Source organism: Numenius arquata, chromosome 8 (genome assembly GCF_964106895.1).
Source record: "Numenius arquata chromosome 8, bNumArq3.hap1.1, whole genome shotgun sequence".
NCBI lineage: Eukaryota > Metazoa > Chordata > Aves > Charadriiformes > Scolopacidae > Numenius > Numenius arquata.
Window position 1 is genome coordinate 12,461,445 of NC_133583.1, and position 142,317 is coordinate 12,603,761.

The following is a 142,317-nucleotide window of genomic DNA, read 5'->3' on the forward strand; positions in this document are numbered from 1 at the left end:
GGTAAAAGAAGTGTTAAACCCCCAGGTCAAACCCTCTTGTCTTTCTAGATCAAAGTTCAAAGGCAGGAGGAGCTTTAATGGTGTCTGACTCTTGTACCATCGGCACGTGGCTGTCCATGACTGTGTGCCCAGGGACATGAGCATGACATGTCCCTGTGCTGCAGACCGTGGGTCCCCAAGCCCTGCACCTGCCTTGCCCCAAGGCAACACGTGGCACTGAGCACACAGTGCTTTCTGCAGCAGCAGGACTACCTTGTGCGTGTCCTGGCCCTCGCTGCACATACCAGAGAAACAAAAGAAGGATTATACAGGGAGACCCAAAGGCAGGAGGGCATCTCCATGAGGTTGGGGAGGACAAGGAGGTGCACGGGGAAAGTGCAAGACCACGGCGATGGTGCAGGGATAGATAGAGGTCTTGTGCAAAGATGGTGCAGGGATAGAGGTCTTGCCCCAGACAAGACTTTCAGACCCCACACGGCTGTCCTGGAATGTGACACTCACCTGGAGTGTCACATTCACCCTAGCTTGGATGAGATGGCAGCATGGGGACTTCCAAGACCCCCAGGGTCAGCCAGGGTGGCCGCGGGCAGAGGGAGACACGCTGCCATGGGATGTGGGCTGCCTTCACCGCCCAGCCCCGGCCGGCTCCGGGCACGCTGTGGCTGCAGATTTGCTGGATTACCACCGTCTCAGGCGGCAGCGGTGTATGTTATTGCTGGAAGGTTCACATTTTATCATTTAATCAAATAAAGTGCATTTGTGGATTACACAATCATTTGCAGGCCTTGATAATCTTTTTCTGCTTAGCTCTGCACTAGAACTGAGGAGGCAAACAAAGACATTTGTAGCTGTCATTGGAGGCCCTGGCTTCATGCCAGGAGCTCTTACTCCTTGGGAAAACTGGTGCAATTTGTATTGAAGAACATCTTGGCGATTGTGAAATACTAGATATTTATTTACTTGGCCAACCAGGAGGCTTTTAAGCTTTTGTTCCCAGTAAAACAATAGAGAAAATATTAAGAAGGAGGGAAAAAAAAACCTAAAAATTCTGTCTGCAAAGGGCTCAGAGTAAAGCAACAAGGTCCAGCAAGAGGGTTTATGGGGACAACAGCATGTGCCAGATGGGTGCCGAGGCCACCCCTTCCTCTCTCTGCACCCTGTTGCAGCACGGTGATGTCCTCCAGTAAGAAATTTCATCCAAAAGCAGGAAAGGATCCATGGCTGTTGTCCAGAGGGAAGGAGGGGGACCCTGACAGCACCGAGCTCCTAGGGAGAGGAGTCATTGAGGGGACCAGAGGGGTCAGCTCCACTTCTTGCACTGGCAGGGGGCTGCTGCAGGCCAGAGCACAGGGTCCCCTTCAACACATCCAACATGGTGCCACCATGGAAACCCAGCCCATCTCTTTGGGTAGAGACCCTCATCACCATTCCTTGAGAAGACTCCAAAAGCAACAAAAGCCCCACTACATGTTGGACTGAAAATTTTGGGAAAACATTATTTCAATACAGTTTCCATACCTGGCACTGTGCTCACCTGCCTGATGCTCAGCTGCCACCAGCTCCCAGATGGCCACCAGGACAGTGTTTGCCGCCACAAAATATGGAGAGATGAGGGTCTTTTTCCTGTTGCCATCAGTTAAGTCCATCCAGAAACCTGAACAAAACTCAGTTAAAATGTGATTTTCTTAAACATTTGAAAGGTTGGTAAAAGAAAACTTTTTTTTTTTTTTTTTAATAAGGTGGGGAAAAAAAAGATCAAATCAATCTTTGTTTCAGTGGCGCTATGGCTAAAATAGTGGAAGTTTAATACTTTCTGCTGGTGGTCTCTTCACTAGAGAGTAGGAAACCTGTGGGAGAAAGGTGAAAAAACATCAGGTTTATAGTGAATGCAGAGAAAAAAATATGTTTATGTTCTGCAGTACACAGCCAGCCCCAAGCCCTCAGGAGGTTGGCCCCAGGAAGGGAAGACACTAAGAAAAGAAAAGAGAAAAAAAAAAGAAAAGGCAGATTAGTTTGTGTGATTTTGGTCTGTGTGCCAGGGATGGACCCATCAAACTCACCTCCTTCTGCCTGGGAACATCCCCCAACACCTGTTGGGGACAACCAGCGTCACCAGGGAAGGTCACCACCATGAGGAGAGTGGCCGCTGATCTGGGCTTCCTCTCCCAGTGCTTTGCTTTAGGATCCTGTAATTTAGCTTTGCAAAGCTTGAAGACCAGGAGATAGAAAAGAGGATCCCCTACAGCGTGCAGAGCCTGCAGAGCCACAACTGCAGCATCACCCCACCGCCGTGTACCTCTTCCCCTCTGTCCCCAATCACTTATGCTGTCACCCCATTGTGTCCCCATAGGAGGAAGGAGTAGGATGGCCAAGAGGGAGAAGTGAAGCTGTCCCAGCCCCAGTCGGCTCCTTTTGAACCTGGCGAGCGGTGGTGCAGCCGGGCAGGTATTTACCTCTTCTTCCTCACAGTGTAACAGGTTCAGCTCCTCTGCATCTGATCAGCAGCTCCAAACACTTTGAAAGGTGACAAGTGAAATCCAACAGTTTAAAACAATTCAATACAAGCTGCCCAAGGAAGCGGCTGATGAAGCCTCCTCCCACCCTGCATACATCCTCCATCCAAATCCCCCCAGCAGCATCCAGAGCAGCCCCCAGGGCCATCTTGGGGCTGTAAACAGTTACAGCTCGGGGTCCCTGTCCCCACACGTGCACTCGACAGCCCCAGTGATGCTGGCCCGTCCCAATGCTGTTTTGCATCATGCCACCCTGGCACTGCCACCGATTCAACCGCTGGTCCTGGGAACGGCCCTTCCCCAAAGCCACCCACCTCTCCTGTTTACATCATCCCCCAAAACACAGGCGAGACACCGGCTTTAGCAAAAATGTTTAATCTCTCCTTGATGCGTGTGTTTATTTACAAGTACTAAATCTGAAGAACATTAAAATAGGAAATAGCAGGATATTTACACGATCAAAGGGGTTTTGACCAGCCGCGCTGGCCTGTTGCTTCAAGTTTGGAACAATCACAGAAAGATAATCAGGACTCCGGATTTTTTAATTTTTTTCCCCATTAATTTTTTTAAAACTATTAAAATTCTCTGCCTTTCGCCGGATCCATGTTATGTTTCCCCCTGCTTTCTTAAAGGACAGCTTGTTGCGCACTTCGGTCGGGACCGGGTGAGCCTGGGGGAAACCCTGCTCCCCATCCCCAGGCTGGGGCCAGCCCTGGGGTGGCACGGGGCTCCTGCCAGCGGGGGACACCAGGGCCAGGCATGGGGGACACTTCCAGGCTGGACTGGATTTTTTTTTTTTTTTTCCAAACCCCAAACTGAAGAGAAAAGGCAACGTGAGCAGAGGAGGGCAGGGAGGGACCTGCTCACTGCAATGGTCGGGGAGCAGCCTGCGGGGTCTGGCTGCCTCTGAGAGTGGGGGGCAGAGGGAGCTTCCCCAAACGCAGGCTCAGGGCAGAGGATGCTTCTCCGTCTCACCCCATTTTGGGGCACAGGTGACACCACCAGTAAAAGGAGTCCTGTAAATGCTTCCCAGCCTCTCCCCGCCTTTCTCCATTCCTAAGCAGGGACGGCCAGCCCGGCTCTGCCCCCCGGCAGCCCAGCTCTGCCCCCCGCCAGGCTGGGGCGAGGGAGGAAGGACGGGCTGCCTGGCACAATTAAGGACACTGGGCATCACGCAAAAGGCAAAGGTAGCACCAAGAAGCACTGGAGGCTGCAGGCAGCATTGCAATGCCCACCCCGCCAACTGCTGCTAACAGGACCCTGGAGGGGTGGGGAAATGCTGGGGGGATCCTTTGGTGGAGCAAACCGCAGACACCCCAAAGCTCACCAGGAGGAAGCCAACAGGAACCCATCTCCAGGACCACACCATGGGCTCTCAGCATCGTCATGGGGTGGGAAGAGCCAGGCCATAGCACAAGGGGGGCTCACCAGGGGGACCCCAGAGAGCACAGCAATGCCATGGCATTGCCTGGCACAACACCCCCAGAGACCTCCCTGCTGCACAAATCCAACCCAGGCCCACCACAGCCAAGAAACACCCACAACATCGCTGCCAGGAAAGCAACAGGCTAATAAACCCTCTACTCTTAACGGTGCTTCCAGCCCTCATTCACCACCAAGCAAATTTTCAGAGGGATGCTCATCTCCATCCTCTCCAACCAGCAATGAGGAGAGTCCCCCCATCCCCTCGCAATCACCAAAAAAACTACGCACTTGGCTCCCTCAACAGCAACCGAAGCTCCCCAAGGCGCTCTTACCACTGCAACAGGCAGGCCCCATACCACTTTTGGATAGAGACTTCAAAGCCACCACTCCCACCAGATTGCAATGACCACTCACACACGGCCGCTGTCCTCCGGGCAACTTCCAGGACCTCCGCCAATGCCACCCAGCTGGCAGCAATGTGAGGAAGGAGCTTTGGGCCAACCTTGCAGCAAAGGGAGCCATGGGTACCCCTCCACCCATCACAGTGGCAGCAACAGCAAGTTCTGCAAAGGACCCCCCGGGAGGATTTTTGTCCCACCGGAGCGCCCAGGGAGACGCTGGCAGCCCGTGGTGGCCCCGGCGTGGGGCAGGCGGGCACACAGCTGTCCTTTAAGGCTCTCCAAGTACCACATTTGAGACATGAACCTCTGAAGTCTTTCTTTTTGCTTCGTTTTTGTTTTTTCTTTTGGACAAGAAAGTGACAAATTAATTTCAAATTAAAAAAAAAAGGTAACAGGTCTAAACAAACCTCTAATATTCAACACTTGCAGTTTTTTTGTTTTATGGTTTTTTTTTTTTCTGTTTCTTAAAAAGATCAACTCAGACTAAAATCTAGCACAGTCATGCAACAGCCCACAGCTCTCAGAAATCCAGTGACAGCTCAGGGTTCGTAGGTTTGGGAAACAATTATTACTCCTCCTTCAAACATAGTTTTGCTGTTGTGGTTGGGTTTTTTGTTGCTGTTTGGTTTTTTTTTTAATCAGCATCTTCTCCTTTCCCTCCTTATTAAAACAAAACAAACCCAAACAAAATTACAACATAACGAGAGATGTGCAGGCTTCAAACGATTGTTCTGCATGGTGAGAAAGGCTTGGAAATTTCTTCCAGACCATTTGGTATATTCTTTTTTTTTTTTTGTAGTTGTTGTTTGTTTTGTTTTAACTGGCTGTGTAAATTCATTTCATATTTATATTGGTTCGATTCTCCTTCAGTTAACTATACAGCACCCCACTGGGGCACGAGAATTAGATTGTAACCACATATATATATATACACACTTTTATTATTATTTTTTTTAATTAAAAACTTCATTATTTCTCCCTCTCCCCCCCTTAACTTGTGATTTAAGGGAATGGACAGAAATCAGCTGGGCTTCTTTCCACTTGGATTTCGACAGCCACCCGCTCCTGGCATAGTGTGGCCCCGTCTGCCATGGCCCGGGCAGCGACGGGAGCTGTTGGTACAGAAAAGGAAAGGGGTTTGCTCATTTTTTTGGAAGTTTTTGGTCACCTACTGCTGTTCAGGGCAGCATTCGGCACCTTTTCATCTCTGGAAAGCACAAACCCGCAAGGATCTGACATTTCCAAGGGGGCAGCCGAGGGAGAGACCTCGGGTTTCCAGCGAACCCCCCGGCAGGGTGGAGGTGGCAGAGGGGAGATGGGGTGACAGCAAGGAGAGAAAGGGAGAGAAAGAAGGAAAAGATAGAGAAAGAAAGCTCAATCTTGGGTGGAAAGTCCTGCACACATTTGGGCTTCCGGGGTGGAAGAGGGAGCCACAGCCCCGTGGTGGCCAAGCATCCCGGTCCCTCCGTGGGCTGGTCACCCAGCGGGGTTTGCTGGGGGCATCCTGGTCAGGAGAAGCAGAGGAGCTGCCTCCCCTTTCCCCGGGGATCTGGTCCCTTCCCCTGCATCAGCACAAAAAGATGATGGGGGGTGGAAAAAAAATAAAGGGGCTTCATTAAGGCTGCTCCAACACCAGGGGATCTGCCACAACCCACCCAGGCTGGCTCTCCACGAACCCTCCCGACAGCCCCCAAGCCCCCACAGTCGTCCTCGCCCCACATCATCCCGGGACAGGCAGGGATGGGCAGCGCTGCCCAGACCTTCCCGCAGCCACCGGATCAGGAAAATGAGGACGAGCTCAACAAAGCACCAACCAACCTTCGGCAGTCCCACAGGAAAATTAAAACCAACCTTGGGATCTCTCCCTTCCTCTCTGATCGTGACCTCCAGAACCACTCCAGCAGCATTTAAATAAGAGCACCTACTCAGCTAACAAAACTCCCACCTTTTTTTTTTTCTTTTTTTTTTTTTTTTTTTTTTTTGCACTAAACAACATTCAAATAAAACATGGCACAGGACGTATTTTAGAAATATCAAAGCTCAGGAATTTCTCCCTTTCCTGCCCACCCCTACTGCCCCCACCCTCAAATCTCCCCAGCATCAGTCCTTTAGCTTATTTTTTAAAACCATTTTTGTTAGTTTGTTGCAAAAATTTAGAACCTTTTTTTTTTTCCCCTCCCATTTTCTGTTATAATTTTTTTTCTTTAAATTAAAAATTTTGTCTGTCTCATGTAAATTGTGCAAATATAGCAGATAACACTAGTGGCAGAAGGCCAGAGAGAGAGAGAAGGGGGAAGAGTCAGAAAAAAGAGAGAAGAAGAGGAGGAGAGGGGGCAGACAGCTGGGGGGAAAGAGGGGAGAGCAAGTCAAGTACAGTAAAAACAGGAGCCCACCCACCCTCCCTCCACCAAAGTAACAACAACATCCAAACGCCATCCTAGAAAGCCCCACGGTCCCGACCCTCCTTCCTTGGGGGCTCAGGGGCTCTGCCCGGGCGAGGGATGCCCAGCGGGTCCATGGGGCAGGCGACCCCCTTCTCCTCTGCCTGGCATCGCCTCTCTGTAAGGTCCCTGCTGCATCCCGCTTGGATCAGGGGGTTTGTGTGTGTCAGAGGGTTTTATAGACGTTGCTGCTGTCGTCGGGATTTGTTGTTTTGTTGGGTTTTATTTCCGCTAAAGCGCGAGGTTTCCTTGTTCGTTCGTGGGAAGCGTGCGGAGGTGTGGTGGCTCCTGCAGGTCCATCCGGCCCCAGCCCCAAAGTCTGCTTCTGCCCACGGCTGCCACTGGCCGGCCCTCCCTCCTGCCACCTCCGCTGCCCGGGATGCTGGCACTGCACCGCCGCCTTCTCAGCTGCTTAAGGCCATTGTGTCGATCGCCTGCTCCAGCTTACTCCTCAGCCGCTGCCGCCGGGCCTGCTCATCCTTCTCCAACGCAGCCAAAATCTGGGGGAGAGAAGGGAGAAGAGGAGGTGAGGAGATGCCCTCCTACCCAATGTGGCTCCTCGTTGCCCATGGCCACGCTGGCTCATTGACGGCATGGAAAGCGGTGCATGTTCATCCCCATCCATAACAGGGCCAGTAAAGGGCCAAAGGAAGCATGAGGACACCACTCTGAGTGCTGCCACCCCACAGATTCTTCTGGGGCACCCAAGGGGCTACAGGAACACCAGGGACCTGCCTGACACTAACAAGAAGCCAACGTGCACGTAGGGAAATGAAGAAAACGAACATCCATCAAAGGGAAGGTGAACCCAAAACCCAAGACAACACCACCTTCCCATCACATCCATGACCCCAACAAACCTATAACGTCCTAGGGAAGCGGGGGCTGCATTTCAGGGACCACGATCAAGCCATGTTCCATGAGCAAAAAGAGACTAAGTCCACAAGGCTTCAGTTGCTGCCAGTGGTCGTCTCTCCCCAAGATGGACAACTGGGGAGCACTGGGTGATGGGGGGGAAGACCAGACGGATGCACCAGCAAAACCTACCTCGCGGGGAGCCCTCAGTCCTGTGCAAGGGGTGCACCCACAGGCATCTGAGGGTGACTTTCCTGCCTTGAAATCCCCTTTCTCTAAACAAGCTCCTGGCCGTGATGACAGATCACAGGGTGGAGGGATGGTCCCCTGCCCTGGGATGGATGCAGCCATGCCCCAGCGCCGGGAAGTACTGGTGGCAGTGGGAGGGTAGAGGACGAGAACTCCCTACTCAGAGTAGGGAGAAGGGAGTAATGAAATGTGAAAGGAAGGGGCAGTTGCCCTCCCAGCAGCCAGGAGTCTCGTCTCACTAACATCATGCCAGCAGAGCAGAAAAGCTGATTTAAAAAAAACAAACCTGACAGAAATCTCATCTCCTCGGGTGAGCTAGTTGAGAGAGCAAATTTTTTGCAATTAAATATCAAGGCATCCGTCAAAGGGGACTTGATTAACCATTTCATTGGCCGCATAATTGGAAACAAACTGTTGTATAATTAATAGACTTACTAGGAGGTAGGCAAAGTCCATCAGGAGCCCTACAGGTAACTTCTTAATGGGGAATCAGCTCCCTTTGATTAAGAGCTGCTGCAGCGCCAGCGGGTTGTGGAGTGGCGTGTGGGGCGTGCTGTGCAGCATCCACCACGCTGCTGTGCAGCAGCCTCCGGCCACCGCCAGGCTCTGGCTCTCTGCCAGGCTTTTTGGGACAGGACCAGGCTGGTCCCTGCCTGCTGGGGCAGTAAGAGATGCCCCATGGGGAACTATTCCCAAAGGAAGGAGGAACGCTGCATCTTGGCACTAGCATCAGCTCCTGAGTAGGGGAAAATTCACCAGCAAGAGCCAGGCACATCTGATTTACCTCCCCTGGCAGCAACGACCCCGGGCTACAGCTGGACCCACAAGAGCTCATAGATTCTGCCACAAAACCTGCCACCAGGGACACCACCCCACCCATCCATCTCTGCAGCCACTGTTGGCCATCACACTACACGTGGAATAAAATAACTATAACAACACTCATGCAGAAATCAATACCTCACGTGCCTGAAAGGTGGCTGAGCTGGAACCAAACGAGATTGGTCCGAGAAGTGGAAGAGGAGCCTACTCCCCCTACCCTCCTCCTCTCCCGATGAGACAGCTGTGTAGCCGGGGATGCTGAGGTGTCGAAAGATTCACAACCTGCCCCTGCATTCATTTGCTCCTCTTTTATCTCAGCCTTATGGAAACAATGCAGTCAAAGGAAACCTGTGCTAAGCATAGAGAGACACCCAGGTTTGTCACCTGCTGTAAGGAGCCAGGACCACTGATTACCAAGATGCAAGTACCCAAATGAAAATTAATTATGATTTTCATTCACAGCCAATGACAGCATATTATTGCACTGAACAACAGGAAAAATTATTCTCTCCCATTTTGCATCAAAGAGGGTGCAATCGGGCTGCATATAATTGTACTTAATGAATGAAAACAAACAAAGGGAACAGCTGCGATTTATTAATCCCATTACAAATAATAAAAGAAGTTCCTGAGAGCTGTGAACACACTTGTGATGCTCGGAGAGCAGGCGACAGCAAGACACTCAACAGATGTCAGGCTGCCGTTAGTGGGCAAGAAGAGGACCTATGCCCCCACAGAGCAGCTCATTAATGCCACACAGTCCCCTCCCTACTCTTGCCCAGGGCTCGGAGGATTTATTTACGGCTTGGAGGACTTCTAGCCTGGAGGAAGCAAGCACTTGATGATGGCTGAGGGATGATGGCTGCCCTGCAGTAGATCTAGATCCTCCACACTGGTCCTCTTCCACTCTCTTGGTAGCCACAGAGCTGTTGTACAAACTGTAAAATCCCAGAAACCCTTCACGGCCAACTCACCACACAGAGCTATGGGGGCCTACCAGATGTGCCATCTGGGGAAAGGCACAGAGGACCCACCAGCATGGTCATCAGTACATGGCCACCAGCTACACAGTGACCACCACATGGCTCCTTCCCAGGCACTGGGGTTTCCTCCCATCCCTGTAGGCAAGCCAGACCCTCCTCCTCCTCACTCCTGCAAAGCACCCAGATCCACAAGGATTTTGGCCACCACAGTGGTCCCACTGCTGTCCATAGATCCAGTGGCCAGGTCTGCTACAACCTGCCCATGGACTCCCTCAATTCACATCTCAAAGAGGTACTGGGAGATGTCTCTCAGGTTTGCTGCAGGGTACGACAGGGACTCCGTTCCCTCTCCCTGTGGGCGAGAGGCCGGCTCTCCTGGCTCTCTCCAAGTGAGGAGATGTTCTGGCACTCCGTCATCTAAATAAGCCACCTTTCAAACAGTCGTCAGTCCGCTTTATTGGGACAATAAAACCTATACTATCATGTTATATGTATAGTTCCATATTTTACTGTAGTTACGTATTTTATTGCTTTAATAAAAAGATGCGGGGTGTGGATTTGAGCGGTGCTTTACAAAGTTAATTTGTATAAATTACAACAGAGGGGTTTTTAACCACTCTTACTGATGTTCACAAAGCAAGCATTGAAGAGGCCACCGCATCCTCTAGCATCCCTGGGGAGCGGAGCCAGGCGCTGCCTGTATAATCACATGGTGTTGGTACCGCCACGGCGCCGGCGGATAGGAGAGGCGAGGAGGGGAGGCACACTGAGATAACACTGCAAACTCTGCAGCCCCACAGAGCTCACGTGCCAAATGTGTAGAAAAACAGGTGTTTCCCACATTACTTGCTGCAGGAAATATGGGGAATGAAGCGCTGCCTACACCAGCACCCAGCTCCACGCCTCCCAAGCCTTTCCTTCCCCACCAGCTCGAGCACAGACACGGACTACGTGACTTTCCCACATTTCACAGGGTCTTTTTTTATACAAAAAAGCAGGGGACTGCAAAAACAAGGCCAAAGGGACATGGCTCGCAGCCCAGGCTTAACTCCTCATCGCCACCTCTTACCTCATCCTTGTACTTGGTGATGTAGGAGTAGATCTCGTGCAGCGCACTCATACTGTTGAACTGGCTGAGGTGTAACCGCGACTGCTCGGCCAGGTACGCGCTCATGTCCTGGTCACTGATCGCTGGCATTTTAGCTATATCTGCATAATATCTGCAAGGGAGAAACAGAAAAGTGGATCAGAAATAGGGACAGACAGAAGGGGATGGGTGCCCACCATGATGCTCCCTGAGAACAGCCACTGGAGAGGCAAGGTGGAGAGTATCTTGCTTCCAAGGGGTGACTTAACTGTGATCACCCATTATAACACCAGTGCTCATCAAGGTCTCCGAGCACTCTGTGGAGCAGCCAGCATCATTAGGAACATGCTCATGATGGAAAAGTGCTGAGCCCAGCCCAGCTCACCGTGCTGGAAAGCCAGGAGCCACTGCTCTGACGGATTTCCCGCCTTCTCCTAAACCACACATTTTTCCTCCTTCCCAACTCATTGCCATGCTTTGGCAAGAAACTGCATCCGCCAGAATCCTCCATGCCTGCAGCGATCCATAAGGCTTTGCTACCGTTCTCCTAAGGTTGCTGCATCGCTAAAGCCAGCAATGCCCCTTTGCATTCACTCAAATACTTGGTGTGTGAACACAAGACAAGTTCACATCCAGCCCTAGCAGCGACACACGCCTGTGTGGTTATATTCTACTCGGCAACAGGCATTCAACAGAGCCTACCACTGCCACTGGCCATGCTCAGAAGCTACTGCTCACCAAGAAGCTACAAGGACCTTTCATTTTCAGCAAAAACAAAGGTTCTGCAGACATGTCTGTGAAATCAAAGGATCCCGGGCAGCAGAGGAGGCAGCTGATGTCTTAGGGCATGCCCGGACCAAATGACTTGTGCTTTCCTGCCTTCTTATCCTTCTCTGATGGTTGCTACCAGCAAGATACTACCTTACATTTGCTAGGACACCTTAAGGTTTGCAGCTCCATCCCATAGCTGCCTCACTGATATGCTCAGCAAATACAGGGAAACACAGACATGGCTTATATGGTCCAGAATCATAGTGGGAAAACAGCACACCTAATGGGATATTCATCAAAACCCAGGGAGATCAAAGCCACAGCATCCCATTGCAGCAGGAGGGTTACACCAAGCAGATGCACCAGTGGACTGGGTGCTGAGGTCCTCTTGGAAAGCAGGGTCGTGTCCACAGGCCTCTATTAAAAAAGAAGTCCTACCCACAGCAAACGAGCCCTGGCTGCTCCCACCACCTGGAAATACAGAGTGCCAGACTCTCCCAGGTTTGCTTTACTCCTCATGATTCCTCAAACTACTCAGTGAAGTTTCTGGTACAGTGATTAGCATCATTAGCATCATCAGCTGAATGCTGAGGTGGAACACGGCTGAAGCACTTGAATAGGAGCAGATGGCAGCAAGACCACTTGAGGAGATAAATATGAGGATCCACTCCATCCCACAGCGCTGAACTCAGCTAGTGATAAAATACTTGGGCAGTTTTAACAAGGAGGCTCGTTCACACGCAGAAAGTGATGTGAGAGATTTCCTGGATGCTACCAAGAGAGCAGTGGTCTGGGGTGAGGCATCAAGAGATCTGCTATGCCACTAGAGAGATCACCCCCAGAATGATGTCTCCTAAAGCTGACATTACTTCTACCTGTGCTGAGGAATATTAGGGACAATACACCCAACCTTCTCAGCTCCAGCCAGCTTTGATTAGCAAAGAAAACTCATAGAGATCCTCCTGGACACCCTTTAATGCCATAGGTGAAAGCTCCTGTGGGGCGGGACTCATGGGAGATGAACGTACAAGGGAACTGTGCTGAAGAAGAAAGCTTTGTGGCTGCCACAAGACGTCCAGGTAACATGCAGCAGTTTTATGTTCCCAGTTTTATCATGACACAGAGGATGGCAGGAAACCATCATTTTTCAATACAAGTGTGCACAACTCCTGTGGACCAAGATCCCAGTCACACCTACCATTTCCAGACGACACCTACCACAGCCATGATCCCAGCGGCACTCCCCTTGGGTTTCCCCAGGCTCCCCACCTCCCAAGCCCTTTATCGTTGCTATTCCTGCCTCAGACTGGCAGGATGCCCTTTTTTCAGCTGGTGCCTGAAACACAGCGACAGGCAGACCTGCTGTTGGGACTAGCAGTCCCACTCAGCCGCCCACGCATCGCTCTCATTCTGCCTCTGCAAAGCTTTGTGACAATAACTGTGCCAAAAGCCAGAAATGCCGATTATGTCATAAATCCCTGCAGCAGAGGAATGGTGGGAGACGCAGTCGCACCCTTCACGGGGCAGCTCTGCCCCCTGCTCGGCTGCCTCTGGGACCATACCAGCAGTAAGAGATGGCAGGAACATCTGTCACCAGTGAGATCTCTTGTCTCCTCCCCCAGGACACAGCATGTCTAGACCAATGTTTCACTCTGGAATGGTTTTATACCTTTTTTTCCTCCGGGCACACACAGAGCTGAATATTTTTGTCACAGAGATGGCAAGGTCAGAGAAATTCACCTTATGAAGTTTGTGATGTTCCTACAAGACCCCACTCCAAAGCCCCCTCTAGCCCCCCGCAAAGAAATTTCTCTTGTTCCCAAGCAGCTCATCTCTCATCTCAGCCATCACATTTCAGGGGCATCTTTTCTTCTGATCCAAGCCCTGTCTTCCTCAAGGGAAGAAGCTTGTCTTTGTACCTGCCTGCAAAACACCGGGCATGCCAATGTGCAACAAAAATAACCGTGTACAAGCGAGTATCCAAAGGATGATTTAGGCTACAAAGTCCCACACTTGCAAACTAGAGAATATGATGCTTATTGTTGCCTGGACATCTTTCATTTGGTTCATTCCGTATCTGGTCTAGATGCTGAGAAGAGGGAAGGGCCTTCAGTTTTTTTTTTTTTAAAAAAGGAGCATAATCTATAGCACAGCATATCAGCACAAGGGGAAAGTTGCATGAGCAACCTGCAATCTGCCATTTTTTAAGCTTGATGAAGGCCCACTTTGCCACACAGCAACATTTTAACAGTAGCTCTATTTGGAGGGCTTTGGAGGACATCTCCTAGGTTTTTCTCCCGAAAGGATAAAGCTAAACACAGCATTATGCCTGAGCGCATCAATTTGCAATCAGTAGCATTCAAACCCTGAACCTTTAACACTGCATTAATTCAGCGGGACAGAAGGATGTCTCTCATCAGCTAACAGTGAACGTGGAGGGTGTCGGAAGGAGTCAGGGGACCTGCTCCCCTCCCTGCTCCTCGGCACAGTGACAGCACTGCCTCAGAGCATGTGCTCTCATCAGGATCCCAGGTGAGATGTACAGATGGATGAGAGATGAGAAATGGTAATTTTCAACCATTTCAGCAAAACCTGCGTGTATTGTCATGGTACAAAAAAGGCACTTCTCAAGTCCAGGGCTGAGTTCTCATTGCTCTTCGAAAGCAATCAAGGGAGATGTTAGCAATTCCCTAGCACAGACCAAGTTTTTACAACAGAAAACATCAGACAACCTAAAAGTGGAGGTTGCTTTTAGTACCCCTTCAGTCATAAACAGCTCTGTCAAACAGTTATTGCAAACTAATTCCAGGACACAATCACAAGAAAGCATCATCTCTCAAATGAGAGGGATCACCTTCCACAAGCATTAATATGATCCCTCTTCAGACAGCTGCCAAGAGGAGTCCTCCCAATGACCCAAGTCCCCACACCCACGTACATCCACTCTAAGTCATCGGTGACACAAGAAGCTATTGCCAAGTCTACTCACCTTTCTACCCAGCTCTTGTAGTTGGGGATGTCCTTGGCATACAGTAGTTTGTTCGAGGGAGAGTCTTTTCCTAGCTTGTGCTCAGAAGTTGAGCAGGAGTCCATGAATGTCTGAGCCACCACGGATAGGCAGGCATCAGTAATACTGTTCTTGTGAATGTCGAACACAAACTGGGGGTTCTTAATCACATTCACCCAAAAACGTAGAGGTAGACTGAGGGAAGAAAGAAACAGAAATCAGCACCTGATCCGAGCCCCACATGGCAGCCAGCGCATACACATCTCCAGAGGAGGAGCTCCCCATGACCCAGAATTGGACAGAATGCTTTTCCCAGCGCCCCAGGAATGCAAAAAACCTGGGGTAAATGGCCGTTCCCCTCTGCTCCATTCCAATACCACCTCCTCTGCTCACCCCAATAGCGCCACAGCTCTCTGTGGAGAAATTCCTCAGCGCTGCCAATATCTCTAAAGGGAAGCACAGATCTGCAGTTTCTCCAAGGATCCACTCATACTGAAGAGCCGTTGCTAAGCCCACGGGTCAAAGCTGGCACAGTCCCCTTCTCTCGCATCAATAAGTCCGCCTATGGTGCTGTGTGGCATTTCACACATCTACCATGGAGGAGGAGGGGGTTAACTGGACTCCTCAAGGGACTCATTAGCACATTTAACACCAGAGAAGAATTTAGGCAGCCTCAGATGCTGGAAATGAAGCTCTCAGCTGTGGAGACAGTGGGTCTCCTGGCCAGCCACTGACGGGATGTTTATTGCATACTGACACACGTGCTACTCTCCATGGCTCCATTTCCCAATCCTGCCACCCCTCTCCTCTCCCAGGAGTATCTCAAGGTCTCCCCCCATCAGAAAGCCACTCCGCTCTGTCATCCCTCAGCACCAACACCCGGCGAATTCTTTTATCTTAGACAAAACACACTTCATTCCCCAGGACTTTCCTAATGAGGGTACCGGGTGCATGTACATATTTCATTTGTGAAGGGAATAGCCTCAAGAAATTAGCTCCACACATCGAATTAGCGCCCAGAGATAAGCACAAGCATTAGTATGCAGGAGCCTGCATGCCCAGCCCCTGCGGAGCGGGGCTTTTTTTTCCTTCCTTGCCTTTCGCTCCTTCTTTTAATATAGAAAGCCAAGTTATAAATCAGTTCCAAGCACTTCCGCGCTCTCACATCTCCATTTAAAAATGTTTCTTTTCCTGCCCTGCTAATTGCCAACAGTTACTGAACTATACAAAAGCAATTTGGCTGCCATTTAACAAATGCCAGACACGGGAATGTACGTACCCGTCTCCAGTAACAGCAAGATCAGAGAGATGAAATCAGTGAGGCAGCAGAAAAGAGAAATGCCGAGGGGGGGGCTGGGGAGCAGGAGCCAACGCCTGCTCGAGCCCTGGCCCAAGCAAGGCACTGACGGAGGTCTCATCAGCTGCTCCACCCCGCTTTTCAGGGAGCAATTAGCAGAGCCAATGGGCTGGCTCTGCGGGCAAGCTTATGGGGGATGCATACGCGGCTTTACGCTGACTTTGTTAGGGCACGCTTGGCTGAGCGATAGCTGGGAGCATTGAAACACCTTTAGGACAGGTGAGACAAGAATTGGGGCTGGCATCTCCGAAGGAGCCCGGAGGATGGAGAAGCCCGAGCAGTGTTTGCTCAAGGTGAGATGGGAACAGAACCGCTGAAGTCCTCGGCTGACTCCAGCCGTCCGACGAAGCATGGTGCCCGGCATTTGGGGATGGAAGCACTGAAGGAACCCTGCATTCCTGGGATTTTTTCTGCTGCAGGAAGGCATGCAAGGGATTTACCCACCCCCAAAACACAGAGATATGGGCCTCTCTTGTCCTGGATCATTTCCAGGGACATACTTCTGCTCTCTGTGGGAGGGGTAGGAAGTATCGCTAGCTGTGATAGCGATATCAACCCCTCCTCCATCCCACTGGCCCTCTCCATTACCAGTTACTCTTCCAGGTGTGCCTGACATCGTAATCGTTGATCTGATGCTTATCAGCTTGTTCATCCAGGAAATCAAACATGTATTTGATGGCGAGGGGCAGCGCGCTCCCACGATGTGCTGTGCTGAAGATGGTCTCAAACAGGTCATCCACGAACTTCTGCAGGGTGCCCTGAGGAGGAGAAAGAGAGAAGAGTGGCTCAGCAACACCCAGTGCCAGCTGAGACGAGCCTTTAAGCAAAGGTTGGGCTTTAAACTGGTTTCACTTGTGTTCCTAGCACCTGGAAAAGCAGCACAGTACAGTCTGTGTAACTCTACTGGTTCTCAGTGGTTTATACTGGGAAACAGACACTGCAGTGATATCTCCTTCACTGCATGATCTGGCATGCTAAAAGCATACAAATAAAAACACCATACAAAGCAAAAACCAAGTAGATGTACATCATATCATGGTCTTTATTTGGGTCCCATTAGGGTACCCAAGACCTGAAGACAAACATCACTGAGCAAGCCCTTGTCCCATGAGGCAGGGAGCCAAGTCACAGGGGAGATGGCTGAGCCCAGACCCTGTAATCCTGAGCCAGTGCCCTCAGCACAGCCCTCCGCTCCTCTCTGGGGACATCTCAGACACACAGCACCCGGCTCAGCACTAAGAACGGTTTTGTATGTGCTGAGAGAATGGAAACCCACTGCAATGCCAAATGCCCTGGGTAATTACCCTTCCCACATCACTGATTTTGCAGCTTTATCCCAAACACCAAAGGGGATGAGGCGCCTGCCCCAGGGCATCTCTGCTTTGCAGTCCAGCAGCTGCTCAAGGACACAGGGAACAGCAAAAACAACAAAAGGTGCAAAAAGTAAATAGGAAAATCCACTCAAGGGATATTCACTGAGAGTTTTGACACACAAAAACATCACCTCCAGCTCAGGAAAGCCCAAAGACAAAGAGAGAGGGTAGCTCCTCCTGTGCTGAAGCAGAAGGCTACTGAAAAAGCAGTGTTTACCACTTTTGAACAACCCAAATCACTACTCCTCCCCATCCAGATCTGAAAAGCCAGGCGGCAGTTCTGTGTGTCCGTGCCATACCTTGGTGGCTAACAGGCGGGTCAGGTAGATTTCAGAGACCATCTTGCTGCCCCGGTCACCCTCCCGCTGGTCCATGTGGTCATGGTTTTTCACCAGGTGCCAGAGCTTGGTGCCGCTCTCCAGGTCAGGGGTGATCATGGGGGTCCGTGAGCGCAGGCTGTCGGGGCTGCTGGCTGTCCGCAGCATGCTCTCTGCAAGCACCAAGCACAAGGGGACACTCGGACCCTGCCCACTTCCACCTCACCGCCAGCCCCTCTGTCCCCCTTCCCTCCACTGTGACTTCAGGGTGCATCACAGCTATTGAACAGGAGCTTTGGGATCCAGCCTCTGCATTCACCATGGATTGGGAGCTCCGCCGGGACTGTCCTCACAGCCTGTCAGGCCACATAAAAGCCTGGCTGATGTACAGGGGCTGGGACCATCATGGAGGGTTTCTGCAAAAGCTTGTCCTATTCCCAGCACACAAGTGCCAGGATCACAGACACCTCCTGTGTCAGTCTGAGCTGACCATACTACTCCCTTCCAAACCAACGCTGAAGGACACTTGCCAGCACGTTTGCTGGAGTCCTCAACTCCGCTCATTTAAGTGCAAAGTGCCTCTCTGTCTATTTTAATTAGATTTCAGGGGAATAAAAGGGAGGGGGATCCCTTAGCAGCAGCCATCTGACACGTCTTTCTCCCCTGAGTCTGACATGTTGCAAAGAGAGATGGCTCTGAGGGCATCTGCTCCTGCTCTGACACCAGAACAAATAGCATGGTGCAGGAGACCCAGGGGTTTGGAGGACCTTGTTCACATGAGCCACAGTTACAATCACCTGCCCCGTGCCTTGGTCTGCAAGCCCAGCCCGGTGCTGCCTCCCCTGCCAGCACAGTGGAGGATGCCCCTGCGCGCTCACCATATCTGCTGAGGGACTTGGTGAAGGTGGAGGAGTTGGAGATGTTGTACGCTGAGTTCTGCTTGGGCACCAGGGCTACAGAGGAGCCATCCGTCACCTGGGGGCAGAGATGGCATAAGCAGGCTGTGAGAGGCACAGAAGGAACAGCCCCACAGCAGGGAGAAACCAGCCCAGGAGGGATGAAGCTACACTGCACCCCACCCCAGGGACATCCGTCTCCGGTAAAGGAGACCTACATATCCACCCCTGTGACAGACCAGGGGCAGGGGTCAGAACAGGAACACACCAGAAACCTTGGCATGAAAATTGCAAAGTAAAGTCAGAGCAGAAAACAGCCTCAATGAGTCCTGAAGATGGCCTGTTTAGTGCTTCCTTGAACGGAAGGACCATAAACATGGGGACCACACAGGAAAGTGACTGCAGACCTCCTGGCCATGCACCTGCACAAGCAGCCTGGTCTAGAGAGCCAAGCCCAGGCCCTGACCAGTATGAGCAGGGAGAAGAGATGCTCAAGCTCAAAGCAGCTGGTGACCGCTCAGTGCTCTGCACCACAGACATCCTTACCTGGTAGTGGGCCAGGGTGTTTAGCCTCTTCCAGTCATTGTCAATCTTTGTGGTGACATCTTCGTCCTGTAGTATGATCCGGGCCATCCTGCCCTGCCGCCACTCTGTCCCCATGAGGGAGAAGGGCCCGTGGTTAGTGGGGGTCTTGGAGCACAAAGCCAAGGTGAGGGTAGGAGCACAATCTGTGCATCAACAGAAGAACCCTCCCACCACTTTTTGAACCCCAGGACTAATGACTGTCAATATTGTTTTGGGCAAAAGCTGTTTCTAAGTACTTAAGGAAAGACAGCATCAATTTGACCCTGGTGACTGTTTCCTTTGCTCCCCTCTTCTTCATTCTCCTGCCCCTGCTTTAAGAACAGGACTATTAACATTGTTTTCAACTATTGCTGGCCGCCTCGGACCTCAGCCACCTCAGGACTGCAATCTAGACCACAGCCAGAGCCGAGGAGGATCCTCTCCCCATCCCTCTCTACTGGCAGGAGCCACACTCTCATGCCAGGGATCCTCATACACAGTCACTGCCACCAGCACAGCAAAAGTGCAAGCACAAATGCTCTGGTCCTGCCAGGACCCCTCTCCTGTAGGAGAGATGGATTTCCCTGCCTTGAACAGGTTTTTTGGCACTTCTGCTCTTGGTCACATCCCTGCTCCCCACAGGGAAGTGCTTCACCTCTCTCTTACCCAGGTCCATGTCTCCGGCTTTGGGTCGCTGGGAATAGGGCACCCCCTTGTAGACAGCATCCAGCAGCTTCTCCTTCACTTGCGTGATGGTGTCGCAGTTCAACACCTTGACGGGGATCTCCGGGGCATTCTCATTCTCAGGGTTCACGCAGTTGAGAGTCTGCACAGCACAGAAGGGCAGAAAGACTTGAGTGAGAGGATGTTACACACTGGCTGCAAAGGCAGGTCCAATGACACGGGGCTACAGCTGTCTACAGGCCATGTCTTCTCACCTCCTGGTCAGCTGCAGAGGTGCAGCCATGTGGCATATTCCTGCTCTCCTTTTCTGCCCACCTCTCTTCCCCAATACCCAAATCTCCAACTATTCGCAGAAAGGTAGCACAGTGTCAGTGGAGATGGAGGTGGTGAAGCACCAGCTGCAGGCTCAGTCAGGGGAAGAACATGGCTTATCATTCAGCTGGTCAGAGAAGATGGCTCACATGGAGGACACTTTATATATTCTCCTCATATATTCTCCAGATAGCACATACTCAACAGCATCTCTGTCCCTGCATTTGTCAGGGCCGTGGGGTTTGTCGGGACAGGCACAGAGGGGGATTCAGTTCATGCCTGGCTTTCTCAGCTCCATGGCAAGAGCACGCCTTGCCACGCAAAGGCCCCAAATCTGACCCTAGCTGAGACTGGTACCACACAGACAGGATAAGAGGCACCCCAGGGACACTGGAGAAGAAAGAAAAGAGACAAACCACTCCCTGCACAGTAATTTGGGTGCCTCCAAGATCTTGTTATATAGCTGGACCTAGCAGTTCCAGTTAAGCACCAGTACCAGTGAGGCTCCTGCTTGTACTGACCAGCATTTTGTAGTCAATCTGCTGCCGGATAAGCTTGTCTTCACTGAGGGAGTACCGAGCCTCTCCTGTGATGGCATCAATGGGTCCCTTCTCCATCTGCTGCTTGATGGCACAGTAGAGCATGAAGAGTGGTTCCCCGGCACACTCCTGCAGAACAGTGGATGGAGGAGAGGGAGAAGTAGGGGTGAGAAGGTGCTGGACACCACCTTTGCCTTTCAAGAACCGCCACCGTGTCAGAAGCCTGCTGTGTCCTTGCAGCATTGAGCCCCATATGTGGCTTTACAAAGAGTCTCCAGCCTTTGCTCAAGACAGCAAGGAAGGGGGGTCATGGTAAAACTCATCTCATGGAGGAACGCATTCTCTCCATTCAAGGCTGCTGGAGGTTGTCCCCTTGTTTATCAATCCCTAGGCTCAGCTTCCTGGAGTTTCCAGACACTCCCCAGTGAATTCTGCTCATTCTACAGGCCAAAAATGAGCTAAAAAGGTAAAATTCAGGGCTAGTGCAGAGTAGGTTGGGTGTGGGGACTTTGTGTATGGGATATGGCCTATCTTTTCAGCTGGCCCAGCCAAGAGAAGCACCTGAGGACTGGAAAGAGCATGCTGCAGTGGGATAGCCTGGTGGTTCTTGCCCAGGAATCACAAAGCAGTTCTGGCATCTGCCAGGAGCCCAGTCTCACATGAGAGAAGGTGACAGGAAGTTTCTCCATGTGACAGCTGGGCACAGCCAGCCAGGTCCACTGGGAAGGAAAAGCAACAGAGCAACTCACTGACAACCCTACTCTTGAGTCTCCAGCTGATGGAAGGGACCAGACAATAAGGTTACCTACAGTTAAACCATTTGCCACCTACATGTCCCCAGTGTCAAACCCCTATAGTCAGAGCTAGCTCTAGCCACCAGCCAGAGTCACATCAGCTTCTATCTCCAGGTGGGAGGAAGGGAGAGGGAAACTGGACCAGATACTTCCCCCAAAGACGCTAGAACTGCAATGACCCAGAAATAGCAAAGGACCCTTCAAGACTGGAGACACCAACCAGCCTGGAGCCATGAATTGGCATAGGAGGGCTGGAAACGAACACCCCGTTATCACTCAGGGCCCAAATCTCTCCCCTGAGCTGCATCCCAATGAGTCCTTCCAGATACAGACATTAGCCCTAAGGGGAAAAAGGGTATGATGGGAGCAGAGAGGACAGGAAGAAGTACCAGCAGATTTTACCCCACCGGTCCTCGCCCCTCCCTCCCTCCCACCTCACAAATAAATTGTACTTTGGTGCAAAGTGCGACTGCTCTCTCTGTCACCATATGCTGTTAGCATCTCGTTAGCATCTGCGGTAATTAAAGAGACAGCTGCTAACGAGCAGGAACAGGCATACATCATCCCCAGACCTTCCGACAACATGCCTGTCTTTGAAATTATGTTTCATTTGCAAACTTGGCTTCATTAAGTCAGCTTAGAAAAGTGAGAGCCCCAAGGTGGGTGCTACGCTGCGCATTACCGGCTGCCCGGCACAGCGGGAGCACCAGGCTGGCCACAGGGCAGTGAGTCCCCGGGGACTCCCACGGCACCCCAAACCCATCCCTCCAACTGCGGCAGAAAAACTGGGAGTTTCTTCTTTCAGTGGCTCGTAAAATCTCCTTGTAAAACTTCCGAGCCTGCGGAAGTGGTGTGGATGGAGGACAGCTCGGAGCAGGACTCCTGCTCACACCTGGCATGGCTGCTCCTGCCTCAGCCCACAGATTTCCCCTCTCCGCATAAGGCACAGTTGCTGCCCCGCTGTCTGCAGCTCTGCGCCCACCTCTGGGGATCTCCACCAAGAAAGGTGGTCTCCTGACCTGTTGGGCACCCTAATGTCAACCTAAACAGCTCCTCTGCCCTGTCCCCCTGAGTCTGCGCATCCTCCATGTTACAGCTCGGCTTCCCCACCTGTCCTAAATGTGAGTCCTACCCTTAAAATCCCAAACTGCACTCTCAACCTTACTGTCCCCACTGGCTCTCAAGGATCTGGGCCAAGATGTTGCCGTGGGTCACAGCCCACTGAGCCACTACAGATGAGGATGGTTTAATGCTCGTCCCTGACAGAGATCACCAAAATGAACAGGAATCACAGAAACCACTGCCAGGCAGCTCCCCCAGGATGATCTCGTGATCTCCATCAGGTGAGATACAGGCAGGGACCGCTGAGATGGGGACGGGCGGCTCCGCAGGTTGATGGAGGGCAACCTGCCCCCCAAACACAGCCATGACCACCGCTGCCAGCTCTGATGCAGTTTGCTCACTGCTGGGGGCCTGAGCAACGGGAGTTTTGGGGGGCTCTCCATGTGACCCAAGCTGGAGAAGGGTGACTGCAAACACCCCCACGCATGGCACATCCACGCCTGTGTCGGTGCATGGGGAGCAGACTGAGGCGAGCCAGCCAACGCTCAAACTGTCTTATTGACTAGATCTAGCTCATCAGGCACCTAATATCTTGCATTTTTCAGCGTTTGTCTTGATTTATCCCTCTCCCTTTCCCCAGGGTGTCTCATTAAGAGTCTGATAAATGCTATTACAGGGTCCCTGTGAAAGCGCCAGCCCGCGCTGGCTCCCCACGCTGCTGGCCTTGGGCAGGGGCTGCTGTCCTGTCCCATCCCTCACCCCCGCACATCACGGCCGCACGATGCCGAGCACCCAGCCCTGCTCCGGGCAGGTTCGCCGAGAGCTGATCTGGCAGCTGGGCACACGTCCGCCTGCCTCATTTACATGCACAATTACCGCAGCTTGGTGCAAGGCATATGTTTCCCTGCTGGCAAACTGTCTGCTGTGATACCTCTCCATCTACTCCATGGGTTTCTCCTGCTTTTGATGCCACCTGTGATCCTCACTGCCAGGAGACAAGACGGAAACAGCCCTGTGGGTCTCCTCTGGTGGGGCTGACCCAGGAGAGGCTATGAGCGCATCCTCAAGCCTTCTTCTAACTCAAGCGACTCAAGTGATGGAGTTTCAACCACTTCCCCAGGGAGATGATCCCCAGTGTAACAATCTCACAGCCAGCAGGTTTGTCCAAGCCTTCGACATACGTTCCTGCTGTAATGGTACATCTAGATCAGACTTCTCTCTCCTGCTGCTACCACCCAGAGACTGGAGGTGATTTCCATTGCCAAAGCCATGTCTTAGCCAAGGACTTTATAAATTGCCTCCATCCCAGGGCACATGAAATAGCCCAAAACAGCTTCTGAAGGAGGTGAAGGTGCCCTATGACCTGCCCACAGGAACAGGCCAAGGGCATCAGGTCCCGCACATGAATGCAATGTCCCCAAATGCCACCATGGGCATTTAAGGCTGTGTCCTGCGCTTTGCTCAGCCAATGCACAACCTTGTCCACTTCAAGGAGTGCTGAGGGAGTTTATCCACAGCAAGAGCTACACCTGCTTGTCCCATCAACCCTGCAGAGCCCAAAGAGCCATCTGCCAGCGTCCTATCTGATCCCACCGGGCACATTGTACCTGATCCCACCGGGCACTGCCACTGCAGGGGCAGAGGGTGGCCCCGCTGAGCAAAGCCCCAGCCCAAAGAGGTATCAGGAGGTTTGACATCTCTCCATGAACAGCACAGCTTTTCTCCTCTCCCACCCCTGGAAGGCAATCTCCACTGCACGCTACAGTTAGATTTTTATAGATACAGGCTATCCCTCGATGGAGGCAAAAAGCCAAGTGCGTGTAAGTGATATTATAAATCACCTCTCGTTGACGATCACTTGAGTTCTGCACAGACTCTTGCTTGCTCTCATCTCTTGGCTGGAAATGGTTCAAACTCTCTTTATCTTAATGAGGGATGAAATCCCACAAAAACGGCTGCGTGCCACCCAGCCTCGCTGTGCTGACGCCAGGAAGGATCCCAAGAAATGGCTCTGCTGACTGACAAACCAGCGGCAGGACCGCAGGCGCCATTCACCCCGCTGGTGTCATCCCGAAGCAGCAGCAGGACCGAGCCGGGGGTCCACAGGCTGGAGCTGGGGCTGTGTAACCCACACGGCCGCTGGTGCAGCTCTAGCAGGTGGAAGCATGGGTGCTGATGGAATAAATGTTCTTGATATGGGTTGGATGAACCAGTGGTAAAAACAGCCCCTTACACTTTGGCATCCTCTTCTGCTACCCTGATGAAATTGGGGAAAAAGGCAAATTCAAGCTAACAGGCTCTGCACCTTTGTGCGTGTGCGGTGGAGAGAGCTGTGTCCCTATCCCAACAGGCCCCACAGGGCATCCATCCCCTTGGAGGGTACCTTTTGGAGGAGAAGCAGCAGCAGAAGTGGAGATGCCTGGGGGAAACAATTCCCCTACCAGGGAGCATCAGTGTCAAAGAGATGAAGGAAAAGCAGCAGCGTTACATGAAGAGTGCAGCACATCAAACTACAGCTCAAACAGGCAGAAATATCTTCCGATCACAGTCATGTCTACAGAAAGACCAGCTCCCGAGGCTTTTTCCTCCCAGGTTACACAAGCAGAGGCAAGGAGGGAGAAATGGGTACCACTCCAAAGGGATTCAAAACTCGGCTGAGTTGCTTCAGATTTATCCTTTCTCCAGGCACTGTTTTTAAGAAGATCCCAAACCCACTACGCATTAAGCAATCCTGATCTGGATTTCATTTCTCAATCTCAGCTATTTCCCCAAAAGGAGGCCCAGAATCACTAATCACATCTCAGAAACACAGGATGGGAACAGAGGCCTGGGAAGCAATCTCTGCTCTGGGAGGGAGCAGCAGCACTCAGGAACACATCGGCCCAGGCTCTGGGTACCACGCTGCCCATCCCAGCAAGGCAGGAACCACCTCCCTGCCCACACGGGGTTGCCATCCCTTCCCAAACTCACCTTCAGAAACTTGTACAGCAGAAACGTGAACCAATTCGTCAGCATCTTCTCTGCCACTGACTCCGTTCTGTAAGAAAGTCAGAAAGCAAAGCTGTCAGCAGAGGATATTAAAGGTCTCTGATCTCACCCATTTCCCCCTCAGCCTTGGACCGTGGCTAAATCATTTTTGGCTTTAAAAGGTCACATCTGGAAAGACAGGAGCCTCAAAGCAAAGGGGCACAAGCAGGCAGCAAAAGCTCTAGTGGAAAGCCTGCCCATCCACAAGGCTGAGCCACAGCAGCCACCCAGGAGGGAGAAGCAAGTTGGTCTCCAGCATATTTGGAGAAACAGAGAGAGCCGAGCATGACCTTGTCCCATGGGGAGTCTCGCCCAGGGGATGACCAGCTTTCTGCATCTCCCTGGTACCTTCTACTTCAGCAAAGTTTGTTTCTTCCACTGTGTCCCATTGGAACCAGGCAGCTCCCTCCACAGGAGGGACTGTCAGAGACACCTAAGCCAAGGAAATGTCACCAAACCTACCTGAAGCTCCCCAGTTAAAGCACAACTTGAAGGGAAGAGTTGAGGCTGCAAGGCAAAGTCAGATTCTGACCCACATTCCCATGACAGGAGCACCTCCTCTCACATCATCAAGTGCCTGATCTAGCTGGAAGCCCATCTCCCCACCTGGGACTTGCTGCTGACTTCCCTGCAACCCCCAAAGTAGCCCTTAATCTCTACAGCCTCAAAGCCCAGTAGAACAAGAGGACAATCATCACCAGTACCAGAGGAATAACGAGTTTTCTCTGGCAGCCTGTGCAAGGTCTGCTCATAAGAACTGTTGAAGGAGAGAGAGGACACCTGGTTCTTGGCACTTAGTGGTGGTGATGGTGAAGCTTTAGGAGGCCACACTCTGCACCCTCGCTTCTCTATGTGCTCTTACCCTTGGGACTGGATCTGGGTGGCTCTCGGGCAGGGATGCAGAGCCCTGCAACACAGAGAGAGGGCACAGATCCACTGGCATGTGGCCTTGGTTAAAGCCACTGCTGGATTTAGGTCTGGAGACTTTGATCACAATACGTTTTTGGTGAAACATCCCCAGTACTAAGTCAGCCAAACCCAAGAGGATTAAAGGAGGAAGGAGTAAGAGCAGTGGCTGGAAGCTTAAGCTGTTTCCCATGTACCTTTGGAGCACTGTGCAAAGACACTGTGCCAGGCTTAGGATTTAAGCCTTCCCTGCCTGCATGGTGGAAATCCCAGGTCTCTGTGTGTCTCCTTGGAGTGGGGTGGTGATGTAGGAGTTTGCAGTGAATGATGCTGCAACCACCTGCTCCAAAAAGAATTTAAAAATGGAGCTGTGCCTCCCCAGCTTTTGGAGATGCAGTTGAAGGAAGTAGCCAAAACCACCTTGAGAAAGCCTATGTATTGCCCCTAGTTCCCTAGAGCATGGTTCAAATGCAGATGCCATCGTGCTCCAAAGCAACATGGCAGGAAAGGTCCAGGGGAGTCATCTGTGTCTGTTTGGGACCATCATTGTGCATCATGTGCACAAGCGGGAGAGCAGGATCCTGAAGGATGGGTATGAGACATGGTGGGTCTGAACAGGACATGGGGACCTCGGAGTGGTGGTACTGCAGCTAGGACATGCCACACCAGCAGAGGAGAGGGACAGCCTGGCATGGAGGGAGCTGAGGGTGACACAGGACCCAGGTGAACTGTGCAGCCCTACAAGGGCAGCTTAACTTGCCTGTCTCTGCACCACAGCCTGCTCTCGTTGCTGTAAGATTAAAATTCCTCTTAATACATCCGTTATTTTTAAAGTGGCTTTAACTCCCTTCAAAGTAAAAATGCCAGCCAGTCCCCCAGCCCTCTCTGGTTAGGCTTCTTCAGCTTATCCACCCATTAATCATCAGATCAGCCACCTGCAAACATAGGTGCTCCTGAAAGCACAAGCAATACTAATAACTCATGAACGTGGCTGCATTCCTGTTGCCCCAGGGGAATGGTCACAAACGGGTTGACTCAAGAGACAAAACCCAGAAGGAACCTGAACTCCAGAGCCACCAGGAGGAGTCCCATTGCCCAATGGCAACACCATGCCCAGCAGATGGGCCAGGAGCAGTTCCCGATAGCCAGATGGCTGGGGTAGGAAATCCACTTTCCCAGAGTTTATCCAAGCTGACTCAGGGTTGTATAGTGCCATCCCAGGCTTTCTCTTGTGCTAATGGGGCTTAGCCCTTTTTGTCCTCCCTGGGATAGCACAGGTCTCCTTACACCATTAGGGGATGGTAATACCTGAGCCTCCAGAGGAGAGAAGCCCTCCTGTGCCCTCCAGGGAAGATAAATCCATCAAGGGGAAGAAAAAAGGGAGAAGGGATGTGGGGAGAAAGCCAGGGAGGGGGGTGGACTGAAGCTACTCAGCAGCCATCCTCCCCAGCCCCAGACCAGGTCCTTCACAGACAAGCCTGTACCACTCATCTGAAGTGTCACCACCCAGGCTCCAGAGGATGCTTGTCTTTATCCGCGATAGAGCCAGATGCCACAGCACCAGGGGAATTATCCAATAACAAAATAAATAAATAACAGCTCTTCCCAGTTAGATCAATGTTAATCCAGTTGCCCTGGGGGTGGTAAGCACACTGTCACACCCAACAGCAGGGCTAATCAGAAGGATGGAGAAGCACAGCCCTCAGCACTGCTCGCTCCGTACCGTGACTACAGAAAGAACAAAGTCTCCTTGTTAAATATCAATTGGGGAGGCACAAGCAAGGTACTGGCCAGGGGACCTCGTCCCTGTCCTAAGCCTCCTGCAGCTCCACCTGCGATGGGCCCTCAAGCTTTGTGGCTGGAGACTGACAGTCCTCAGGCTGCCAGCTCTCGCCGCACCAGTGCGAGTTGGGCTCTGCCACTGTGCCACTCCCACGGCTCAGCCTCTGCAGCTGCTGGCCTCCCCACACTGCCTTTTATTTATATTTTATTGATTTACTTCATTCCGGAGTTTTGCTCCAATGGCAGCAGCTTCGTGATGCTCTGGGAGACCCAGGAGGTAGAAATGCAGTTTAAATATTTCAGTGAAGCCTGGTGTCATGGAAGGACAGTAAGAAGGGAAAAGCCTAAAGACGCGTTCACGGAACAGGGATGGGGATAGGCACCTCCAAGACCCACCCCTCTCCCAGCCAGCCACAGGTCTGCACCGCACCCCCTCTCTGGCACATTGCTAATGAGGTGCTTTGAGAAATTAAGGTAACCCTTGTAGTGTCATAAATGAAGCACAGGGAGTAAGAAAGCAATGTGCCTAAAGAGACTGGCCGAGTGAAGGTGTCAGGGATGTAACTGGGATCAGCTCACACCTGTGTCTTCTCCAGGTGTCTCCCCAGGGCCAAGCACACAAAACCTGACAGGCTTTGTCCAGTCTGGTCATGCCATGAACCTTGGTTGATGTTTGAAAGATGCTCCGGTTTTCTTGAGCCTTTCTGGTGACATGCCAGCCCTGTGGCTCTCAGCCATCCTTGCATCTCTGCTGGAGGCTGGTGGCACTGGGCTGGTGGAGGCACAGCACGGCTTGTGAAGGGAGAAGACAGCACAGAGGGCCTCGAGCTGGGCTGCTGGAGCTTATTAATTGTTTTTGTTCAGCACTTGGTGTATCTTTCAATATTCATCAGCCCGTGATGAAGGAGAGCTCAGAGCTATCGTTAAATATTGATGGGCCAGGCAGACTCACAACAGGGCTTGGCAGGCTGCCTCCTGCTCACGCTCCCCCCGGCCCCGGCGAGACTCCCAGCTTGTGAAGATCCACTTGGCTTTCCCAGGAAAACCCCCATGTGCCTGGCAAGGTGGGTAAGCCCCAAGGAGGCAGCGGAGAAAGGAGGACTCCTGCCTGCTGCCAGGTGGAGGTGAGAGCCCGCAGAAGCACCCATGCAGCAAGGCAGCCACCAGGCAAGGTGAGAGCTGCCCGACATGCCAAGAGGTGCGGGGGACCACCTGGTCACCTGGAGATGGGAAGGCGGGTGGGAGCATCACTGCAGCAATACGCAACAGCACCTGACACCAGCGTGCCTCCTCCCTGTATCAGCCTACACAGCCAGCAGCTGCTGAGCATCTTGCTCCCTCCTTCCCAGACAACATGAACGCACACAGGCCAAACCAGAGTGACAACATCCCACAGGTGGCTCCTGAGTTGGCTGGGTCTGGGTGGTCCCACATCCCTCTCATATTTGCACACAGACAGGCAAGAAAATGCTTGACTACAGACCCAGCGTCAACATTGCCACAGCCAACACCAAAGCCATCACTGATGGCATCCCTAAAGGACACCAGCTCGGGTCCACGTGCTCAGAAGAGCCTGGGCACTGTCCTACAGCCAACCTCTCGGATGGTCACTCACCTTCGCAAGAGCAGCTTGGGGTGATTCTTGCTCTCCAGGTTCTTCTCAATGAGGTCGGAGAGGAGCTGCTTCAGCACACCTGTGGCATACTCCATCTCGCCCTGCAGCGCCGTCATGATGAGGGAGGCCACATTGCCACGATCCCGCATGGAGAAGCTCCGCTGAGCCTCCAGAGTGCGGATGAAAGTCAGCAAGAAGTGCTTTTTGTTCAGGAGCTGCCCGAAGAGGGTCAAGGACTTCTCCACATTCGCCTGGACCTGCAAGGATAGAGCAAAGCTGGGAGATAGGCACGAGGGGGAAGGTGATGAGAAGAAGGGGGCTGGGCTGCACAAGACCCTGGATTCACCCTCATCCCCAAGAGGAAAGGATGAAAAAGGGTCAAAAAGCAGCTGGATTTGCTCTCTCCATGCTACCAAGGTTCCTCTTTGGTGATCACTCTCGGTTCCCTACAGAAGTATTATCTAGCTTGTAATATCTCAGCATCAGTTTAACACAGTCTCAGGGCATCAATGTGTATATATATATATATATATATACACACAGACTTCCGTACAAAGACTCTCTCCCACGCGTGTGCAGGCATATACATGCACTTCCCTCCCATAAACAAACACTCTTTCTCTCCCAAACACACACACAAATTACAATTTTCAATTTCAGCTAACAAGCAGCTCAATTCCCACCCAACTCACTGCAACACATGCTTCGGGTATTGCACAGAAAGCAAATAAAGCCACAACTCCGAGCTCCACCAGCAGCAAACCCGTCTGGTTTGGGGTGGGGCTGGATTTCAGACAGGGAAGCAAATAGCATAAACCTGGCTCTGCCCCACTCCAGACACAGCCTGAAATATTCCCTTTCCTCTTGAGACGTTTGAAGGTGTATTTGTGGCCATACTTGGCCATGTAGGACTCAGCAGGGATTAGGTTGGTATGCTTTCATCCCCGCACTGCCATTGTCAACCCAACTCTGGTCAGCCCTGACCACATTACTTATCAGTAAAGAACATTTTTACAACACAACGTTTCCCCATTAGAAAAGATGGTTTCTTCTGAATAAAAGCCTCACTGTAGTAAAACGTCAATTTTAATTATTTTTTTTCTTTTTCCTCCCTTGTCTTCCTGATTGGGAGAATAAGTGAAAAATTTCATTTCATGTCGATATTGGGAGACAAAACAACACTTTTCATTTCAAAACACCAACTCAAAGAACAAGGTTTTGACACATCAAATCATTTCATTTCAATCAAAATGTTGGATCACAGCTCTTCAGCGAAATTCCTCGTGGTTGTAACTTCCCCGTCCAAAATACTCTTCCTCACTGGACAAAAACCCCCTCTTCCCTCCCAGTCCTTCTCAATACTGCGATATGAGCCCCTAGGTGCCACTGTCACCCTCATCAACCAGGTGAGCGGGAATGTCTGCCCCAGAGCATCCCAGAAGGGCGATGGGGGAGTGACAAACCCTCTATGCCCCCGTCCTCGGGGTTCCTCTCACGGGTACCACGTGAACAAGCAGGCGGCTCAATTTCCCTTGATGCAGGTCAGAGCATAACCTCCTGCTAGGAACAGAAATGCTTCAAATAATGCTTTCCCAGAGTCCCTCCCTCCAGACAACTGCAATGATGCTGGTAATTCAGGCAGATGCCTGTGGTTCAGCAGCATCAGCTGCTCCCTATGGGGATGCAGAGATGCCAGTTGATTCCTCAGCGCGGGAAGACCCAAGAGCTGGCTGGAGCACAGTGGCTGCGCTGGAGACTTACCAGACCCACCAGTAAAACTGAGGCACAGGGAGACGTGCTGCATCTCCACCCCTACGCATTGCTCGTACTTTTGCAGCCAAGACCAGGCAAAGGAGACCACAGGACAAGAGGCTTTCTCCCTTCGGTGGAGCAGCAGGATCTTGATAAGATGGGAAACAGGTCTTGTCCAGCAGTGACCATCCCATGGGAGCCTTGGCAGGGAGCACGGGAGGACCCGAAAGCCCCATCACAAGCAGCAAAGCAATGCCTGAGCCCCCCACGTGCCTGTCGCCTCCCTGGGCCCCTTTTGTTTAACTTGCTGATCATTAGCAGAAATAAATGAACAATACTGAATTAAATATTTAATCAGGCTTAAATTTGCACAAAGCAACAAACCTCCCCCTCAAAACCTGAAGAGAAAGGGAGCTGGTACCGACAGCCTGATGCTCGCTGCAGATTAGTGTGTGCATGAGCAAGTGCCGTTTCCTTCCCGTCACTTGCAATAGCTAATGTTACACTCTGAGTAAAGAGACAAATAAAAGCAAACCTGATTAAATTATATGAAGCTTACACAACTGTAGTTGCTTTATTTAATCTCTTTTGAGGATTTTTTTTTTTTCTCCTTTGCAACTTTAACCTCTTGTTTCCCAGGTCAGGCTGAGCTGGCGTGCTCTCTCAAGTGGGAAGTTTTGAATTAGGAGCTGGAAGTGGACAAACTCCCATCCAGTCTACCATAGCCAATGAAAAATTCCTCCTCTAATACCCTTTTGGATACCCTTTCCACCCCTCTTCTCTTTAGAGAAAATCCTTAAGAGCAAGAGCAGAGGTGAGGGGAGAGCCAGGCGTTTGCAGAGACAGGAAGGGCTGTGCCCCAGGGAGGGCTACGCTGCAGCTCTGAGCATCCGGAAACCTGAGCTGCAAGGGGAAATCCATGGAAACGGGGTCCCCACCACCCTCCAGAGCTGGGATTAGGGAACAGGGAAAGAGAGCAGGCAGAGGGCCAGGGCCTCGAGCTGTAGCCATGCTGGCGTACAACACCAGCACGTGCACTTGCAGTTGGTAAGAGCTTGTTGCATTGTAATTAGTGACTGTGCATCTTGCACCAGGGCCGATTACTTCTCCTAAATACATTGTGAAGCCCACGTCGACATTAATTACTGTGCCAGGTCAACAGCGAGGGGAAGCTAAGGTCACCCCCCTCCTTTCTCTAATCAGGAGTGGCCTCGGCAGCCCAGCAAACAAGAAGCCAATTGCTGTGCAATTGCACGCACTAAATTAAACAGACGTGGGGAGGCCGGGAGAGGAGAGGGAGCTGGTTTGGGGAGCAGGGGAAGGATGCCAAGGATGGGTTCTGCATGGAGAAATGGAGCCAAGCAAGCGGCGATGTCGGACAAGCCTGCTAGAAATGAGCGGCCGGTCAGGCATCAAACAAACCCAATTGAATAAAGCAAGTGCTGTAGAAAATGACAGCAGCAATGATATTAATATAAATATTGATATTAATGTCAGAGAGCACAGTAACCATTTGGCAGCCGGTCTGCATTTGCGTCGGCTGCCACGCAGCGAGATGCTCTCTGCCAGCATCCAACCAAAGCATCTCTCCAGCCCTACGCTTGGTGCACGGGGACTCGGGCAGGGGCATGACCCTACAGAGACAGACAGATGGTACCACACCTCCATCTCCTTCAGCACAGGGTGGTCTTCGATCCCCGGGAAGAGAACTCTCATGGCATAGGTGCGGTAATCCAGAAAGGGGATGCCAGCCCCGTCCAGGTCGTTGGTCAGCTCGTTAATGTCAGTCTGCAGCTCAGCAAAGGCTGGGGTGGGAAAAAGCAGAATTAAGCAACACATTTCAGAGTCCCAGCACACAGTATCAGCACCCAGGCTCTGCCGTACCCCCCCAGCACCTCGTGGTGGGATCCCCCAAGGCGTGAATCAGCTCTGCATCCCTCCCCATGGCAGCTGTGATCGCTGTCCCCACCTCACAGATGGAGAAGCTGAGCTGCAGAGGGTGGGGGTGACTTCACTAGAATAAATTAAGTGGCAGATTTGGGAACAGGATCGTGGGTCCCAGGGGGTTCAAATCTCCCCTTCTCAGCACTCAGCCTCCCAGGGATGCTGGGGGCAGCAGGGAACAGCAAGACTTGAACAAAGCCAGAGCTTCTGGGAGAAAATGTTAGCCTAAACCACAAGAATGTCCTCGTTTCTTTTTGACCTAAATACTACTCGAGAGAAGAACTTAAACACACCCACCCCAGCACCTCCCGATCCGAGCAGAGGCAGCTGTAACTCCCAGGGGAATGTGATGCAGGAGGGTCCTGAACCTTTAATTGTACCTACAGGGAAAAGCTGACTGGAGAGGAGTCCTGGAGATGCACCAGGGAAAGGGGTTGGCGGGGGGAAGAAAACCCTCAGAAAAATCAAATTAACGGCACTTTAAAGAGAGCTGAAAGCCAGGCAGAAGACTGCAGGCTCGTCAGCTTGATGAGAAAAAACAAACCGTCAGCTTGAAAGGCATGCTATCTTATCTGTAACTAGTGGGACTAGAAAAGAGAAAAGGCAGGGAAGAGATTGTGCCTTTTAATTAAAAGCAGATCCTTTTATCTGCCAGCTGTGGAAGACAAGACACCAACCCCTCCACCAGCTCCCTCCCCTCTCCCTGTCACCAGTGCCATCCGCAGGCATGTAGGGATGGGGATTTGGGGCAGCGAAGGGTTTCTCTTTCTTTCCCCTTTTTATTATCTTGTGCCTGCTCCATCCACAGCGCCCAGGCTGGCTGTGGCTGGCAGGGTTGGGGCCTCGGAAGCCAGCTCAGGGGGATAACGGGCAATTAGGTTTTATCAGCAGGATCATACAAGGAATTCTGTCCAATTTCGCAGCATCCGTCTGTCACATAACGAGAGACCGACTGCCTGCTCACAAGCAGCCCTTGCTACCCTCCTCGATTTCTTTTCTCCCATTCGGAGAAACAGAGAATTCCTTAACTGGAAAAATCCCCAGATCCCACCTAAAATGAGCTCGCTTCCCCTGACAAAGGAGTTTTGCCCACTCCCACCTCCCCTCTGGAAAGCAGCAGGGAAAGGCTGGGTACACACTGAGCCCTGAGGTGTTATGAGCCCCTCCAAGACCCCCACATAAGCAGCACATGGATCACTCACCCTCTTTGCACTCCAAAGCCACCCGGGACTCCAAGTTATCCATCTGCAGCTGGAGGCGTTTCAGGGTCCGGTCAGCGTCCCGGGACTTGCGCTTGTAGGCGATGAGGACAATGATGATGATGAGGAGGAGCAGACCACCCCCACCGCCAATGCCGATAATGGCAGGCAGGGTGAGCAGGCTGTCTGAGTAGATCTGCAGCGTCCCCGGGGAGAATTCGAACCCTCCAGCCTTGATCTGCACCATGGTTGGGGGAAAAAAAAGTACCTGGTGTCAGGGAGCACGAACTCAAGGCAGCTGTCCCCACTGTGCTAGGAACTGAGGAAATACTCCTAGCCTGGGGAAAGAAGGATGTGGAAAACCGTAGGGACGGCAGGAGCAGCATGGCACACTTTAATGGGATGCAGGACATACTGCTGGAGCGGGCAGAGAGTTTGATGTCTCATTCAGACAACATTACAGTACCAGATGGGATGTGAAGCGAGTTCCCTCATGGGTGGGGAGCCTGGGGGGGGACAGTGTCGGGTCCCTTTCAACCTGGCAGGGTCCTGGAGCGTGAGCACTGCTGCGCTACAACCCCACAAACAAAGGAGCCTTCCTTATGGTGTGAGCCAGCAGCAGGGGGAAGGGGCGGCAACCCCCCTACAGCCTTGGCACAGGCTCTGCCTTGGCACCCAGCAGGGAAGGGAGGTTGTTGGCAGGGCCAGCCAGGGCCACCCAGGGCACAGGAATGCCCAGATGAGCATGCTGGGGAGGTGACAAAGTATTTGGTCCTACCAAACATGTAATTAGGAAGAGCGATGCCCAGGGAGAAGGAAGAAGGTGCCCGAGGACGCTCCTGCACACGGCACTGGCTATTGAGTCCTCATCTGGGGATGAGCATGCAGCAGGGCCGGTGCCAGGATAGAGACTGAACCTCTGTGACACATGGGACACGAGAAACAAAGGCACCAGTGCTGGCATTTACCGTGACTTTGTGCTGGCCGGTGAGGTTGGGGGACTCGCAGAGGAGCTGGGTCTCGGAGACGGTGAGGGTGCAGGGAGTGTCTCCAATCAGCACTGTGTAGTTGAGGCGGGAGTTACCAGCAGCCGGTGGGAGCAGGTTCCGGCCCTTTGAGGGAATAAGGAACGAGATTGTCAGTTCTCATGCAATGGGGAACACATAGAAAAACCCAACATAAAGAAAATTCATGCTCTCGCAGTACTGGACTTTGCCCCAGGAGAGATAAAAAGCCACCTCCGTGGAGGAATATGTCCCTACCCCTCTGCCCCTGGCTGCACACTGCCTTACCTTGAGGATGAGGGGAGAACTGGGCTTCAGTTCCAGCATCCCCGTGGGGCTGAGTGGCTCAAAGACAGGGTCTGGGTAATAGACGAAGTTGGTGGTGTTGACAATCAGCAGGGCCTGGACGTTATCCATGACGAAGCCGATCTCATCTGGGCGGTCGCCGAGCTCCGGAGGACTCCGCACAGGGTTGTCGATGGAGGGTGCGTAGCACACCATGGTGGTGTCGTTGTAGACGGTGCAGTTCTGCAGGGGGCACAGACCAAGGTCAGATCCAGCTCCCAACAGGGAGATAAGGATGGGACCCCACAAGGATCTCCTGCAAGCAGCAGCTCTGGACACGGGGTTTAGACTCAGGATCTCCTGTCCTGTGCTGTTACATCAACAGGCACCACATTCCACCCCAGGGCAGAGAGACTCCTGTCTGCAATGGATAAGCGAGCAGTGGCAGGTGGGAGCCCACTGGGGATGGGATCTTTCTGTTACTATCCTGCAGATATCACACAGATTTGCATGCTCAGATCTTAACTTTCTCCTGTCAGCACCCAGCTGAAGGTCCTTTAGCAAGATCAGTGCCTCTCTTTAGGTGGCAGCTCCTAGACCCCAGCCCCTCCAGGCCATCACACCTAATGGGTGAGGGATCCACTTTCTGCCCTGCATTGTAGAGGGACAGCATCCCTCCTCCTTGTGCTCTCCCCCAGCTCCAGCCAGCACTACTTACGTTCTCCCTTTCAGAGCTGCAGTACTTGGCCCGGATCCTGGGCTCTTTGATGGTGGCCAAGTTGGTGCCAGTCACAGTCAGCAGTGTCCCACCGCTAGAGACATGGAGATAATGGGTTAGGAGAGGCAGCCTGGCACTGGGTACCCACTTCCAGGAGGGAAGTGCCCATCCTCACCCAAGCCTGGGTGCATCATAATGCCCCAGGGACCTTTCATCCCACCCAGATGTCACCACAGGCAGCAGGAGCTGGAATTCACCAGCACCAAATCATCTCAGCTGACCCAAGGAGCAGCTAGAGCTATAAAACCTGCTAATTAACACCAACATCCCACGCTGCGACCAGGTTTGGGGTCTGAAGGCAACTCCCAAGCTAAAGGAGACTAAGCATCCATGATGGGAAAGCATCCCAAAGAGGAGGAGGTTCCCTCTGCCACCCTTTTCTCCACCATGCAGGCAGCGGGTGGCAGGGCAGGCTGAACCCTGACAGGTTTTCTCCACAGCTTGGTGTTAAAAGCCCCACAGTCCCGGAGAGCTCGGCCATGCCCCTGGGGAGCTTACTCCTCATCAACACCCTGGGGAAGGTTTCCCTTGGCACTAGCGCTTAATGGATTCCTTTGCCTCCTCTCCAGCCAATTCAAACCTTTTAGAAAAATATGTAAACATTTCAAAAAATCCCCCGATGGGAAATATTTTAATTTTATTTGCCTCCGCCAAATGTCAAGCTGAAATTAAGCAGATCCAAAGCGCTCTCTGCTTTTGCCCCCTGCCAGGCTGAGCACTGCAGGCCAGGAGTTAGCAGGCCCCCAGTGCCAAGCCATTGTTCACACTCCTCTTGCCACATCTCTGGAGCATGGCCCAGTGGCTATCGCAGCAGCACTGGAATGTATCCATCAGGATGGGGGGAACCATATGGAGAAGAGTCCCCTGCATCTCACAAGCTCCCTGCGGGTACCCCACGATTCACCTGTTGATGCTCCACTCAGGATCGATCTTCTGGATGGTGGGGTCCTCCGTGTAGTTGTACTTCACCTCCGGGTTGCTCAGCTCTGCCCGGTTGATGTTGATGAGGATGGGGGAGCCGCCGGGGGTGTGCCCGGGCGGAGTCCTGCATCGGATCTCACGGGCGCTTCTCCTGGAGCAGAAACACACAACTTGTCAGAGCCCAGGCAGGGGGGAAGCAGGGGTGGCCAGTGGGGGGCCAATGCTGCCTGTAAGTTCCCTGCCCTAGTCCCTCTCCCCTTCTGAAGCTGCTGGGGGGGGGGGAAGAGAGAAAGGAGGGAAAAAAGGAAAAAAAAAAGAAAACAAAAAAAACCAAGAAATGAAACAAAAGGCAGCCGGGAAAGGCTGAGCAGCTCCTGAGCGTTCCCATCATGCGGCTGCTGCAAACAGCAGCGATTAGGGCTGATAACCAGTAATTACCACAGGAAAATATTTAAAGAGCCGCTCCATTATCATCCCTAATCTAAAAATTATCCACTTCATGCCTCAGGGCTTTGTGCTTTTAGAGAAAAATCCCCGTTCTTTGGGCTCTTCCTGCAGCCCTGACACACAGAGGTTTCAGGGGGAAATGCCTCTGGCCACCCGCAGGCTTGGCTCCCAGGGTCCCTGCTGGCCCCCAGCTCGGGCTCCCATCCACTGCTCTATCTGCCTCTGGAGGTGCCCATCACCCATCCTTCTTCACTCTCTGTGCCCTCACCACGAAAAAGCGCAGGGACGTCCCCCGATGGTCACAGAGACGTTGCTACCAGCGTTGAGGTGGCTGCCTTCGATGGCGATCCAGGTGCCGCCGGAGAGAGGGCCCCGGGCTGGGACCACACGGGAAAAAGTGGGCGTCTGTCAAAGGAAAAGAACGGCCCTGAGCTGGAGACCAAAACCCACGTCCCCAAGAAGCCCTGAGTGTGTGATGGGGCCGCAGAGCAGTGGCAGTCTCAGAGAAATTCAACCAGCACAACCCAGCGCCTACCCAGAGCATCCTCACCTGCCCCCCAGGGAAATGATGGCTAGTTTTCTACCTGGCCTGGGAAACTGCCCCAAACCACCCAGGACCAGCTCTGTCCCCCAGCACGGGACTTACCACAAAGGTGAAGCTCTTGGGGGACGTGGCTCGGTAGCTGGGTGAGCAGTCACGGATGCACACTTCTACCCGCGCCTCATGGACCTTGCTCAGGCTGGCATCTCCGATTTCACACACGATCCTAAGGGATGCAGGGAAGAAGCCCTCAGTGCCCTGGCACCAAGACACTCCCTGTGCCATGGTTGGAATGGACCAGCTTCAGGAAGGGACAGATCTGACACCAAGCAAAGGTCCCAGGTGCCAGCAGGCTCCTGAGAAACCAACATGGTGGCTACTGGCACTGCCAGCCCTGGGGGGAGCTTCCCCAAAGCCTCTGGGCTCCTCCCAGAGCAGCCACAACCAGCAGGTACTTTTCTCCCAGTTCAGCCCAGTCAGCTCCATGTCTTCTGCAGCCACAGGTAGCATTTGAACATCAGCATCCCTGTCCCCCACCCACCAAAGTCATCTGGAGCGTGCCCACCCCTCGCTGGGCACTTACTGCTCGGCACTGATGTACTCGCTCTCGATGGGGATGCAGACCACTTTGCCGACTCGAACGCCCCAGCGAACATCTTCAAACTTCAGGCCCAGGTTCTCTCCAGTGATGGTCAGACGGGTCCCTCCTTGCCTGGGGCCAGTCTCAGGGAACAGCTAGGAGAGAGCATGGCCCATCAGCCAAAGGAGCAGAGCCACTGGGACACTTCGCTTGGGCAGGCTGCAGCCCGGGCAGCCATGGGATGTGTGTTGCTCCCCCACGAGCAGCAAGGAGCAGATGAGTGGTGACAAATGCCAGCGCATCCATAAGGAGCCTACAGAGTAGGAAAGACCTCCCAAACAACAACTTTGTTCATAAATTTGCCCGGAAACAAGCCAGAAGATGCCAGATGTGTCCAAGCAGAGGCTTGTGATTTGAACACCCCGCTACAGATGGAGTCGCCTCACAGGTGACAAGGACACAGATGAGAAGGAGACAGGGCAGCATCAGCCATGGCTCCAGCTGAGCTGGCAAGGAAGCACATGGAGCTGCCTGGCTTTTGGCCAGGCCCCCCGTACACAGGGATGAGGTCCCCAAGTCCAAGATGTCCTCAAAGGAGAAAGCATCCCCACCAGGTCCCTGCATATGGCAGGCAGGGAGGAGAAAGGTTTCTCTCCGTCACCAAACCCTGTGCCAAGCCTGGCCAGGAAGGGACGGGACCTCACCCTCGTGCTGCGCCTCATTTACCAGGATGATGATGCCCAATAAAGCGGGCAGGTGTGGCCTGACAGACGGCGGCGGGATGAGGGATGAACAGAGGCACGGGCCCACTGCTGCCTCCAACCAGGCAATTACAGGCAGTTTTACACCAGCGCCCAGCGGCCACAGGGCCCAGCGCCCACCTGCAGCACTAACTGGGATGAACAACAGGGCTGGGGACCCCAGCTGGGTCTGGGGACACGGCTGGGACCCTGGTGACACTGAGACAGAGCAGGGGAAAAGGCAGCTGCGGGCAGCAAGAGAGGGAGAAAATAATGCAGGCTGGGTCAGTCCAGGAGGAAAGTGCATCCCAAAAAGGGACCATTTTGTCTCAAGTGATGCTCTCCTCCTGCAGCCCTGGCAGAGATCCCCCTCTAGCACCAGAAGGCATCTCTGCCAGCGCCAAGCCCAGCGCCTGGGCAGGCTCAGGCTGCGGCCATGCTCACGCCGTGACCCAGCACGTGCGAGCTCTTTGCATTCCTGGCAAATCTGGGCAGCTGCAACCCCGGAGCCTGAGCCAGCTGGGGCCTCCTCCTCCTCCTTTTCCTCCTGCACAGGGCTTACTCCCGGACATCACCCCTGCAGTGAGGAAAGGTGGACGAGCGGAGAGTGGGAAACATGCAGCAGCGGACATTGTCCACATCCCCAGCCCCAGCAGGCTGCATGGAGCCAGGGGCTGTTTCTGCACAGCCCTGCCACAGCCATCACCTCTGGGGTTATCTCTGGGTTTGCACTGGGCTGATCACCTTCAGCACACTCAAAGGGGGGCAGCCGCTCCCCCTGCGCACAGGCAGCCTGCGGGACATGTCCTGGGACAGCATCAGAGCTGGGACTGGCACCTGGGGCCCTGGCTCCCGCTGAGGCAGCCTCAACTCATAATTTACACAGTGACAAAACCCTCCAGGGCTGTGGGGAACCACTGTTTGCCTAAACCCAGTGCAGCCCCTGCCCAGCTCCAGGATTGGAGCTCATTATGGCATCCGCAGCCAGCATCAGGTTGGGTCTTCCCCCTAAATCGAGCTCTGCCAGGGCTGCTGGCAAGAAGCGGCTGTTTGTTTGGTGTTTCTAAATGAGTGTTAAAAGCTGCTCCGCCGTGTTTGATTCCCCCTCCTCCGTGGCAAAGCTGACAAGGGCCAAGCGTTCGGGGAGAAAAGAGCCCGGGAATGAAATGACATCGTTGGCCGCCCAGTGCAGGGAGGTCACGGCTAAACAAGGTGTTGCAGGAGGAGGGAGCTGACAAGGAGAATGGGGAATGCTCAAGCTTCCCCTTTCCCCCCTCCACTTCCGAACCCCCGGCCCCAACAAACATTGCCGCTTTTCTGCTAATTGGTTTCACAGGGTCCTTTTACATCAACAAGTAAACGGCTCCGGTGGTGCAAGCAGTGGGCTCGCTCCCAGCTCCAGCAGCAGGACCAGGAGCTGCCGAGGCTGAGAGGTTCCCCCTTCCCAGGGGAAGGGATATTGCTCTGAGGGTCACAGCCAGCACCGGGCAGAACCTCTCAGAGGTTTGAAGGGGCTTGTCCCCACAACTGAGCAACAGGTAAGTGATTCTTCACTCCAAGGGTGAAGAATCACGGTCATCTCCAAGCCCAGCCCCACCACCCATGAAGACACCTGCACTCTGGTGGGCTGGGCAGGAAGGAGGCTCCAGCTCCTCCTGAAACCCCTGTAGAAGACTCTTTTCCCCCAGCACCCCATGTTGCCCTCTTTGCACCAGGCTGCTCTCTGAACCATTTCCAAGCCTGCCCACAGCCCGGGGCGTGGGACAGGGGTTGTGGGAAGCAGCAGGCTGCTGGAGGAGCATCACATCAACAGCTATGCACAACCACACCATCCGCCAGCTCCCAGGGGACTAACACAGAGCAGCACCAAGGTCAAGCCCACCTGCTAACAGATCTGTATCTGCTGCACCTGCAATTACTGCAAAATTTCATAATGATTCAGGGCGAGAGAGCTGCTACCAAGGCTGGACACCATCAGCTGCTGTGAAGCTGCTGTGAGTGGTATGTGTGCGGATGCCTGCAGCCCTGGCCACACAAGCAGAAGAGGACAGGGCACAGCTTACAGCAAGGCCACCCCAGGCATGACCCGGCCACTGCAGTCTTCCCTCCCAATATCCCCATGGGTCCAGCCTTGGGAAGTTCAGCCTGAGCATGGTGGGAAGCCACTGGGGACAGGGAGCCCTGCAGCCCCACACCCAACTGCAGATCTTCTTGTAGGGATACAGGCTCTGGGGCTCGATCCCACTACCCCAGGAACGGATCCCTTCTCCTGACAGCACTCCGCCAACCCCAGGCAACTCTTTGCAGGCAGTGTCACAGGCAGGGCTCTTTGCAGGCAGGGATGTGCCCGGTGGGGGGGCACCCCTTTTCCCCATGTTGGCTGCCACCCAGCACACTGCAGCGCCAGTACCTTGCAAGAGGCAGGCGGTGCAGGGAAAAGGCAGGACTCTCATTTCCAGCTTCCATCAGATAAGACATCCAAACCCAAACAGATCAGATCCCGCGCTAAGACTCCAGTAATTAACACCGTCGAGGCCGGCCAGACGCGGGTAAACAGAAGGTGTCCAGCAGAAATACCCACCAGTCCCTCCTCATGCACTTGGAGCTCAGCCCAACAGGCATGTGAACATTAATATACGCAATCTTATTAAACGAAGGTCATAAAAGCTGCCAGGGAAGGGGGATGATGAACTACTGGCGCACACGGCATCAAGACGAGGAGCAACCCAGAGCCGCGGCTTTCCCAGAGTCCTCCGGCCATGCACAGGAGGAGCAGTGGGAATGACAGAGTCAGGCCAGAAAGCCCAGTGCACAGGAGTGGTGTAGAGAAAATTTTAGCCTTGGAAATGAAAGTGGTGACAACAGATGCTGAGTCCTAAACACCAAGTAGATCTGGTTGCTGTGAGGTGCCACCGGAGAGCCCCATCCTCATCCCCATCTCCACCCCCATCTTCCATCCCGTTTCCCCGGCACAGGGCATCACCGCCCGCCCATCCATCCCTGTGTACCTTAGTGATCTTGGGCTCGGTGCAGCGGCTGTTGCCGCTGCTGGCGTGCATCCAGCTGCTCTCGTAGGCCAGGCAGTGCTGCCGCAGGGAGCAGCGCTTCTCCGACACACACCAGCCACACTCGAAGCGCGGGTCGGCCTTGAGGCACAGACCACAGCTCTCCCGCAGGGCCGAGCACTTGTACAGGTGGGCTGCAATAGAAGGAGGAGAACAGGGAGGTCAGCACGGCTCCTCCAGTCCATGGGCACAGGGTTTTGGGGAGAAGGGCACCCACACTCTCACCCCTCCTGCTGCACGCAAGCCACCAGCTCCCAGGGGGACAAACCCCCACGGGCAGGAGGCACCAGCACTCTGGACTCAAAGCCATGGCATAGCTTTGGGCTCTCTCCCAAAGTTTCTTGGAGAAAAGCCTCTTGTTTAGAAACCCGCTGATGGATGCAGCCAGAGCATCGCTCCCTCCCCCAAGGCACTGATGCAAACTGCAATCAGGGTGGGGGAGAGGGGTGGGCTGGAGGCTGGGGGGGCACCGGGCCACCTTCCCACCCCTGTCCCATCCCTCACTCACCCTGGATGTTCTGGGGGTTGTCGATAACAAAGTTCCCATTCCAGACCACAGACAAGTTGACTGGCAGGTCACTGATGTCATTTCCTTCGTAGAAATACTGCAGGAGGAGACAGAAGGAGGCAGAGCCCGTTAATCAGCGAGGCGAAACGCCCCGATAAGGGGGACAGAGCGTAAAAGTCTATTACACGGATGTCTCCCACCAACCCAGAAGAGAAGGATTGAGGCCTGGTTTGGACTCGCTGGCTGGGAACAGACAGGTCTAACAGACACTGGTCATAGCATTGGACACAGCACATGCAAACCAGTAGGCTAGACTGGCAAAAAAAGATAAGTAAGCAAAAACAGAGGGTTTCTAAATAGACCCAAACCCATTAACACAAAGTTCTGAAGCTGCTGCTGCTGCTGGGAGAGGAAGAAACAGATGGTGTCTCTGCGGCACGCGTGTACCTCTCCCCGCTAGGCACCCGAGCCCTTCCCCATTGTTCTCCCCACTCCAGGGATGCTCAGTCAGATGTTTGGGATCACATTTTGGATCACACTCATCACTAGTGAACCTTGGGGAGGACAAACTGGGCACATGGCAGAAGCAGGTTCAGCAGAGCCGCCCTCAACACCCAGATGGAGGATGTTCTCTGTGGTCCCCTCCAGCCCCATCACCCATAACATGAAGCCATAGGCATGCAGCTGTGGGTGGGACAGAGCCAGGCACCAGCTTGGTGTCACACAACCCTCAGGAAGGTATTGGGAGAGCATCCCTCCCCTTCACAACGCTGCCTCTACACCGCACCCCCAGCTGCCCTGCTCCCAGCTCCACGCTGTGCTTGGCCATCGGGCTCTACCCCACTCCCAGACTGGCACCACCACCCAGATCGCCCGGGCTCCCACGCAGGGATGAGACACCTGCCCCCCAGCTCCAGGGGACCTGCTGCATGCCCAAACTCAGGCCCCAACACCCGCTGCTGTCTGGACATACCCACCTCTGTTGCTCCTTCCAGCCCAGCCAGTGCCTCCTCCCCACCCAAATCCCTCTCTGCTGCCTCAACACCCAAACCCCAGCCCTGGCAGCCCAATCAATATTCCCTGCACAGCCCCTGCACGCAGGCGGAGAGGTTTAATCGATACAGAGGCAGGAAGGCAGTCGGAACCGTCCCTGACAGCTAATGACCTCCTTCGGCAAGAGATTCCCCGCTCCTCGCCCGAGAAAATGACAGGCGTGTCAGGAGAGATTAAATGAATGATTCATGGGTTGCTGGAGTTTGTTAGGGAGCGGCGGACGCGCTGGCAGTGGCTCACCCGGCCACAGCCCTGCCACCACCTCCAGCCAGCCCCAGCGCCACCTTTCGCAGCCCTGATGCCATACCTGGAGGAGGTGGCCTCAGCATCACCTCCAGCACTGCCCCAGCTGCTGCCCCACAAAGCACATTTGTCCCTGCCAGTGCCAGGGACTACTCTGGTGGGTCTGCTCTGCTTGACCCCCTCCACAGGAGGCAGGGATGTGGCCCAGGGAAGAAGCCAGCATGCCCAGGTGGCTGTGGGAAGCAAGAGACACTTGGGTCCTTCTCGCCATCAAAGCTGGTCCATCCCATGCTGAGTCTCTGCCCATCAGGCAGCATCAATGGCCACAGCCCAGCATCAGACATGGCACCAAAATGGGGCACAAGGCTGGGGTGAGCCATGGCTACAGCAACACACCCCTCCCTCGACCCCTCAACCCCACAAGGTGCAAGTGAGAGTCTAAGCCTGGTCCTGGCTTACACCTCCACAGCTTTTGGCTAGCGGTCCTACACCCAGGGGCCACCCCACACAAACACAGGGGAGGAAGGCTGCCACTAGTCAACCATATGCAGCAGTTGTAAGGCATGAGAAAACCAACTCCAACCTCAATCCTTTCTTGAGCGCCCAACAGCTCCACCACCATCTCTTCTCTCCTGGAAGAGCCCTACGACCTCCCACGCAGCCTCTCAGACATGGCACCTCTCATGGTGTTTGCTCAGAGGACCTTCAGCCACATCTCCACCACGCACCATCTACAAGCAGAGCCTCTTAGCAACATTCCCATCACCAGGCCTGGGAAGATGGAGCCAGAACCAGGCTGGGAGTCCAGATCTGTTCACCTTCCCCTATCCTATACCCACCCAAGGACATCCCCAACAGGACCATGACAAGGAGCTGGCCAGACCCAAAGCAGCGGGTAGAGACCATCCCCTGGCAGCAGGAGGGAGTGTGTGCTGGGGAGGGCGGCGGCAACACCAGAGCAGAATTTAGCTGTGACGAGCCACGTGGCAGCGTAAGTGAAATTGGCATTTTCAATTTGTACTCTGACATGTCTCATTTGGGGCCCTGGCATCTCGGGAAGGCATCCAGCCTGCAGCTGTCCAAAACACTTATTTGCATCTCTCTGCCCCGGCTGCTTTTGGAAATTAGTTCTTCTGGGAGGTGGGTTGGAGGAAGAAGAATAGGGGGAGAGGGAGGGAAAGCGTTAACTCTTCATGCACCAGCCCTGAGACAGCAACAGGGCAATTGCACAAGAGATGATGTCCCTCTGTGAAAGGACACTGTGCTGAGGATGCTGAATTTGCCATGGCGTGGAGCTGGACAGATGACGGGGATCAGCTGGGAGCACAGGACTGTGTGGAGGGAGGAGCAGACATTGTAGCCCTGGCTGATATTCGTGGCGTGAGATCACCAAGGGAACATGGATGTCAATGAAAAATGTGTCCTCAGTGTTTGTATGTCCGTCAGCAGCCTCTCACTTGCCCTGCAGAGATGGGCAGCAGGTCCACGGCTTGGATGCCATTACTGGTCCCTGTAGGATGCCATAGCTAGAGTCACAGCTCAGCTGCGTGCGGGCAGGAGCTACAGCCACAGGGGCTCAGGGCTCAGCCTCCTGGGATGCTGAGATTCATCAGATCCCTCTTTAATCTCCAAAGAACCTCTTATTTTGAAGGATGTTTTCAAAAGGCCTCCCCACAGCTGCTCTTGTCACAGCATGGGCAGGAAGGTGCCCTCTTCACCCACGGGCACAGACACAGCCAGGGAGGCAGCAGCAGCAGCCCAGACATGGCAGCTGACCAAAGCAGTGGCCACTTTCTGGATCCCCACAGCCAGTGGGGATCAGGCAGAGGGATGCTTACCAATCTCTCCATCCCATGGGATCCAGACAACAGCCCATAGGCAGTTAGCAGGTCCCACCATGCTGGCTCCTCCCCCACTTCTAGCTAACACAGTGCTAAACATCCATTAAACACTTAACTGTTATTAACTTCCTGGTTAATCAATCGCTGTGGCTGGCAGTGATCTGCGATGAGCTGCGAGAGGGGAGCGGAGGCCAGGGTGGGTGTCAGTGGGGAGATGCCCCTACCCAGGCGGCCCTACTATCAGACCACCTTTTGCTCTACAGAAGTGCCCGGGACCCCCCCGGCTGTGCCGCAGGACAACCCAGCACAGTGGCTGCCTCAAGGACGAATTATAGGAAAGGGATGCAAAAAATGCTCTGGGAGCAAAGAATGACAGGCACAGCCCCAAGAGCAAACCAACAGTGTCCGAAAGAGAAGCGTGTTCACGCAGCATGGACCACAGAAGGCGACGGGAGAAAAGATGTCATCACGTGAGTCAGCAACAGAGACGTGAGCTGCTTGGCTCCTTTCCTAACCCAGCCAACCTTTTCAATCCTCTCTGGAAGAGCCTACAAGACGAGCGTGGAAAGGCCGACGAAAGACACACCAGCTCCACCAACCTGGATGCAGCTATTCCCAGCAAGGTCTCCTGCAGGGATGTGGTTCAGGTAAGAAGACTCCTCACCAAGCCCTTCTCAAGACTCTTCACCCAAGACTTATCTCGGGCATCTTCCCATATAACAGCCAACAACCTCATGTGCTTCTCACAACTCCAATTCTCACGTCTGCCCTGTCCCCCTGTGGTGGATGCCCATCAGCCCAGCACGCTGCGAGGGCTGTGGGTGCCACCTCCCCTGAAGGTCTCATATTTGTTTCTAGCAAGCCCACTGCTCACCCACCAGCCAGCAGGAACAGCAGCTGCTGCCCAAGAGCCATGCAGCTCCCCTTGGGGTGAAGGATTCAGCACTCCAAGAAGGTGCCTCCAGGGAGCTGCACTCCCAGGGGACAGAGCCACAGCCAGCAAGGGAGCACCCCAAATCTGGGAGCAGATTGCACCGAGACGCACTTTGAGATGTTCCTTTAAGCGCCATGCAAACCAGCCAAAGGCACTAGCCCTTCCCAGCCCAGAGGAGGCAGGGTGTTCCCACAGCCATCGCACCCCTTGTCAGGGGCAACCACCCCACTCCAGCCACAACCAGCATGTGAAGGAAGGGACAGACCCTGCTCCCCGAGGAAGGCAGCAGAGGGGCTGCTCCTCTGCCCCCTGCAAGCAAACCCACACATCTGAATTTCCCATGCAACCCCCCCTCCTTCTCACATGCACCATCCCCCTGGGCTGCATTTCTGGAGGAGCGCTTGGGCTGCAGCTGTGTCCTATTTTTCTGTAGTTGATGACCTCAACTCCTTCCCCGCACTATGGGGACGGCAGTAATGTACATCGTGTCTCGCCAGGGCTCAACTGCAATTCATCATTATTTTATCTGCTGGAATTTAATTGGATCCTATCAAACTCTCCTGATACTCCCTTTTCACTTTAAACACTGCTGCAGGAAAGATAAATGTAGGCACCGCTAGGACGGAGAGCACGGCTTTGTTGGCGAACGGTGCTGGGGTTGCGGGCTCCAATCCTGTTTCCCTCTCCATGGCTGGTTAATTAGAGATACATATACTGGAGGTGTGCAGCACTCAGAACAGAGCATGTGTGTATGATTTATGTTCCTCTATAAATACACCCTAGGTCTAGTAAAATACCATCATCCACACAACAGCACAACTTGACGGTAACGCTTGGTCTCCAATTCTGGACATCCTTTTGCTCTTTTCACATAAATCGCCTCCTTTCCTCCCCCATCGCATGCAAGCTTCTTCACCTGGATTCCTCCTGCCCGAAATTTGGCAGAGCGTAAGTAAGAACCCAAGACCCTGGGAACACATCAGAGCAACACCCAGGCTCCACCATGGTACAAAAATACCCAGAAAGAGTAAGTCTAACAGGTCTTGCCTGCCTTGCCAGCATCCACACCTGGGGCTGGGCATCCCACCCTCAGCATTTGCAGCTCTGGGTACCACTCTCACACCAACCCCACCAGTCCAGCTTACTCTGCATCCGTATAATTTTGTCACAGGGATAAGCCTCTCTGCGTGGCTCCTGGGCAAACATCCCAACCCGAGCCTGGCAAGAGGGGAGCGACCTTCGGAGCCACAGGTGAAATGGGTGGGTGAGGTGGGGTGCCCACGCCAGGGGGATTGGTGAGGCAGGAGCCAAAAGGGAGCCGGGGAGGTGACACAGCTGCTCCTCACCACACAGGGCTTTGGTTAAAAGGAAAGGGAAATAATTGAGGCATTAGGCTTAATTTAAAGTGCTGAGACGACAAACTCAAATGCTCGAGGAAAGGAGATCGGGGGTTCCTCCTATTTTTACATTTAAAGGGAAAGAGCAGCTCTAGGGCTATTTCAGTCTTAAGAGGAACATTCTGGAGCGAAAAAGCCAAACTCTTGGCAGCGAGAAACACCTGTAGCCATTTTGCCAAGGAAGTACTGCATTAAAAGCAGTAGTGTGGACTCAGGACGGTGGTATTCTCCAACAGCAAAACTGTTTATTTTTTGCAGCAATCAGAAGGATGAGCCCTATTGAGGGATGGCAGATGGGAAAGAATGGGCAAAAGCAGGGATGCTTGGAAAAGGAAACTCAGGTTTTATCTGCACACATTAAGACGGGTGACCACTTCCCCATCCTCCACTGCAAGAAGCAAGCTTGGTAATGTCTGCCTCCAGAAGATTTAAAGTAACCAATTAACAAAAAAAATAGTTTACTGGCAAAGAATTTGTTTCCTTAATTAGGCTTTTCTTTTCACTTCTTTACAAAGCACATGGAAAACCTTTAGGGTTGCTTTCCTTTTAAACAGCAGAAAGAAATGAAACTGAGGAGGCAGAAAAGGGTTTTTCTTCTTTTTTGCCCTAGGATGTGTGGGGAACACCAAGCCTGGCCTCCCTTGAGTTTGCTAAAGATCTATTGGGTGTCTAAAATGATGTTTATAGTCGACACTCAAACCTTAATGAATGGACTGCTGAATATTTAACCAAGATGTTCTTTCTTCAAAGTGTTAACAAGTCATTGGAGTTTGACAAGCACTAAAACTAAACAAGAGACAAAGAGTTTTCACCGGTCTTGACTTATTATCCCTTCCATTCACCCTCGATTCAGGAAAGCATCCCTAATTCCGTAGAGTAATTAACCTCTTGTTTAGATCCCACTGAACTCTTAGAAACAAAGTGTGCTTAAATGCCTTCCTGAGGCGAGGAAATCCATTCCTCGCTGGCTGGGAGGATGTCATCCTTTCCCTGCTTCTCCACTCACCAGAGTGTCCTCCACACCGGGCAAGACCCGAACTCCTAACCCAAAAAATAAATTGTGACAGAAGAACGGAGTGGGTCACGGGTGGGTGACGGTGGGAGCCTGAAGTGCTATCAACCAGCCAGATGGACTGCAAAAAAAAGACGGGGAGGAGACAAGCATCACAGAAGTGTGAATCTGAATCCCCCACACCATAAAGCAGCCTGGCTAAATGCCCTCAAATGTTAAAGCAGGCGAGCAGACCCTGAAAGAAAGACAGCTTCTTTCAAGCCAAAACTCTCTTCTTCCGTCTGTGAAGCCACCTTGCTCCTCAGAGCCACGTCTCCTGCCTGAGACCGCAGCTCCACGAAGCTGCTGCCACCTGCTCCCGCACCCATGCAGCCCCCAATGCCTGCCACACGCTCTCTGGCTCATTTGCTTTGCTTTCCGGGCGTCTCCGGCAATTTTCAGGTCAAACGTCCACCACCGTCAGCCCAGAGGGTGGTGTTGGTCACCTCAGCTCTTCCTGGGGACTGTACTGGCAGGCAGGCACACCTCAAGCTGTGCCATCCCTTTGGACAAGAGTTGCAGAGGCCGTGCAGCTCATGACACCAGTGCTGTCAGCCACAGCACCCCTCAGAAAATACAAGCAGTGTTTTTTGCCTCTGCCTCTCCCTCCTGCCTTGCAAATTGAAACTTACTGGGGAGAAATGAGTCCAAATGATGCAGACCTCCCCTCTCCAAGTCCCATCTCCGCTAGGGAAAGGCTCCGCTCTGGCGCAGGCACCTCTCCCCCGACACCCTGCTGCTGCCGGCACCATGCAGCCGCTTCCAGCCACAGGTGCTCCGGCAGCGGGGCCAAGCACAGGCACATTGCAGAACAACCCTCAGACAACCGAGCAGGTACGTGGTGTAACCGGCCTCCTGCCAGGAAAACGGCTGCTCAGCTGATCCCCAAGAAACTTCACACATGGCTGCAATGGAGACAGAGCAGCCAAGCTTGGCTACCAGCAGCAATGAGACCCCAACGAAGGGACCGCCACCACGGTGATGTGTCTTCGCACACACATCCATCACGTTCCCGTTGAAGCACGGACATCAAGCCATGCAGGCAACGGGCAAGACTGGGTCTAAGGGCAGATCCATGTGGTCAAGCCCTGGTGAGGATCACAACCAACACCGTGGACCAGTAGCCAAGCCAGCTCCGCTGGGCAGTGCTCAGCCTGGCGGCTTCTCTTCCCCGAATGCAGCAGCAAGACAACAAACCTTTGCTTAAGCCACCTCACTAATGGCTTCTTGCAGACACCAGCCTGGTCCTGTGCCTCCCTGGAGCTCTCACTTTGTGCTGCTGCCTGCTTTCACACCCACGCCAAGCACAAACCCACCGACAACATTTCCAGCCAGCAGCTCGGGACAGGAAACATTTCTGCTCCTTGAAAACTGCATGTCACTGCGAAAGAGCCCCAGCAGCACGGCATTCCCCCAGCACTGCTGCCCAGGACAGGGCAGTGACTCGGGATGCTCCTCCTGCCCCAAGGCCCCGCAGCCCCGGGAGCACAGGAGAAGGGAGGGAGCCAGGGCTCATCTTCAATGGCCTCTAAATGTCAGTCATGCCACCAAAGGCCAAGGGAGCCAGGATCGGCGCTGGTGTTAGGCTGCAAATGAGTTTTCACAGTGTGAGTGACGGAAAACAAATTTTAAAAGGATTAAACGGGAGGGAGAAGGGAGGGGCCAGCTCCATGCGGGTGAGGGCAGGTCGGTGCAGAGCCCAGCGGGACAGCTGAGGAACTGAGCAACACCGGCTCCTGAGGGGCCATTAACACCTTGGGTGGGTTTGCTTGTGGGCTTGGTGCTCAGGATGGCTGCACAGCGAGGGGCACACACACAACTCACCAAGGGGCCGCAAAACGCCTTCTCGCTTAGGGATAAGGCAACCGGAGAGGGCAGAGCAGGCAGAGCTGCCTGCAGGAGAGAGCTGCAGGGAGCAAGGGCAGAGAGGAGGGAGCGAAGCACCGGCAGGGCCGGGATGGAGGGCAGGCAGGGGGATGAGGTAGCTGCCGGTTGGAGCCAGGGATGGAGAGGGGCTGCAGGGGAGGAGGGGAAGGGAGGGCTGGCAGCCACGGCTGCCTGCGGGGGAGTGTGCGCAGCGGGACGTGGAGAAGGTGTTAGCTCGATCCCGCCTGTAAAGCGGGATGGCTTGGTGTCAGGGGGAAGCAAGAGCAGGCAGAGGGGAGGGGGAGGCAAGGCTCTGGCACGTCCAGGCCAGCTGGCTCCCACCCAAGCAACTTTCTTCAGCTTTCCAAAGCCAATTTCCTTGGAAGTGCTCCTACAGCCTGGTGGCTCCCTCAGGGCGGCTCTGGCATTGATCCTATCGGGAACGACCCTGAGCAGCAGCCTCCTTGTGCACCAGGGGGGAGAAAGCCCATCTCACACCCTATGGGTACCAGAAACCCACGTTACCTGCCCACAGGAGAGCAAATCCGGCTCTGCAATGAGCCAAGAAGGTCCTGGGACATGGCAGGAACGAGCAGCCCGCAAACGAAGCACATGCCAAGGCAAATCGCGCACTCACCGAGGTGTTCTGGCACTGGATGCTGGTGCTGTTGAAGCGCAGGGCAGTGACACGGGTGGTGCTGCCGGGGATGTGGAAGATGCACTCGTAGTTGCGCTGGCCGGACTGCGGCTGGGGCAGGTTCTTGGCTGTCAGGGTGATGGGTTTCACCACACCCACGGGGATGTAGATCTGGGTGGAGGGCAGGATCTGGGGGCAGTCCTGTGAGGGGAACAAGGGGCAGGTGATGAGAAGGGAACACCGCACAGCTTCCCCCAACATACCCCGCGACAGCCCCCTTGGCTGGCAGGCTGGGCAACCAGCTGCAAAAATACCACCCTGAGCACACGCCTGAGTAAATCCTTGTCTGCAGCCAACCCCAAACCAGAATCTCATGGACCAAAGTCTGGAAGACAGCAAAGGAGAGCAGAAAAAAATCCAGTGCTAGGGTAGTGGAGTGTTTTCCACAGTTCAGGTTGATCCAGGCAGGAGGTGCGGAGAAGATTCAGCTATGGGACCTGCAACCTGGCACTGCGACAGTGGCACACATTTGGGTGAAATGGCTGATAAGAAGATGGGCTTTAATGCCATCACTGCAGTCAGTAGGCTTCAGAGTTAACACCCACCTGGGCTGTGCATTGTTCAGGCTACCCTCTCAGCCCTCCTGTTTCCCTTACAGCCTCCATCCCCATTCCTTCAAAAGTGGACAGAAAAGCCTTTTCCCCCCAGAGAACCTGCTCTGCAGCGCATTTTGCTGCTGCTGCTGCTTCTTAACCGTGGCCAGCTCAAAGTAGCTTCACCCCAACCAGCCCAGCCGCAGGCTGCCCAGAAGGCGGCACCTCCAGCCAGGGGATGCTGGTGAGTCCAAGCCGAGGAGAAAGGCACGGGCAAAGGGCTCGGCACTGCCAGCCCCCCAGGCTCCCCAAGGAAGGAGCCATCATGAGGACAAAGCACTCAACTTTTAATAGCCTCAAGCTCCCAGCTGCTCCAGGGGATCTGGTGAGCCTTGTGTGCAAAGCACAAGGGAGCAGGAGGGAGCAAAAATAAATGAGCTCAAGCAGCAATAACAGCTCCGTGGCCCTGGTGGGTGCCACTTCGGCAACAACAGCCTGACGCAATCCCACGCCAGCCTTGCCGAGCCAGGCGGAGGTCTCGCACCTATGGCAGCGACTCCTGGAAGCATCGGCTTGAAATAACGTCAAGGGAGAATAACGTGTGCTGAAATGAGCTGTTCCGAAAACAGAAACGGCAGCAGCAGTGCTGGGGGTGAACGCAGCCACCCTCCTGCTCTCACAAGGCTGCTGATGGCCACAGCACGGCTGCGGGGCCAGCTCTTGCCCCAAGGCCACCAGCAGCCACGCGTGGCCAACGCTGCCCAGCTGCCTCCTGCCACCCTGCAGCGATCCGGGCTGGGCCCTCCGCAGCACTGGGCTTTATCTCAGCTGGCAGGATTAATGTAACTTTCAAATGATGCAGAGAAATGAACAAGAAATTGTTTCATTTAGCAAATATTGACGGAAAACCCCAAATTGTTTTACTCTAAGCTTCCTGTTCTTCACAAGCCTGTATTCCCCAGAAGCGTAATTTTTAAGGGAAGAAATTATTTATACCCAAAACATTCTAAACAAAATGAAAGCAGAGAGAAACAGCGGTGCCAGCCCCACTCCAGACACAGTGATGGGGCTGGGACAGTCTGGGGACCCTTGGCACTGCTCTGCCACCTCCCTGCTCCATATCGTGGCTGCCCCTCTGCAAAGGGGGGCTGAAGTTGTCCCCTCTTTCAGGATCAGCTCAGGCCTCACAGTGGGGACACCCTGCATGCCCATTGCCATTTATAATGAGTGGCGCCCACCGCTGCAAGGTGGTTGCTCCCCACCAGCTCCCAGCTCAGAAGTGCTGATGGAGGGAGATGTCCCCGCCTGCTTGATCCTCCTCTCTATTGCAGGGGACCCTGTGGGTGGCACACACCTTCCCTGCAGGGCACACATACGCTCGGAGAGGATTAGCTCCCAGCTTGCTCTCCAACACTTCCACCTCCTCATTTTTCCATAATTATTGCTGCTGGCTTAGCCGGGGCAATGAGTAAGTCCATGCCACCCCAGCCAGGCTCTCCACGGATGCCGGCAAGACCGGTGGCCAGGGAACATGGTGGGGACGAGCGTCCCTCTCCCTGCGCAGGCAGGCAAGCTCGTTTTGCTGACTGGCGGTTTGAGCCGAGTCCCCCCGCGACATCACATGTTCCGCATCTGCCGGCAGAAGTGTCTCATCCAGCAAAAATGTCAGCCCTTGCCCAAACAGGAAACACCTGGTGCTGGTGGGCGCCCGGGGTGCCCAGAGGGGTGGGGGCACCGGGACAACTCATTTCCCCTACGAGACATTCCAGCCGCTGACAAAACTTGCCCCAGCATTGCTCAGCACTTACATCCCTTGGGAACGCTCTGCACAGCCCACAGAGCTCCCTATCCTGCCAAAAACAGCCCCCCCCAGCAGAGCCTTGGCTGCCAGGAGCAGAGAGCTAGGAAGGGATGGGATGAGCAGAAAAGCAAGACCCCGACACATGCACATTCCCAAACATCGCACAACTCAGATCTTCTCTGTTAAAACTGTTTTTCTAGCTGGATGAGAACATGACAAGGGTGTCCAGGTTCACTTGGAGAGGTAAGAGCTTTGGAGTCATGCTGTAAATGCTGCAGAGTTTGGGTTTCTCTGGCTGCTTCCCAGCTCCAGCTGCAAGGCTGTGCCATCAGCAGAAATGGGGATGAAGGCAGTCAGTCTGGGGCTGGGCTTGACCCTGTCTTTGAGGTTCCCTCACAAAGCCCTCAGACATTCCCACTGGCGGGGGAATGAAGAACAAACACAAGCTGAACCTGCTTAGACTGAACCAACACACTTGGTCCCCGCATGCCAGGAGCCTTTCATCCTCCGCAGCAGCTCTACATCAGCAGGGACTGCCACAGGAGAGCAGCTTTTTGGGATGGGAGACTCCAGCATCCATCATTGATCACCCCACAGCTATTGCTGGGCACCACAAGTGGGAAAAAACTAAAAGTAGCCTGTGCTGCTTCATCACCCCTTCCCCAGCTCTGCACCCCAGAGCAAGCTGCCGATGAGGGCGATCTCCAGAGTCCAGGCTTCAAAGCCACCGCAGCCGGCAGGGCAGGGACATCCTTCCTGCTGCTACTGTTCCCAGGCACATTTACGTGAGTGGTGGCTCTTATCCATGTCCCATTCCTGCCCTGCCAGCCCCAGAAATACAGGCAAACACCCCCAGCATGCCCAGAACAGAGTGCCATGAGTCGCTATTTGCATTTGCCTACAAAAAGTTGCTTTCCCGCCCAGGAAACCGTGGTGAACCACCTGTGGGAACCAGCAGAGACTGAGTTAAGCATAGCTGGTAACCCCTGTCTCTGCCTCTCCTGACCAGTGCCCACCACACTCCAGCCAACACAGACAGACCAAATCCTGCTTAAAATAACCCTCACAGTTAGATATCCTCCCAGAGAGGACAGGGCTGGACACCTACCATTAACTTGTCCAGTGGTACCGTGCGCTGGCACCGAGTCCCCCCAACCACCACACCACCCTGCTGGGGACGGGGATGGCCAAAGATGGGGACAGGATGTCTCATCCCAGCCTGGACATACAGCCCACAGCAGTGGCGGGTCTGAGGGTGTCTCACCATCCCTGCCAGGAACTGCTGAGACCACACCAACGTGCAAACAGGCTGAGCCAGGCGCTCCAAACCTCAAGCCAGGCACTGCTCCAGGTCCCAGTGTGGCCAAAAGGTCTGCTGGGGGACAGCCTGCCCATGCTCGGGAGCGGCACGAGTTCCCAAGCAGCTGGTCCGTGGGAGAGCTGCACGTGTCCCAGAGACAACACCCCTGGGGGGTACAGACAGATGCTTTAGCGTTCGCCTGGCAGGGAAGAAAGGCCCAGCAGCCTCCCCATGCCCTCAGAGAGGGGAACGGGTAGACAAGAGCCACCAGGCTCCAGTGGTCTGGACACCACGTGTCGCATTTGCAGAAGCAATGCCAGGGCTGGCTGGAAGCACGACCTCAACAACAGACCTCTGGGATGCCTGGGACAGGCCAATCCCTCGTTGGATTTCTTCAGGGCACAAGCTGAGAAAAAAAACAGCTTTTTCTGATCTTCTCACATTACCAAATCTCCCCGCTTTGTGTGGAGTCATCAGGCTGGGCTCATTCTGGCCTGTGCCAGACACACTCGAGCACCCATAAGCACAGTGAAACCCCCTTGTACTTGGATGGCACCTTGGAGGCCAGTGAGGAACGGTGCCAAAGCCCGGAGTTCGGCCATTTGATGCAAGGCGCAGTGGAAAGCCATCGCTGCACCTTCCAAGAGGCTGGCAGCAGGGAGTAAGGGTCACAAGAGCCCAGCATGGCCCTGTGCAGGGACACCATCATCTTCTGCTAGTCCATCCATTCCTGAAGTTCTTGGAGGCTCCAAACTGGGGAGCACCCAAGCAGCTCTCTTGGTTGCAAAGCCACTCTCTGAAGGTTGCAAAGCCCAAATGTTCCCTCATAGACACAGCAGCCCCCCTAGGAGAGGCAGCAGGACCATGCACTCCGGCTTTCCACAGTTATGCAGCTCAGTGTGGCATCCAGCCAAGGTCAACCCACTCCACAGGAGCAGGGAAGCCACACAGTGCTCAGCCCCAGTACACAGGAAGATGCTCCTCCATCCATCCCATCCGTGGCACAAAAGTGATGGTGCTGCTGATGGCTGGGCAATGGTTGACTAATGGCCCAGCTCTCCCGTTCTCTCCTGTGAGAGAGCTCTTTGAGTGATGAGACAGGCAGAGGGGGAGGAACAGGAAAAAAATAATTGGGGTTTCTCAGCTGCAGAAGGATCTGTCTGACTCCACATGTGCTCCCAGCCCAGCACAGGAGCAGGGGGACACATGGAGGACAACAGCCCTGATCTAGAAGGATACCCACGAGCCCCCAGGTCCTCAACTGAGGATGAGAGCAGACCTCAGAAGACACAAATTACAGGGGATCAGGATTTGCTGCTCCTCCCGAATCGGGAGATGTAGAGGTAGGCTTCCTCCTGTGCCAGCCAGGACAGCAAAGACCTTGAGGGACATCTCGGTTGCTTGCCTTCACACGTGGTCTGTGAAGCGGAGACAAGCTTTTCTTGTTCACCTCTGTTCCCGGGGACCAGTCCTGGCCTGGGAGGCTGCTGGGATACATAAGCTCTGCTGGAGCTCAGAGATCAAACTTTATCTGAGATGATCAAATGCTTTCCCCAGGACAATGTCCATTTGAGCCATTCCTGTGAGGACAGCTTTGCTCCCAGCAGCAGCCATTAGGCCGCAGGACCCTTCCCCTGGGCCCTTGCTCAGGCGACTGTAAACCCAGGTAAGTTCAACCAGAGCATCCTTCCAGTACAGGGACAGAAGAGAAACTCTCCTTTCCAAAATTCTCCTTTCAGGGGCTGAATCAGCATTTACTGCTGAGCCAGCGGTTGCTGGCCAGACCTCCAAACCCAACCCAAACAGCCAGCAATGCCACCACAGGCTGGGGATGCCAGGACCTCCTGTGAGCGCCTTGCCAGTGACAAGTTTCCGCAGTGGGTGGCATGGATGCTGTGCGGGATGAACCCCCGCAAAAGAACATGTTTCTTAGCAAAGCATTTGAGATGAAGAAGGCATGAGGTGCAGCAAAACGGTTTGTTTTACGGATTTCAACCTTCCCCTCTCTGAAAACAAGTTGTTCTGCAATGACAGTTCAAGCTTGCTCCCTTCAAAAACATCAAAGGAAAAAGCTTCAGCGTCTCTGCCTTTGTTTTTCCCTTCATTCAGCCAAAAGTGCTCTCGGCTGCACCCAGCTTCCCAAGCAGCCTCTCCTCAGCTAGCACAGCCTTCCCCCCGGCATGCAGTCCCGGCAGGGCTTCCCACTCCCCCCTCACTGCTTCCCAGGCAGCCCCAGCACCTCGGGCAAGGTGGTGGGAAAGGTTTCCAAAGTGGTTTGCCCTCTTCTAAACCCTTCCCCATAGGGCAGGGGGCGGTGACGGGACCAGGACAGGAGAGGGGAGCCGACTCACGTTGCCTTACCTCGGAGAGCTTGACGCGTCCCTCCAGGAAGGAGCAGTCGGCGGCGTTGTGGGTGCAGATGTGGCGGTACTTGCACCAGTGGCAGGGGAAGGAGCCGTTCACACAGGACAGGCAGCTGCAGAGAGAGCAAAGTGGGCAGCGTTAGGGCAGGGTCCACCGGGGCACTTCTCGGGATGCTTCTGAGGGACAGTATCCATAGGCGATCCTGCATCTCTGATCTCTCATGTGTGGGGTGAGGGCTGTGTGCCGGCAGGCTGGGAGGGGAGATGCCTGCACACCCCACCCCCCCCGGGCCTTGCAGAGCGAGGAGAAATGGCCTTTTGGGCACCGCAGGGTCTGTGCCCCAGCCAGGCCAGCCACGCTCCCTCCTCCCCTTGGCAAACTGACCCTGCCCGCCCCGCTCCTGGGGGAAGCCGAGCTCCAGACTTTGGGAGCTTTATTTGGGTTCGCTGAAAAGCGAATTTTAGCAAGAGGCGGCAGAACAAGGGCTCTGCACCGCGGGGGAAGAGGGGAGAAAGGGCCAGATTAATGCACGCTCATTGAGAGGAAAATTATAACTGGCGAAAGGTTGGGTCAGATTAACATTTCGGGACTGTAGCGCCTTTCAGCCACTCACAATAGGTTGTGTGTGACCCCCTCCCTCAGCCCCCCTCATCCTCAGCCCTCCGTGGCCGCACGTGCATGTGCGTGTGTGTGCAATTCCACCCCTCCCTCCAGCCCACCACGCTTCCATCTCTCTCCCCAGCCTCCACTCTGGGCTCTTTGTGCAGTGGGATTGTGCATGCCCCCCTCTCCCCGCTTCTCCTGGGGGATGCACTCAGGCACCTGGGGATGCCAGGAGCCCCATGTTCTACTCTGCACCCCTCTTACCGAAGAAACAAGCCCCAGGGACCCGATGCATCTCACCTACGACATACAGAGTCCCCTCCTTGTGCAACCATCCACACAAGCAGCACCCCAACAGCCTGTCCCCTTGCTAACCCCACCAAAAACTTGCCCTCCCAGCACCACGAGGTGTCCCTCTTTGCAAGCACAGGGAATCCCACAGAGCCCCCCAGCCGGAGGGTGACTTTCAGGGCCCTTGCCCTGTGCAGATGGAAGGGGCTGAGCCCTCCCCACCACACTGTCCCCAGGCAGCAGAGAGGTCCCACATCAATGCAGCGAGCCTTCACGGGGCAGGTCTCCCAATGAGCTGCCCTCCTGAGGAGGAGAGGGGTGAGATGCTGAGACATAAGCTTGAAGTCAAAAGAAATAATCAGCCTGGCTTAAAAAAAAAAAAAAGGCAGAAAAAAACCTCACAGCAGCTGTGTTTTTTCTCCCTAGAAGGCTCATACCTGCTCTCACTGATCCGAGCACAAACAGGATCGGGCCCCAAAGCAATTATATTTAAACAAAGGCAGGCTCTTCCCCTGAACACAGCTCTGGCAGGAGGCAGGCAGCCCTGCCCAGCCTGATCCCGCTCCCAAATCACATACCACCTTCTCTGCCTCTACACCCTGGGAAACGACAGGGAAAACACAGCATCACCCAGTGAGGCGGCAGAAAGAAAACCTTCCCGGAGAAAGGGACCCGCAGGTGGCAGGGCCTGGCACGCTGACTCCCTGGCCCTCCGGCAGACTTGTCACTTTGGAGGTGTGGGGACGGCAGATGAAGGAGCCATAGCAGCAGGCAGCGCAGGGTGCAAATGCACACCTAGGGCTTCGCAAGGCCATCGATCCCTGCTCGCCCTGGGGTTCCACACACCATTACATATACAGCAAGAGCTTCCCAAATCCATGCGCACACACTGAGGAAATATTTAATTAAGCTGCTTGCAAAGGGGGCTGGAAGTCATTTCCACGTTTCGCTCACATTTTCACTTCCAAATGAACAGCCCTTTTAGCTTTACCCACAAATATGCTAATTGAGATGCTCCTTATGCAAATATATGCAATTTTATTTCAGCTGCAGAGATTCAACTTAAAAGCAGAGCCGTAGCCTCCTATCTCTGGTTGCTTTGATGGAAGGAAGTGCAGAGGGTGGGGGGAGTGGGAGGCACAAACAAAGCAAAAGGACCGCTCCTGCCCTCCTGATAAGGGACCGGTGGGCAGGCAAATCCAAGATGCAGAGCCAGCAGGGCAGGGAAAGCAGGGGTTAATCCTCATGGAAGTAGAGCAACCACAGAGAGGTCATTTAAGAGAGGAGCGTGGTACAAGCAATAGCAAGACACCTGCTGGGGAATAACCACCAACTCTCCCATGAAATCTCTGCAAAGGACAGATTTTCCGGCCACCAGGTCTTTCAGAGTCAGCAAAAGAACTCCCCAGTCCCCTCTCCACCACCTTAAAGCAGTGAAGTCCCTGGCCCCTGGAGCTGCAGCTCCACTCTGTAGTTCCTCAGGGCCAAAGCCAAATCTTGGCTATTTCAGGACTCTGCTCACCTGAGGGTCTCCTTTGCCATTTAACTACTGCAGGTCCCAGCCAGTCTCTTGGTCTCCACTTGCCAAAAGACATGTACACACCTAAACCATCTCAAGTTATCCTCCACAAACACCCCAAGGTGCAGGTATCCCCTCTCTCTTCAGCCCTCCCAGCTGCCTCTAACTTAACCGAGCCATTTCTAAAGCTGCATCCCCAGAGATGTTTCTCACACTCTGCTGAGGTTCTCCATCTGCCATAAGGACATCAAACACCGCTGTAGGAGCAACTCACCACCACACCTCTCACTCCACAGCACCTCTGCTGCATTTAGAGCCTGTCTGGGTCAGCAGCCCCGGGCTGGCCAAAGACTCTGTAAAGTGGTGAGCAAGTCAGCGCCCAGGTGCCAGTAATGCAGTGAAACCCCACTTCCAGCCTCCCTCAGTCCTGCTGGCCTCGGCATGTCCATTTGTCCCCCCCAGCTCCCTGTGAGGCCACCCAAAAGCCAGGGCAGGAGCCAAGGCAGGGCTCCCCGGCTGCGGGTCAGGCTGGGTGGCGTGGCCGGGGCCGTATCCTCGGTGTGTCGGTGTGTCGCTGCTGTCTGTTCCCAGCGCAGGAGCAGGTTGCTCGGCAGCATGATGCCATCTGTGCCGTCTCTCTCCTTCCCACGGTCAGGCACTCTTCCCTCATCACTTCTTGCCTAAGAGGCTTTCATCACTCCTGATAATTAGAGGGAGGCTCTCCTTCATGTGTTGAAGGCCCCCCCTCCTCCCCGAAGCGTGTCGGGAGTGCGAGAAGCCCAGCCAGGCAGAAAACCCAGGCTGGGGGTGTAGCACAGACACAGACCCACAGCTTGCTCCCCATCCACCTCCTCCCCAGCCCTGCCAGGGGCCAGGTGGAGACAAAACCCAGGCTGGGCAAGGGGAAGGGGGTGAGACCCACCGGCAGTGCCCCCATTCCCTCCCAACATCCTGGTGCAAGAGGAGTGGCACCAACCTCAGACCCGCACTTCAGGATCACTCTGCACAAAGAGTGCCCCATCCCAAAACAAGACCAGGCTCACTTGCCCGCCTGCAACCTCCCCGAGAAAGAGCAGGCAGCCGGGTGGCTCTGCCCACCTCTGAGTGACCCACAGCCTCCATGCTTGCCCCCAACTCACTACACAGCTGGGTCAAGACCTCCCAATGCTGCTCCCCTCCACTTTCCAAACCATTCCCAAACTTGCTGAGGCTGCACTAGAGAAACGCCTGACGCGGCTGCAGAAGAGCAGCGGTGCAGAGAGGGTGGCAGGACAGTGAAGGAGCATCTTAGAGCTGGGCGCATCTCCAGGGTGGGTGCAGGGGCACGAGCATCACTGCAGGACGAGCCCAGACCCAGGGTTGGCTTTGGACAACTGGCTCCTCACTAGGCACAAGGACAGCTCTGCAGAAGGCACCTCCAGCCACCACAGTAAGGTTGCAGCTACCTCTACACCTGATCCAAAGCGATACTGCAGCTGATGGGAAGCACGGGAAGCCAGCTACGCTGGATCCATGCTCCTCACTCAGGGCCCTTCCCGCGCTCCCAGCCCCAGGAGAGCCACATGCCTGAAGGAGCTCAGAGCTCTTCAGTGCACTGAGCAGGGAAGGCAGAAAACAAAACCAGCATCCGCAGGCCTGTGATAAACCTGAACAGCAACCAAGAGGGACAGGGGGTGCGAGCGTTGCACGCACACGTGTACACACACACACTGGGGCTATTTCCATGGAGCAGCGCATTCCTGGAGGAAGGACATGGAGCAAAGGACAGGGAAGAGGGACGGGGGCAAGTTCAATGGCACCAAGAGCAGACCAGGGGAGGTCCATTGAGAAGGAAAATTATAAACACAGTGCTGATCGAAAACAGCATCTGCGCACGCACAGTACGGCCCGCCTGCGAGCCCCCCGACTGCTCCTCAGACCTCCTCTTGGCAGGAGGATTCACATCCTTAGCGAATACTCAGCTCCAGCATAGCCCGCATCTGGAGCAGCAGCTGTCAGGGGTGAGGGGCTGAACTGTGGTGCTCTGGGCTTTATATCCATTTCTCTGCCCCAGGGACAGGGGGAAACACTGAACAGCAGCCGGAACAGGCGCTCAGTGCCCCCGAGCCCCTACACAGACCTACAGACAGCCCTGCCCTTCCCAACCAGTGTCCAGACCCAAAGCCAGGAGAGCCATGGGGCGGGAGATGCATCCGCTTCCTCTCTCCACCCCTGCCCATCTCAAACCAACACATTCTTGCCCTTCCTTTCATGCCAGCCCGATGCTTTTCCATCCCTGGTGGGTTTTGCCAAGGACCTTACTCATAAGAGTTGGGCACACAGACTCGCTGCAGAGTGGTCCAAGGCATCCAATATCATGCTGGCTGGAGGATGCAGAATCAGGCCCTGGCTTCTAAAATCGCCAGAAACATGTAATTCACGTGAAACACCTTCAGCCGCCTCCCCTCACTGAAACACAACACTACGCTGCACCAGCCCTCCTTCACAGCAAACGTGACATAAACCAGGTTATCCCATGTGGTCTCCGGGACTATCCTACGGGATTTTCCACCTGCCCCAGCCCAGGAGTACGCAGGGATCTGTTACCGCCTCGCAGCTCAGCTGTGCTAACTCAGATACACTCACTCAACTGCTTGCAGCCATCTGTCTGTGCCTTCAACAAGAAAGCATCTGTAAGCATCTGGAAACAAGCAGCGCGGGGCCTGCGGAGAAGCCGCCGCACTATGTACGGGCAGCTCAGAGGCACAGGCAGCCCAGGGCATGGCCAGACAGAAAGACTGCAGCAAGGAGCCCAGTCATACAAGGTCTGGCATCATCTCACATCGTCCCACGGGTGTTACCAGGTGCCTCAGCCACCGAAGCAGCCCAGCCCCTGGGGCCATGCATTAAAATCCCATTTACTTAATGGAGGCTTACGGGGAAAGCCTGACCTGTGGGACAGGACGACATCAGACTCACATCTCTCTGGCCAGGAGGAGCTAGAGCTGCCTGGCATGTCTGCCCCTCACCCCAGCCTCAGAGAGATTCAGCACCCCACTGCTGATGGGACCCAGGTGTCAAAACCATCACTGCAGCAAGGCACAATCATGAGCATGGAACCATCATGACCACCTCCCAGAGAGAAGACACAGCACAGGCATGCACAAGCACAGGTTTCCTGACTGCTTGGCTCCCCCCTCTCAGCATAAGACTGTGATTTTCCCCTTTTCCCTGTGCCACTGCCTGGATTTTTGTTTCCACCTTGCAATGGCTGGTGATGCTGAGGGATCGGATGATGCACCGGGCACACCAGTGCTTGAAAAACCAGCAGCGCTGCAAAACCTACCCATAGCATCGAAGGAAGCGCCGAAGGCTTTCATCTTTTTCCCTGTCCCCCTCCACTTGCCAGCCCCCTTCCCAGAGACGCGCTCTCCAAAAGGCCAAAACACAACAGGAGTTACAGACCAGGGTTTTCAGAGGAGAAACCCAGTGAGCAAACATGGAAATAGAGGGAAAGATTACATCTTAGTATTCCCTGAAACTGCTCGCTGGCTTTCCAGGAGGGTTCCCCGCTCACCCACCTCACCAGCAAGCGCAGGCTCTGCCGGAGGCAGGCAGGGAGCCTGGTGTTATGTCTTTATCTTGAAAGGGGACTCATTTCCCCACAAATGCTTTGAAGAGGGAGTTTAATGCTGACAAAGACGACCTCAACATCTGCCCGCGCACGCGCTGGACACGGGCTGATTCATTAGACGATCAAAGACGCCGAGCGGTCTTTCAATGCCTGTGCTTGATCAGTGCCCCATAGGAAACCCCCAAGGGAACCCACCCTGGTCCCTGCCATGGGGTTTTCTATCCCGTTCTCCGCCACAGGAACCACAGCCTGTCCCCAGGCAAGCCTGCGTGGGCAGCCCTGCTCCCCCACCGTGGGCTGGCAGCGACCCTCAGCCACCCACGTCCCTCTTTGCAAGGGATCCATCTTTCTGCATCAACTTCCAGATTTCCACTCCCCCGTTCAATGCACGTCTCGCAGCTCAGCCAGAAACATCCCCTGCCTGCTGCACAAGCCGTCAGGAGCAATCTGCCCAAAAGATGACACTGCCTGGAAATGCCCCTCTGAGCCCCACAGGAGCCCTGAGGCTGCCAGGGTATGGTACACCAAGCTGGGACCTCCAGAAGCTTGCCAGGTGACCCTGCTGAAGCAAGGAATGAAGCCCCAGAGATGATGTGAGTCCCAGACCAGGGCTCCACATAGAAGTACCCCAGGAGCCAGTGATACCGGTCTGTAATGGGGACAGTCCCATTGCAACAGGCAACACTATAAAGACCTGCAATAACAGATGGGACAGTAATAGGGTTCTACTAGGAAGGCATCCCCTCGGCCTGGACCACCACAAGCCAAATACATGGCAGCACAACCTCCTCTGTACCCCTCCTTCCTTGTAGAAGAAGGGGTTACACATATCTTCCCTTTTGCAACCCTTCCCTGGACCAGGCTGGTTCCAGCAGTCCTCGAAAAAGCATGGGAAGAAGAGTTTTGCAGGGTAGTGAGAAACAGGAGAGCCAGGATCCTTGCACAGCAGCAGGATCAGCCCCACAGCCTGCAAAAGGGCTTCAGCAGCGCGATTTGCTGATGCCCCTCCAGGCATCTGCAGAAAATAAGAAGGGTCAGACTCTCCCCTGTGTACATGGTGGAACGGTGTTGGCTTCCCTGGAGCTACCCCAGCTTACACGAGCAAAGAGCTGCCTTATAACCCTCCAACTTCTCCATAGTCATCTGAAAAATCTCACCTAAACTTTTCATCTTCAGTTGAGAAATAATTCGAGACACAGGCCTCTGGCTGCCAACCTAAGCAAAGCTGCTCAAATATAAAAAGAAAACTTAATGCATGGCGATCAGAGATCTCCACAGGAAAAACATTAGCCTCGTGGAAAAGCATATTGTTCCTAATACAGAATTTATCAGGCTGACGTATAGATTTTCCTCCACAAAATACGAAACCTGGATCTGAAAGGCTATTAACTCTGAAGAGATCCATTAAAGATGTCTGTCTGCAAATGGTATTTAAAAGTATTGCATCATCCTAGGTATTGTCATGCTCTTTGGCTATGACTCGGCTGCAGGTCACATAGTTAAAACTGCCTCCAAACCCTAAAATTCTTGACGTAAAGAAAATAATATTAATGTTCACCAGCCTAGAACATGGACTTTTCTATCAGCTCCAACTGGAGCCCATAAATATTAATGCATCCATAATTAGCCTTTTTAAATAATGCATCCAAAATTAAACATCAACGCAGTAATAAATCAGTCAGGGCTCTTTGTTGTAGGTTTGTTTGGGGGGGGTGGGTAGGTTTTTTTTCCCTCCTGTGTCAGGCACATAAAATAAAATGCCAATTCCCACCACCTTTTCCCACTGGACCAAAATGATGGAGCCCCGATCGCACCAAATCTGATGCCATTTGTACTTAAAAGTCCTCTTTCGTTCATTTAGAAAAATAAAAGTCACATCTGCTTTTTGATTTGCAAAATAATGACATGCAGCCAGCCCGAGCCAAAGCTGAGCTAATGTTATTGAAACCACACGACGTGAAGGGAGACAAAGCTCATCTCAGGAGTCAAGGTGAGGGAGAAAGTCAAGTTTGCAAACTCTCTGCTCCCTCGCCGGCACAGCGCTCTCAGGAACCGAGACCCGCTCCCTGTGCAAAGAGCAGGCAGGGCACAAATCCCTGAGATGCACAAGGTTTTCAGGGGCTCTCCTGTGATGCACCCCACTCGGAGCTCACTGCAGGTACCCAGCTGGGGAGCCCACATCTCACCTGCTTCTCCCTGATCAAAGCGGAAAATCTGAACAGGCTTTGGAGAAGCAACCTGCAGCGAAGGCCTCCAAGGCTGGCTATACTCTTTGCAAAAAGCTGTCCAAAAGAGATCACTCTGCATTTGCTTATCTATAATTACTGATCAGCTGGAGCACCACCATCCATGGGAGGCTTCTGGCAGGGTAATGAAATCACTTGCATTCTTGAGCTCCAAATTCTTTGCCCAAACACACCCCGGCATCTCCTCCGACACTCCCACAGCAGAGCCATCTCCCCGCTGCTCCAGCACACCATCCACAGCTCCTCATCAGGAGCTCGCTGTTAGAGGCTTTAGACACCCTGCTTAGACAGCACATCAATAATCCACACCTCCTCTATTTTACCACATGCATATCTCAAACTGCCTAAAAACCCGTACATGGAGTAGATTTCACGGCAGCCTGACAAGAAAGCAAATTCACAATTACTTCCAGTTAGGAAATTCTTGGGTAAACGCCCCAGGACATCCAGCATGTTCCAGCCCATGTTGCTGTAACTTTCCAGCTCGCTCTCCAGCAAGCCTGGGAAGCAGGTACCATCACAGGAAAACACAGGCTTCTCCTTTTGCGTCGCCAAGTCACTCCTATTAACTGTTTCCAGGAATAACAAGATGCTTGGCATTTTCGGTCACATGGATTACTGCTACAGTCTGCAATGCAGTAAACTCGCTTTTTCTTCCACAGCTTTGCCAAACCCAAAGCCCTGGTTTTAAGTGAGGTTCTGCCCTGATGCTACGCGTTCCCACACGCCCAAACCAGCTGTGGGTGCTCTGGTCACCGTCCCAGTTTACAAGGGTAAAAGGAGGTGGTTTCTCACTGCAAACACCACTATACTCAATTGCCCTTTCCTCTGGCAACATCAGCACCCACAAAGCTGACATCTCTCTCTCCCAGCCTCACACTGCCCCACCAATCCGTTCCCAGAGCGCTCTCAAAAAGCCCAGGCCACTTACGACTGATGGACGCTGCAGTTGTAGAAAACAAAATCCACGGAGGCAAACTTCTTCCCCGTCTCCTTAGATTTCAGGTAGAGCTTCACCACTCGCTTGTCCCCTGGGAGAGACCCAGGCAGAAAAAGGCATCAGAAAGGACACAGTGCACAGCCCAGCATTCAGCCCAAGGCTTGTGATGGGCTGGAGGGAGCTGGGCATCACCATTCAAGCCCAATTAACTAGCAAAATCCCCCAGATCTGCAATAAAAAGTGTTCACCCCCACTCAAATGGGCCAACAGAGCCCAAGTACAGCTCTGAGCCCCTACAGCTAACTGCAACCTGCTAGCGTGGAGGCAGGTGCCTTGGGTTGTACTGGTGGTACTGAAGAGGAGCTTAACAGTTCTGGGGTCAGCAGAATGTCCCAGAGTACATGGCCGCCCACAGCACATCTGCCCAGGAATGGTCCACAGGTGGGAACAAGGCCAGAGTGCTCAGGACTGGTATACAGACCACTACAGTGTCAGCAAGCGGCTGTGCCCATGGCTTGAAGGAGACCAAGGACCAGTCCCCCATGTGCGGCAACATCCTCCCTCCTATACCCTGAGAACTCAACTTGGATCCTGCTCAGGGCCTGGGGATCGCTGTCATGGGAGGACTGTCCTCCTCCACATCTGGCTGTGGGGCAACAATGGTGACAAGGTTTGTCTCAGGCTTTCTCCCCACCCCGGGGCCCAAGCTCACCACGGCCCCTGGTGATCGGGATGACGTCCTTGGCAGAGGGAGAGCTGCAGTAGATCTTTCCATCTTCAATGCGGCTCTCAGACTCGGTGAAGTCTTCAAAGGAGCAGTTGACTCCTGCTGAGAGGTCTGGGACGTTCCAGGCCTGCAGGACCAGCTGGGGAGGAGAGGCAGGAGCATTAATACAGAAAACTAGCAAAAAAGACTCCTCCTTGTCTGCTATGCGTGAGTTCAGCCAACAGAAAAGACCAAGGGTGCAATCCCTCCTCCACCACCCACACAGGGAGACCTGCCTGGGGCTTTCGCAAGCAAGTCCCATCCATGGACCTACCCGCTCAAGCAAGGAGTGTGGATTTACATGGGTTAAAAGACAGAGTGACTCACCCTCCTGTCCTCTGCCATCACCATACCACAAGCCATTACACCTCACCTCTACAGAGACCAAGCACAGAGTCAGGCTAAAGAGTGTTTTGCGGAAAGACATCCGCTCCGGCAGAGCCGAGGAGGGGAGGAATCCACCTCTTACTTCACAAAGTCATTCCCAGGGTCAGCAGTTCTCACTTTACAAAACGCTTGCCTTATTTCTAATTTGAATTTTTCACAGCTTCCAGCCATTAGTTCTTGTTATGCCTTTCCTTGATAGATTAAAAAGCCCTTTAGTCCCTGATATTTGCTCCTTGTAAAGGCACTTATACTCTGTAATCAAGTCACCTCTTAATCTTCTTTTTGATAAGCTAAGCAGATTGAGCTCTGGAAGTCTCTCACTGCAAGGCATTTTCTCCAGCCTTCAACTCATTTACATGATGTTTACGGGAGGTTTTCAGCCTCCCCCTTTAAAAGCTGGACTCCAGCCTGAGCACAGCATCCCCGCACCGACCACACCAGACCTCCATGCAGTGTCCTGCCATGGGTCGGGGAGATAACCACCCTCAGAGCTGAAAATGCCACCCAGATCCTGGCTTCGCCCAAGAAGCACGGAGAGCCACACAACGAGGGCTCAACCTCAGCACTGTTTTCCAAGATGCTGGGCAAATGCTTGTCTTCTCCCTCCACATCTAACTTTAGACTTGGCAGTATCAAGCCCCAATTTCTCTGCTAAATCAGCCCTGCTCAGAACCAACTGCTCCGCAGAGGAATCTCACCCCATAGCAACCCCCAGCCTCAGCATCCCAGCAGGTCCCATCTGCAGCCATCTCACATTTATTTCCATGTTACCAATGAACGTTAGCCCCTGCAGAAGCGCTTTCCAAACTGTTTTCATCCGGTGACAATTCCCCTCTGACGAGGACTTTTTGAGATTTGTCACGGAGCCAGTTCTTAATCCACTTAACACGTGCTTTATCAATATTGTATAATGCTAATTTTTAATCAGAACGTCGTGTTGTACCAAGTCAAATGCCTTGTAGAAGCCTAAAGACATCACATCCCCACAGTCCCTCTTCTAATTCAAGTCATAATTTCATCAAAGAACAAAATGTGGTTTGTTTGACATAAAACCGCGTTGACTGGCATTAATTATATTCCCATCCTTAAATCTTTATCAGTTGCATCCTGCACTCATTTTTTTCCCCTTTAGTTTTTCTAAATCTGATGTCAACCTAAGCAGTCTCTGACCATTTGGTCCATCCCATGCGCCCTTTCTGCATTGGGGCAAAAACATGAGAACTTTCTCTGTTTCCTGGGCTTTTCTCAACATTTGCTTATTATTACAAAATGTTAATTATTTAGTATTCTCTTATTACAAATATCCACAGGCCAAGGAACTCCACAGCAGCTCTTTCAGAACTCCTGAGTGCCAGATATCCAGACAGGCAGTTTTCAAAACTTTATTGCTAGTATACGCTGTTTCATATTCTCTTCACAGTGCTAATGGCCTGGAAAATACTTCGGGGAAGTCCATCATCCTTTCTGTCTGCACAGAGAGAGAAGCGACTTGTGCATCGAAGTCTCATCCCAAAATATCTACTGCAGGCCAGGGTCAGAGACAGGCTATTGAGCTAGATGGATTGCCGACCTAGGAACGGCAGCTCTGATGTTGGTGTTTGTATTATGGAGAAATATTTATTGCTCGCTTGTGTCTTTTCTGAATAATCATCAAGTGGTTTATTATCTCCATCAATAGGCCAGCCCTCATCAATGCCCTGCACTTTGCTCTGTTTTATTTGTCTAGGACTTCTCTTTCCCTTTCTCCCTATTTGTCATATACTTGTTAGTTATTTTTAATTGCCGCCTCCCCAGCCGTTGTCCCCAGAAGGTCAGGAGGTGGCTGGGGGGGGTCTGCGGGCAGCAGAGGTGGCTTACCGGGACCTCCGACATGGTGACCGAGATGTTCTTCGGCTGGACGGTGAGCTGGACGCACTGCCGCAGGTCGGAGGCGAAGCGCTGGGGCTCATCCGCCCGCTCACACCGGTCCTTGCGCGAGCATCTGGAAGGGGGTGAAACCACCACGGTGAGGAAGAGAATTGAATCCCCCGGCGTCCTGCCTGGCTCTGGGCTGATGCCACAGCAGACAGGCCCTTTGGCATAGAGGTGATGCCCAGTTAGGGACCTTGGGTGCTCGAGTCCTGTACAGGAACTTTGCTTTCCCCTTGTGCTAGCACTGGGGACTTCTGGGGTGTTTTATCTTCAGTTTTTCTTATTGGCACAAGGCTGCCAAACCAGGGAACCCATGGGCAGGATTAGAGGGTCCATGCCAGCAGCTTTGTCATGCATGGGTGCTCATGAGCACAGCCTGGGCGCTGCGGGAAAGGAAGACAAACCTCTCGGACCACTCCATCCCCACATGTTTCAGGGCCGAAGTGCGGGAGGTGGCTCCCCAAGGAGACCAGCAGTGGGAACGGACACTGTTTCGAAACCGTGGTTCACTGGCGTGGCTGATCCCGTGGTACTTACATGTTATGGAGGACGCACCAGCCGCAGTGGGGGTCCCGGGAGCCCAGACACAGCTCACAGCTCTCATACTGCTCGCAGCTCTCCACCGGCACCCGCGTCACCTGCGGGGAACAGGCAGGGAGTGAAGGAGGACAGGCTGCGTGTTTCCCCACTGTGTCCATGCCCAGACCCGGCCAGAGACGGAGCTCACCCTGGCCCACAGCTCCCACCCCATTAAAGAGGAGACAGCAGCAGGGAGCAGTCTGAGCCCCTACCATCACCCACTCCCATTCCAGGCAGCACATTTGCAGGCGACACCTCCACCTCAGGGAGGCTTTTACCCCAACCAAGCCCTTTCCACCACTGCATCCTTGCAGGGCTGTGGGAGTGGGCTGTGCCGGCTCAGCCCCTGCATCGGCTCCCGGTGCCGGCCAGGCACCCCACGGCTACCACAGCCCTGCTCCGAAAGGGTTACCGGTCCTTTATTAATAGCTCCTCCAGATTTGATTAAAATCCCCTCATGCTCCAAGCCCTTCGAGCTCTGTTACAACTGTTCATTTAATTACTTTCCACCAGCAGTCTGATAACACCAAGCTGGAGCAGGGAAGAGAGTGGGTTTTATTAAGGAGAGGGGAGGAGAAGAGGGGGACGCGAGGAGCCGGCAGCACTGGGCAGCTGCCTGTGCCTACTGCGCTCGTGCCTCAGTTTCCCCACTGCTCCCACAGGGCAGGACTCACTTGTTAATTAAAATTTGCAAACTTCTCTACTTGAAGGCTAAACCTGGGGTGCTCTTCCTCCTCCCAGCCCAACAGGGGCTGGGCTCAGTGTGATGCCTACAGGACTGGGATAAGGCTGGCCAACCAGTACCCTCCAGTTTGCATACCAGTGAGGATATCTGTAGCATTCCCACTTGTTTGTCCCTGTCATTACTGCAGGCAGGCTGTGGTGAGAGGATCAGCAGGGGGTCCCCCCAAGTCAGATCCCACACAGGCATATGCCGGCTCCCAGCAGCCACAGTAGCTCTTGGGGAAAATCCCTAGTCCAAGTCTGTGTTACTCCCCCGCCTGCAACCACATCTCCAATATCTCCCCTGCAGCGGGAAGGCTTAGCTGAGCCAGGCCTGGGACAGAAACATGAAGGACTCCAGACCCAGTTTCTGCCTCGCCTGGGAAGCCCCAGGTTTCCTGCAGCAGAGCAGAAACCAGAGACAGGCGCTGCGAGAGGGAGGGAAAGGGCTCTGCTGTTCCCACGGGACTGTCTAGACAAACCCACGGCCCGACTCCAGCATCCTTCCCCCTCCCGAGCCCCCAGGCTGGTGGCCAGGAGAAATGTCACGGTCCCAGCTCTGCCACGGTCCTACTCATGCACACCTCTGCCGGGCTGAGGAGCAGAGATGCTGCAGGATGCAGGCACACCACATCCCAGAACAGCAGCCCCTGTGTCACACCACGAGGCACGACACCAGACCCAAACAGTGGCACCGCCACGGCACGAACCTGCTTCACCCGCTCCACTGTGGCGGATGAACTTGCACCAGCAAGATCTCCCACAGGTCGGGGATCATGCAAACACTCGCAAAGCCAACCAAAACTTCCTCCTGTGAGCCCCAATCACGCTGCCAGGATAGCAGCACCGGATCTCGATCAGGTCTGTACCTCTGGTAGAAGAGAGGCGGGGACCAAGGGGTGCACACCAGGGCCTGGGGTCACACCAGCCCCATGTCCCCTCTGCCCCAGAGGAGAAAAAGCCATTTGGAACACGGAGCTTCTGCTAACCTGCAAAAACCCTGCTCTGGAGAGGATGTCCAAAACAGGAAGGAGGTTTATGGCCAGCCCCTCGTAGCAAGGAAGGGTCGGGCAGCCCTCAGTCCACAGGGACCATGGGGATTTCAAGCAGCTGCTGCTAACAATTACTGCCTGGGGTATGTCCCCAGCGAGGAGAGGAGCAGCAGGGCCACCAAGTCAGTGCCTCGGGGCAGTGTTTTTGCAGAGGAGCCAGGAGGAGCTGCTGCTGTTTCCTGGGACAGGAGTCCCCAGGGAGCAAAAGGAGCTTTACAAAAGCAAAGCAAAGCTCCCACTGGGGAGCTGCCCAGAAGGCTTCCCAGTGCATGGACTGCAGGCTGGGGCCGCAATGTGGGCTGCCATGTCAGGAGAGCAGAGGGGCTGCCATGCCATCCCTTCCCCTTACCTGTTTCTCGGTCATGGCGTAGATGTGCTGGCGGTCAGGACTCAGCACCAGGTCTCGCAGGATGGAGCTGCCCTCGTGGGCCACGACGTTCTCATACTGCAGCGCTTGGTGCTTCCTCTCGGCCGGCAAGTCCACCAGGATCTGTGGGGAGAGCAAGAGGAGGTGAGCACCGTCTCACACACACCCCAGGGAGTGGGAAGGGGAACATGTCCCATTAGAGATGCCACCTCTCTGTCACACGCCAGCGTGGCCACACCACGGCCACCGCAGCACGGCAAAGCAGCAGCCGCGCTGCAAACATCCCTTTCTAGAAGACCACACTGCAATGTTTTCTTCCCCTTTTTTGCATGTCCCATGTTTCTGTTGACAGCATTCACCCTTCTCCAGGGAGGGAAGCCATATATGTGGTCCTCTTCTGCACTACTCTGCTTCCCCCACTGCCACTCAGCCCCAAAAAGCCCCTCCAACTTGCAGCATGGCAGCGACAAGCCCCCAGCTTGCCGCAAAGCAGCAAACCCTGTCTTGCCACAGCAGTACGGAAAGCAGCTCACACGCCACGCCGCACCGAGCCCTGGCCAAGCAAGATGCGGTGCAGGCAGGCAGGGCTCCCATCTCCCCATCCATCAGAGGAAATGCTTAGGCTCGTGACTGGGGAAGTCAAGAGGGTCTCAAGGAAGCTGGGGGTCAACAGAGGTTCAGAAAGCGCCTTTGTTCCCTGAGCAGGAACGTGGCAAAGGCTTTAATCCCCTTACGGCTCACAATTACGTTAAAGCTCTTCCTAAGTACACTGGTTTCTGGCTGTACCGGCGATAACCACATCACGAGGCACCACGGGGCCGGAGGCACCCACCGAGCAGGAGCTAAACTCAGCTGCGCTACTTGCTGCAACCTGATTGCCACCTCCACAAGCAAGAGACACTTTCTGCTAATGCCATCCGTCACGATCTCCCAAGATTCGGGCTGTCCCATGGCACGGGGCAGCCTCAAGGGAGACAGTGCTGGAGAAATGGCTGAGTGGGTCTGGTCTGCTCCCACGGGATGGGATGGGATAGGATGGGATGGGGGCCACCCCAGGAATACATTCTGCAAAAATAAAAGAGCAGCAAACAGAGAAGCAGTGTGTCCAGCAAGATGGAGCAAATGCTGCCCGGGATCAGCTGCACACCACTGCTGCACACAAGGCGGGGGCTGGTCTGGCACCCCCAGCCACAGGACTCGGTAACCCCCACGGCACAGGGGCAAATCTGCTGCTTTGAAGCAGCCCCCAAAATGCATCCCACGGCCCTGCCCTGAGCATCGTGCCCACTCCCCCAGCACAGCCATGCCCAAGCCTTTGTGCCCCCCATGACAGTTGCCTCAGCACCCTGGCCACCTCGTCCCCCTCCTGCAATAAATCGCCACCGGCATTTGCATAGCTCCCAATCAGGAGGATACGGGGCCAGGAAAGCAGGATCCCGGTGTGCAGCTGATTAGCATGGAAATGTATGCGGCTCACAAACAAACCGGGGCCCGTTTAATTAGAGCGGCGCCTTTGATTCACCGCCAGCCTCCTGCATGCACCAGCCCTGGATTATTTTTAGGCAGTTTTACAAAACAAATGTATTTAATTAAGAAAGAGACCCCTGAGCAAGCAGAGAGCGACAAGTCCTGCACGGCAGCGAGCAAAGGGGCCGCCCTCTCCCCAGGGGACGTGGGGACAGAGCTTGCAGGGCCAGGTGTAACTCTTGGGAGCCCACGGCACAGTCAAAAACTCCCTGTACGTCCTGCCCCAGGACTGGAAAGCCTTCACCATAACCCAAACCGGTCCTAGTACCTACCCGCCTTCTCAGCATCCTTTGCCAGACACATACACAGACTCTGCTCCCCATCACCCCCACCCGGGGTACCACTGTGTGCTGGGGAACCCAGAGATGCCGAGAGCCCATCTAAAAGCCTCTCCCTTCCCTTTCGGTGGGGGTTCTTTCTGCCCAGGACCACTCCAAACATCAGAAGAGGTCAAGCCTCAAACACCTGCAGTACAGGGCCATGCAGCACCTCCTGTCCCACGGTACCCAGCATCACCCTCAGGACCCAACCCTCCCTCTCCCTGTGTCCCCTCACACATCACTGCTCTCCTGGCTCTCAGCTTCTTCCCTACAAAATCCTGTCCGAGCCAGCCTTCCAAAGGAGGGTAATGGGGAGCATCCCCCCCTCCCAGCAGCAAGGGAATGTTTCTCCCCCTCGCTAAAGCAACGTGACAAACGCACCTTTCCAACCCTTTTATGGGCTGCAGTTGCGGCACAGAAGAATCGATATAGTTTTACCCTGGTTCTAAAATAGATCTATGGCTGGATGTCGCGCTGGCAGTAATTTTTAACTAGCGGGGTAATTTCCCCATTACATTATTGCACTGCGCAGTGCTGGGAAAGAGAAAGAGATGTATTAAAAAAAAAAAACAACAGACGTGAAGCACTTCCAGTTAATTTGAGGCTCCAGGAACATCCTAAAAATATTCTCAATAGTCAAACAGGGCTGAAGCCCAGCCTGCCACATGTCAAGGTGCTCTGGTGGGGGGCACGGGGCCACCCCATGCATGCACACGTGGGAACCCTCCTCTCCAGAGCCTCTCCTCCTGCTAAGGATGCTCTAGAGATGGGTTTGGGATTCAGGAAAATGAAATTTGGAAAACCTGGCATTCAAGTTGTTTTCTGGTTGGCCAAAAGGCAGGGCATGAGAGATTTTTTGAGTTAGGTCATGGTAGGCAAACCCATCCTACTGCTCCTCCCCAGCACCAGGAGATCACTGGCAGATAGACTCCAATGTCATCCCACGCCAGGAGGATCCAAGTGCCCACATTGTCCACTGCCATGTGGGCAGAGATGGGAACCCTGCATCAGGGCTTTTCCAGTGGGATTAGCCTGATGGGAACCTGCCCATCCCAGCTGGCGGGAAGGGGACAGGCTGTTTGGACCATAATGCGGCGGAGCAGTGCATGGGATGCACAAGGTGCCTCCCAACAGATCTCTTACAGATGGTAGGGAGGGATAGGGATGGCTTCCCCCCCTCTCCCCACACCCGCGGGGCAGGGGAAGGGGGAGAGGATGCGGTTTAATCAGAGCAGCCCCCCTCGGAAACATGTTCCTTCCTGCCCACCCTGCCTGCCTTCCCACCCGGGGGAAAAGACATTTACCAAAAATAAATAAATAAACCAACCTATTAACCTTTCTCCTCATCCTGACGCTGATATAATTACCCAATACTAATAATTACTCGCACTAATTTCTCGCTCAGGATTCCTGCCCTCGCTCTTGACTGCCTCAGGCTGGCTTCAGGCATCGGCTCGGCGGCACTGCATCCTGCGAGGGGCTGGCAGGAGCCCCGGCATCGGCTGGACCCCGGAGCCGTGCCACAGTGGAGGAGAAGGAGCGAGGGTGGGCTTGTTGGCCTGCTACCTCATTAAGAAAACAGAGGAGACCGGAGGCAAGAAATTACAAGATCCCTGCTGGGGTGAATCATCTCAAAGCAAGCCCAGAGGCTGCTCTGTCAGAAACCTACATGCACGCCCTCCCCACCCTAGCGAGGAGCCCACCCCATGGGGCAAGCACCCACCACAGCTTCACTCTGAAGAGGGATGGGTTTAAGATCTGGTCCCCCAGAAGCCAAGTGGGCTGGTGCAGACAGTGCAAGGCCAGGAGATGCAATGGCATCTCACCTTTCCAAGAGGTCCCTCACCTCCCAGGCCAGCCGTAGAGAACCCCAGCAAAGGCATGATAAGGGAAAAGAGGACTTCGACCCCCGGGCACCCCAGCATTACAAGTGACCCTGCACAGCACACCCCAGCCAGGTAGAGGCAAAGGAGGCCCAGAGATGGTTCCTGGGGATGGTCTTGTCTTGGCCGGAGATTTGAATTTCAATCCTATATAGGTTTTGGAGGAGGAGAACACACCACCTCGCTAAGAAGCGTGCAGTGGTGCAGGGTCATGGCCGGACAGCCGGATCAGCAGGTCCAGCTGCTGTCTTGAGCCCGATGCTCCCTCCAGAGCTCTGTTCTCCTTTGCAAACCATGATGCTGGAGCATCCAGAAGCTTCGGCAGGGCCCCGGCCCCACTGCATCCAGTGCTAGTGAAGAGCCACTGCCTCGAGGAGCTGTAGAAGACAAGGCTGGGACCGGAAACCCAGGAGAGAGAATGGGAAGCAAAAGCACCGGGCGGACAGAGACAACACATCAGAGGAGAGACGGCTCCTTGCATTGCAACCCACTTGCTCCCCAGGGCAAGATGCCCTCCAGGCTGGTCCAGGTGAGCAGGCCATAACCCAACTGCCGCTCACCGAACCCCCAAGGGGAAAACCTCTCAATGTCCTTACAGTCACCAGGAACAGGCACAACGCAGAGAGAAGCATCTCCCCAGGCCCGCCTTTTGGAAAGACAGGCAATGAGAGGAATGAAGGGCAGCAGCCGTGACCTGGCAGCCACCCAGCGCTGGCAGCGGGTCCAGAGGAGGACAGCGGCAGAGGATGGGGCTTTACAGCTCAGCCCGGGCCAGGGATGCCAGGCAGAGGGGGAGGAAGCACAGCCGGAGAGGGAAGGCAGCTGCAGACATGCCAAGGCTGCTTTTGGATTTAACACGTGCTGTCAGGGATCTGGCTGGGGTCTGGCCAGGGTCAGAGGAGTGCTGGGGTGGGACACCAGCTCCCTGCAGGACCAAAAACACATGCTTGAGGGCACAGGCAGAGGGTCCCCAAGAGACCCAGCCTCACCACAGGGGAGACTCTGCAAGCCCACTGCCGGGAAGAGACGGCTCTTCACCTCCCCACAGCCAGACTCCCGACGGGGGTCTCCCACCCCAGTCTTCCATCGCCCCCCCTCTGGGCTCTCAAGCCCCCATCCCGGGTCCCAAGCGGTCCCCCGCAGACCCCTCCTCCGGGCAGGAGAAGTGCTCAGCCACGCTTTGTACTCTTATCTGTATAGGGCTGTGATTAATTCGCAGCGGCTGGCAGCAGCTACAAGAGGAGGGCGCTTCTGCCCGCCTGCCACACTTCAAAGGCAGGGACTTATCTGCCTGAAACACACTCCGCAGCCTTTTCACGGGGACCCTTTCCAGTTCCACGGGGCTTGCACAGACCTGATGGGCAACGCGAAAGAAGGGCTTATTTACCGGAGTGCATTTCAAAGCCTCTCTCCTCTTCCCTCCCAACACTCGCCGGGGGAAGCAGCGAGTCCCCCAGCCCCAGGGATGTCCATCGGGGACGGAGACTGAGCAGGAGGGAACGAGACGGGGCTGCGAGGAGAGGATGCTGGATGGGTCTCTGGTGCTCACGGCTCAGGCACCACTGAAGCCCCAGGCTGCTGCACCCAAACCGGTGGGTGCCCATCCCCTCTCCATGGGAGCAGGGTCATGCTAACACCCCCAGCATTGTGCTTTGATTTTGGCACCATCCACCCAAACAGCACAGGACAGAGCAAGCAAAACCAGGAGAGGAGCAGGTCCTGGCAGAGATGACCCCTAACCCATGGAGCCACCTCCCAAGAGGCAATAGGGGACCCATGCAGCCCGGCCACCCCAGGGTGGAGATGACAGCTGCCGGGTAGTGTCACACAACACTGCGCCAACGAGCCGACAGCCGGAAAGGGGGTATCTCATGTCCATCCACGGGGGCTGGCGGGGGATAGGGACCACCCCGGGGTGCCAGCCTACACAGCCCCTCCTGGCATGTGGCCTGGGTTCACCCTGAGGCAGCAGGGGGGGGACAGGGACACCGGCTGCCCCTCTGCATGCCTCCCCTCACCAGCCATCCCATAGGGACCAGCAGCTGCCGCCTGCATGCCCCTCTCCAGTTTCCAAAGGAGGGTGAGGGGTTTAAAATGACGTTCCTGGATCAGCTGCTCTGGGGACACACACACACTCTTCTTCCCCCCCTCCCCAGGAAGGTGCAGGGGCTGCCCAATGAAACGCGGGGCCGGGAGCAGCTGTGGGACCAGAGCATCAGCTGTCCCAGGGGGCACAGCTGGTGGGGACGGAGAGCTGGAAATGGGGGCACCGGCGTGCCATGGGGACAAAAGTGGGGAGGAGGTGGCAGGGGAGAAGGCAGTGACTCCTGCTCCCTCCCACTGTATTGCAGGTTATCAAATTTTGGCATCCAGGGTGATGAGGATTTGCCTCTGGTTTTGCTCGGGCATCAAGAAAATTGCCACCAGGAGAGCCCCGGCCATGCTTTACCAGGGCTCGCCAGACGCCTGCTCTCTGCGGGGCGGCGGGGGCACCGGCAGGGCTTTGGGGGTGCATCTCCCAAGGGCTCGCATCCGAGGCTGGGGACAGGACGGCTCCGCAGAAACATCCCAGCTATGCGGGGCGAGCTGGCAGCCGGCACCCTGGCTATCTCCGCTCCCCGGCCGGCTGCCCCGCCAGCTGCCTGCACAGGAATGCAGCAGCCGGGCAGGGATCAGACACATGCCTCCTCCTCCTCCCAGACGGGCAGGCAGCTGCCTGCTGCTGACTGCTGGAACCCGGCACGCTAGGGCGCTGCGGAGGTGGATGCCGGCGTCCTGGACTCCTCAGCCGGGAGGAGGTTTTCCTGGCTCCTCGCATGGGGCTGGGATGCTCCTGCCTCATCATGAGTCTGACGAGGGCGAGAGGAGCTGCCCAATTCCACTCGGTGAAACCCATTCGTTTTATAAAGGTGAACGCAAGCAAGGCTTTTGTCTCAGGCCTGACATAGCCCTGAGCAGAATATTGGGACTTTAATTATAATCAGTATAATAAAGCAAAAAACAAGGAGATACTTAATCTAAACCAACGCTCATAACAGCAACAAATGCCAGTGACTTGCTGACACTGACAGATACAACACCGGTTCATCTAACCGGATTCAAAGCACATGTTGTTGCCCTTGTGTTGTCCCCAGGCAGTATCCTGAGCCCGGCCACGTGGACTGAGGACACAGGCACCTCTCTGGGAAGGTGGGGTGGCAACTGGGTGAAGGCACTGGGGTTCGCCATAGGGGAGAGAGGGAGGCAGGGGGGTGACCCTGCCCCAGCAGGACTCAAAAACACAGCACCACCTTCCCCAAAACGCCTCAACCGCCTTTGTCTTTCGCTCAGAGTCATTTCCATCTTTTCCTCTTGTTCAGCCACCCACACAAGCAGTGCTCCACCAGCTCCTCGCCCACCCTCTGCAAGCTTTCTCAAAACCTCCCCTGACCAAGTCTGCCCGCATTGCCCCATCAGCAGGACAGGGAAGTACAGCCCAACACACCGTTCCAGCGATTTTGACAGAACTAAAATGCTGTCAGAAAAAATCTTTTCCACCTCTCTGTACCAAAACCGAACTACTGGAAAGGGGGAGCGAGTGTCAGGGCACCGCACGGGAGCAGCACTTTTCACCAAAGTCAAACCCAGGTGCGGGAGGGAGTGATGGAGACAATGAATAAGGGAAAGGAATTAGAAGCACCCCCCCGTTGGGAGCCACACGGCATGGGATGGGTAAAGGCACTTGCCTTGCTTCCCTCCCCAGCAAAGCCCCGGGTCCCAGCCCCACGGCTGCTCCAGCGGTCTCGAGCCATTGATTTCCCAGCTTTGCCCTTCAAAACTCTCCTGGCTCAGCGCCCAGTTTGTATCGCCTAGTCGCTCAGGAGCAAAATATCTCTATTATTATTGCAATTATTTCCCAATCAGCATCGCTCAGGGCTGAGGCGGTCAGAGGGGGGCCCCCGACAAGCGAACCGATGGGCAGCCTCTGCCCCGGGGGCTGCCGGGGACGGGGCGGGAGGTGCTGGCAGCTGCCAAGCAGCACAGGGAAGGACGGGCGGAGGACAGGGGACCCCGGGGACCCCTTCGTGCGATGCCGTGGACCGACAGGGTGGCAGTCCTCAGTCTTTGCTGACCCTCTGCCAAGCAACGGCGATGCAAAATAACCTCTGCATGGAGTGTGCGTGCAGCCACCGACCCCACGCACTCTGGATGCCATGCAAGTGCTTTACCCCCGAGGCGCTTCACGGCTAAAGGGAACTGACGGGAGCTCCAGGGCGTCCCCGGGGACACCACAGCAGCCACTGGGGCATCGGCTCCCTGGGGAAGGAGCGACGGAGCATCACAAAGCTACACCTCCAGCAGCGCAGTGCCAGCACCCAGCTGTGCCCTTTCCAGCGTAAATGCATAGCAAAATCCCCAAAACTGCACCTCACCACAGACACGTCCCTCTCGAGGGAGGGGAATGCAGGCAGGTAAGTGGGTCTTGCTGTTTCTCAAGCCCCGGGAAGAGAGGAGGGATCTGCAGAGGTAGGAGAGCCCAGTAACAGATGGGGAAGGCATTTTAGCCCTGCAAAATGGAAGGGAAGAGCAGAAAAAGCACACAGCAAAATGAGATGGGGACCTTCTCACTGCATCCCACTGTTCCCCTCCGTGTAGGAGAAAGCCCTGGGTGACAGCAGTGAAGGGCAGAGCACATCACAGAAATACAGGATTATTTTCTCCCCCGTTCATTAATTACCGTAGGCATCCCCAGTGTCCCAGCAGGCCCCGGGCGTGCTGAAGCCATGGCGATGTGTCACCCTCCCGGCTCCCACGGGACTCAGACTGCACGTGACCAGCCTGGGGCGAGTTAATACCTAAATGTCCCAGAGAAGTCCCTGGGAAGAAAGCTCTCACCTGAAGGACTCAGTACTCAGTATTCCAAAAAAAGCCATCTCTTCACTGCCAAGGTACTGGCTCCTTCAAGGAGACCGCACCCTTCTGTCCCCTGGGGACCAGCCCGGACCCTTGGTACCAGTCTCCTGCAATGCACAGCCCATCGCCCTGGCTGGCAAGCAGAACAGACCCAGAGCTGCCATCCCCAGCCTCTCCACAGCTTAGAAGCACCACTTACTTTCCTAACAATGCTACTTAGCTCAATAGGGCGGCAGAAGCCCTCCCTTTCCAAGCCTCGCTGCACTTCTGACCATGCAACCAGACCAATATAATCCCAAGACGAACGTCAAGGGCTTGTCCCACCATCCTCACACTCCTGGCTGCTTGGGACATGCCTATGGCCAGGGGCTCAAACCCCTGCTACCTGCCAGCAGCGATGGGGATGCTCCCCATTCCAGATCTCCATCAGGGGATACCAAAAGGCAGGGAGGAGGCAGCGGGGCTTTACTCAGGAGGAGGAGGCAGTGAGGGAGGAAGGATGAGCTCCCGGGGCTGCAGCACAGCTGGAAATCAGCTGGATCCTTCCTCCTGCCTTGGCTCCAGGAAAATAGCTGTTTCCTTCCTGATCCCTAGAACAACACAGCAGCAAGAGAGGAGCTGCTGAGGACAAGGCAGGGGACTCGGTCTTGCAAACCCCTGCGGTCAGGTCCCCTCCCACCCCAGCGCCCGCACCAGCAGCCCCACACACAGATTCAGCACCAGACAAGTCCCCATTTTGTCGGGGCTGCCTGCACCACGGCTTGCGTCTGGATTTATCCATCCATCAGACTGTAAAGCCTTCTGCAGCCCCATCTCAGCAGCTCCCCATTCATTCAGCTCCAGCCATGTAAGTGCACCAGCTGTTATTTCCACGGCGTGCAAGCCCAAAGCCATTTGCTGCAGCAATACATTGCAGCGAGGGGGATGTAATAGGAACTAAATCCACTGCCCATTCACCTCCACCCAGGGAGAAGGACAACACTGACTGCACGGGGGAAATTCAGCTTCGATCCCTTCCTACCGATCAGGCCTCTTGTTACTGCAGCTCTGGGCTGTCCTGGTGGTTTATCTCCATGGACAAATCTCACCAGACTGCCCAGAAGAAGCCGATAAGCAATAAACGATCAGGTTCTAAATATCACAGGGCACAGTGGCAACATCAAATATTACCACCCAGCACAGGCAGCAGGACTGGACATGCAGAATCTCTTAAAGATTAAATGACAAAAATCATACACCAGATGATGTACTTCATGGGAACATAACCCATGGCATCAGGAGGCAGCAGAAAGTTACAGCCACACTTTTTTTACTTTTTTTCCTCTATAGATAAACATCTCTACTATTGACGTGTCACGATCAAAACTGCAGGCTCTGCCTCTCCTCCCAAAACAGTCCCTGCTCCAAACATAAGCACCTCCAAGATTAGAGAAGAAATCTTCCATCTTTCCATGCTCAGTGTCGCCGGCGATAACAGCCGGCTAAGCCTGGCTCCGGGCTGAGCGCACTGGAGAGTGCCTGCAAATATTTTGCTTCAAATACACTCAGACCCTCTCACTCACTCCACCTTGAGCTCTTGACGTGTTTGCTAAATTCCCTGCTCTCACCTTTCGTTTGCGTTTTAACACTTCGTTCCCACACCTTAAACCTCTGGCCCTCCTACAGCATCTCTAACCCCGAGAGCCACATCCCTGGCTGCATTACACCCTTCTCTGCACCTCCATAAAGCCGAGGGAAAGCTATGGGGCCATGGCTCCCCACCACGCAGAACCTGAGTGATGAAAACCACTTCTCTGCAGTGGGCTCTCCATTCAAAACCAGGATGAAAATCAGGCTCTTCAGTGCAGATAGCAGCAATTTCGCAGGAGAGATTGAGAAGATTTAAATATAGAGATTGCTTTCCCTAAGGATGCTGCTCGAGATATTTAAGAGCTCAGGTTTTACACAGCATGGATTTCCTTTGGCACGGATGCAGAACTCCCCGCCTCGCTTTTCCAGGCAGCAATCCCTTCTTCAGGCTGTCAGGGAACACCAGGTCCCGTTCGCTAATGCGGAGCCCATCAGTGACCACAGGGCTCACCTGGGAGGTAAACTGGGGTGCAGGGGGGCTGGAGTCCACCCAGAGCTTTCCAGGCATGACAGCACCCAGCCACAAACTGTCGTAACCCCAGCTCTTCCAGATCCATGCAACGGGAAACAGAGACCCACTAACTTCTTAATAAATTACTCCTGGGGATCAGACCTCTCTCTGAAAGCCCGGCTTTTGCTAAGACCAGGCCAGAGCACACGCCACATTCAAACCTAAGTTCTCAGAAGATCTTTGAGGAACACCTACCACCCTTCCCACCATCTCCACCACTTCCAAGGGATCTCAAGTAGAACTGCCACCCTCTGCCACGACTTGCCATCACCGTATCCAAGGAGCTGGTCCCAGCCGGAGATGAAAGTTGACGCCCAGCAGCCCAGTGAGATATGGGCAAGTGCAAGCATGGCTGGACCTTGCTGGCCCGATGCTGGAGGGATTAAAGATGGGGACGGGCAGACAGTCCCCAGATAAACAGCTTTATCCCGAGATGCAACCCTGGCAGGCACCCATCGCATGCCTGAATATCTGTAGAGGGAGGCCAAGGGGTGGGAAATGATGTTAATTAAAGTTTTAATTACTGTAACCAAACGAGTAGTATAATTACTTTATTCTCACAGAGACTTCAAACTGATTAAGGACCACGTGCGCAATCTTCGGGTTGATGTGGTTTTTAATTAAACGTGCCATCAAAGACGGTGAGAGGGGTGGGCAGGACGATGGCTCAGCCCTGCCTGCTCCTGCCTGGACCCCCCCGAGATCTCATGTGAGGAGGGAGCCCTGAGCTGGCAGAGTCACGGGTCAACAGCAGCAGCCAGTGCAAAAAGACAAGGATAGCTGCTTTGGGAAGACCGAAGCCGGTGGGATGCACACAGGTGTCTCAAAGGAGAAGCTCCTCTCCTATACATTGGCCCTCGGCTTCACCTTCCCCCAAAACATCTACCTTTACAAACGTCTCCAAAAGAACCCCGCATGGGCCCTGAAAATATTAATGAACTGGTGCTGCCAACTGGAGGGAATGATTAAAAAACAATTTTGCAAAGGTATCCTTTTCAAATAATAATAATACTAAAAGACAAAGCAGTAGAAATTAAATTCCCAGTCCCCTACCTCAAATAAATAGTATCAGAATTTGAAATGAGACATAATTACCCCAGCAAGGTTAAAGCCGCTAATGCACGCAGAATACAGAATCACCATCCATCATAATCATATCTCATATCGCAGCCATTATTTATAATTAGGAGGCACGGTTTAAAAAACACATAAAGACGCCCATGCAATGCAGTAATTCTTCTGTTATTGCTCCTGGAGGGCCAATCCTGCTCCGATTTGTGGAGTCCGGGATCAGGTAAAAGTAATTCCCAAAAAAACCTCAACAGTCATTCCCAAAAAGCTCCTCGCTGGGAAGGGAAACGCACCTCAGCCCACCTGTGAACGCTGCCCAAGTGCCAGGCTGGCAGCAGCGGGACACAGACGGGCTGCACTGGGTCCCTCCCGGCTATTTCAAACCCAAGCAGGCCCACAAGGCATCCAGGCAGTCCTTGTCCCTTAACTATACTGAGTTTATATTTTTTCCCCCAAAATGCCAGTGTAGGAAAAGTGGAGCTGAACAGACACCAGAGCCACAAGCTGGCTCAGAGAGGCAGTGGCGTGCAGGCAATAGCTGGCCTGGTGGGCTTTCTCCTCTGCTGGGTGTTTTTTTACCTATTTTTAATACCACAGAACAAGTTATATCAAGAGCTGGGGAAACCAAAAGCTAACCCCAGCGCTGCCGAAAGCTGCCCTCCTTTGAAGCGCGGGCTTTGCAGGCTGCCCTTGTGTCTCAGTGAAATATTAACAAGCTACCAGCAAAGCTGGAGGAAATTACACTTAATATATTCTGGGGTAGTCCACAGACGGCAGTGCCTACGCAGCAGAGCCCAGCTCCAGAGGGACCTACCTCCAAATCCCTTCTCCTCCCAGCACTGAGGAGCAGCGAGGCTGCGTCCCTGTAGGGATGTGCAGTAGCTCCATCGCACACACAAGCGAAGAAGCCAGCACAGAAAAGCACAAACACCCGACCAGGACGTGGTTTTGTACCCTTCAGTGGTGAGTTAGAAAACAACAGTGGTTGGAGAAGGTGTCTAGGGACACAGAGCTGTGATGGCTGAGGCCACGGTGAAAGCCCAGGGATGAGACCGCAGAAAGGACAGACACACGCACGTGTAAGTCTAAACTACGGTGTTTTCGGAGATGGTAAAACAAGCTGGGATAAGGAGAGGGGAGGGCTGAGCCACGGCCAGAGAGGCGCAAGTCCCAGGCAGAACAAGCTCCCTTTCTCGCTCAGCCCTGCCGCTGGCTGCGAGCAGCCCAAAGGAAACAGCCAAAGCCGGCTCAACCCCGCCGGTCTCATGACTGTTACTCACAAGCAGAGCTGGGCTTCCTCAGGAGTTTCACTAAGCTGGAAAACAAGAAAAAATAGGTAGAAAAAAAACCCAACTAACCCCTAACAAAAAGCCAGCTTGCAGACAAACACTGGTCTCCAAAACCCAGCAAACACGTTTCTAATGAAGGTTGCGGCCAACACAACGAAACACCCGCTGAAGCTTCCAGCCAGGGTCCCCCTCGCCAGAGATGCCACGCTCCTGCGGCGTGAGAGGGCGATGGGCACGGGGAAAGGCTGGGGGGGGGGGGGCACAGGGCTAATCCTGACACGTGAACTCTGTGCGGAGCAGCACCGTGCTGCTGCCACCATGAAAGGGTACAAGAGGCATCTCTTGGGCTTGCCCTGAGCATTTTCCAGCTCCTCCTCCATTTCAGACAGCCAGCACTCTACCCAGTGTGGCACGGATCAGGCCAGCCTTGCAGGATCAGACAAGGTGGGGGAAGACCACCTCGGGATGCAGGAGAGGGGATGCTCCTCATGGGGCGACGGTGGGGAAGCACTGGAAAGCCAAAGGGGACTGGGTCATCCCCCTGCAGCCTGTGCCTCCCAAGGCCCTAAAAGGGCCATCGGCACCTCACCGGGCTCTGTCTGTTGTCCTTCAGCTGTACCAGCCCCGATAGCACACACCAGAAGGACTTAACATTGGTGGCAGCGAGTTTACCGCAAGGAGGAGAGAGAGGAGGCGGCGCTTTGCAGGATCAGGCAGAGGATCACTATTTGCCCTTCCAAGTGCTGAAGACTAATCCCCCCTTCCCCCTTTTTATCCCATTGAAAACTTGACAGAACCTCCTAGCGCTTTGCAGCTGAAATTGGCAGGTCTTAAATTAATTGACTGCAATTTTACACAACAACATGTTTAGCTGCGAGCTGGCCGGCGGCCCGCTTGGCTCGCCACCGCTCCCCAGACACTTTTCAAGCAACCTCCAAAACTTCGTAACACATCGAAGGCGAGGGGAGCAGGCTGCCAACGTGACCCGCTCCCTGCCAAAAACCAGCCCTGCTTCCCCGCGCCCCCGCCCCGACCCTGCTCCAGCTCCTCCGGTGTTTTCCCCGGCTCTCGTTAATGGCTTGTTAAATTATTCTCATCGTCCCCGAGGATTTTTGCTCCTCCAAACGGCGAGGAGCACGGGGCGGGCTGGGTTACGGGCCCGCTGCTTTGCCATGGAAACGGCAGCAATGGGACCAACGCAGGCAACAGGGGCGAGAAAAGCCAGGGTTGGTTTTTGTGGGTTGTTTTTTTATTTATTTATTTTTATTTTGATCCATCCTGACGCATTCTACTCTCCTTCCACTCAATACCCCGAAGGACAAAGCTCAAAGCAAAAGATGACGACACAGTGGCAGGACTGCCATGTCCCCATCCGGGGCTGGGTGCTTGGGGTATCTCAAAAACACACAACCCCAGCTCTCAGGAACGAGACAGAGCCTGCAGCCCAACTCCAACCCACCCACAAAAACCACCTCAATTTTCTTAGGAGAGGGTCTGAGCTGGCATGGCAGAGCCTGCCCGCGGGGCTGGTCCCGGCTCCAGGTCCCCGAGCCTCCCCGCCAGCTCCCGCGAGATGCTGGGGCCAAGCGCGAGCCCCAGCGATGAGTCAGCCCCGGCTCCCAGCCCTAATCTAATCCCATCCCCGGTGCCGGGCGCCTTTCCAGGGCATGTCCGCAACATGAAAGGCGCGCTCTCGCCGTGCTGCCGGGTCGAGAGCCGGAGGAAGAGGAGAAGGAGGAGGAGGAGGAGGAGGAGAGGGGAGGATTGCTCGGGCTCTGCCTAGGACTTGGGTCGAGCAGCTGATGCTCTGCGAAAGCCAAACTGGGGGTGGGTTGTTTGTGTGATTTCATTGCTTGAACAAACAGAAACATCCTGTATGTGATTAAGAGCCTTTATGAAAAACACCCCAGCGCTGAGCCCCGCAGCTGGGGCCGAAGGTACGGCTGCGGCTGGAAGGCAGCGCGCAGCAGGGCTCAGCCGCACTGGGGTGAGCGGAGCTCCCAGGCAGATTCACGCAGCCACAGCATCCCAGGGATGTTTCAGACCATGCACGGAGACAGACACACACCCCCTAAGAAATCACCTCCCCCATAAAATGTCGCTTTTTTCATGCCAACCTCCCCAAGCCCTCACTTGCTCTAGGGCACAGCAGGGTTACCAACAGCCCAGGAGCTGCAGAGGATGGCTGCCCGGGGAGATGCAGCCAAGGCGCTAACATCGCTCCGAAGCATTAATTCCTTCCTTTATCACCTTCTGCCCCAGGATATCAAAGTACTCCGCGCATGCCTATAGCTTGCTCCTCCTTTCGGCTGCGGGCATCACCATCCGCAGACGGCACAGAGGAGAAACGGGGGGCACAGGCAGGAGAGAAGGGACCCGACCACCCCCCAAGAAAGGGAGGACTCCAGCTCCTGCCAAAAACCAGGACTTGCCTGGACTTGTGCGGCCGTCACCTCCGCAGCCCCTGCCCTCCGCTCCGGCAGAGCTGCCTCTGGGGAGCCGCGCCAGGAAAACACATGCTTTTGTTTAAGGAGCACAGGCTGAGGAGGGGGAAAAAAAAAAAAGCACTTAAATGTTCACACACACACACCAAAAAAAAAAAAAAAAGAAAATTGAAGTTTTGAAGTTGTTTCTCTTTGGCAAGGTTCAAAATAGGGCAAGTTTTTTGTTTTTGCTGGGAGGCTTTAAAAAAATGTATTACATCCAAACCATCCTTGAAACATTCTTGACATTTATTACCATAAACTTTTCCTCCAATTAATTGCTTCTATACAACTATCATTTTCCTGATGAAAAACACCGCCAGAAACTCGCAAGCCATTAGAAAAAAAAGCTCTTTTTCTCCCTGCTTCATGAGCATAAACAGAGTTAGGGAGGTTAGGGGGGGGTCAGAAACAACAGTTTTGACTCAACAGCCTTGGCTGGCGAGAGCTGCCACCCGCGGCAGGGACAGCGAGGGCAAGACTCACTAGATGCTTGCAAAAATACCCCGTCTCTGCAGGTATGCGGTACCACCTCCGGCACTGACTCAGGAACACACAATGGGCCACGTCTCAGCTGAAAAATCATGTTCTCGGGGATTTGGGCTGGGTTTATAAGCCAAGGTGGCGGGGATGCTCTCAGGAGTGCGGCTGCACACGGAGGGGGGCGGGAAACGAAGCCGAGCAGAGGTGAGCGGAGATACTTCCATCCCAGGCGGGAGGCACCGACAGCCACCTGGGCGGATACGGTGTCGGGGAGGACTGGAGCTGTTTGCATGCTCTTTAATTGCTTCCCTTTCCATAACGAAGCCCAGGTCTCGTTTCGGCAGCCTGGGCGAGCAGGCATTGGGTGGAAAGGCATCCCCGACTGCGGTCTGAAAGGAGGAGGCTGCAGAGGGGAACGCGAGCCATGATGCTGGACTCCATGAAGGAGCCCAGAGGAATCACCACACCTCTCCGTAAGCTGGTGTGATGCAGTTGCTCTCCACCTCTGGGATCAGTGGCTAAAGAGTGGACGAGGGGCAGGGGAACACACTCGAGGCACCCCAAGCAGTACACCCCGTGGAGACCAGGGGTGGTAGGTGCCACCCCAGGCTGTGCCAGCCCTCACACAGCCCCAGGCCAGAAACCCTGACGCTGCCACAGAACCGAGTAACCACAGTTTAAGGAGACCTGCTGCATTTGAGCAGCAGGACCTCATCAGCGGCGGTACCACACCGTCACTCAGCATGCCCTCAGTCACCAAGATCAACCACACTTTGAAGCTCAAGCAAGCACATTTTCACCTCTCTATTCCCTCCTTCCTCCTATGCCAAAGGCAGCAATTTTTGCCCTCTTTTAAAACAAGAAGCCACCGGAGGAAGAAGCCAAAGCTCACACATCCCTCATCGAAGCCGACTCATCCCCCTGGGAGGAGAGCCCAGGCATCTCATTCCCAGGTTATTTGCTCCAGCCACGGGCTCGCACTTTCCCACCAGCAGATTCGGGGGGAGAAGGGGGGGGAAGGAGAGGCAGGAAGGAAACCCCCAGCTGAGACAGGGAGTGTTTATCTCACCTGCTAGAAGAGAAACACATCTTTAATTTTAAACGTTGAGCGTAAAAACAGATCCCTCGAGGCTCATAAACATACCAGAAAGAGAGGGAGAGTAACACGGAGAAACCCTGGGGAAATAAACAGAGAATTCAATTTGGGAAGTTTCCATCCCTCGCACAGGGCGGGAATCAGCTGGCACGGACCACGCAGGCAAGGCGCAGTTTTGGGGGTTTTGGGGTCTTGTTAAAGGACTTTGCTCATTTATTACTAAAAACATCACATGCATCATCCCCCCCTCACCCCTCCAAGCATGGCAGCGGTGAGCCAAACCCCATCCAGCATCTACATCCAGGGGGGCAGCCTCTGCCACGAAAGCTGTTGGTCCAGAACACACCGTGGGAGTCCACTGCCTGCACCCCCCGGCCCTCCAGCCGTGCCCGCCGCTCCCGAGGTCCCCCATCCCGACCTCCCTGCCAGGAACACTGAGCTTTTCTGGGTGACTGCGTACATACCAGCCTCGCTAAGACACCCACTTCCCATAGCTAATTACAGACGCAGTCACCCTGGCCAAGACACAGGCTTATTTTTGGAAGCTTTAAAAAAAAAAAAGCATATATATATACACACACACACACATCAAAACTGCATCATATTTTTCCTCCGTTAATATTTTCAGTTGCAGCAACAGCTACTGATTAATTTTTGACCGCTGTCAATGGAAAGCAAAAAGCCAGGGGAGCCAGGGAACAGCCAGTCACTGACCCAGCCTCCACCACCAACAGATGTGATGCCTTCACAGCTGCAAACTGCTCTACAGCCCTCGAGCTTGCCCATGAGCACCCCTTCTGAACCCAAAACCCACCCTTGGAAAGATTTTTGCTGCATCTTTCAGTGAAAATTTAGATTTAAGCCCTGGTTGGGAAAAGCATCACTAGTGACACGAGTTTGGTGGAGCTCATGTTTTGGTAAGGGTTGCTGTTGGGAGAATTGGGAGGATGTGAGAGGGCTGGGTCCAGGTGAGAAAAGTCCTGCTGGAGACACATGGATGACACCAGAGGTTCTGTTTCCCGCCTTAAAGGAGGCGGCATCCACATGTCTCCAGCTCCGTCTTCCCTGAGCTTCACTGAAGAACAGCCACAGCTGTAGAAATCATCCACGGGTATATTTAAAATCATCCCTTCACCCGCCACTGCCCCAGCTCCCACCCACACAGCTCCAGAGGTCTGTTGCATCCAGCAAGGACAATGAGTTGTCCCCAAAAAGGCAAGGAAGACCCTTACCTCAACATCCGCCCAGCCCAGCGAGCAGCATTGCCAGTGTTAAGCCTCCAGCTACAGCAGCCCCATGTTTGCTCTGCGGATGCCAGCACATAATTAAGATCTCCGGGGCTCTGTCAATCACCGAGGGGAAAGAAACGGCAAGGAAACCTCTCCTGGGACACAGCAGAAGCCTCTCCAGGCAAAGGAAGAAAAGGACCAGGGAAGGCAAAGTCTGTGGAGAGCAAACCCCCTCCTGCCTCAAAAACTCTCGTTAACCCTTCTCCTCCTGGCCAAACAACGGAGCTTGGACCCACAGGCTCTCAGCCCGCACTGCAGCAGGGTCAGGGAGCAGGACGGGAAAGCTACACCCCAAGAGCACACACAGCCTGTGGAGCAGCAGGACAACCTCCCCTTACCCCCGGAGCATCAACCTTTCCCCAGCTTGTCCCCAAAGAGGGACTGTCCGGCGGGATGAAGCAGCATCCCCGCTATCCCGGAGCCGCGCACAGCCACGCTAGCACACAAATTGCTTCATTAAATTTCATCGCATTAAGCCAGTTTCATGAATTGTCCCCGGACTATTGTTTGCCTGAAAATTAAATTAAGGCAACATTTGTTGTTTCAACGAGTCTGTCAGTTAGGGACGGGGCCAGAGGAGGGGATGAAGGCGCAGGTGGGTGATGCCATTTTGGCAGCGGGACTCCTTTGGGTGGGAGGATCCGGTGAAGGTGGGAAATGCAGCCACGGCTTCCTTCGCGGGGGAGGGAGAAGGGAAGAATGAAGCTAACATGCTGTTTCAAACCTAAGCCAACTGTGCCAGATATGGAGAGGCGAGCCAAGCTGCCTGGGAAGGGAAAGCATCACTGATTCGGAGCAGATAAAGGTTCCAATCTGGTCCCAGCAGCCACTCACCGGCAGGGCAAAGCATCATCCCATACCCTTCCAGGCAGCACGGACCCTGGCTATGCCTGCACGAGGAGCTTGGCACGGCAGTATGGGGCTTTTTGATCTTTCCAGATTACAAAGCTTTGCCATGCACAGGAACACTCTGAAAAATTTCTCATTTATTCTTCCTTTTCCCTTGAGCGGCTCCTCTCTGCAGTATCAGAAACAAAGGTGACAACCTTTCGCTTTGTAAAGAAAACCGTTGAGTGAAGCGGACTATAAATAGCACCCAAAACTGACCCGTATCCCCAGCCAAGGGGAATGAAATGAAGACGAGTGAACGAACAGCTTCAAGGTCAGAGAGACGTGGTTTTTTCCCTTTGTTCAAGGTCTGGTAATTTTTATCCACGCAGGAGAGCAATCCAAAATACATCATTAGGGTTGTAGCTAATAAAAACCACGTGGGCTTTTTTCAGCCCGGCGTCATTTCCCTCGCCCGTACAGGGATTACGGTGGGAAGGAGATGCTTCCCCCAGCATTGGCTTTGCACCCCCTGCATCTCCCCACCAAGCTCCCCAGCCACACCAGATCTGTCCGGGCACAGAGAGACCGACCAATGCTGCCCTCAAGAGCACAAAGCATGGCAAAATTAAAGCGCAATCAGATTACCCTGCCTTTCTCTGCCAGACCGTAGGGATGCTCCCCACCACCTCAGCCCGTCCTCAGTCTGCAGAGAGCCGGCTTGTCACACGGCGCTGGCTGTCTTCCTTCTCTCCAGCTGCTAAATGGCATTAAAAGAACTAAGCATCCATTAAATAAAACTTTCCCACTATTGCTTCCCATGTAGACAATTGCTCTCGCTGCCACAGGGAGGTTTCGTGCCGGCGGCTGGGCGCACAAAGAGTGGGGAGGTGCCAGGATCATCTCTGGTACAGCATGGACCACCCAGGGAAAGCACCCTGGGGCCCTGAAATCCAGTGCCAAACCCTGAACGATGGCACTCCTCCTGCCCATCACATCCCCTGCTGCATCGCCCTGCAGCCCCACTCTCCCACCTCCAGTCTCAACCCCACTGCAATGCTAAGGAACGGGAAGGGTGGGGGGTGGTTATGAGGAAATTTCCCAGCTTGGAAGCAGCTGGGGAGGGTTCAGGAAGGTTTATTCAGTGCAAAGCCCTTCAACACGACTCCTCTGATCAGTCAAGAGGTGAGATACAGGAAACTCAAGAACCCACCAAAGGGCAGGAGATTGAGAAGGTAGGGCTGGTGTGCCGCAGACGGAGATATTTTGAGCACAGGTAGGGGTAGAAAAGATGAAAGAGAAAGGCAAAATGGAGGAAAAAAAGTAAGAATGGGGAATGTTTCTGTTCTGGGTAGAAAGGAAACAAAGTGGAGGTGTTACCTGCAGTCCATCCCATGGACTCAGGGTTCTGATGCTCTGAGGTGCTCTGCCCCAGCTCTGCCCACCTGCCTGCTCCAATTCACCCTGTGTCCAGCCACGGGACTGAAGCAAGACCCCATCAAGCTCACTTCATCGTGAAGCACCATCACGCAAAACGCTAAGCATTATCCTCATTGTGGTGGCCTAAGCCAGGATTAGCACCCACATCCCCCAAGGCTGGGAGACCCCTTTTGTTACCCGGGTGGCACATCTAAACCCCGGTGCCGTGGCTCCACCTCCACCACCCTTTGAAGAGCAGAGCTCTGGGTATCTGCTCATCCCCAAGACACGACAGGATTACCAGTGCTGCCCTGAGCCCTGGGTTTGTTTGACTCGTATCGCACAGGCTAAGCATGATGCAGGCTGAGCACTCTGGTCCTGCCGGACGTTAATCACAGCACACCCTGTGAGTTTCTCAGGTACCAGACAGGACAGGGTTGAACTCCTGTCCCCCACCCCGCTGCCCAACAGCGGGAGAAACAGGGGCACAGTCGCAAGGGTCTGTGCCCTTATGAACACCCAGCACCTGCCCCATCTCCTCCACCTCCGTATTTCACCCCATGATGCCAACCTACGGGGCACCTTGCTGTCACCTTCCCCATCAGTACCAGCCTGCCATTAGCATCCGTTCTCCTGCTCCATTTCAGAAAAGCCCATAATTAACAAGGGCCAGGGACAACAGAGGGCAAACAGCAGCTCTTCTGAGCAGCCTGGGGCTGAGCACCGTCCCCGTCTGGACCTGGAGCAGAGACAAATGACCCCCACATGTATCAAAGCCTCAGAGATGGATGATGGGCTCCAGCAGCCACCAAGGGGCAGCGAGATTCACATCCTGCATCCCTAAGTGCCATCCCACACCTCCACCTTGCTCTTGATTTACGACAGATTTTCCTCCCAGTCTGGAGAGGAGGACTCGGGGGGCTCAGCCCATGGGACTGGTGACAGCTGACCTTCCCCGCTGTCACATCTCTACCTGAAGCTGTGCTGGGACATGCAGGGAGCCAGACAACATTGAAACCCGCTCGGCCCCTGCTGAGGACACATCATCCTTCCTCCAGCATCTTCCCTCCTCCAGCAGGCCATGGGCTCAGGGCAAATTTCTCAGGCACCATTAATCTGGGTTAATGAGGCTACACAAAGGGGAGGCAGGACACCAGCGCTGCCTTTCCCACCCAGGCATACCCGCAGCCCCTGACTCCCAAACCACTGCCTGCCTGATGGGCCACAGGGCTCCCTCTGTCCTCCCTCTTCTCCACTGCCTTTGGTGGGAGGCCGGGGCTATTCTCCCACCTGAAAAGCCAAAATTAGTCAGTGTTCAAGCCTGTGAATAGGCACAATGGCTCCAACAGGAGGAACCCAACAGAGCTGGGGCCTCCCAGCTCATTTCCATCTCAATGGGGTGGCTTTTCACCCTGCCCTGTCCCCATGGGGCCACCGCAGAGGTCCCCAGCAAGAGTTGAAGTCTAAAGCAGGAGTCGTGCTCCTGCTCTTCCCAGTAGAATAGGGGTCGCAGGCGGGGGGCACAGCCCTCCGTTTCAGGGGCAGAGAGATGCAGAGAGAATGCTCAGCAGCTTCATGCTTCACCAACCAAACCAACCCCACCAGCCTGGAGGGAAAACCCAGTGTTTGCTGCCGGTGCTGCGTGACCCCAGCAATGGGCAAGTCCACACGCTCCTTTTCCTAATGCAGCCTCCCCAGAGGTTTAAGGGGACTCAATGTCTCCATCAACAACCCCAAAGCATCGCTCTTCTTCCTCACTCTCCCAGCGCCGCTGAGCCATGTCCACCACTGCCTCACACAGCCCCACAACAACAGGGGCAGGACCAGAGATGGCACACAGGCACAAACCCACAGGCTCTCGCTTTTTTTCCTTTCCCAACCCTATTATTTCCAGGGTAGCATCCCCTGCTGTGGCACGCGATGGTCTGCAGGGACTGGCTGTGAAGGTGATGCTGGTACAGACCTGCCAGCTCCTGAGCCCGCCCCACGGGGCAGCACGAGCCAGCTCAGAGGGCTGCCGAGTCATTTTGCCCTCAAACCCCTTTTTTGGGACAATTACAGAAGCCAGCTTCGCACCCAGCAGCCCTATGGGGTCTTCAGGATCCACCTCCACCCCTGAGCCTCCTCCAGCTTCTGCAAGGCGCTGCTCCCCAAAAGTCACCTTGCCCCGACACCGGCACATCCCGGCGGCGATGCTGCCTTACCCGTCAGCGGCTCCGCGGCAGCCGGAGCGGGCTGATGGATTGGGGTGAGGCGGCGCGTTGCCTGCGGGCGCCCGGCGCCGGAGCCAGGGAGAGGCGAGACCTGCACCGTCAGCGCTTTCGGCGGGGAAGGTTGGAGCGGGGCTGGCTGCTGCTGCCTCCCCGGCTGGCCGGGCGCCAGGCTCCCAGCCCTCGCTCACCTGCCGGCTTTGTGCGGAGAGCGGAGCAGATGGGGAAAAAGGAGGAAAAAAAAAAACAACAAAGAAGAGAGGGTTATGGCTTGTGAGTTAAAAAGCCTGGGGGCACAGGGAGGGGAGGAAGAGGGGTTTGGAGGGAGGGATCCCCCCCGACACCTCCTCTCCCTCCCCAAGGCTGCGCGAGCACGCTGGAGCATCCCTCGGAGAGGCAGGGGCATGGAAACGCTTGGCCCCATCCATCCCGCATGAGGCAGGAGCCCCAGCCCCGGCAGCGTCCCCCTCAGGAGTCACTCGAGGACGGAGCTGGCAGCTGCCTGCAGCCCCGGCCCCACTGCCCCGGCTGGTCCCCGAGGCCAACGGTTCACGATGAATTTCTAATTGTTTCCTCCGACAATGAGACATCCTGTTCGGAGCCAGGCGGCTCAACAAAGCCCTATGCGAGGAGTGGGGGCCCCTTCCTGCTGAGCAGGAGCGGGGCGATGCCGAGTGCTCCCCACCATGAGTGCTCCGCCCCCCCCTCCCCACCACCCCATCCACTTAACACACCAGCTCTCCAGCCACCACCTTGATTAAAACAGCTTAACGACTCCAGTGAGAGCTCTCGAGGGGGCGGGGAGCCGCCGAGAGGTATTTGATGGATTCACTTTGGCAACCGTCGGCTACCTTGTCATGCCAATAAAATTATTGCCATTGATTGGGGCGAGGCGTGGACGCATGCTCCGAGGAGCAGATCTCTCTCCCGGGGCTGGGCGCAGGCTCCCACAGGGGCTGAGTCAACGTGGGGAGGGGGCGAGGGGTCCCCCAGGGGATGGGATGGGGACATGGAGCAGGAGAGGGCAGAAGGAAGAGGCAGGAGGAACAAAAGGCCCTTGTGCCGGGTGGCCAGCTGGGGAGAGGCAGCAACAAGGAGCAGGAGAGGATTTCCAGGAGCTGCGCTGGGGTCAATGATCGGGGAGTCCTCAAGGGTCACCGGCTGACACCACCGGGACCAGGGCAGGCTTTATGCCCTAAAACTGCCCCCCCTGCTCCCCAAAAAAACCCCACCGAGGCACAGACAGTAAGTAGGGTAGCCAGCAGCAGGGTCACGAGGGGGGCCGTGCACTCCGGGAGATGGATTTCACGCGCCGAGACACAAAGGGCCCCTTTTCAGCCGGAGCCGCTTACCCTGAGCACTAAGCCGAGGGCGACCAGAAAGGACCCATGGGGATGGGGACCGGCAGAGCCGGCAGGGAGCCCGACAGCTTCTCCTTCCAGCTCACGTGGACCACAGTCAGGTCATGCATCATACCCAAGAGGCCAACACATGGGGGCTTCTGTGACGGGAAGAGCGCCAGCAGGCAACAGTGAAATTCCCCAAAAAGCTCCCAGTCAGCAGCTCCGCCTCCCCACAGCATCTATTTTCAGGCAGTATAGAAAATTTTCTATTTTCTATACTGCCCAGACACACCAAGGGTTGTGAACGCACCAAAGTATCCTTCTCCAAAGCTTCAAGAGAGCCCTACTCAAAGGGGGTGCCTCCACAGGCTGCCAAATCTGGTCCCCCCAAAGAACCCCTGTCCCCCTGTGCTCGGGAGGGGGCTGCAGGGGAGCCCCTGGACCCTCCCCAGGACAGGAGAGCAGCACCACGTCCCATTGTGTAGGGACAGCGATGACCCACTTAGCGTGAAGAGTTTATTTATTAGTATTATTATTATTAAAGTGGAGAAGCCAAAGAAGCCAGACGTGGGGCCAGTTCAGCGGCGCTTTCCGTGGGAGAGAATAAACAAGCTGCGGCTAGCGTGAGCCCCGGGGGGGAGCAGATTCCCGACGGAGACACGTCCTGATGCGTTCACGCCCGAGGCCAGCCGGTTTTAGGACAGGGCAGGGAGCTGCAGGGATTACGGTGGCGACTGGGCAGCCAGATAATCCTGAAAAAAATGAGAGCTCGGCTGGCTGGGAGGGATGTGTCGTCCAACGCTATCCTGGCTGGGGTGCACTGGCTGCACCACCCCACGGACCATGCCCACCTTAGGGATCCCCAGCGCCTGGATCCCAGGTGGTGCTGGATGTCTCCTGGGGGGCTGTGGCAGGAGGGACAGCCCGCAGCCTCCTTGCTCCGCAGCAGCCAGGGGACGGCAGCGGGAAGGGAGCCGTCAGCTGCTTCCAGGGGAGAGCTCACCTCACACACACACCCCCCCCAAAAATAGCCAGGCAGCACCCAAAACTGGGTCAACCCACAAGGGTCACACCGGAGCCCTAAGGCGGTGCCTTGTTTGCATAACGAGGAGCAGATGGCAAGCTAACGAGGGCAGCCCGGTCTCTGTGCTGCACCTCCCAGGGTGCCCCAGCCCGAGCTGCCTGCCCAGCACGGTGCAGTTACTGGGAAGGGTCTGCACCATCAGCACGCCCCCTCCAGCACCCTCCTTATTCCCTCTCTCCGTACAACGCTTCAAGCACACCCGAAGTCGAGTCCTCGGTGCGCACAGGTGACTACAGGCGCAGTGTCAAAGGTGTGACTGAGCACTCCCACTGCAATCGCACACACAGCTTTCTGTCTGCCCCAAGACATTGGAAAGACAATCTGGGAAAATGACAACCGCCCAATAAAAAGATTGTCAATCGAGGACGGGTGGTTTCCAGGGAAAACCCAAGCATTAGGAAGCAAGACTCGCTTCCCTCGCGCAAATATCCCCTGGACATCCCCGCTGCAGCATGCTCGTGGCTCATGTCCCCATGTCACTTCCCCGTCTGCGGCACCCTCAGACCACAGGGTGGAAGGCCGGGTCCCCGTCACACCGGCTCGGGAAGTGGCTCCCCGCCAGCCCCAGCAGCGTGAGAAGTCATCCCCGCATTGCTCACCCGGGCAGCGGCAGGAATTCCCCAACCGCCCCAATCCCATGACTGCTGGCAGGGAGGCGAGCGAGCACGCGGGGCCCGAGGGCTTCCCAAGCCTGGCCTCTCCGCATAACTCGGGGCCAGTCAAAGATAACCGCCCGCCTGGTAACCCGGCAGGGGCAAGCTGAGAGCGGGCTGCCACCGGCTTTGCTGCTGCGACCCCCTCAGCATCCCGTATCTCCATCCCCGCAGTGCCACCCCATCCCAGCCCGCTGCCAGTGTCACAAATCTGACGTTGCTTGCAATATCCTTCCACACACACCCCCTCCCCCCCCCAAATTAGGGTCCCCCTGCAGCTGCGGCGGCAGCAGGTGCTGCCCATCACCCCAGCCTCGTGGCAGCAACTGTTGGCGGCAGGGCCGGGGAGAGGCTGCAGGGCAGCCAGAGGCTCGCGTGGCTTTTTTAGCGGGGGGGACAAAGGGAGGTTCTGTCTTCACGCAACAGCCTGGACAAATGCTGGGCATGGGAGCTGCCATCCAAGGAAAATCCAGACGCAGCAGTGACTCTGCCCTGACCTTACCCCAGCCCAGATGGCGAGATGGGTGCCCCCTCGGCAGAGCAGCATCCATTACAGGGCTCCCGGGGATGGGGAGGAGAGCACCCAGCTGTCGGCGCAGCCCTCCCTCCCCAAAGGAGATGCCGGGGGGTGCCGGCAAGGGCAGGGGGGGAGACCAGCAGGAGGGCAGAAAAGGCACCAGGCTGCACCAGGTGCTTGCCAAGGGGATGGGGGAAAAGACCAATGGCTCGAAAGCAAAGGGACTGCGACCGCTGCTGAGGGATGCACCCCTCCTGCACCCTCTGCCTGGGGGAGCTGCCTTGGCCACACTGCTGTACCCTGGCCAGGCATCCCGTCCCCTGGATGGGGACACGTCGGCACCACTCCGGGACAGATCAGGAGCCCCCCCAGGCAGGGGTAGCTCTCCCTTCCCTCCGGCCGCACCGGCAGCCAGGCGGCAGGATCAGGGGATCAGGTAGCTGCTGAGGCAGCGCTTTCCCGGGCTGGCAAGGCAGGGGCTGCCACAGAAGGGCTAGGCTGCCCACCCCAAGGTCACAGCAGGGAACAAGTTGGGGACCCAGCATCACAGGGCTCAGAACCTGCAAAGTGCTCCCTCGCTGCTATCAGAGAGCTCTGCCACCCCAGGAGCTCTGAGGGCTCCAGGCAGGACGAGTCTACAAAACCTACCCGCAGCCCAGGTGCTGGTACATGCTTCTGCTCCATGTCCTTGTCCCCTGCAGGGCCAGAGAGCCAGAGCAGCTCTTTGGGGGACTGAGTTTAGAAACCAGCAAAAAGAAAGCTGGGGAAAGCCGTGCAGGAGAGGAGGATGCTCAAACCACACCTGGGCTTTGTAGGATGCAGCCTGCACCCTGGCCAGGCACCCATCCTCGATCGCTGCTTGCAAGTGGCTCTGCAGGTGCAAAGACCAGAGAAAAACCAAAAAAAGGAGGGAGAAGAAAAAACAAATCTGCCATGTAAAAAGCAACTTCCAGTCCCGCTAGATAAATAAGGAACTAGAGGTGTAACACTGTCCCTGTGGCTTTGTGAACTGTCCTACCACAGGCTCTTTTCTTCCCATCCCCATTTAAAACCTCCCATCTGGAGCCCAGCAGCAGGAGAAGCCGCCAGCAACGTGACACCAGTCCCTCTGGATCTCTCATCGATCCGGAAGGGAGGATGAGCTGCCTCCATCAGCTCCCCACAGCCCCGCTCAGCCCTGGCGCCACTGTGCCCACCCCCCTGGAGGACCACGGAAAGCAGAGAAGACCACCAGCATCCTGTCCCCCACCTCAACACATACTGCCCATGTCCCCCCCTGCCCCTAAACACACTGCTAATAGGCAGGGCTGCAGGCAGGTCAGGTGTCCAGGGGAAAGATGGGCAGGGAGAGCAGGATATGTGGAGGCTATGGCCCGCAACAGCATCCTGCTCCTGATTCCTGCCAGGGAAGCAACCCCAAGTCCTCCAAGGCACCCTGACCAGCACAGATGAGGAGAAGTAGTAAAAATGGACGGTGCTGTACCCAGGACGGGGTGCTGGAGCACCTCACAAGCCACAGAGCAATGGGCTGGATGCCCCGGCCAAGTCCTGGTCCTCCTGCCCCTGGCAGGGACCATACCAGGACCTTCGCGCTGCCTTTCCCCAGCTAAGGATGCAGTTAATGCAAGCTGTGTTTATACAGGGCATGTAAAGCTGTAATTATAGGCACGATGTTATGATAACAGGAAATCCGTGCCCTGTGGAGATGCAGGCAGAGAAAGGCACGCACGGAGCTATTTGCTAATTGCCACCAACAAGCAGCCTTTTGTGCAACGGCAGGGTATAGGAAGAGAAATTTCCCCTGCACCGGGCTGGAGCCATCAGCACCCCCCCTCTGCCCACCCTGCCCAGGTCAATGGCAAAGCCATACAGACTGGACAGACAGAGCCTGCCCTGTGGCAACTACAGGGCAAACCCACCTGCTCCGAGACACAACAGGACAGGCTCCGATCCACCAATGGCTAGAACTCAACTTCCCTAGGTTATAACCCTTCCAAAAGACCGAGGTTTTGTAGATTTGGTTGGCAAGAGAGGAGCGAAGGGAAATTGCCCCTCACTGGCCCTTTGCACATTACCTCCAATAATTCAACTGATGCAATGATGGATGCACAGCCCTACCTGTACCCACAACGGGCAGCAAGGTGAGCACTCATCCCTCCCCATCAGCATCACTGAGAGCTTTCCTACCTTTTTGATCTTCCCGCTCCTTGTGCCCGCAAAGACGACGGTTTGTCCTCTGTAGTCATAGGCAGCCACCGAGGTCATCCCATCCTCCTTATCCACGAAAAGCGGAGTCCCCTCGATGGTGACAGTCCCACCCAGCGGCTGGTTAAAATCCTGGCCACAGAAATTGTCATCGATCTGCAGCGGCTGTCAGAGGAAAGCAGAGGAGAGATGAGCTTTTTGCCAATGCCTTGACATGCTGGACCTCCCAGATGGCCATCAGCCATCTCCCACCTCCACCCCATTGGCTATGGTAGCTCTATCCCTTGCCCGTCCTGTCCCAGCCATCCCACCTCACCAGCCAAGGGAAGAGATGAGCTGATGCTTCCCTAAAATTCCCTACGTGCTGATGTAAGGCACTTGGGACACATCCAAGGTATGCAGCCCCTCTCTGCATCTGAACAAGCTTTGCAGACGAAGACCAAGGCTCTGCGTCTTACAGAGCAGCGCTCACAAACCCAGCAGGAGCCAGCGCATCATCCCTGCTCCCCCTCCATCCTCGCCGCTGCCATCTCAGACACACGGGATGCTGGCGGGAAGCTCCCCAGCACACACACACCCCGCTCTCCTCCTCACCCTGGCGGTAGCTTCAAAAAGAAAACAGCTTGGCAGTGAGGCAAGAGGGGCCAAATCCTGCACCCCAGCCTTCCCCAGAGACAAAACACTTCCCAGCCAAGGCCGTGCCAAGACAAACAGGTCGGGGCTCCTGAAAGAGCCTCACTTCAGATAGCAGAGCCTCCAGCAAACACGCTACCCACCTGCCAGCCCTGCTCCTCCTCCCGCAGGAACGTCTTTGGGAAATCCCCGCATTTTTTTGGTGCTGCCTTGACCCAGACAAGGCGCCTGGCTCAGCCAGCTGCCTCCTCGGTTCAGCACTCACCCACAGGTCTGGGAGAAGCTTTTGCAAGCTCTTGCCTGCACTAGTGGGCAAGGTAAAGCCAGAGGGATGCCCCCTGTGAGATGCAGGAAGGGGAGCAGGACCGGGACCAGCTCTGCAGCACTCGCTCCCTCCACCGAGCATCCTCACCACATTGCCCTGACCTGCCGAGCAGAACAACAGACCCTGGCCATGGGTATCCAGCCTGGGGGGGGCACATGGGTCTCATGGAGGTCACACGTGGTCACACAGCACCAACAAAATCCACCACGAGCATGCCCCAGCCCATCCCAGGCAGCAAGGGGTTCCAGCCAAATCCCTGAGGGTGGCAGCGAGCCTGGGAGCAGGAGGTCAGGGTGGCAAGGCAGGCACGGCCGATGGGGAGACAGCCTGCTCCAGCCACGGGATTCTTCCGCTTCACAAGGTTCCTTATGTAACTTTGAATTTAAAGGGGAGAGAGGTTTTTTGGCAAGCAGCGGCCTCCAAATGCATGCCAGTCCCCAAGGGGTTTTAAATCCATGCAGCATGTGGATGAAGCATATGGGAAAACGCCGAGCTCCCGATCTCCACGTACACAAGGGCTCTGCGATTCCCACTCTGCTGCCCGGGAAGCGAGGGTCAGCCCGGATCGGCTCCCAGCAGCAACCCACAGTCACCCACGGAGAGGAGGGAATACTCAGCGCTTTTCCATACCCTAGGCACGATGCACCCACAGCCACAATGGCTTCAGCCTCCCACAGTCATGCCGAGGCTGCTCGCCCTCCTCTCTGTGCCACCACACTGGCCCCGTGGTCAGCGGTCCCTCAGCGGGCTGCAGCCGAGACTCAGTGCCGTGTCAGCTTTCCAGTGAGGGAGGACCAGGAATGACGCCAGTTGGTCACGTTCAGCCTCCCCGGTCGGTTTGGGGATGCTGGGCTGCTCCCTCAGTTACTCTGACTTCTGGTTTTGTGGGGTGCCTGAGTTAGTCTACAGCCAAAGATCGACTCCCTTCCCCCCAACCCCGACCTGTCCTCATCCTTCCCTACACTAGGGAAACTCCTACAGGCGGGTGTGAGAGATGCGGGGATCCCCAAGACAGGAACATGGGGCACCACGCACCTCATCAACCACAGGGAAAGGGAGGAAGGAGAATTAGGTCCTCTCCACCCATCCTCTGAATCCCAGCCTTGCAAGCACCTTCTCCTATCCATCACCCAGCACACGCACTAAGCATCCTCCTCTGCATCACCAGGCTGGACATTTTCAAACAGCAGATCTGAGAAAATTATCTTCCCAACCACTGAGCGAGATGGGAGCGATGCTCCAGCTGATACCCAGCTCCCATCTGGATATCCGAGATCCTTCAGCTGCTTTGCTGGGAAAAAACACCCTCTGGCCCGGACAGCCCCTCCGCCCTGGTAAAGCACCCCAGCACCTTCCATCCGGCCGCAAGCAATAGCGGAGAGGTTAAGGGCAATGCCATGGAGGCATTTAAGCCCCGGCAGCCCCTGGGTGCAGTTTCTGCTCTCTCCACGCTCAATCTGCAGCTTCCCCAACCCCTCGCCTGCTGAATATGCAAGAGGAGAGATGTTTACGGTGTTTACTCCTCTCTGCTTTGTCTCAACAAACTCTCTGGGAAACGACAAATACAGCTGCGCTCCGGGACCACGAGGAGCACCCGCCGCCACCGTGATGCAGACACCACCTCGATAAATAATTACGCCAACAATTAGCTCATTAACAGCAAACTGCCTCGTTAGGGGAAGCGCAGGCAGGCAGCACGGCGAGGTCGGGCCAAGGGCGGTGGTACGGGGGTTATGGCATCAACCGACTTCCCTGGTGGATGCGGTCTGCGGGGAAAGGCAAGGCAGAGGGACGGAAGGACAGAAGGACAGCTGCCCCCCGGCCAGTGCTTGCAGGGACCGACACGCACCATGGCACACCAGGGCCAGTGACCTTGCAGCATTTCAGCTTGCAGATGCTGGGATCTGCAGGAGGCATCGAGCTCTGCCCTCTCTCCCATTTGCAAGGGTGTTTGCACAGATTATGGACTCAGCACATTGCAGGCAGGGGTTGTTTGTTCGGGGGGTTTGGAAGTATTTTTTGTCTACTTTTTTGTTTGGTTTTGTTTATTTCAGTGCTTTCCTTTGGTACCCCTCTCAGCTGCCCCTGGCCCCCACCTCGGTGGCACTGCAGCCTTCTCCTCTCCCAGCATTGACCCACCTCCCCCAAAATAGGGTCAGGAAACTCAGATTTCCTGGGGGAAGGGGCCTGCTGGAGCGGGGAAAGCGGGCCCGCAGCACCAAACACACAGGAGCAGGCGTTTCCTTGATGTGCCTTGTCTCATTGCCTCCCTTCAAGCCCACTTACGAAAGCAATGAGGGAGCAGACAGCAGAAGCAAGGCTCGCGCCACTCAGCATTATTAATTACCCAGTAATTCACCAGTTAACATCATTACAGGCACACCTCATCCCCCTGTACACTCCTCAGGGGCTGCGATGGAGGATGCAGGGGGACATGAAGAGCCAGGGAGAAGGCTGCATGAGGCAGGTACCAAATGCCAGGCTGGGATGCCAGGCTTTTTGCACATTAATCACTGCCCAGGAATAATCCCAGTGTGGTACAGTTCATTAATACATGCATTTCTCTGGATGCCCCAGGGAAGGATTTGGCTTACCCTGGCCCATTTGGGCCAGTTTGTCACCAGCCATTGCCCTGTGCCAGCCGGCTGGGCAGCAAGCCCCACCAAGGACTCAAAGCTCATTTTCTCCCTGGGGGAGCCCAGGGAAAGCTGCTGCCCACGTCCTGCCAGCTGTGGGCACTGGTTCTGCCAGCCCAGGGGTCAAGGACTCCAGGAACCCCAAATCGCTCCCTACTGCAGCATCTCTACTCCAGCTCCAACCCGCTGCCCTTTCCCAGCTACATCTGACCCTTGTCCCCCCATTTTGGGGACAGGCATGCTAGGCAGATGTGCTGAGAACATCTGGCTGTGGGCACGCGAACCTCCAGTCCCTGCACTGTGCCGGGGAAGCAAAGAGCTGGGCTACACAACACCGAGTACCTCCTCAGTGTAACACCGCGAGCAGCAAAACCTCTGGACAGGCTCAGAAGCGGTGCTGGCACAGAGGAATGGATCAGATCGTTCCTCAAGGTGCCTTTGCTGCTTGTGCAAGTCCGTGCTCGGGTCTGAGTGCACTGACCAGCACAAGGGGTCTCACTCCCGAGCCAGCTCCGCTCTGTTTCACGCTGCTGGATCGCTGCATCCCAGAAAGGGAGAGAAAAATAGGACACAGGAATTCGCTCCGCTCACAAGCACCAGGGAGGAACCACTAACATCTCCTGAGCTGGATGCCAGGCCTGGTGGCCTCTCCTCCTGGCTCCAGCACCAGAGGATTGGAGCTGCCCTCAGCGCTGGGGGATGAGCATCCCTTACCCCAGCGCTGCTCGACATCTGGGAGCAGGGCACCAACAAAGCCTCCTCGAGCGTGGACCAGCCTCAGCCCCTTGCTACCACAAAGGCGTGGAGCGAGAGAGTTCCTGGGATATTTTCCGTACGGATGGGGTGTAAATCCCAAGCAACTACTGACTTGAGCAATTACATTCTGCCTCCTTAAAAATAAAAAAACAACGTGCTCTTTATATTTTCTGGCCAGCCCTCACCACCGAGAGATCCATCACTGCCACAACCCACCCCAGAGGTGGCTGCATTTTATTAGGGGCACGGAGATTCCTGCCAGAAGGAGGTTACATGCTCCACAGGGTCTGGTTTGGCTTGCGCTCAGCACAGCAAGGGGCTGGGGGCTTGACTCACAATCCAGTCATGCCTTTCTAGGCTCTTCTTGGCAGCTGGAGAAGGACAGGGACAGAAAACAACACCTGGCCCCCATGAGAGAGCACAGCATCCCCCAACCCAACCCACTGGAAAGCAGGAGCCACCCCATCATGGTGTGCATCCTTCCACCCCACAAGAGCCACATCTGCAGGACCCAAAGAGCACCTCAAGGATCCACCTACTCATACAGGCTTGGCCACCAGATAGTGATCCCAGGACCCTCCTAGCATGAAACCCCCCACAAAGGGGCCAGAGTCCCCTCCCCAAACCCAGGGGGCACAGTGCTGCTGCCAGGGGAGGCAAGCTGGGAGTGCAGGAGGAGGCAGCAAGCATCTCCTCCGCCAGAGCCAGCAGCTGCACGACCCAACAGGCAGCAGTGTAACGATTTCATCATTTTCCAGCAAAATTGAATTAGTTCAAAGCCAAAATCTGATTTGCGAGCCCAGCGCTCTTGACAGCAAACCCTTTACTTTGTCAGGCAGCTGTTAGCTGTCTCCTCCGGAGCTGCGGGGAGGATGGTAGGAGGGAAGGCAGGGCAGCTCCACAGGGATCCCCCCCTCACCTGCCTGCACCACCAGGCACCCAAAACCCTGCTCGGACAGGGCTGGGGGCTTGAGGTGGGTGCTGAGGACCAGCAGGGGAGATGGGGAGAGGTGGGCAATAGCAGAGGTATCGGTACCTCCACCAGACCCTCCCAAATGCACATACCAGCACCCCAAGCCCCCCCTCTGCCATGTATCTGACCCTGCCTGGGGACTACGCAGCCCAGCTTCGTGATGCCCAAAGTAGGACCTCCCTGTCACCCAGAGCTGTAGCCTCCCTGTGACCTCTCGTGGTTTATAATGTTGCCTGGGAAAAAAAACCAACAATAGCAATAGTTCTGCTGAAAAACAAACCCAGAGAGCCAAGCAGGGAGGTCCCCCTGCTCCCCACCACTCATAGGCCCCACACAGAGCAGCTGAGCCACAAGCAGGGGCCAGAGGCACCCATGTGAGCACCAGACAGGAGGACACATCTCTGGAGACAGAGGGGAGCTCTGGGATGCCAGCACTCGACTCCTGCACCTCTGGACAACAGTTTGCACTGGCTACTCTCAAAACCCACCTCCTTGATGGTGCCTTGAGCCCTCTGGCCTCCTCTCCAGCACCCCATGGAGAGGACATGGTCCCCCCACACTAAGCATCCGATACTGGGACCACTGATCTCACCTCCTCCCTCCATCAGGTCTGCATTCTCCATCCCCCACATCCTGCTGCCCCAACACCTTCTGCCTGGCCACCACCAAGACCCAGGTGACACAACACTCACAAATTCACATGCGCTATCTGCAAGGGACTCCCCAGCCAAGCTGCAGCAGATGCCCAGAGGACTGAGCATCCTGCCCTCTCAGGACTCACCAACAAACTCCAACCCACAGGGCACATGCAGCAGAAGCAGACACCTGCATCGAAACAGGGGCCCTCGCTTGGGGCTCTTTGCAGGCACCATTGAAACCCAAACGCAGATGGTCACCCCACAATGAAGCCATGATCTCCACAAGGAATGCTACCGAGCAAGCTGAATGCCCAGCTCCAGCAGCACACCAGTGTTCCCACCAGGAAAACACGGCTCAGGTCAGGTCACCAGCAAGGATCTGGCCAGAGAGCACCACCAGGAGCCAGAAACAGCCTGTCTCGGTAGAGACAAACAGGAACTTACCGAGTTGATGCAGCCCAGCTCCTTATTCAAGAGCCAGGGCAGCGAGAGTTTCCCTTCCCCTCTGTAGCACGACTGGATACGCTCCTTGATCTTATCCTTGATCTTCTTCAACGTGAAGAGGCAGAGGACAGACTCCTTGGGAGGCTTAACCCTGTTTTTCTGGCCCTGGGAGAAGATGGTGAAGAGGATATCCTCCCTCTCCGAGATGCCCAGGTACTTGGCCAAAGCCTTGCCAGGCTTGGTCAGGTAGGCGTCCTGGATCAGGCGGTACTCGATGCCATCCTGCACACAGCCGATGGGGAACTCCACGTAGGAGTAGAACTTGGGGTCGTCCACACAGAGGCGGACGATCTTGGAGGTGAAAAACTGCTCCCCGGTGGAGTCAGGTGAAGTGAGCTGGGTGTCCAGCTGCAGGGTCAGGTAGTAAACAAACTGCTCACTGCTGAAGCTGTAGATGTAGTAGATGTCGAAGGTGGGGAACTTGGAGAGCGTATCCGAGGGGATCTTGAGCTGGGAGGAAACAAACTCGTCCTGGTAGACAAAACCAAACATCTCCGCATTCTCCTCGTTGGCCATCAGCTTGCGGCTGGAGAGCGTGGGGAAGTACTCTGACTTCCCATCAATGGGCGTCCCAATGAAGAGCTTGTTCTGCCCGTTCAGCACCTCAATGATGACCCCAGACATGGTGCCTGACTCGTTTACACTGGAGAGGTAGTGCTCCTTGCGGTGGTGGGGCTCACCCAACTTGAAGAGGTCGTCCAGCCGCAGGAACTGGCAAATACCCTGGGAGGCACTGCCACAGGCAATCAGCCGGTTCCCCGAGTAGTCCACCAGCAGCAGTTTGTTCACATTGTTGGTGGTGACCAGCCCGTGTGGGCAGGACTGAACACTGGGTGGAGGGTAACACTTCTCATTGTCCTCCACAGGCCCCGTCACGTGAGTCCGCAGGAGCGTGAGGTTATTGGAGAGCTTGTAGATCCGATTGACAGCCCCTACATAGACCTCCCCGGTTTTGTTATGGACCACTAAGTGTGTCAAGCTCCAGTCTGTAACCGGGAAAGTCCTAAAGGGAGACTTGGGGCTGCCTTCCGCCAGCGGTAGCCAGGTGCTCCCCAAGAGCAGCAAGGTCCAAATGTTGATGGACAAGTGGTGCTTGAGCCAAAGGAGCCACATTGCAGCAGCCTCACATCCAGTCAAGGCCATGCCCAAACCCAACCACAAAATAAATAGAAACAAACCCAAACTAAAGGGAGAAGGGAGAGAGGAGGAGCTAATGGGACACAGTCTCCTCTGTTTCCACTGTGCTCGGCATTCAGGGCATCGTGGGCACGGCCAGTCCGGTCAGCCCTAGAGGGAGAAAGACAAGAAGAGTGGGGTTAGGAGACTTTCCTGCATGGTGTCAAGCCTGTTCCACCCCACCCAGCAGAGACTCTGCTGCTTCACACTCTTCTAGCAGGCAGCCTAACAAAATGCCCCCCATCACCCACCTCCTGTCCCAGAAGAAGACACATCCCCAGCGCAGGAACCAAGGCAGCCTGTGAGATGCTAAGGACATCCTCACCTGGTCGCCCACAGTATGTCCCAACCAAGGAGCTGCCACGCGCTTTGTCTCACCATCTCAGCCTCAACCACCAGCACCACCATTCAGTGGCCTCCTAAAGAGGGGCATAGTCTGGCCCTCGCCCCCACGCAGATCCTCTCGGGAAGAGCAGCAGCACCTGAGCATGCCTGCAGCCACTGGCTGGACCCAACCAGCAGATCCCTGTAAGCCAGCAGCCTCACGATGCGCTCCGGCACACCTACTGCATACCAACGCCTTGGCTGGCCCCAACCTGCTTTTAAGACCACGAGCAGCATCAAAGTGTTAGCTGGGGATGGCTGCTAACAAGCCACGAGAGAAGCCCCCTGGCCTGCTGCCCCTGTCCCGTTCCACCACAGCACTGGAAGCAGATGCAAAAACCCAGTTTGCAGCAAGCCCAGCCCGAGCCCCTAAGCAGAGGAGGACCTTTTAAAGGCGGTGGGAGAGCCGAGAGCCCTGGCATGCTGCCTGCTGTCCCTGCCACCTGCCTGCCTGATGAAGCCCAGGAGGGCTGTGGGCAGGAGGAGTCGGGGGGAGCGAGCAGGCACGGCAAGGAGAAGCACGTCCTTCTGGCATTTATATGCATTAAGAAACGCACGGCCAGCCATCAGGCAGTTGGCTTGAGAGGCTCCGGAGGGACGAGGGGGCACACGCAGGGAGGATGGAGAGCTCTGCACGCTGCTGTGCCACGGCTGGGGCTCACCAATGCAGAGCAGCAAAGCAGCAGGGAGCCAGCCAAAAACCCACACCAGCGTGACCTCTGCATCCCCAGCAGCGGGGAGATGGCCGCAGGCAGCCGACACAGACAGCTCTGCCCTCCCTGTCTGCTCAGCAGCCCCTTGGTTGCATCCCCTCCCCATCCTCTCCATCCTCCCCAGACGCACAAGCACCTCTGGGGTTGTGCAATCCCCCCGCCAGCACATGTCCCGTCCCACTGACACCATCACCGCTCCTCCACCCAGGGTGGGACCATCCCTCCCAAGGTCCGCAGTGGGGACAGGAGCTCAGCCCTCGGTTCCCCACCCCAGCTATGGCAGATAAGCCGCTTGGAAAGCGAGTGGAGGAGGAGAGCTTCCCTCTCCTTATCGCCCATCTCTGACTCAGCTCGGGATAACCTGCGGGAGGATCCCCACCAGGGAGTGGCACAGGTAGGAAACATGGCCTGCAGTGACTGTGTGGCTCTGCCGGCATCCCGGAGCAGGCAGGGATGCATGGGGTGAAATGGCAACCCCAGAACTCAGTAGCCCGCATCTTGGAGGGTGCGTCATCACTGAGTCAGCGGCTGGGCCACACAGTACCCTGACATCCCGCATAGTATCCTTCAATTCTGCTGCCTCCTTCCCAAGCCAGGGAAAGGTCAGAGGGAAGGGAGAGGCTTTCCCCCCTCCCGCCTTTTCTCACTCCCAACAAACATGAAACCTTCCTCTCCCTTTCCAGGACAAGTCCATCCCCAGCCATCCTGCATCCTTGCCAGCTGTGCCAGCACTTTGGGCAAACCCTCTCTGCAGATCTGTTGGCTCCACCAGCTCTCCCCTGCCCACGTGCTCATGACCCTGCTCCCTTCCACACCCTCCAACACACCCCCCCTCCATGGCAATAACCTCAAGGGAGGTCTGGGAAATGGAAAAAGAGCAACACTGAGATCAAAGTCAGGTACCACACAGCTCCATAGGTGTGGAGACAACCAAAGTATGGAGCCACCAGCCTCAGAAATTACCTGCATGGTCCTAATCTCCTGTTCCCACCACCTTTTGCAACACTGGGAGCATCCCAGCAAACAACACCTGGCCACCACTGCCAGGGTGAGAGTGCTCCCAGGGACAGCCATGCTGCCCAGCACCTTCATTTGCATGAGTTTACAGGTAACAGCATAACCAAGAGCATCCCAGATTGGAGCTTATGAGCCCCAAACCACACCGAGTTGTGGGACCAAGCCACGCTGTCAGCACAAACCCATGGGGCTCAGAAACCACCAGCCCGGCAGTGGCAGGCAGCGCGGTTTCCTGCTGGGTCGTTGGAGGGAGGTTTCCCACCCCAAGAAACCAGCCTGGCTTTCACCAAGCCACTGCGAAACACGGGGCTGAGGCCCTCCCAGAACAGTACGTCCGGCTCCATCACAAGGAGATCACCAGCGACACGAAACTCCAGCCCCAGCGACAAGCCACAGAGAGGAGAAGGAGCGGGGAAGGCGGTGGAGGTGGGAGCGGGAGCTCAGTGCAGCACAGGGATGGATGCCAGCCAAAGCATCGCCCTGCTGGGACAGGTGACCGGGACAGGGAAGCCACTTTCTGAGTGCATTTCTATGATTCATCGCTTCTATTTCGGGGAATGGGAGAGCTGGAGGTCGGGCTGCTGCTACAAAGGAGGGCTAGAAAGCCCAACAGGAGATTCCCAAATTAATGTAGGGAACTGTTACTCAGGAGCTAGAACGAGAGCAAAGCAAGGCAGAGCTGGGGCCAGCAGAGAGAAGACACCCTGCAGAGCTCCACTGAGATTTCTGCTCCTAAATATACGTTAGCAGCACCATCTCATCTTAGTGCCCTGACACCAGCAGGGGGGTTTTCCAGTCCTGCTTAAAACCATCAGCAGCAATTATCTAAAAAAAAAAAAAAAAAAAAAAAACAGTAGGAATGGTTAGTCTGTCTGCTTTCTTCAGGATTAAATGATCCTGGTACCCGAGACTTGGACCAAATTAAAGTGGGGTCCAACTGCAGCCCTGCACCGGAGGAGCACAGGTGCCCGCACGGCCCCAGCTCCCTGCCTGTGGCAGCAGCTGGGGAGGAGTGGTGTGGGGACCAAAGGGCATTTCTCTCCCGTCCCACTGCCTCCATCCCCCACGGGGAGGTCACGGCACAGATAATGGCAGGGCAGCTCCTCCACCGTCACACGCTATAAACCACACAGCACCCAAACGCCCCAGGGCTGCACCCAAGCAGCACCTTGCCATGGGGAGGACCCGGCTCAGGACCACCAGGCAAGTGCTGCTGGCAAGGGAGACCTGCACCATGCACATCACCACCACTGTCCCCAGTCATGGGAAACCCCAAGCAGACACCCTGGGGCTGAGCCCAGCCCTGAAACGGGCTGCAATAAAATGATACACCCCAGCATGGGTGCATACGTGCCAACTGGGAGAGCAGGACCAAAAATATACCCCACTGTGCTGCCCAGATGGGAAGCGATGCAGCGCAGAGCATCCTGGAGAGCATCCTCACGCAGGGCTGGCTCACCCCGCAGCTGGGCCACGCCACCAGAGAGACAGCACCACAGTCTTGTCTTTGTCTTCCATACACACACACATAAATATATATATATACACACACACATAAACATATAGCAGGAAACCTGCTGTCAGAAACAAAGCCGGTGAAGCAATCACGCAAGCACCAGATCCGCCCCAGCCCCTTTCATCCCACTCCAGAAAGGACATTTGCTCACGGTTTCACCTCAAAAGTGGCCACACTGAGATGGTCACAGCTGCTGCATGACCTGGATGGGGCTGCCCGCCTCACCACGGCCAACGCTCACGTGCCCCGACTTCAAAAAAGAGCCTTTCATCAAAAAGCCACCAGCTTGCCCCACAAATGCCTGCGTCCCACTTGCGCACTGCTGAAGAGGTGGCAAGGGGTCACAGCATCCATCTCCCAAGCCTGCGGGCTTCGCAGCACAGCCAGAAACCTGGGTTTGGGACAGGAGATCACGCTTTGGGAAAATAACCATCACTTTTGATAGCACAAAGCAGGAGTACTGGGATGGAAAAACTAACCTTAAAAGGCAAAGACTGGACAGAGCATTAAGGACCAGCTCTCCCCTCATCCGGGCAGCCAGTCCGGAGCACTGACGGATGCCGAGTCAGCACGGGCGGCTCAGCTGCAAAGCAGCAGCTCTCACGGAAACAAGGCAAATCTGGGCTTTAAAACATGCCGATGAGCACAGCGGTGTACATCTGGCACCCGCAGACCCGCTTGCCATCCCCACTCCTGCATCACTGAGACCCCGGCGGGCTCACATCACCGCTGGTGCTCCCCACCACCACGGACGCCCCAGGAGGAGTCCCCGCAGGGATACTGGGGGATCTGCACCAAAAGCATTGCTCATCTTGGAGAGAAGCTGTTCTCAAGCAGTAGGACGAAGCTGCAAACTGCCCCAAGAGCTTTACAGCCTCGCACTCTGCAAGGGAAGCTGGAAGACTGAAGCAACGGGATTGAAAACCCCCATATAACCGACCCCCAGAAGGGGAAATGGCATTTAATGAGTCTGTACCTGCAATCTCTCCAAGGCACTTTCAGCTCTCAGCAGAGACAGGAAACAGCCCGAGAAGGAACCGGCTCCATTTTCAAACACACGAGCTGCTAGGCTGCCAGTAATTAGCAAAGAGGAGAGAAGGGAGATTATCCGGGGGAGAGAAAAGCCCGCAGGCCACAGGAGAATCAGCCTCACCATACAGCTGGTGTATTTTTAGGTTTGTCTGCCTGGGAAAAGCCTTGCAACAATGAGGAAAGGCTGGTGGTGGTACCGTACGGAGTTAGAGCTGCACTACATATGCAATCCTCTGCAACAGGGCTAAACTTTAACTCCTTCCTTCACCGCAGACAGTCACTAGAAACTATTCAGCCGGGGTCTCTCTCTAGCAAGCGAGTTAAATCATTACAAATCTTATCCCTGGCTCAAACCACACCCTGATGAAATCAATGGCAAGCGCTGAAGCTGCCCCGCTCCAATCTCCGTTACTATCACCCGCATCAGGAATATCTTCAGCATCTTCAGTTTCCTCCAAGGCTCCTGCCATCCCCCCCAGGGCAGGAACCAAGGACCTTGTCCTGCCTTGCCACTGCAGCGCACGTGGATACAGCAGCTTCCACTCCTGCCCTGCAAGGATCTTCTGGGCAAGGAATTCAACCTCTTCTATCCTGAGAAACATGACAAGGAGAAGAGCTATCTCCTGCCCAAGGGCTTCAAGAAGCAGCTTGACCCTCAGTCAAAAGGGGCATAAAAGAACAACTAGCAAGGAAATTAAATAGTATTTCTCAAGCACACAATTCCCCTTCCCCAGTCCTCTGCAAGAATTCACGTCACGCCAAGAAGAACAACTCTGGAGCCCTGCAGAGAGCTGTTCCCAAACAGACTCATGAGTGTTTCTGAGATGGAAACACAAGTTTCCCCCAATGACAACGTCCCAAGGCAGAGGCACACAAGGACAGTCCCAGCAGGTCCTGCCAGGACTGCTTGTCTTTGCTATGGAAACCAGGCATGGACCAGGACCTTACATGTGTTCTCCACCTCCATTCAGCAATGCTACAAGTGCAAGCCAATGGCTGTCTTTCGCATTATTCTCAGAACTCATATGGGTATCGAAGTCCCTATAGAGACCATATAAGGACTGACAGGAGGCTTTCTATATGTAGCCCACAAGCTGGATGCGTACTTGCCAGTAGGAGAGTGCACATCATCCTCCCTTGAGCTCCTACAGCCAAGGGAGCAACATGAAGACCTGGACAGACCAATGCCTGGGATGGAGACCAACGCACAGCCCACTACAGACCATCTGTAGTGGCTTCCTGCTATCAAAATCCAGGCCAGCTCAAGGCTTCACACCCCAGACTGATGTGAATTTTGCCACCTCAGATCAGGACCACTTTAACAACAATTTGTCGCCAGCTCCAGAGCAAAGAAGTCCAGGCCAAGTTCCCTGAAGGCCACCTTCCACCTTGGCTTTGGCCCCTGCATTCCAGACCCTGGATCTCACAACCCCTCAGTCCACTGGCCCATGCAAACATCCGAAAAAACAGCCCTGCTAGCAGAGGTCACCTAGGTCCAGCTGGACCTGTAGAGAGCCAGAAGGTCACTCATAAACCAGGTTCCACAACAGCCAGCAGAGAAGTCCAACAAAAGGTTCTCTGGTCACAGTCATCCTTCCCTTGTCTGATCTCACTCCCTGTTCCATAACACATTGCTCAACATTCCCAGACTTGCTGCTCCATGTCCTTCACTGGGCCAGGGCAGCCATGAACACAATCCGATGACCCGACCCTCCCCAGATGCACCTCTTCCAGCCCGGCTCTCCGGGGAGGGCCTTCCCCTCTCAGACACACACATCTCCACACCTCCTGACCTGTGCTTCCCCCAAATCTCAGAGCGAATCCCGGGACCTCCCGCTTTGCAACAACGTGCTGGCACAGAAGGACTCCCGGGTGCTGGACCCCCTCTGCCCCCAGCAAAGGGAGGTCGCTCCAGAGCTGGCTAAATCCTGGCTGAGTCAAAATTCCCGTGCTTCCTCCTGGCCCCGTGCTGACACCAGCGCTCGTGCCGTCACGTGGCAAGCTGAGCGCGACCACTTCCAGAGTTCGGTCTGATTAAAACAGACCACAAAACTTCTCCAAATGAGGTTTCACAAGCTAAATCCCAAGCTGTGCCTGCCTTTCCATTCCCCCTGGACTTCCCATCCTTCCCTCTTTCCCATCCTAGCCATGCTACCCCGAGCTCCACTGCTGGAATAGGCTCAGGACCCGGCTCCGCTTCCCCTGTGAGGTCCCTGGCTCAGCATGGCTCCATGCTTTATTTGCCCAAGGTGGAGCAGACCCAGGAGCAGCGAGTCAGCCCAAGAGCTAATGGAGCCTGGCTTGGTAGCAGGATGGGCAAAGAGGGTAGGAGCCCCAGGAGCCTCCCCACAGCAGCACCACCACAGGGGAAACTGCTCCCAGGGACTAACAGGGCTTCATTTGCAGCCGGACGGGTGCAGGGCATCCGATAAAAACAGGGAGGCAGGGGATGCGTCTGCATTCTGCCCTCCTGCTGGCAGTGCCACCCTGACCAGCACCACCGGCACAGGACCCCCGCCCCGGCACACCTCCACCCTGGCTGCCCACGGCAAGGGGATCTCACCCAGCCGACACGGGCACAGCAAAATGCAAAGCACGGGCACAGCGCTGCCCAAGAGGCGCCGGCTGGGACAGAGCTCAGAGCGGTGCTGCTGCTCTCCCTCCAGACCCCGGTTGCAGCTCCAACCCACGCTGGACGCAGGCCCCCTGATGCCGTGCACGAGGGGCCAAGACCCCAACAGATGTCAGCATCATGGATCTACTTATCCACCACCAAACCGAGAGGACACGGCCGCCTGCCTGCGCTGGGAGGGCTGTCCAAGCGCCTCTGCCAAAAATCCACTTTCTGCTAATGAAGGTGGCCGGATGGTAGCTCCAGCGAGTGCCGTCACCCTGCAGTGGGCCAGGGAGCCGTGCGTGGCACACCCAGCGAGCCCAAAGATATCCCGCCGGGAGTCCTGGCGCGAGCCGATACGCGCCCCTGGCACCCCTGCATCCCTCCCGCCTCTCACCATGCAGGCACGAGGCCATGTAGAGTGGGACCTCTCCCGCTCGTGCCAGCAGCCCCGCGGGCACCGCCGCTGTGCCAATAATCAGGAATAATAATGGGTGCTGGTGGAAGCCCGGGCTGCCGGCGGCGTCAGGGGCTCGGCGGCTGCTCTCCTTCGGAAGTGGCGCTGCCTTCCTGCCTTCCTCCTCCCCCATTTCTTCCCGATGACATCAGCCTGAAAAACAGGTTCTTGACTTCAGAAGGGCTCATCGGGCCGATTCTGGTCCCGCCGGAGACCGGGAGAGCCCCCTGTGACTCCAGGAAGGATGCAGCCATCCAGGAGCCGGACCCTGAGATAAGCAGCGGCAGGCAGGCGGCAGGCAGGGACCCTGCTGGCACGCCAGCACTTCGAGGAATAAAAGCCACGCAGGAGGAGACGGGGGTGGAGGGAGTGCAACGCTGCGGCGCTGCGGAACGGATTTTACATGTTTTCCAGAGCCCTCGGCAGCTGGAAGCTGGACCTTGGGCTCACGCCCCGGCTCTGCCACCGCTCAGGTACGGAGCAGCCCGACCCACCCAGTACAAAAGCCAAAACCCAGGGCTGGTTCCTGGCCCCCTCCGGCTCCCAGAGACCGACAGCAAGTCCTCAGGCCGGCCAAAACAACAAGACGAGGCTTAACACCGCCCAGCGAAGACTTCCAAGGGCCACAGAGCTGGACTCGGACCAGCGGGGGGAACATGATTCTGCGAAACATCCTGCCCACCGGCCAAGCTGGAAGATTATTTTTAAACTCCTGCTAAAATATTTTTGGGTTTTCCTCTTCCCCTGTTGAAACTAACAGTCTGCACAGGAAGAGGCAAGCAGCCGCCCGTACACGGAGCGCGGCCGCACGCACAAAGCAAACGACTTACTGCCATTACAACTACCTGCGATGTTATCGGCAGCTCGGACTGGGAAGGGGTGGGGGGGGATCGGCATCGGCAGAAGGAAATGCGGTTTTCACGTTGTGTCACTCCAAAGGCGAGACCATCCTTCTCCCACCCTGTCCCAGCAGCACACTGTGCCACGCGGGAAATTTCTTCCCCCCAACACCGAGCGCCGAGGGGAAATCTGCCTCTCCCCCTCGCCAGGGATTTACTTCTCCAAGAGACGGAATATTTTGACACACAAGCAGTTGCTTAACTAAGCACGTAAAGCAAAGGGACTCGCAGAGATTTGCCTGGATGGAGGTAGCGCCGGTTGTGTCCGGGGCCCGATCCTCTGCTATCGCAGAGGATCGGGCCCCGGACACAACCGGCGCTACCTCAAGGAAGGGCTCGGAGCATCCCAGGAGGGCGAGCATCCCACCCAGCTTCCTGGTAATGGTGGGAAACCAGCCCTGCTCCTAACCCCTCACGTGCCGGACCGCAGCTCTGCTCCACCAAACTCCCGAGAAAACACAAATCGCTCAACATTTATCAGTTCAAAACACCCGTGCAATTAGCGAGATTTTTTTTTTTTTTTTTTCCTCCCTCCAGCATAATTATATACATTCTAATGCAATTACCACCCCTGTATTTTGTACATTAAACAGTAGGCAACCGAAGGAAGAGAGAAGCTTTATTTTTCTTGGCTTCGCCTTGCTGAAAATAATAGTATGTTGCAAAACAGCTCTGGCAGAAGGGCTTATCTTCACCAGAGAAAGAGGGGGAGTAGACGGAAAACGGGAAGGGGGATGGAGGGAACTTGGGAAGGGAAAAACAGGGATTGCAGTGCCCCTCCACGCTGCCCTCACCCTCCGGTCCTCACACGTACCTACACCTGGAAACCGTCCCCGATACCAGGGGCAGGGCTCGGAAACAGCCTCAGCCTCCGTCCTCCGCCGCCGCCAGAAAGGAAAACCAAATCAAGTAAATGGTCGTCGGTTACTCAACCCCCGAAGCCGGGGTCATTAGCCGGATTAAAGTTCCCGAGCTCCGGCCGGCAGCACGGATAGCAAAGTGCAGCTAAACTGCCCAAATTGGATTACTACCGCTCCTGGGTCTCCCTGCCAAGTTGGCCAGCGCATTGTGGGATGCTCGAGACGGGGAGGTGGGTGCCGAGCTCCAAGGCTGATCCAAAGGCTGCCAGGGAGGAGGAGGAGAGAAGGAGAGGAGACAGACCCCGTACAGTGGGTCCCCCAGAGCCTTGCAGCCCGTCCCCGGCATCGCTGCCATGATCTCACCCCAGGCACTTTCTCCAGCGAAATCCCTCACAAGCTTAACTCAAGGAGCAAAGAGGATATCACTCCACGGCTCGCACCAGGCCCCGGATCAACCCCAGCAATAACAAATCTCCTCTGAGGTTTTGGCGGCTCACAGGGGTCTTAGTCCCCAGGCACACACCAGCACTCAGTAGCCCACAGGGCAGGGGTGGACTCGGCCCCCGTCACACTAAGGCACCCCACACCATAGGGACGGACGGATCAGTCAAAATAGTCCCCTTTGCACCACGCAAGGAGAACTTCACAAGAGAAAGGAGCAGAAGTGTTTGTGGGGCGTGAGCCTGACATTCCGGACGCAGAGTTTTTCTCCAGACTCAAACATCTCGGCACACCGGCAACGAGGAGGTTTGCCAAGCCTTGGCTAAAGGGAGAATAAACTTTTAAATTTTTTTAATTCAGGGTTTTAAGTGGTGGCTTCCGCCTGGAACAAGGGCTGGAGGCAAGCGCGGGATGCTCAGGGCAGCAAGGCAAGCAAGGACACCACTCCATGCCTGGCTGCGCTCCGACAAGCTGGTGGGAAGACGTGCGTCTTGGCCGCACAACATGCCGAGTGCAGGGGAGATGAGCCACGTCTGCCCACGCCTGGCATGGAAACCATCAAGATTTATTTGTTGGCTTGAGCTTTTCTCCTCCATAATGCCCAAGATGTTTACCCAAACCTGACTCCCATGCATAGCTGGAGGACCATGTTGGGGTATCTACAACGCTGTCCACTCCGCATCCATGGCCAGGACTAAGAGGGGCATAGCTGCGGCTGCAGGTCAGAACCACTGGCAGAGCACACTGCAGGGGGGTGTTCCCCACAGCACTGCCCAGAACAAGTCATGGGCTACAGCCAAGAGAAGAAGGTGATTACCTCCAGCCTGAAGCCAAACCAGCAACCCAAGCACTGGACAGTGGCAAACACTCCCTCCTCCCCATTTCACATGGAGCCACAGTGCTCACCACCTTGCTGGGAAAAGGGGCTCCAGCTCAAACCCAGGAGAGGTAAAGGATGGGTGGGCCGTGCTGAACCAAGCTCCCCATCACTCATGATTCCTTGGGCCTTTTCTCCACACGCATGGCACATCGCCGAGCTGTTCACCAGTTAAACTCTGGCCAGGAGTCCTCTGCCCACTGCTTTCTTCCATATAGCACACAAGTATCTAATGACACAATTTGGAAGAGACGTCAACGGATCACAAAGAGCAGCAACCCAGGGTCTCCACACGTATATCCTACCAGCCCAGGTCAATGCAAAACCCGAGCTTGCAGGCAGCGAGGACGACATACGGGCATCAGGGTGACCCATGCCCACCTTCCCGTTGCCGCACAGAGGGGTGGCAGCACCCCCGCAGCCCTGCCTCTTCCAAGGTCCACCTTCCTTCTGTTGTGCCAGGGGTGCCAAAAAACATGACCCACTGTGGACACAAGCGATCACAGCACCGAAACCCCCTCCGCGAAGAGGCGGCCACAAGAAAGCCCCGCGGGACTGAGCGGAAGCCTGACGCTGCAGGCAAGGCTCCCCCCAGGTTTGCAGGGAGCCGGCGGCGCCAGCACAGCAGCTCCGGGCTCTCCTGCTCGGAAATTCCCAGCTCGGGGCCAAGTCCGGCTCTCGCCGGTGGTTAGTGCTGCAGCCGGGAGCAAGGCAGGCAGCAACAAAGGCCCTGACCCACGCTCAGCCTCGGGAATAAACACGGACAAGTTTCCATCGTTAAGTCCGATCCCAGGGCCGAATCCTTCCCTTTGGTCCCTCGGATGTCAAACACGGCGAAACCACCGACATAAATCGCCCGGCGTGACATTTAGACCCGGGGAGCAGGGCCGGGGCCGGCTGCTGCCGGGATGGAGGAGGGGAGGCAGCCCTGCCAGCACGCAGCAGCGCCGCTTTTATTACCCTCTTCCATCTCGGCTGCGCAAAGCTCCGGCGAAACAGCGCTCGAAACAGCGCTCGTCTCTGCCGGAGTGGGGAGTTTTGCTTATGGCTCGCAGGGCCCCTCCGCCTGGCCCGGGAAAAGGGCTTTGTGTTACGGAGAGGGGGGCGAGGGCTCTTCTCCAGGGCTCCGTGCACAGCCCGAGCCTGCGCGAAGGCGGATGCCTCCGCTCTGCTCCAAATCCGACGCGTGTCTTGCAAAAACAAAGAAAAAAAAAAAATAAGAAAAAAAAAAAATAAGCCAAGGGTGGGGGGGGGAAAACTCCTGCTGGTGCCACCGAAACTTTAGTCTTCAGGGTAGGGAAGAATTTCTCCCCCCAACACAAGCACCAACAGGAATCTGCCTCTCCTCTCGCCAGGGATTTACTTCTCCGACAGCCGGAATATTTTGACACACAAGCAGTTGCTTAACTAAGCACATAAAGCAAAGGGACTCGCGGAGCTTCTACAATGACACTGAGATTTGCCTGGATAGGGGTAGCGCCGGTTGTGTCCGGGGCCCGATCCTCTGCAATAGCAGAGGATCGGGCCCCGGACACAACCGGCGCTACCCCAGGGAGGGGCTCGCAGCATCCCACAAGACAGAAAGCCCGCATCCCTTCGGGAAGCAGCGCATCCAAGCTCACCGCTCTCTCGGAGGAGCGGCACCGGCAACCGAAGCGGCAGGCAGACAGGGAGCAACCGGATCGCAGGCACAATCGGGTAATTTTGAATCCAAAACTTCCTTACCAGCCTTCCTTATGGCTCCGCGCCGCTGCCAGCACCGGCATCCACCGGCACCAGCGAACCGCAGCAGGGCGAGCGGGCAGAAGCAAAAATAAAAAGCCTTCCGCCCCCCTCGCAGGCGCTTAAGAAATTATCCGTGCATCCTCCCAGAGGCTTCTGCCCCGCTGATTTTCCTTGGCTTCTCCACCTTTCCACCCCGTTCGGTCACCAGTGTCTTGAGAGAGAGACATCGAGTCACTCATTTTACCCACTGAGTACATACAAAAGACCCTGAGATTGTTCAGGAAGCAATTAGCCGCTGTTCAGAGGAAAATGGTGTTTTCAAATGGATAACCTTTGATGTAGTCAATAGCCTCAGCTCTTCTTTTTTTTTTTTTTTTTTTTTTTTTTTTCTTTTTTCCTTGCAGCCACACACAAAAGAAAAAAAAAAAAATCCAGCAAAAAGGCTGGTAATTCCCCCCGACACAGCCCTCGCTCAGCAAAAAGGGATTTTCTCGCAAGCCAGAGGAAAAGCAGCTTCGGAAAGGCAGCTCATCTGCCCAACTTTTCTCCCCTCCGTGTCCCAGAGCGTACGAGAAGGATCATGAATATTCATATCCCCCCCCACCTCCGTTAGCAGGTTCGGCTTTTGTTTTGTCCTCCCCAAAGCAGGAGAAAGGGGGGACTAACAAGTGAGGTTAATGCCTGTCTCTTCCCTCCCATCCATCTCCTCTTTAACCAGTGACCTTCATGTTAAGCCCTGTTTACACACCAGCCCCCCCCACGCCCCCCCCCCTCCTCTGGCTCCCCCCACCCCGGCGCTGGGCCAGGGGCAGAAGGAAGAATTTCCCCGCAAGGAGGACAAGGGAGAAGGGAGGGATTTCGGGATTTATTTCAGCGTGCCACAGAGATTTTGCAAATCCCTCCCCGCTCGCACGCCGGAGCTGCCGGGCGTGTTTGGAGAGTAGAAAGGGGAAAAGCAGAAGGGGATAAGGGGCACCAAAGGCGCGGCCCCCCCTTTTATTCGCCACGTTCTACGTTAATACCGGAGGCGGCCGGCGCGCAGCCCCGCACGCAGGTATCGCAGCCTCCCCCGGCTCGGTGGGAGAGGTGCCCAGGCGCCGCGAAACCTACGACGCGATCACGATAGTCGCGATTATAAGGAGGGCGAGGGCAGCCATCCCGCGGGGCGCCCTGCCTCGCTGGGCAAAGCCGACCCGGTCTGCAGGCACCCCCGCGGCACCGTCCCCCCGCCGGCTGCTGGGGAAAAGGGATGCGCCGGGGGGGGGGGGGGGTTAAAACGGCGACTCTGCGGGTTTCGGGGCGAGCCCAGCTCGGATGCCGCGCCCCGCGCCCCGGCGGGATGCGGGGATGCAAGAACGGGGCTGCGGGGACGCGGGGCAGCAGGATACGGGGACGGCAGGGAGAATGCGGGGATCCGAGACAAGGAGGACGCGGGGACCGGCGGCCGGCAGCCCGGGAAAGGCTGCGCCCCACGCTCACGTCTCCAGCGGTGCCGGACTCGGGTGGGCAGCGGGGCGGTGGGCTCCCCGCGGTGCGGCAGCGGGGAAACCAACCCCGCCGAGAGCCGGGGCGGGCTGCAGGCGGGAGGGAGGCGGCCAGCCCCGCCGCTTGCACCGGGAGGGGAGGCACCCCCGGCTCCGGCACCCCCCGCGGGACCGACCGCCCCGAGAAGAGAGGCGTCCCCCGCCCAGTCCGGCTCGCACCTGCCCGGTCCCCGGCACCCCGCTGCGAAACCCACGCGGGGCGTGGGGTGGATAAAGAAAAAGGCTCGGTCCCCGGCGGGTTCGCGTCCCCCCCGCGGGAGGCGGTTCCCGCGGCCGCGCTCCCGGAGCCGCGGGGCGCAATGCGGGCTGGCCCCGGGCGGCAGCAGCGCGGCGGCGCCGGCCCGGCCCGGCCCGGCCCAGCCCAGCCCGCCGCGGCCCCTCCGCGCCCCCCGACGGGCCGCCGTTGCCCTGCCCGGGCCAGCCCCGCTTCGCCGCCGCCGTATTTTTGGGGGCAGTAAAGACAAATCCGTGTATTTTTTAACAAATCAAACCAACCGGGCGCATAAAGCCGCCCCCGCGGAGGAAAGTTGCAAACCGGGTTACTCACGGCTCCGGTCGCCGCTCGCCTCCGCCGTGCCAGCCATAATTGCATTCCACACCGAGCCGCCCGCCGGGCCCCCGTCGCCGCCGCCTCCTCCTCCTTCTCCTCCTCCGCCGCCGTCGCCTTCTCCTTCTCCGCGCCCGCCTCCCCCCGCCGCCGCCGCCCGGGGCTCCGCGCCCGCCTCGCTCGCGCCGCCGCCGCTGCCCCGCATGAATGGGACGGCGGCGCGGGGCCCCGACGGAACGCCGCCCGCCGCGCGCCCCCGCCGCCGCGCGCACGCGCACGGCCGCACCGGCGGCGCGAGGAGGGGGGTGGAGGAGGGAGGCGCAGGCGCCCGCCGCCTCCAGGGGGCGCCCGAGGGGAAGGAGAGGTGGGCGGAGACGCCCCGCCCCCTCGTCCGCCCTTAAAAGGGCGATGGCGTCTGGGAGTGGCCTTTAAAGCGGGCGTGGTGAGGGTAGGGACCGAGGACACACACCCCTTACAACGCGGCCGGGGGTTTGGGGCCGCGGTGGGGCCAGGACCCACCTGAGGCAGGAGTCGGCGCTGGAGGGTCTTCCTCGGCCTCCCCCCTGCAGCCCACGGCAAGACCACCTTCCCCAGAGGGGTCCATGCAGCATCTTTCCACTGGTGCCACATCCACTCTGCCCAAAAATAAAATTACGAAGGGGGAAAAGAATAATAAAATCCATTTAAAAAAAAAAATCAGTTGGAGGGCTGAGGTAATCGTTTGTCTTTTTTAAGAACGTTCAGTGCCAGCCACTTTTGTCACCTTCATTCTCCCACCCTTGGGCTCTGTCCCTTGCTTTTCCCTCCGGCCGTGGCTTCCCTGCCCCAGGCAGTGGTGGTCCCCTGCCTGCCCCAGCACAGAGCACCCTGTACAAGGGGTCCTGCGTGTTTGCGTAGGCAAAAAAACCTCCATCATCCGTCAGTTGGGAAGGGACCTTTGTAAAGACCAACAGAAATAAATGCAATGTTTATAATGAGGATGTCCACCAATTTCATGAGCAACCTTTGGGATGGAAATGGCAGGGAGTGGCTCTATCCAGCCCTGCCCAGCAGGAGATGGAGCTGCAAATGGTTATACTTTACTGGGATCCCGCCATGCGATGCAGCACGGGGGCCATGGGGTCACCTCTCCATGGGCAAGCAACGCAGGGTGGCTTGTTCACCCAGGTTTTCATGGGTGCAACCAGCCAGATCTCTATCACCACCAAATCTCAGTGCTGGGACACACTTTGCCCTTTAGACAGGGACGTGCTATTGGGGTTTGGGAGTTGCCCCAATCTGTGATGGAAGGCGTGTGCGCAGATCTCCTCTGCCGGCAGGCATGTGTGCTTCCGCCCGGGCCAAGGTACGGGCACCTACACAGCTCCTTGCCCTCTCTGACGGGAGGAACTGACTCCTGAAGCCACAGGAACCAGGAAACCTCCTTCAGCAAGAGCAGCACAGAGACCACTGGGGGTCCTTTGGGAGAGGACATGGAAGGAGAGCTGAGGGCTCCTGGTCAACTTCAGGCACCAGAACAGAGAAGGAAAGGGGCTCCTTGGAGGGTCCAGCAAGGATAGGAAGGAGGATGGAGAAGAAAATAGGTGATTTGGCCCAGTACAACAGCAGAGATGCTCTTCCCTTCCTCAGTACCTTGGTCTTGCTCATACCTTGCTCAAAGCCCGTCCCAGACCAAAGGTGACAATCCCCATGACTCAGACAACAGGTCCCTCCCAACACAGGCTTTTCTCCTCATTTATCCTCACACCCTACCCTCACCAGCATCCCTCTCCTGGAGGCCAGGAGGAGCCGGGAACAGGCACATTCCCCCGGGACGCTATGTCGGTGCCTGCCACTCTCCCATCTCTTGTTTGTGCAGACGCACATGGGGCCCAGACTTAAAAGCTTTCCAGACAGAGAAGAAATCAGGGAGCTCTGCCGGCAGGGAAGTGGCTGGGGTTTGGAACACTTCCCCCAGATTGAAAGAAATGCTTCTCTCTCTTTTTTTTTTTTTTTTTCCTTCCTCCAAGAGACTAAATTTAGTGAATTCCTTTCACATTAAAAACTTGTCAGGTATTCACATCCAAAGAGGCGGCTGCTGCTTGGCTCTCTCAGGGGACTTACCGAGACAGTGAAACCTCTTAAACGTATAAAGAAGAAGGGAGAGATATTCAGGCAATCTCCCACCGCTGCTTTTAAATCTGCTCTCTCCCAGGACCGGTGCACGGGCACCTTGGTTCCATGGCTGCCATCTCCTCCTGCGGATGCAAGAGGAGAGGGATGAACTCTTCCTCCCAGGGCAGGACCGAGTGGTGCAGCAGCACTGACCCCCAGGCCACCGCTGTCATCCCCGTGTCCCTCTGCTCAGCAGCAGTGGGAAGGAAAGCGGAGCAATTTATTTTTGCTGAAAGATGGATTGTCAACATCCATCCAGCAACAAGGGAAACCAAGGTGGTGGAGCTGAGAGAAGAGCGGGCGTCCTGGCTGTGGGTGCACCACCAGCCCCCTCCTGAGGTGGCTGAGATGCCAAGGAGGGTCCAGCCTCAAGACCAGGGAATAAAGACATTAAGAAAACTCAAGCATTCCCCATGCCAGGAGCCCGGTGCAGGGTCAGGGAGGGACCTGGCAGGGAGCATCCCGGGTTTGTACCAGGTGGGAAGCAGCCCCTGCCTCACAGAGCCCTGATTGCTGGTCCAGTGGCTCATCCAACACTGTGCCCGGCGGGCACTGGGACACGCTTGTCACTCACATGGCTTCCTCCTGGGTCTGGGCACATCACCCCTGCAGAGAGACCCTCGTTATCTCAGGAAGTCTGGCCTTTTATCCTACCTCCCATGGGGCTTTAATTGCTCTGTTCATTCCCCAGCCTTCTTGTGCATCCTTACCCCCCCCCTTCCCCGACAGGCCCCGTCGGCTGACAGCCTCGCCGTGCCCTGAGGACAACCGGCTTGAGTGGCACCTCAAAGGCACTCGACAGCGCCGTGCTCAGCAGGGTGCTGGGAGGAAGGGCTGGAGGCAGAAGAGATGGCTCCGGTGGCAGCTGGACCCAAAGCCCAGCGGTGAGGGGTTCACCCGGCTCCTTCTCGTTATGCTAAAAGCTGACTCGGCACTTCTTACCCACAACTTCGACCGAAATTACACTGAGAGACAATCTGTTCTCGGTGTGTCTGGTCTGTACGTTACCGAAGAGACCAAGGGGCATTTTGTTCTCTAAAAGCAGCCTGACAACCACTTTGTAAAAATAAAACTAATTGGGAGAGGATTATGACGCTGGAGAGAGCCCAAAGAGATGGGGAGGCTCTTCTGCTCAGCTCAGTGGGTTGACCCAGTCTGAGTGGTGAGGGGCTGAAAATAATCAGCTAAATTAAAGATTTTTTTCAACTGTTTTCAATTTTTGACTGCCAAAAATTTCTGCTAAAAGGCAGACTCCTGCACGGTGCATCCAGGTCCTCAAGCACACACCACCTCCCCTGGTTATCACCCATGGACCATCGCAAAATGAACCCCCCCAGAACCTGTGGCCAGAGTTTAAACCCCCTGCGCTGAACACCATCACACAGGGATGAGATAAATCCAGCAGCCTCAGCCCAGAGGCCTTCTGGGCTGTGAGATCTGGCTGGCCCAGAGAAGAGCCTGCAACCCAAACATGGGCTTTGGGGACCTTCACACCCAAACTCTGCAGCTTAGCTCTGCCCAGCCGGTCCCAGGGCATCTTCCAAAAGGGCACAGGCCCCAGGAGAGGGTCAGCTCTGCCCAGATGTCAGCAGTGGAGTTTTTTTTCCTCCTCCCATCCTTGCAGACATCTTCCCTCAAGACCCGGGAACAGAAAGGCTGGACAGACCGGCTGGGGAGGCAGTGCTGGGTCCAACCAGAGGGCTTGTCAAAGTTTTCCACGAGGCGTCAGCAGCTCTTTAAGCGTCTTGACAGCCAGGATAACAAACTGTGTCTGCGGAGCTCTGGGGATCCAGGGTAAAATTAAAACGGGTAATGAATAGAGCCATTTTTCAGGGGATTGCAGCTGCAGAGGCAGCGGGGCCAGCGGGCAAAAGGCACTGAAGAGGGACATGGGGAAGGGACCTGAGGTGGCACCGGGGCTATCACCAGGACGGTGTGTGTTCCTCCTGTTCCAGCTCTGCCAGAGAAGAAAGGCACTTTGCTGGCTACCAGTGCAGCTTTTATCCTGTGCCTGCCGCTACGGGTGTCCTCTGGATCGGCGGGGTCTGCAAAGCATCGCTGGCCAGTGGCCCCTTCCTCCCCCTCACCACGCCTGTGTTCCTCAAAATGGGGAATTTTCTATCAAGAGGCCTCGATGGACAGGCTTCACTGCCATTAATTACAGCAAGAAGCTGCTCCCCAGCCAGGGCTAGGAAGGAAGAGACCTGCAGACAAAGGGGGTCACCTCAAAGGGGATCAGGAAAAAGAGGGGTCTGGGAGCATCCTTGCTTCCCCAGGCTGTCCCAGGGGCAGTGATGCGCCCTTTGATTTGGGATCGGTGCTGGGAGCTGTGTTTGTGGGAGATGCTTTAGGGGACCCTGCCAGCTCTGTAACGAGAGGGCCAGGCATCAGTCACAGCACGTGGGACCCAGGGGAAGAGACCTGGTGTGACAGGAGAGGACGGACACCTAGGAGGACGGTTCACTCTGCTCTTCTCCAAGCTGATCCCCAGCTCCCAAAAGACTTGCCTGCCCCAGTGACTGTATCCACCAGCCGACAAGCCACGCATGCACCATTCCCCGGTGGGCAGGGAGGTCCTGCAGAGATACCCCCGGCCACACCTGCACCGGCTGAGCTCCTTCCCAGCTCCTTCATCCCGCAGCCCCGTGACTCACAACGGCGCTTAATTAGCAGGAAGCCTGATGCAGACACCTGTCAACTCCTCCGAGACAACCAGCATTTCACGTTAGCTGCCCCGGGGCTGTTCGGCAGGAACAGCTCGCTCTCCGTATTGATATTCCTTCATCTCAGCCTATTTTCCAAGCCGTCAAGCTGCCATCTCAACCCTCCCAGGGCCGGCAGCGCCGGGGAGAGCAGCCTCGTGTCCGTCAGCTCCTGGACTCTGCTCCCATCTTTGCAGCCGCTCAGGAGCACTGGAACCACTTTGTGCCTCCCCCCAGTAGCCTGAGGGCTCCCCGCCAAGGAAATCAGGCAGCCCTTGATGAGCCAAACCCCACCGTCCCCACACAGCCTCCATCTCCAAGTCGGGGCAACTTTGAAGTGAGGAAAGAAAGTCACTTTCTGATGCCCCAGCTCTGCAGAGAGTCTCTGAGACGTGGATCTCTGCCACCCTCCCAGCACCGTGGATGCAGCATCACCACTCTGGCCATGGTGTGGGGATGCCCACCCCACCAGGAGACACAGCCATGGCCACTGCACTGGGTCCTGCAGAAGGTTACCTGGGGTGGGATGAGGTTCATGGATGGTCTTGCAGAGACAGGAAAAGGTAGGACAGATTGAACCAACAGTTACAATTGAGGTATAATTGCTAAAAGTGTTGACTCTGAAACCTAATGATTGAGGACTGAATAGCAACCTGAGGTCAGGGCTCACTGCCTTGGCTAGCCTGTCACCAGCTGGGACCAGGCAGCGCTTTCCTTCTGGTGAAATGCCATGTCCTTCAGAGCCAGCCTCCATCCCCTCTCTGTTGTATCCCACTGTACTGCTGCTTACTCCCACCTGCACTGTGCCCTCCCTCGCCAGGGCCAGCTGAGCACCCCTTTCACGGAGCGGATTCACCTCCTCCCTCACCATCAGGATGACATCTGTCATCACCTGCTTCCCAAAGGCTCTCTGGCCCACCACTAGTGCCAGGAGGTGAGATGCTGTGCTCAGCACGCATAGGTTGGTTTGTGCCCCTCCTTGGCAAGGGGAGGTTGCAGTGGTCTAAGAGCATCCCCCCTCCATTTCATGCATGGGGAGAAGACAGAAAATTATACAATTAAGACCCAATGACGCATGAGCCAGACTAAACCCCAGGCCATAATTGCCCCTACTTCTGGGTGCCAGGATCCATCCCCAGGCTGGCTGTTTCCCCCATGACTCAGGTCAGTGGAAAGATCAACACCGAATCCTTCGGTGGCTCAGAAATTCATCTCCGTCACATGGAACAAGTGGGTGACCATGAGACGCCAAGGAGTCCCTTCCCTTTCTCCAGTGCCCATGTAAAATTAAAATGGACAAGGAAGAAGCTGCTGTAAATAATGCATTTGTGGTGCACTACACGGCTTCAGGAGCACATATTCATTGTCTAGTCTTATTTAAAGAAATCCAGCCCTGCCTGCGTCATTAAAAATGCATCCTGGTTTCAGCTTCATCCCATATACCCTCACCACCATGAAGCAGGTGGCTCGGTGGCTGTTTTCATGCCTTCCCACTCTCAGCTGGTCCCAGGCAGCCCCATGCTGGTACGAGCAAGGCCTCCGGGTCACATGAAAAATTCACGCGTTGAGCATGAGGCGTTTTCCATCCCTCTGCTCCCTGCTCCTCCCTCGCACCTGGGCCTGAGGACCCGCTCTCTGCCGTTGCCTCCCAGACCCCAGCAGCATCCTCTGAGCTAATAAAGGATGCTAATGAGAACTGCTAAGCCCCAGGCTGGCCACAGCATCAATCCCACCACTTCCCCATCCTGCTGCCTTCTCCCCGCCTCCCTCTGGCCAGACTGAATTCTCCCTTGCACGTTTCCCCTGCTTGCACCCTGCATCTCCCCTCCACCCACAGCCCATCACGCTGGTGGGTTCACAGGCTCTTGGCCGGTTAATGGCCAGTGGGAGCCGAGCCTGCAGGGAGGCCATTTCCTTACATCATCCTCCTGCTTGGCTGGAGATGGCAGCGAGGAGTCAGGCCCCTTAGGACCCGCTGGCTGCAGCGTTCCGTTTGCTCTTCATTTTCACTCCAGGGATGTGGCCCCAAGGCTGGTATCTTGCATAGCTCCTGGCAGGCACCGGAGGGGATTTAATTCACCGTTGGTGCTCTGGAAATGGTGGCTGGGGATGAGGAGGTGGAGGAGAGGCTGGACCCAAGGCTGGCAGCGAGGAGAGGAGGGACAGATTGCCCAACACCTGGCCGAAATTTGCCACATGCCACTCAACAACCAGGCGGCCACAAACCCAAACACCTCTTTAATGGGGCTGTGCTTCAGATAACACGGATGAAGCAATGGCAGCTCATTAATGATGAAGATCCACTGCTTGCAGGGCAGTGAGGAGAGCAGTGACAAGGAGCTCCGTGCCAAGGGCATCTCCTCAGGGGGTGGTGTGGCACATGCAATGCTCAGGAACAACCTGTGTGGCACTTCGCTGCAGAAGCGGGGCAGCCTCAAGCCACTCCAGAAACTCCCAAAACACCTGCCCCGGGCACTGCTAGCATGGGATTGGACATAGGTGGGCATCTCCAGATGTCCACCAGCCAGCCCTGTCATGGCAGGGAGATGGGGGGAAACCCAGAGTGTTTCCAGCCCCAACCAGTGCTCTTATCCCTAGCCACGCCACGATCAATGTATCCGCACCCATTCCTGCAAGGACAAACGGGTGCCCCATGGTGCTTCACCCCAAACCCATCCCTAGATGAGCCATCACACCATTCTCAGCCCACCTCTGCCTGTTGGAGGGATCCTGGGGCCAACCACAAACACGTGTGAGACCATAGCAAACCTAGGTCAGAGATGTTACTCACAGCTTATAACATTTATCCCTGCTTGATGCTCACTGCCTCCTCCTCTCTGGGAAGCGTTGAGCTGCTGGCTGGAGGCAAACTGTGGGGTGGGATAATCCAGCAGCATCACTGAGACACACAGACACCCACCCACAGCCCTGCACACGCAGCCCATGCCCACCCAGGCACCCGCCTGGATCCCCCGCATCCCCCTGTGAAGGAGCTCCTCCAGAGACACTGCAAGAAAACCTGGGAGATAACACATGCCTGCGACATTAGCAATTAAGGAACATTAATTATAATAATAATAATTATCACAAAATAGCATTTTTATGGCACAATATTATGCTGAAGGATTTACAACATACTGAATCATGAAGTTCGTAATTAACGTTATTTTAGTTTCTAATTCCGCTTTAATTCTATTCCAATAAAAGATATGATAAATATACCTTAAAAAAAAACAGACAAACCATTACTTAAGACAATTTCCCTATACAGGGATGTTATATTGCAGCACAGAGATCCCTTGAGGAGCATCACAAACCTCAGCGAGGAAGAAATGTCCGGTCCCATGAAATACTAACATCCCACAAGCCTCGCCCCGGGGCAGCAGGGCATTTGCAGTCTGCAGTGCATCCATGGCCCCTTGGCTTTAGCTTCCTGTCCACGAGCCCTCCTGAGACAGTTCTGTAAGTCACCGTGTTTCTTCTGCTGGGAGGACAGGAGGAACTGGAGAGCCTGGTATCCACGAGGCAGCTCCCTAGGTGGAGCTGAGCTGGGTTTATTCCTCACACCACTGCTAGAGGAGTCCTGGCATCACCACTACACACGTAACATGCTCCCTGGATGAAACAGGGACATGTCACTCCAGCTCTGACTTCAGTCCATGCACCTGTAACAGTGGGTAGGAGAGAGAGAGCAAAGAAAAGTCTCAAATCCCAGTCTTCTTGGCCTTGAGCTACTTGGAGACTTCCTTTTGTTTTCATCCCCTCAACTTTTTTCCATGAGAAAGTGTTTATTGACTAAAGGGATTTTACAGAGAGAGAAAAACCCCACAAACAAACAAAAAACCAACCTGCAATTGTTGTGATGAAAGTTCATCACCAGAGGAAGGAAAAGGAAAGGAAAAGGAAAGGAAAAGGAAAGGAAAAGGAAAGGAAAAGGAAAGGAAAAGGAAAGGAAAAGGAAAGGAAAAGGAAAGGAAAAGGAAAGGAAAAGGAAAGGAAAAGGAAAGGAAAAGGAAAGGAAAAGGAGAAATTCATCAAAGATTAATGTCTTGGAAGAGATATTGCCATTGTAAAAGGATGTTTCAGTTCCATTTTGTGAATAAACTCCATAATATTAACAAAGCCAAAACCAGAATACAAATGTTGTTGCTTACCACAGCAGCTGGCTCTGGTCACCTCATATCTTGCTGCACAGGAATTTTGAGTGTCAAGGGCATCACCTCACTGTGGAGCACATTCTGAAATCTCAACTTCTGCCCCAGAAAAACCAAGTCCATCCCCCGCTTTGTTGGACCTGCACCATAACCCGTCTGGACTCATGCAGACAGCCGGGCTCACGCCGGCCCAGCCATCCCCACCTTGATGCCTCGCTCTGTTAGGAGACATGGGGCCACCTTCGGTGGGTCTGAGCCCCCCTTGCCTGGGAGCTGCGCCCCACTCTCACTGCTGACACCAAACAGCACAAGAGGAGGGGAGGGAAGAGGAGAAGCTGATGGATTTGAGAGGTTGTTTGCTCCACATGCTCCAAGACCATCCCCCATGGCCTGGGCAGCCACCACAGGGTGCGAGCAGCTGAAGGTCCATCACATCCATCCCTCAAGAGTCGGCATGGACCCAGCTGGCAGGCTGCTGCCACTCGGTGGCAATAGTCATTTGATTTCACCCCACCCGGAGTACTGCCTCCAGCCTTGGAGTCCTCAGCACAAGAAGGACATGGACCTGTTGGAGTGGGTCCAGGGGAGGGCCACAAAGAAGATCAGAGGGATGGAGCACCTCTCCTATGAAGACAGGCTGAGAGAGTTGGGATTATTCAGCCTGCAGAAGAGAAGGCTCTAGTGAGACCTTGTAGCCCTTTCCAGTATCTGAAAGGGGACTACAAGAAAGCTGGAGAGGGACTTTTTACAAGGGCATGTAGTGATAGGATGAGGGGTAATGGCTTCAAACTGGAAGAGAGTAGATTTGGATTAGACATTAGGAAGAAATTCTTCACTGTGGGGGTGGTGAGACACTGGCCCAGGTCACCCAGAGAAGCTGTGGATGCCCCGTCCCTGGAGGCATTCAAGGCCAGGCTGGATGGGGCTTTGAGCAACCTGGGCTAGTGGGAGGTGTCCCTGCCCAGGGCAGGGAGGGTTGGAACTCAATGGTCTTTAAGGTCCCTTCCAACCCAAACCATTCTATGATTCTGATTTGAAAGCCAGAGGATGTGTAGCATCCCCAATGCCTGCAGCGTGGTCCCTGACAGAGAGGGACCCAGCCTGGGCTGGGAGGGAGATGGGAGCCCCCCAGAAGCAGAGCAGGGGCGGTGGGGTGTGTGTTTGAGGGAAGGGTGGGAGCTTTAACTAAGAGAGGCACCGATATTACTAGCAAGGCCTGTAATTGATTCTGGGAGAGTGATTACTAAATTATATCCTGACGTGTGCACCGCAATCAATAAATGCAGTAAAGCCAAAGGAGCCTGCACGCCCTTCGGCTGTGCTGCCCCACACCATCCCCACGGCCCCTGCCCTGCCCCACGCCACCCCTGCGTCCCCTGCCCTGCCCCAAGCCCCACCGGGGCTGCAGAGGAACCCCCCGGGAGCAGCGGAGCCGGGTGCTCCAGCAGCTGGGGATGTGCCCGCATGAAGCATCCCTCCCCGGGCAGGTTCCCCACACCTGGGAGGGACGCAGGCACCCCAAAATACTGGCTGCTTCGAGGTTCCGTGCCACGGTTTGGTGGCAGAGACAGAAATAAGCCTCCCTCTGCCATATCAGGCTGGTGCGTCCACTGCAGCCTTAAGCTCCTCCTCTTGACCTGCTCCCCGTCTCCTGGCTACTTCTTACAAACTTATTCCATCCGGAAAACCATGAGCGAGGCAGAGCGGTCCTTTCCATAAGGACATGCCAGAAATCCTGAAAAGCTCGGCTGCCTGCCTGTTTTAGGATGACACATTTAGGAAGGGGTTTACCATCCTCGGGAAGGGGTTTAATGATTTGAAGCAGCAGCCTGGAAGTTCCCACTCTCCCCTGGCACATCCCTGCTGCCTGAAGGGAGAGCTGGGAGCTGGAAAAACAAAAGCAAATGCAAACACTTCAGCCTATTTATAAAAAAAAAAGTTTACAAAATGATGAGTGAAAGACAGCTAATGATGCATCATACGGTTAGTGCCAGGGAAAACGCTCTAAATTAAAGTCCTCAAATATGAAAAGAATCAACATTTAATAAGACAGTTAATGTATGTTATTTAAATGTCACTTCATTATTAAAAGTGTATATTTTTTGAGGTTTAATAACCATGTAATTGAGGCATCTTTTCTATAGTTAAACCTTGGCAAATATGTTTTTCATAATTAGCTGGTATTTATTTAACATGCAATAACCATCCCATTAAATTTAATGACTTCAATTAATAGGTACAGAGGGGCCCTTTTTAATGTCAATACATATTTTTAAAGATGGTTCCTGAGGTGGTGCCATGAGGGAGCTGGGCTACCTTGGGGTGACTGGGGAGGGCAGGAGCCCCAGCCGAGCCCCGGGGCTTTGCTGGCACTCCCCTGCAGGCATGGGGACCCGGGGAGGGGCTGCTGCGTGCCCCGTCCAGGGCTTGGAGTACACAAGGAGGGGGATGTCATCAGGGACCCCAGCCCATCCCCTTGCCCCACCAGCCCCTTCTCCAGGTACAGGAAGCGAGGCCACAGTGCAAACGGTGCCAGGGTGGCGAAGAAGGAGAGGCTCAGCCTGATGCAGCCACGGCTGAGCCTTGTAGCCCGAACCATAGAGTCGCCTGGGTTGGAAGGGACCTATAAGGTCATCGAGTCCAACCATCAACCGAACACTGCCAAAACCACCACTAAACCATGTCCCTCAGCACCTCGTCCACCCGTCTTTTCAATACCTCCAGGGATGGTGATTCCACCACTTCCTGGGGCGTGTTTGATAACCCAAATCAGCAAACAGCCCAGGGTAAATTAACTCCTGTAACAAACCATCCAGTACGGACTTATTAGCCAGCTTGTAACAAAGCCCAGCACGACGCTGTGTGCGCTGCAATCCTGCTGGGCTCCGGGCTGTAAAACCCCACGCCTCATCATGCAGGTATGCACCACCTCCATCGCCCCAGCGCCTCCCTGCCCGGGGCAGGGGCTCTGCCTCCCAGACCCCTGCACCTCCAGGGGCTCTCCCCTCTCCCCCAGCCCTGGCAGGACCCCCCAAACACCTCTCCCCCATCCTTTGGGCCCCTGCTCTCCCCATGGACCTCACACACGTGCTGGGGGGTCTTAGATTTGTCTGAAGGCAGATGCACCTGAGGAACTGAACAGAGAAGAGGGCATGATTCCCCACTAGCAAATTCAGAAGCGAGCTCGGGAACATGGAGCAAACCCCTTGGAAAGCAATTACTGCTCACAAGAAGTGGTGTGCTAGAAGCACATTGCTTTTCTGCTCTGGCAAAGCTACTGGAGTGTAGAGTCATGGCAGCCAGTCCTGGGGCAACCTGCAAGTGAGGTGCTCCCCCAGGGACCCCAAAATGCCAATGGCCAAGGCCAGCAGCCAGCACGCTCCCCCCTGCCTGCCCAGCACACAGCTGGGGTGACCCCAGTGCTCTCCAGCGCCCCACAGCCACCCACCCACCCACCCATTCCTGAGGCCATCTCACCTGGGGATGTGACGCTGGCTGTGGGCACCAGGTCAGGTCATATCCTCCTGTCTTAAAAACTGGTGAGACAAGGCTGGCAGTGCTCACTGCAGACAGGGGACCCTGGGGAGGCAGTTGCTCCATTTTTCCAGTTGTCTTGAGCCAGGAAATGGCTCAGGAGACACCATATGCTTGGGGGCTAAGGATTACAGGTTGAGCTTATACCTCTGGCCAGGCTGGTTCACCCTAGGACAGAGGTCCAGCTCTAGCAGAGCCCATGTTCCCAGAAATACCCAGCACACAGCCCCGGAGCTTTCCTTCCACCTCTTTCCATGGCAGCACAGCAGGGGCTGTGGGGCATCTCACTGCCTTTGTGTCCCTGACACCTCCTTCCCCAGCTAAAACCCTCTGAGACCATTTGCAGGGGGTAGCCGAAGTGCACCAAGGATGGAGCAGATTGGAGAAGCATATGTCTCCATGCGTTTCCCCAGGCATGGAGCGAGGTGCCAGCAGTGCCACTGGCCTCCGTTGGGCAAGACACCGGCTGCCTGCGCTCCCCTGCCCCACGTGCAGCGAGGGAGCAAGACTTAGCAGCGATCAGCGAATGCCATTTAATTGTGGCATGGGTAATTAAGGGACCCCATCGGTTGCTCCAACAAGGCCGCTACGAGCCATCTGCTCCCCTTGCCCGAGGACCCCAGTGGGGTGGCGAGAGGGGCACAGTGATTTCTGGTGCCAGGGCCGGGGTCTGGGTGGGAGGATGCCCACCTTGCTGCCCTCCTACCTGTGGCTCGGCTTGGGTAGTGTGGCCAGGATGGGGAGCGGAGCCGATGCCGTTACTCAGTGCCTCGGCCCAGGTGCCTGGCGGCGAAGCTGCCAACCTGCGAACAGCCGCCTGCACCGATGTGGCCATAAATTACCCACAGAGCCACCAGGGACCCGCACCGGAGGGGAAGCAGTGGTGGCGTGCAGCCCCGTGCAGGAGCCCAGCGCAGGTGATTAATCCTCGTTAGCAGCCTGACGGGGAGACGGGCTTGCCGGTCGTGCGGCTCAGGGTGGCTGCTCCTGCAGCGGGGCTCACTCCTCCGGCACCAGTGCCCACTCCCGTACTCCTCCCTTTGTGTCTTCTTTTCTCTGCAACTCCCCCTTCTCCTGTCCTCCCTCCGCCCTCTCTCACCCTGCTTCCCACCTGCCTCTCTCCATCCTTTCTCCCCACCTCTCCCTCCAGTGTCCCGCGCCAAAGGTGTTCCTGCAGCGCTGCTCCCATCCCCAAAGCAAGGGCGAGGCTGGTCCCTGCCCACCACACCAGGCTCCCAGAGGGTGCCCAACAGCCCTTGAAAGGAGGAAGCTGCTGGGACTTGGGCATCCCGTGCCACAGTCTCAGCCACCGACCTCCTGACTTTCCAGGGAAGAAGATGAAACCAAGACGTGTCAAATGACCAGGCGACCTCCAGAGCCCAGACCCACCCTGCTGCACCCCAGCCCTTGGGGACACAAGGCTCATTGGGCAAGAGCAGAGCTCAGCCTGGGCAGGACAGCCCCGCAATGCTGCGCAGGGATGTGTCATCCCCAGCGTGACATCCCTGAAGCGAGCAAATGCCGCTTCTCACACAGCAGATGGCAAATCCTACAGCAGGGAGGGGAAGCAGGGTGCCCACCAGCACCCCCAGCTATCGCCTTAACTCTGCACCTCTTTTGAGGGCTGGGAGCCAGCACCGGGATCCCAGGCTCTCCCCTCCACCACCCTCCTCATCCTGGCTCCAGACATCCCCAAGGACACCCCCAGGGCCGGGGACCAACCTCTGCCTCCTGCTCACAGCCCTCTGCACCTTGGTCCATCAGTCACCACTCCAGGAGGAAGCACCGAGCCGAAGCAAAAAAGGACCTTGATTGTAAAGAAAATAATAATTCTAGAATAAATAAATAAATAACAAGCCCAAGCACAAGTCTGCTTTTAAATTCAAATGTGCAATATGGCCCGGAGCCTCAGAGCCAGAAGGAAACTACAGATTTGGGCAAGGAAACAGGGAATATTTCACTTCAGCTCAGTCCAAGCCGTCGTGATTTACACAGCAGCAGGAGAGGTGGGGAGAGCGCTGCTCCCCGGGGGCTCTGTATCTCCGGCAGCCGCCTCCCCCTGCCCGCTGCCCCCGGGCTGCTACCCTGCACCTAAAAAGCTTCTCCAGGCTCTCACATCCTGCATGAGCTCCCCATCGTGTCCCACCTCGGGCTGGGTGTTTGCACAGGGCAGCAACACCACGACTGTGGCCCTGTCCTGATGGGGAGGTGCCTGCCCCTGCTGGGGGGTCGCAGCTCCCACTCTCCCCCAGGGTGAGGGATGTTCTCCAGCGGGATGAACCCTGGGACATCACCCAGACAGTGCTGTGGTAAGTTCTTGCCCACCACGGGCCTTTCAGTTAATGCACCTGCCCCAGGAGCCCGGTTCACATCCTCTGGGAGCCACAAGTGACATGAGTTTGGACAGAACTCAGCCCAGGTCCTGCAGTTGGGCACAGCCAAACTTTCACCTCTCCCGGACTGCGGAGGCAGCGCTTGGGCCGCCTGGGATGCTCGCATTGATGCTCCCTGGCTTTCCACGAGCGTAGACCTCAGCCAAGGACAGCCTAGGGACGTCGCCCGACCCCTTGTCCCAGCCCCGGTCCCCGTCCCCCAGCAGTCCCAGGGCCCCCGGACTTCCCCCGGCCCCGAGCCGAACGGGAGCCGGGAAGCAGCTCCGGCAGAAGCGCGGACCGACAGTGCCATCTTGTGCTGCCTGCCAGAAGGGATGCCCGGCCCCGCCGGCCCACGGAGGGCCCCCAGCCCCACGGGTGTGGGTCCGGTGCAGGCGGGTGCAGCAGGGTGGGTGCTCCGCATCCCCCGGCGGCACAGGACGATGGGGGTCTGGCACAGGGGGCTTCGGTGCCGAGGGAAGTGATGGGGAGGTGAGAGGGAACCTGGAGCCGGGGGAAAAATCAGAATAAATCCCCACTCCTGTTTTTCCACTGCCGGCGGGTACATTAACCCCACTACCCCGGCAGCCCCCCACCTACACCAGGGTGTGAGGACAAAGTGGGAACGGGCACACGGTGATGGTTGTGCCCATGGCCACATCCTGAATGCAAGAGCTGCGGGACCCTGTGCCCAAAAACCAGACACCTCGGGGTATCTACATCACCCAGACAGACACCGGACACGTGACTCCACGCAGGGACATCCCAAGAAGAAAGCCCTTGGCCCTGCACAGGGAGGTTCAGGGCTGCTGCTCTCAGTCCCGCTGGCACGGTGGCTGCTGGTGGGGACAGGGAGAAGAGCCCTCCCTGAAACAGCGAGTCCCCTCTGAGCACAGCCCAGCTTCCCCTAAAAACACGGGAGCAACACAGCACAGCGTCACCTCAGTGCAAAAACAGCAAAGGAGGGGGTGCAGGGCTGGCTGCCAAGGGGTGTGAAGGCATGTGGAAGGTGTCAGGGACAGCTTGTCACCGTGTCACCCCATCCCCACGCACAGCTGCTGGGGCACCACGGCCCTAACTCGGCGACCCATGAACAGAGGGGCTGCAAAGGCCACAGGCAAGCGCGGTGACATCCTCCCCCCATGTCCCCGTGGCACACAAGCATCCTCTGCCATAAGCATGGAGCAAGGGAGGGGGGGACCGACCACGGGGTGGGGGGAAAATCTGCTTCACAAATTACCGTTAGTACCAAATGTCCCTTCTTATCAAGACTGGACGGGTATTCAATTTTCTCTTCAAACGCCTGCCTTCTGAAATGGTAATAGAATTTCAAATATAGGGGAAAAGGGAGGGGAAAAACTGAATATGCAAGGATTAACAATGAGAGAGAGAGACAAAGGAAGAAATTATACCAAAAAAATATAGTCGGAGCCTTTGCAGGAATTAATTAAATACAAATATAAAGAGAAAATTAACAGTCTCATGCTTAGGAAGGGGGAGAAAAGGGATATTTTCTGAGTTTAATTAACCTTTTTTTGCCAAGAACAATGAAGAGGAAGGGGGAAGGGAGGGAGAGGAGAGCAAAGACTCCTAATTGTTTTGCCTTGCAGGAGATAATTACAGGAGCTGGCCGGGTCGGGGTCTGCCCACGCGGGTTTGGGGTGCGTGGGTCCGGCTTGCGCACGTGTCAGGATTGTGCGTGTATAATAACTCGTTTGTTGGTCCTAATTGGAAGGTGGATCCGGAGAAGCAAAGGCAGAGCTGAGAAGAGCCCTGGTCCCCTGGATGCCAGGGGGCTGGGGGTGGGCGAGGAGGGGGCATCCCCTCCTGGATGGCAAAAGGGAGAGTGTTAGGCATTGGTGGGAGGTGGCTGGTGGCCACGGTGGCTGGCAGGACTGTGAGATGACCTCCGTCCCTGAGCTCCCTAATGTCTTGTTTGCAGGTTTGGTATCTGTGGTGCTCGGAGGCATCAGTTACAAGGCAACAGCTTGGGGGCAGGATGAGGGTTTGGAGCAGCTGGATGCCAAATTAATGGCCTTTGTCACCACTGTCCCCTCCTGGGGAAAGAGAGGGAGCCAGACAGTGACAGCAGGACAAAAAGCGACAGGAGAAGGAAAGGAAAGGTGATGCTGATGCTAACAGGAGCACTTGTCTGCTGAGTCTTTGCTGCCCTTGTGCTCCTTGCCCTGGCATCTTTCTGCTTTGCTGCTGCCCAAACAGGAGCTGCCTGGCCACAGCGTGGACTACAGAAAAGGGGACAACTCATGGCAACTCACGTAATGCCAGTGACTGGGAGCAATGGAAATCAGCCAGTTGACGCCCCACAGGCCATTCGGACAAGGGGTGATGAACAGCGCTATCCTTCTCTTCCTCTGCGTGCCTTTCACTACGTCCTTTTGACACCTTGGTGGCGCGAGGCTGGGAGCAGGACCTGTCTCCCTCTAACCCACAGCTGGGTGAAGCAGAGATTTACTGAGGATTCATCACACGCAACTTCCTTGGGCCATAACCCATGGAGATGCTCTCCACCCCTGCACCACAATCTCTCCCAAAAAACTGCAAAGCCCTTTCCTCTCCCTCCAAACCCCCCTCACTGCAACCGTACCACCACCCATCACATACACGCGACGGAGAAGCCCGTGTCCACGCTCCTGGATGAGGCCGGTGGCAGCAAAGCTGGCTTTCCAGGTGGGATCAGCTGCGCTGAAGCCCCATTTCCACTGGGTGACGAGGGGAGAAATTCATCATTCCCAGGCGGGAGGCTCCTGAAAGGCACAA

At 55.4% G+C, this 142,317-nt stretch overlaps 1 protein-coding gene across 3 annotated transcripts; it reads right to left on the bottom strand.

Moving 5' to 3' along the window:
- Positions 1–7,184: 7,184 nt before the first annotated feature.
- PLXNA1 (plexin A1) lies at positions 7,185–109,964 on the bottom strand. Of its 3 annotated transcripts, none has more exons than XM_074152553.1 (31): positions 108,762–109,964; positions 102,339–102,521; positions 73,606–73,746; positions 71,440–71,540; positions 70,849–70,972; positions 68,551–68,704; positions 67,830–67,929; positions 58,624–58,738; positions 52,569–52,769; positions 43,547–43,643; positions 42,982–43,172; positions 39,237–39,388; positions 38,759–38,879; positions 38,381–38,517; positions 37,649–37,816; positions 36,685–36,778; positions 35,970–36,209; positions 35,646–35,789; positions 34,681–34,915; positions 33,197–33,339; positions 29,783–30,039; positions 25,423–25,489; positions 20,579–20,725; positions 19,728–19,887; positions 19,044–19,147; positions 18,480–18,576; positions 17,584–17,774; positions 16,500–16,669; positions 14,537–14,749; positions 10,759–10,909; positions 7,185–7,280 (listed from the first exon to the last, which is right to left on the bottom strand). In XM_074152553.1, exons 1-31 carry the CDS (start codon positions 109,962–109,964, stop codon positions 7,185–7,187), a joined length of 5,697 nt encoding a protein of 1,898 aa, XP_074008654.1. The 3 variants fall into 3 exon arrangements, with proteins under 3 accessions (XP_074008654.1, XP_074008652.1, XP_074008653.1); XM_074152551.1 differs by having other exon boundaries at positions 18,399–18,576; XM_074152552.1 differs by having other exon boundaries at positions 19,044–19,225.
- Between the last annotated feature and the right edge of the window lie 32,353 nt (positions 109,965–142,317).

Coding starts and splice junctions, on each gene's coding strand:
- PLXNA1 (XM_074152551.1), bottom strand. CDS start 109,964: ATGGCCTTGACTGGATGTGAGGCTGCTGCAATGTGGCTCCTTTGGCTC. Junction 38,880..39,236: donor GAGTACATCAGTGCCGAGCA/GTAAGTGCCCAG, acceptor TGCATCCCTTAG/GATCGTGTGTGAAATCGGAG. Junction 19,888..20,578: donor AGATTGACTACAAAATGCTG/GTCAGTACAAGC, acceptor TGTGCTGTGCAG/ACTCTCAACTGCGTGAACCC.